Source organism: Bos indicus x Bos taurus, chromosome 29 (assembly GCF_003369695.1).
Source record: "Bos indicus x Bos taurus breed Angus x Brahman F1 hybrid chromosome 29, Bos_hybrid_MaternalHap_v2.0, whole genome shotgun sequence".
NCBI classification, from domain to species: domain Eukaryota; kingdom Metazoa; phylum Chordata; class Mammalia; order Artiodactyla; family Bovidae; genus Bos; species Bos indicus x Bos taurus.
In genome coordinates, this window is record NC_040104.1 from 21672415 (window position 1) to 21812991 (window position 140577).

At 43.4% G+C, this 140577-nt stretch overlaps 2 protein-coding genes across 4 annotated transcripts; one reads left to right on the forward strand and one right to left on the reverse strand.

Moving 5' to 3' along the window:
* Positions 1-809: 809 nt before the first annotated feature.
* Positions 810-99793, forward strand: CDON (cell adhesion associated, oncogene regulated). Of its 3 annotated transcripts, XR_003509454.1 has the most exons (23): positions 872-1066; positions 2816-2946; positions 33746-33882; positions 35702-35974; positions 37442-37588; positions 38610-38753; positions 39612-39899; positions 41673-41942; positions 47047-47391; positions 53796-54085; positions 55787-55961; positions 58454-58582; positions 61986-62189; positions 64253-64434; positions 65287-65392; positions 70375-70497; positions 74404-74625; positions 76649-76899; positions 80080-80159; positions 90243-90313; positions 90408-90434; positions 90527-90823; positions 93987-94278. XR_003509454.1 is itself a non-coding variant. In XM_027532734.1 (21 exons), the coding sequence occupies exons 3-21, from the start codon at positions 33807-33809 to the stop codon at positions 96701-96703; spliced, it is 3744 nt and encodes a 1247-aa protein (XP_027388535.1). In that variant the 5' UTR covers positions 810-1066; positions 2816-2946; positions 33746-33806; the 3' UTR covers positions 96704-99793. The 3 variants fall into 3 exon arrangements, 2 of the variants coding, with proteins under 2 accessions (XP_027388535.1, XP_027388536.1); XM_027532734.1 differs by lacking the exons at positions 90243-90313; positions 90408-90434; positions 90527-90823; positions 93987-94278 and adding exons at positions 95514-95788; positions 96540-99793 and having other exon boundaries at positions 810-1066; XM_027532735.1 differs by lacking the exons at positions 872-1066; positions 2816-2946; positions 90243-90313; ... (1 more) ...; positions 90527-90823; positions 93987-94278 and adding exons at positions 4258-4462; positions 95514-95788; positions 96540-99793.
* Positions 99794-101512: 1719 nt separating this feature from the next.
* On the reverse strand, positions 101513-113426 carry VSIG10L2 (V-set and immunoglobulin domain containing 10 like 2). Its single transcript, XM_027532500.1, has 12 exons — positions 112796-113426; positions 110858-111205; positions 110340-110615; positions 108070-108345; positions 107270-107518; positions 106284-106544; positions 104419-104709; positions 103486-103782; positions 102697-102819; positions 102188-102212; positions 102036-102088; positions 101513-101898 (listed from the first exon to the last, which is right to left on the reverse strand). Exons 1-12 carry the CDS (start codon positions 112875-112877, stop codon positions 101801-101803), a joined length of 2379 nt encoding a protein of 792 aa, XP_027388301.1. The 5' UTR covers positions 112878-113426; the 3' UTR covers positions 101513-101800.
* Positions 113427-140577: the final 27151 nt, after the last annotated feature.

Consider the following 140577-nt stretch of genomic DNA (forward strand, 5'->3'; position numbering starts at 1 on the left):
CTCTGGGGCCAAAGGCCGAGGTGGTTGCACGAGGCGACGCTGAGCCTCTCCTAGTCTCTAGGAAGTTTTGTTACCTGCCTACGTATATGTGAAGGCAGAGCGAGAGAAGCGGTGAATCCGAGGAAAATTCACCGCCTAAGAATCTAAATACTAAACGTGGGGCAAAGGCGAAGGAACCAAAAGCGGCGGGAAGCCGGAGCCATAAGGCAGACACTAGGTACGAGCCAAGAGAAGAGATGGACTGGCTGGCTCCGCAGACGGCTTAGGTGGAGGGATGAGGGGCGGGGCCTGGGCGGGGAAACCGGGGCCCGTGTAACCCAGTAGTGCTCGTGCTCGAGCCCAGTAGTGGACCGCCCCAAAGGCCGCCTCTCCCGGGGAAGTAAAGGTGAGGGGAAAGGGAGTGCAGGCATTATGGGAAACTCCGAGAATTGCTAAGGCAACTCATCCTTCCCCATCCTAAACCAAAGCAGAGACTGTTCTCTTCTTTCCTGGGGGGGCTACCTTGTAGGGTAAGCAAGAGGGGGACAAGGAGAAGGGCCTGCCCGGAGCGCACCCCCTCCCCCCAGCTCGTTGGTATGGCCCGTCCCCCCGCCGCTGATCTGGCAGGCTGCGCGCGCACCCTCTGGCGGGGCGCGGGCCGGCGGGGAGCTGCGGCCTCCGCGGCCCGGTTCCCTCCTCCCGCTCCTCGCGTGCTGTTCGCTGGCGCGGCGCCCGCCGGGTGACGCGCCCGCGCGCCTTGGCGGGGAGGAGCGCGGCCGCGGGGGCGCGCCCCGGTGACTCCGCCCACCCACCCCCGCCTCCCCTCCCCTGAGTCCCGGGTGCCCGGCTCGCGCGGCTTGGTGCGAGGAGATCGGGACCCCGCGCCGCCCGCCCCCGCGCCCCCCGCCCCGGCGTGAGAGGTGCCACGCCCTCCCGCTGCCCTGCCCGGTGCATGGAGGGGCCCGTTCGGATCGCAGCCGCCGCCGCCGCCGTAGCCGCCGCCAGCGCGCGGGGGATGACCTGGGGGTGGCTTTCGGAGCCGGCTGCCGCGCAGGAGGTCTGGGGGCTTAGCCAGCCCCGCTGAGAGGTGCGGGGGTGGGGTCGCACCTAAGTGTGGGCGGGAGGGGTGGCCTGGGGACACCGGGCTTGGGCGCCACGAGGCTTGGGAGCTGGAGGTCCGGGGGAGCGGGCTGCCTGGGAGGGCTGGGGGTCCAGGCTGCGTTCGGGGTCTGGAAAGGGTAACTGAAGGATGCGCAGCGGGGAGCTCCTAGGTTCCCGGTCCTGGGGACTCTGAGCCACCTCGTGGAGGAGGCGGGGTGAGGTGTCAGTGACACGATACAATCTCTTTGACAATGATCCGCTGGGGCAGGTGAGATGAAGCATAGCGGGGTGCAGGGGGCGCCGGGCACGTTTTCCCAAGGGAGCCGGATCTCTCGCCTCTCAACCTCCATCCCAGCGGAGCGCCCGAGAGAGACAGTGATTTATGTGTAGGGAGAATCAAGAGAAATTTCCTGCACAATGTATCTTTCTCTGCCTTCACAGACTCAGTGACTTCCCAGCCCCAGGGAGCGTATTTTTTCCTTCTCCTCTGTAAAGCATTCTGTGGATTGCATTATCATTTGCTAAATACATTACAGCCCGCTATTTATTTCACTCTGCAGCTTCCAGACCTTTGTTGCATTCTCTCCACATCTAGGAATTTCAGTAATAAATCACCGAGGGGCTAGAGAGCCTCTCTCGCCCTTCCCTTCATTGTTCTCCCCAGCCCACCAAATCAGGTGGAAGGCTCTCCAAAAAGAGATTTCTCCAGAATGCCTGTTTTTCCCAGCTCAGACTCCAGAGGGTGGCAGGTGCCTGAAGGGCAGGCTGCCTTCCAAGTTGGCATCTAGAATTGAGGGAACCTCATTAACCTCTGTGTCCTTAAATCAGACACCTTGAGAAACAGAAGACTGGACTAAAAGGAAACATGAGATACAGTCTCAGGCCAGTGGCCAGTAAAGGTGAACAAGGCCAATTCTCCTTCCTTGCCTCACTGATGCCACAAGCCGCAGACTTTCCAGCTGACTCTTGGCATACCTAGTGGACAGTGTCTGGTAGGAGAGGGTCGGAGGGGGCTGGAGCATGAAATGGGTTTATTCTCAGTATAATTCTAAACAGTCTATTACATTTTATAGCTCATTTTTTGGGGAGTAGTCTATTTTAGCTGAGAATGTGGGAGTAGTTCAACTTTTAGGACAAGATGAAAGCGACCTCTAGAAAATTTCTGGAAAATTTAAATGAGTGCTTAACTAGAAAGCATTCTTAGGAACCCAGAGAGGCACCAAATACTGTAGTTTCTGTTTTGCACATGTGGAAATAAACTGCCTCATACTCTAAGTTATATGAGAAGGATGGAGAAAACCTGTTTCATTTCGTAAAGACGTGCCCTGGGTGTGTGTTTGGCAGCGTGTGGAGCAGAAACATTTATATTTCTGTAAAACACGCACGCACGCACACGCGTGCACAGACGCACACATGTGTATATTGTTTAACTTTCATGCAAAAACTGGGATATAGTATTTGGGAAATCTGTCTTTGTTTGAATAGTTTAGTCAACCAGGAAAATCAGTTACTAGAGGTACTGTGCTATTGTTTGTGTAGTAACTCACTTGGGACGCCTTGATTGATTGCCATGGTTCTCATCAGCCTCCTCTTCTGTGGAAAGTACTTAAACAGCTCTGACCCTCCAGCCAGGAAGCACAGAGAACCCTTAGGACTTGGAGCGTACAGATTGGAGCGTACAGATCTACCTTGTGTAGGTTGGCTTCTAAATCAGTGTTACTTGTCTTCTTTGCAGGTGGCTTGCCTGTGCATGGAAGGAATTAAGTTCATTTTAAGATAGGACACTCCCCACCGTCCCATCTGTAAGAGGAATCTTTATGTTGGAGTAAGAACTTCTGCCATAGGGCTGGGCTCAAAGAATTTCAGGTAAAACTTGTTGACTAGTTCTCATGCTTTCTTTTTCTTTTCCCACTTTTGCCCTTATGCTTTCGCGACTTTCTAGATAATTTCATTAATGGTTTTGTCAAAATGGAAGTTGAAGTATAATGTTGCTTCTTTAGAAATGTTTCTTATGCAGACCTTTGGACTAAAAAATCTGTAAGATTTTTAGGTACTGTTTGTAAGTGAATCGGTACTGTTTTTAAGTAAAATACTGGAAAAATGATCTCAAGAATTAAGCCTTATTGTAGCAAAATCAGGCTGGAGATCAGAAATTTAAAACCATTAAGTGAAAAATTTGTTATTTGTTAACACATTGTTACATTAGCTATTGCCTTGTGGTTAGCATTTCTACTGTGTAAGAGTGGAGCTAAGGCAACACATCAGAAGAGAAGCCTTGACGTCTAGGGATAGTCTCTATAGACATATGATCTTACTACTTAATAGAAACTAATTAGATTAGAAAGGAAATTTGGAGTCTGGTTGGTAAACAGATTGCTCTGAAGGACTTGATTTAATGTGGGTTTTGATGGGTGCTTTTTTTCAAGAAATTTTATTAACTTGAATTAGAGAATGCTTTATTGTTTGTATTTTAAATATTATATTATACATAAACATTTCATTGATTTATAAGCACTCCATTTATAAATGTTGTATATGTGGTACTGACTCATTTTTCAGGAGAACAGAAAGGAGAGCTTGACTCTCTTCAATTACAATGAAGAGATAGTATATGGGATATATTTAATTTCACTTTAAATATATTGGATTACAATTAAATGAAAAACTGGTTTGTTGGTTTTTTTTTAATCCTTCAAGTTCTCCCTCATTGTCTGTGCTCTTTCCCCCCATTGTCAGGCTTAAAACATACAGTATCATTGTCATCTGTCCCCTGAATAATGGTCCTGAGGTGATATTATTAATGTGGCTTTTTAAAATCAAACTAATTATACTTGCCTAAAAGAGCCACATGTGTGTGATTCTAGCTGCCTGGTGCCTTTTGAGAGCCCTGGAGACAAGCTAGTGAATAGAGCTGAAAATTCATTCTGTATTTGATTAAATGGAACAGACTTGCTGCTCCTTACCCCAGCAGGGGCGATGAGATCTCTTGATCCCCGAAGCGGCTCCAAGACCCTGGGAATTCCATTAGCGAGCACCTGAGGAATTTCTGCCCTGCAGTGCCTTTTTTGTATGTGTGTATGTGTGTGTGTGGAGAGGGAGGGGAGCCGAGTGGTGATGGGGGGGCGGGTGGTGGTGGGCGTGGGGACGGAGAGAGGCTACATTAGAAGACTCCATATGTTAGTGGATCTAAAATCAAGGCAGGACTTAACAGCTTATCTTGTACGAGAAGAGCCCAACCCATAGGCAGATTGCTGGCCAGGACTTTCTTAGCAGCACGACTGTGGTGATGCGTCTTTATCCTGAAGTGCACGCCACTGTAAGTACAGAAAGTCACTTTTCTGCTTTCCCTCCGAAGCACAAGCATATACACGTTGCAGACCTGGTAAGTTTTCTGTGAATGATCTTTTGATAACTATGGAAAATCATGGTACAGTTCGGTCTCGCCTGTAAGGGCCGCTTTATTGTTTTAATAACTTTTCAGCCAAGAGCAGAATCAGACTTTTCTGTGAAGCAGAGTGTTTTGCAGAGATGAAATGCTTGTTTGAATAGGCATATTTAAGTTTGCTGTGTTGTTTTTATATGACTTTTATTGTGTTTTTGTAACATTATCGCAGAATTTACCTTCGTGCAGGGTATGTCTGTCTCTTCTGTTGTCTTTTGAAAAATTTCTCTCTGCTAGGATTTTTTAAGACATCGCTTTGCACACTTGCCAGCGGCCACAAATAAATGAAAATATATCTATCAAATATTCTGTAAAATCTTTGGAGCAAAATTTTTGAGAAACATCAGCATGTCTCTCCACTCCACCCCACCCCAGCCCTCACCCCACCCTTCTTCCCCTGCCCCTGAATGATTTTTGAATACAGACGCTCTTCAGACTATGAGCCTGGTTTGTTTCTCGTGTGTTTTTCAAGGAAGAGCAGTTCTGAATCTTGGACGTTCTACTTAATTGATTTTCATCTTCCAAGAATAGTTAAAAATGAGTGTGAATTCCAGTGTTTGTAGCTTTCAACTAGAGCAGAGAGCAGTAGCCTATTTGATAGATTTTGTTTCTGATTAAAATCTTGTGTGTCACAGATCTCTCCATCCAATTCCTGTGTAGTCCTCTACTAGAGCCTCCTAAATGTTTAACACTAAGCGTTTAAAAAATAAAGAAGTCTTTTAGAGAATATGTTTAACTTTTTTTTCTACCTTCTTCCTGGGCTTGCATTCTACTAGTATGCTAGGCTAAGTCGATTCAGTCGTGTCCGACTCTGTGCGACCCCATAGACGGCAGCCCACCAGGCTTCCCCGTCCCTGGGATTCTCCAGGCAAGAACACTGGAGTGGGTTGCCATTTCCTTCTCCAGTGCATGAAAGTGAAAAGAGAAAGTGAAGTCGCTCAGTCGTGTCCAACTCTTAGCCACCCCATGGACTGCAGCCTACCAGGCTCCTCCGTCCATGGGATTTTCCAGGCAAGAGTACTGGAGTGGGGTGCCATTGCCTTCTCCGTCTACTAGTACGGCCAGATTGAAAAGACTCTGGGATGAATGGGAGTAAATACTAAAGTTAGCATTGGGCCCCTCTCTGTTCACAGTTGTTCAGGAACTTTGCTGTGTGGTGTATTTTGATGGCCAGAGATAATAAAACTATCCCAAAGCAGATTTTGTTTTGCTACCTGTCAGTTGGAATGTGAGTCAGGACTTAAGTTCTTGAGAACCAGTGCTGTGCTTTTAACCATCGACTTAGGAAACTGTACAGTTCCTTACTACTTGAGAGGGGGGAAAACACACAGGTTATGTTACTGAACTGAGACATATTCTGCTTACATTTGGTTACAATATTTTTATATTGCTCTTGTGTAAACAGAATTAAGAAACTGACATACAGCTTGCTTTTCAGCCATTCTTGTCATAGATTAGCTCATCTCTTTTTATTTGTATGAGTTGGGAAGGTGATTTCGATCTAAGCCTTGACTTCCTCATCCCTAAAATGGGGCTAATAATGGTAGTAACTGCATTGTTTTGTGGATTACGTGAGATTCTGAAAGTAAAGCACTTGGCATATAGTAAGACCTCTATGAATGTTAGCTGCTATTTTAGGTAACTCCTCCTGTACACATTAGTCTGTTACTTTGATCCAGAAGTGATTTCTTTTGAAGATTAAACAATGAGGAATTCTCTGACGTTAGTAATAGTGGGGGCACATGGAACTGCTCTAATTTCAGTATGCTACAGTTCTCTTCATTTTGCAATTGAGACTTAAAAGGCACTTGGAAACAATGTTGCATCCCCCCCCTTTGAGGTATAATAGGAAAATGTACACAAGTGTACAGTTAATGTATACTGAGCGAACAGCCAGATGAAGTTTTATATATGCACATGTGTGGTAACCGTTACCCAGATCAAGATGTAGAACACTTCTTCATCTTGGAAGGCGCCCTGGTGCCCCTTCATGGACTTCGCTGCCGCCCCCAGCCGAGGACAGCTATTTTGACTAGTCTCAACCATACGTGAGTTTTGCCTGTTCCTGAACTTTATAAAAATAGACTCACATGATAAGTATTCTTTATATCTGGTTTCTTGCACTGTTCCTTATGTCTGAGAGCCATCTCTGTTACTGTGTATGGTAGGAATTCATGCTTTTCAAATTGTTTTAGCATCTTTTGCCTATTTTGAAATTCATAGTAGTTCATTTTATTGGCACATTAGGTATGTGGTTATTGGGAAAACAAGAAAATAACATCTCTTCCTCAGTCATTAGAAAATGAGGTCCTAGTCACTATCTTAGAAAGAACTTACGTTTGTACATGAAGTTGGGTTGAAGGTTCCGTCACCTTCAGTGACAGTTCCATGAACCAAATCCTTTGATAACTGCCTTCACTTGTGTGTGTGTTTAGAAAGGGAGAGAGGGAGCCTCAAAATAAGGACCATCTAAGGTAGCTGATAATGTTCATGCTTAGGATTTAATGTCAAAGTCAATACTTAGCATGGTGCATTCAAGGAAAGCAATAACTAGCTCAGCATTAGCATCATATTCTCTTAGGAGAAAGCAAAGCAACACAGTGGATTCTTGCGGGGGAGCGGGGGCGGGGAGAAAAATCCACCCATAATGGAAGAAAATGGAGCAAGGATATTGTTATACTGCAGGAAAATTTTGAAGAATGGGACCCCACAGTTGATTCAGGAAGAAGAATTTTAGTCACTAACGTTCTGAACAGTTGCTGTCAGTCTCTGCCTATATGTTTGGAATTTCTATTGGTATTGTTGGAATTCCCTATTACAAAATAAGTAAAATTGATTTCACCAAACAGTGAAATAAGAATACCAGATGATATGGATGAATCAGAAGCGTGTTTTTTGTTTTTAAATTTTGGAAGGGGCTGCAGCTGAGGTTAATAGTGTGTGTTTCTGCTCTTGGAAATGTTGATGAAGCATTTTCTGGGTGTTCTGCTGGGATACAAGCCACTTCTCTCTCTCTGGAGACATTGTCTTTTTCAACGTTTGTAATTTTATTAAATCTTCTTTTTCATAGCTCCTTGACACCAGGTCCATCTTCACATACAGCCATGTACAGGATGGGTTCCTTTGGACTACAGGGGGCAAGTGGTCCCCTTTTCTCTTAAATCAGAACCCCAGCAGCCAAGATTTCACTGGGGGTGGGGAGAGTTGAAATAGTGATATATGATTCATCTTTTGTCCCAGAGGGGGCACTCAAAAGATGCAGATTTTTTTCAAAAGAAGAACTGTTGACAACTAAAGCTGCCTCAGGACAGAAAATGCTCTGTTAAAGGGCGTGAGCTCCTTGTTGCTAGACGTGTTATAGTGGTGTTTGCAAAAGATGCTGCAGAAGAAATCTTTCCCTTGGGTGAGAGTTGGGACCTCATGACCCCCAAAGGCCTTTTCAGTATGAGCCCATGAGACAGGCTCTCCTGAGGGGGCTGTGCTACTTAACCATCACATTCAATAGTTCCCCCTTACCCCAGGGATCACTTGCTGCAGTTTCATTTCCCTGGGATCAATCACAGTCCAAAAATATTACATGGAAAGTTCCAGAAATAAATGATTCATAAGTTGCAAGTTGTGTGCTGTTCTCAGTAGTGTAATGAAATACTTTCCCCCCACCGCTGCCACCCAAGATCCCCAGACCTTCAGTATTGTCCTGCCGCTGACATCCAGCCATTCACTTCGTCACGCCTGGGTGACCAGGCTTATCAGGAGCTGGTGATCGTCCTTCTGACGATATGTACTAGCCTAATTCTGCATCACAATGCCTGTTACTCACCTCACTTCATCACATCCAGTTGGGCACTTGGTCACCTCCTACCATCATCATCATAAGAGCAGTATTCATAATAGTGCAATATTTTGAGAGCGAGAGACCACATTCATATAACTTTTATTATACCATATTGTTAAAATTGCTCTATTGTTAATCTCTTACTGTGCCTAATTTATACATTCAGCTTTATCATAGATATGTATGTATAGGAAAAAACACAGTATAAATAGGGTTTAGTACTATCCACAGCTTCAGACATTCACTAGGGGCCTTGGAATGTATCCCCTGTGGATAAGAGGCGGGGGCAACTGTACATAATTTTGGAGGGAAAAAAATGTGTAGAGTTCCAAACAACCATTGGATAAATAAAGTTTCTCAAACCAGCTCTAGTTTAAAGTTGAGGACTGCCTCTTCTTCTTGACCCTTTCACTTTAAATGTAATTTAGTTTATCAATAACAAGTAAATGTCAAATATTCTTTTTTACTTAAAGAGAAAACGGGGCCCTTTCCAGTATTCTAAGCATATCATTAGCAGAAATGAGAACACTTTACAAATATCTGCTACCTTTTTAGGTAGGTACGCACCTGAGTTTACTTGAAGCTTCACCACTGGCCAAGTAACTGACTCACTCCTACAGAGAATTACGAGGCTTCCCAGATGGTTCAGTGGTAAAGAACCTGCCTGCCAATGCAGGAGACACAAGAGGATTCGATACCTGTGTCAGGAAGATACCCTGGAGGAGGAAATGTCAACCCACTCCAGTATTCTTGTCTGGGAAATCCCAGGGACATGCAGAGTCACTGATCTCACTGGATTTTTAAGGGCAGAAGTGTGTAATTAAAAGAAAGCTTAGGATTTAAAAAAAAAATGTTAAAGATATTAGGACTTCTATCATCACATTATCACTGGAATGCTTGTCAAACATTTTACGTATTTAAGATGTTTAATTTTGTTCTGTGCTGTTGTTTTGTGCCCAGAGAGCTGATGTCAGATATTGTCTTTTTTTTAAATACATAGTATTAGAGGAGTTTTCCTGGATTTCTGGCACTAAAAAGTACATTCTGCTTTCTGTCTCTTGCCAGGGAAATTTCTAACAGTTACTGGCTTTTTAGGTATCAGAATAACAGTAATTAGTATTTTCTCTTTTACTATCATTTGAAATCTGTTCAGTGAGTAATTGCATACACTGCCTGGTTGGAGGTGAAATTGGCAAAGGGGACGAATGTCTAATGGATAAAATACTACTTTTATCAGGCCATGAAATTACTGTAGTGACATCAGAACTTGGCAGCCTCTTGTATTCCAATAAAAAGAGAAATAGCATCATAAGCTAGGGATAAGATTTTTCTTGCCCATTTATTTTGGATTATTTTCATGGTTTTAGCCTCAGGGCATGTGTGCAACAAAATAGCACAATGAATAACAGGCAATAAGAAGGAGTGAACATAGCTTCAGCTGGAACGGATATGCTGTTTTTCACTCACCTCTGTTTCAGTGGTTTAAACTTCCTCCTAGGTTGGTGAGTGTGAACTTATGAGATTAGGTATGAAGAATCCTCCTCTATGAAGTGAAGTTAAGCTTCATTATTGATGTTACATAGCTTTCAATATATTGAAAGTTTGATAATTAGCTGTTGAAATGGTCATATGAGGGGGAATGTCTAAATGTGACTATGAGTGGGATTGTGTCAGACAAGTGCTGTTTATTCCAGTAAACACCAATAAAATGACGTTGTTTGAATCTAGTGTTTCCTCCTGCCTGTGTTACCCTGTTCACTCTTGAAATTAGGCTAATTAGGCTTTTAGATATTGCCATGATTTAATGACAACTGATGCACCAGGATTTCAAATTGGTTTCCATGCATCTGAACAGTTGTTCCAGTAGATCTTGGGACTGCTGAATCCTGGGAAAATAGTTTTATGTTTCTTAATAGATTATTAAAACACCCAAGTAGAACCACACTGGTCTTACCATTGTGTTGTATCCATAAATTACCATGTGGGTTCTCCTATTCCTGATCACTTTTTTAAACCAGGTAATTTTATTGTTTCTTCCATTAAGTCTTAGATGGTCTTCCAAAATGAAATTACACATTTTGTTTTACAATAAGAAGGATTATAGTATGGATGGGTTAGATTTTAGACCTAATTCTGCATTTTTACTCCTCTTGAAGAACATATTTTCAAGTCATATTATAATCTGATTAGAATTGGGCCTGACCTCTAAATCAGTTCTTTTGATTTCTATTTGTTGAATATTAGACACACTTCCTTTACTATGGTCAAGTCCTTTTTGAGAGTAAAACGAAAACAGATCAAACTTCTACTCTGAATCCCTAATTCCAAGCTCTAGTTATTAAGTTATTCATGTTTTGACTGTAGATCCATATAAACGCCTTTCATAGAATTTTCTTCATACACTTTAGAGCCAAAGTTTTTTTTTTTTTTAGCCTCATGGCGACTAAAGCCAATTTTGAATCATTCTAAGATGGGTTGTTAACTGTGGTCTCCTATTAGGTTAGCCAATGAAATTGTCATTATCTGTTATCCTTTTGTGTTCGAGGATGTATTTTAAAAGAGCTGTTGTCACCGTGGTTAGGCCTTAAAATAATTTTAATTTTGTCACTGTGACTGCAGCCACGGTGGGATTTTAAATCATAAACAATAAAGCTTGTGCAGAGATTTGACAATCTTTTTTTTGCAGCATCAAATAAATTTTAGCTCAGGGATTTGACTGAATACATCTTGTTAATGTTAATAAGGTCTTGTAGCTAACTCCCAAAGTGAGTTTCTAAATATGAGCTTAGTAAGTCCAGGTTGTACCCTACCCACAGGAAAGTAACAGTAGAAATTGTTTTAAAGAAAAATTGTCAAGGTTTTACTTATTTGAAGATTTTCTCCTCCAGATAGGCAGATTATTAGGAAAAAGATAGGGAAACAATTGACCCTGTAGAACAAAGACAGCCCTTGATCAGATCCATGTTTTCTCAGCTCGGTGTTGTACACATATACTGAATACTTAATGAGTTGTGACTGTAGATGTCAGCTGGGCATGGAATCAAATTAACAGACACCACATACTAAACTCCTGAGGGCTTCAACAATCAAGAATGAGAGACTGAGTTCTGAGTTTTTCATTTGTGCAATTAAGATTTTTTTCCCCCCTTCATGTTGAAATGTGAGTTTTTTGGAGAAAGAATCCATTCACTTGCCATTTCCTAGACAAACAGTCCCCATTTGCTTTAAAAGTTCTTTCTAATTCACTGAGAAATACTAGCATCTTTTGTGCCTGAATCATCTAGAGGGATTTGTACTACAGAAATACTTGGGCAATTTAATAATAAGCAGTGTGGTGACAAAGGAGCAAAGTATTGCTTTGGTTAAGCCAGGGGCCTTGATTGAATGAGTGCCCTGCAGACTTATCAGAATGATGCTTCCAGAGGATTGGGGAGCGAAAGACGGTCCTGACACTGCATGCGCAGACAGGTTGGGTGGAACCGGGACCCCCCTGTGCTCACGCAGCTGCGTGCTGAGGAATTGCTAGTTCAGTTAGACGCCTATCCTGTGATTCTTTTCATTCTGTTCACAGGATATTTGTCTCCTACCCTCTATTTCTAATGGTTGTTATTTCTTAAATAATTCTATAGGGTCCTTTGTACTTTGCAGAGTGTTTTAAAAGCTTTTTTTTTTTTTCCTGTTTGCAATAATGTATGAAATAGTAAAGTTTTCATAAGAAGGGAAGTCATGAGGAAAATAAAGATTGAGCATTGGTTTCACACACAGGAGTTTTTAATGTAGTTCAAAGTTGGGTTAAAATATCTCTAATGTTGGAAGAGGAGATTATTTGAAACTGGGGTCTTTGTTTTTAAGCTTAATTTAGATTATAAGTGCACGTTTGTATGATTAGGAATAGAATGAAATAGTTGAATTTTAAGGTTTTTTGTTTTTTTTTTTAATTTTTTGGTTGTGCCATGTAACTCATGAGATCTCAGTTTCCCCCCCAAGGATCAAACCCTGGCACCCTGCAGTGAAAGTACTGAGTCCTAAACATTTGACTGCCAGGAAGTTTCTTGTTTTGTTTTTGTCTTTGACATTTGTAAACCACAAACTGCATCCGAGATTCTATTGGAAGATACTGAGATAGTGAAGTAAATTTTGCCCAAGGTAAAATTGACCCCCAGGTGTTTTGTATTTTTTTAAGCTCTTTCCTCTTTAAAGAGGTCTTTAATTACCACCACGCCGCCCCCCACCCCAGTCCCAACCCCCCCCACCAGCAACAGGGATCCTTATTTTCCAACACATTTTTTTAGAGCCAGGTACCTGGATTCTTAGAAATTCTTTAATGGTATATTCCAGCTGAAAATGAAGTTTGAAAGCCCTATCCAGTTACATGCCCAGTAAGGAAAATAGCAAAGGGGGCTTTTAGAAATAAATCTCATTTTACATATACATTTTTGCTTGTGAAATAAATATCAAATCAAATTGAATGCTCTTTTTCTTAACATTTGTTCCACGGTACCCCTGTGTTCTGAGCATGACAGATGAGGTCAGTGCTTAATCTTATTTTCTGTTTCTTGGATATGTTAGAAAATGAATACAAACTTTGTAACTTTAAGTGATTCTTCTCATATTTCTTTTGTCAATCATTAACTATTTCTTTTCTTTTTTAATTTATTTAAAATTGGAGGTTAATTGCTTTACCATATCATATTGGTTTCTGCTTTATAATAGTTTGAATCAGTCATAATTTGAATCAGTCATAAATATATATATATACCCTCCCTCTTGAGCCTGCTGGAGAAGGCAATGGCACCCCACTCCAGTACTCTTGCCTGGAAAATCCCATGGATGGAGGAGCCTGGTAGGCTGCAGTCCATGGGTCGCTAGGAGTTGGACACAACTGAGCAACTTCACTTTCACTTTTCACTTTCATGCATTGGAGGAGGAAATGGCAACCCACTCCAGTGTTCTTGCCTGGAGAATCCCAGGGACAGAGGAGCCTGGTGGGCTGCCGTCTATGGGGTCGCACAGAGTCGGACACAACTGAAGTGACTTAGCAGCAGCAGCAGCTTGAGCCTGCCTCCCAATTATTAGCTATTTCTTTTCTGTTTTATATCATTGTATGAAAGAAAGTGAAAGTGTTAGTCACTCAGCCGTGTCAGACTCTTTTGCAGCCTCATGGACTATAGCCCGCCAGGCTCCTTTGTCCTTGGCATTCTCCAGGCAAGAATACTGGACTGAGTAGCTATTCCCTTCTCCAGGAGATCTTCCCCACCCAGGGATCAAACCCAGGTCTCCTGCACTGCAGGCAGATTCTCTACCATCTGAGCCACCAGGGAAGCCCCATATCATTGTATAATATTGGCTAAAACAAATGTTAATGCTACAGCATTTAAGGATACCTTACTTGTGTTCTTTCATTGTAGATCAAACTAGTTTAATGAGATAGTTTAAAAGTTTTGATGACCAAATGGAGAAGGAAAGAAAGAAAAATAGGTAACTTAAAGGCAAATCTTGCCCCTCCTCCTGGGCTGGAGAGAAGCTGAGTTATAAGAGCACAGAGTCCAGCTCCTAGTTTGAGGTGTGAGGCTGTTTATTTTCACTCTGGAGCTGTATATACTACAGAAGGAAGACTCTGGCCTTGCTTAACCTAAGCAAGTCATTACTTATCTACGATCTGGCAAGCGATTTGATTAAGGTTGACAGAACTCATATAATATCAGAACCAGGCCCTCTTAATGATTGATGAAGCTTGTCTGTAAGTTTTTTTTTTTGAAAGGACAAAAACAGAGCAAGAATGAATACTTGTTCAGATCTCCAACTGCCCAGTATCAGCCAAGTCTGTAATGTACTGTAGTTTTATCTGTCGGGGTTAATAGGTATTAATTTATATGTTATTTTTAATGGTATAACTAAATGGCTTTAAAAGAATATTTTTAGATCAGTAGGTTAATTTGACTTCTACATGATTAAATTCTTGAAATTTTGGAGATCTTGCTTCACACCTTAACATCTTTCTTACGACTTTCTTTGATGTTATATATATATTCTTTTGTCTAGTGGAATTTTTTAACCTGTAAGGAATTTTCTTATTTATTTTCTGGTGAAATTTGAGTTCTTTGCCAATTTTTGGCTTTAACCTAAAGCATTTTTACCCTCTTGCTGTCTTACCATGCAACCATGATTTAGAAACTTGTAATAGTGTCACTGAGTGTCTCTGCTAACTTTTGCTATGTTATTTGTTCCTTATTCTCATTACCAACAGGTTCTCTGTATGACTAAAATGTGCAGATGTTCTTTTTAATTACTGTTTAAAAATTTTTTAACTTTTTATTTTGTATTAACAAACAATGTTGTCATAGTTTCAGATGAACAGCAGAGGGATTCAGCCATAAGTATACATGTATCCATTCTCCCCCAAACTCCCCTCCCATCCAGGGTCTTGGCAACACTTTAAATCATTAGTCTACATGTAGTTCTGTGTCCAACCAACATGATTTCTTGTGTTTTAATCATTCATATGTTGCTTAGTAGAAATGAGTATAGGACCAGAAGAACTCTCTCCACCTTATTTTAAGTAAATTGAGCATAAGGAATTTCCAAATGAGTGAAACAATTGAGAATGAATTCATTTTCTGTAAATGGAATTTTCATAACCTGGGAGTTTTCAGGCTATTGATCATACAGGTTTAGACTACAGTAAACTCTGGAGTCAGTGTGAGTGGGATCAAAGCCTGACCCCACCATCTCTATGTGACAAGGCCTCTATGTTTCTCTGTCTGTATAATGGGATCACCTCAGTTAATCCTCACAGAGTGATAGGTGCTTGATAGGTGCTTCTTGCACGTGAGGGGTTGCTGCTGTTATATTATCTGTGAGTTCTGGTCTAATAGTTACAAAATATTATTGTGATGTTGCTGAATTCAAGACAGTCATTTCAAAATAAAATGAGTTGGGATTAAACTTTGGGGACTGTAAATGTGGAAAGAAACTAGAATTGATTATATGTTGCTGTTGAGTTGGTTAGGACTTGGCTTCCATCGCAGAGAGTGGTTAGGTTATGTGAATAATATAATAGCTGGCGGTGATTTTCCCATATCCCCTTTCTTACCTAAATTTCAATTTTGTTTCTTTGCGATCTCCCGTTTCTCCTCATCTCCCCAGACTCAATAGAAACCTACTTTAGTACCAGGAAAATAAAATTTTAGATATGAGATGAACTTCTTACCTAGTCTTATTGACACATTCTTAAAAGCAAGAGCTACCTATGGTTGGAACCTTTTGTTAATTCTTCTTGATAATTTTCCCACCAAAGGTACAAATGTTCTTATCTGTGGGAAATCCCAGTGCTTTCTAGGATTTTGATGTATACATACTTAATAATGAGTTTGGCTCTTAAGTCTCTTTCAAATTACTTTTTTTCTCTTGGGCTTAGATATGGTCAGAGCAGATAAATACTTAACTGGGCTTGATAGCTTTGAAGACCACCAATAAAGTGTCATTCCCAAGTTGTTTCTAAAAAAGAAATAGAATAGACTTGCGATCATCTGATGCAAATGTTTGATTTGGAGGGAGGCCAGTGGTGCACAGTCAGCCCCACCCTAGCCACGCCCTTGAGTTGTTTCTCTGGCCGGGATAAGCCCTCAAGTGACTGTTGAAGATTGAGATTTAGCAGTAGAGGGGAATCCAAAGAACTGGAGCCAGGAGTTGTGGAATCAGAACATGGAAAGGTGGGGGCTGCAGGCATCACTTTCTACCTGACTGTGGCCTATCTGTCCTGGAGTTCCTTTCTGTCATCAGCAGTGACAGTACTAATGCTTCAGGAAGGAGATACTGTTCTGTCTTACTTTTTTGTTGTGGTTTTAAATATTTTTTTTAGTTAAGGTTTGAGAATTCATCTGTTTCTTCTACCTTACAGGTTGGCCTCATTATTGTATTTTTATTATATCACTGGAATCCGGGTTTTCATGGAAGCACAGTAAATTTTGCAGCAATAATGAGCCTGTTTGTAGAAAAAAACATTGTACCATAACTCTAACATGCACAGATTTTTAAGATATTCCCTCTGGGGCCTATGGATAAAGCTTAGTTGAAATGCATTTATAGAATTTTCTTAAGGTAGTGGTCTTGGTGGCTATGGAGGTGGGTAGCATTTACAAGATTCTTTTAACCTTTTTGATTTGGGGGGAATGTGACTCTAGTATTTGAAACTATAATTCTTGTCTTGTCACCCCCAGTCTCAGTTGAGATTTGCAAAGATGTATATAATCAAGGAATTAGCTTTGTGTGTGATTAGTTAATGTCTTAACGGAGGTGATAATGTCCTGTATTTTGCTAAAAAGGAGTGGACACTTAAACTTGAATAATGTACCACTTCTTGCCTGGAGAATCCCATGGAGGAGGAGCCTGTAGGCTACAGTCCATGGGGTCACAAAGAGTTGGACATGACTGAGCGACTTCACTTTCACTTATCAAAGGGAAAAATTTTTATAAACCCCAATATTGTTTTAAAAATTTTATTATTAACCTCATTTAATTATGTACAAAATAAACTAGATGCAAACTTCTTATAAAACTAAATTTGCACATTGTGACAAAATCACAAAACCAATGTAATTCAAAAATGTTAAATCTTAAAAACTGTCTTGTTACATTGTCAGTATTGAGTTGAATAAGGGGAAGATGCATGTGTGCTAAGTCGCTTCAGTTGTGTCACTCTCTGCGACCCCTGTAGCCTGCCAGGCTCCCCTGGGATTTCCCAGGCAAGAATACTGGAGTGGGTTGCCGTGCCCTCCTCCAGGGGATCTTTCCAACCGAGGGACTGAAGCTGTGTCTCTTATATCTCCTGCATTGGCCGGTGGGTTCTTAACCACTAGAGTCACCTGGGAAGCCCTAATAGGAAGACTTGGCCTTTTAATTTGATTCTTTGATTTTAAGCATGTTTAACATTATTTTTCTTTTCTTTTTTTAAACCTTTCATTTTTATTTTAATTAATTAATTGATTTTATTAATTTTTGGCTGCACCTTGAACGGAGAAGGCAATGGCACCCCACTCCAGTACTCTTGCCTGGAAAATCCCATGGACGGAGGAGCCTGGTAGGCTGCAGTCCATGGGGTCGCTAAGAGTTGAACACGACTGAGCGACTTCACTTTCACTTTTCACTTTCATGCATTGGAGGAGGAAATGGCAACCCACTCCAGTGTTCTTGCCTGGAGAATCCCAGGGACGGGGGAGCCTGGTGGGCTGCCGTCTATGGGGTCGCACAGAGTCGGACACGACCGAAGTGACTTAGCAGCAACAGCAGCACCCCGAAGCTTGTGGGATCTAGTCCCCTAACCAGGAATCACACCCACACCCCCTGCACTGGAAGCCTGGATTGTTAACCTCTGGACTGCCAGGGAAGCCCCTATTTTTTCTTTTTAATAATGAACTTGTATTTAACTATTGGTCCAGTATTTTGTGGGCCACTTTAAAAGTACACTCTGATACATAATACTGAAAAAAAATTTAGAATTCATTTGATGAAGTGCATGTATGCATTCTTATTTACTTATTGTTGATGAGCCATGGTAATGTAGGATCTTTGTAGTACATGTGTTTCTAATGTTATATTATACCATCTGCGATGTCATCTGCTTTTCAAGTTGGCGCACTTATGTTGCCATGAGCTAGAAGATGATTTACAGTTCCTACTTTTCTTTTCACCTGTTTCAGAACTTTCTTTGAATGGTATTATGTAACATCATTTGACCTTCACATGTCATGGGTATGATCCAAGAACACAAATGTAAACCAGGCATGGAAATCTTGTGTCATGTCTTTATCGTTTGTCTGATGACCTGGAATAAGATAACAATAATTCAGGTTTCAGCAGTGCAGAAACACAATAAAATTAAAAAAAGAAAAAAGATTTTCATACCTTCAGAAATTCATCTGCAGATTAAAACTAAAATAGAGAAAGAAAACTAAAACCTCATAGATTTAAGCATCCTTCCAGAATGAGAAGTGGCTGTGGATTCACAGTGAATTCAACAGGCATAAAGAAGAGACTATACTCAAGGCTCTCCTTTTATTTAAGAAGCTGTGTGTAGAAAGGGTGAAATGGAGGCCTGGGCTCACCCTGGGCTCAATCTCACCCCCATCATTTATTAGCTATGCAATCTTGGGGAGATTATCTGAACACTCATTTTGTGTAGTTTACTTCGCAGGTTTTAGATATACAGAGGTGACCAAACTAGATGTGGTTCCCTTCCCTCATGGACCTACTATTTAATCCAGGTCCGGTAGAAAATTTTTACATTTATATGACCTATAGATATCTAGCCTAGTTCTTTATTTTCACAGTGTAATGAGTCAGGTAAAACCAACTTCTGTGCATTCCCTTCAATACTGTTCCCTTGGTTACCATTTTTCCTCAGGAAATCAGATTCAAATGAAAATCAAAGCCATTACTGAAGAAGGAAAGAAGTTTTATTTTATCTTTTTTTAAAGATCTTATAGACAGGGCCATCTTTATTTGATGTACCATGATGGTACAGAGAGAAAATTGCTTTAATTTATAGAAGATTACAATAATTTATTATGGAAACGCTACAGATTCAGGTATATACTTGTTCATTGATTAAATTTAATGTGCATACAGGGAGATATAGGACTTCTATAACATAGTATTGGAGTGAAATTCCTTATGTTTTATCTCAGTAATTTCTTAAAAAAATTTTTTTTTTCTTTTTTGTAAAGTTTTAAAACAGAGTGTGAAATAGTCTGCAGAGAAAGTAAGGGGATAACGGGAATTTTGCTTCCCAATAAGGTCTAGAAGTTTGGCCTATTTTGGAGAGGAATGTTAATAACGAAAGTACAGGTGCTGCTGGGACCAGTGGGGTCTTTGTGAGTGGCAGAAACCTGTGAGTACTAAGAGCGAAAACGCTGCTTTCGGGAGATCTGTTGGTTGACATTCAAGACAAAAATCTGAGGGGTGTGTGTGTTTAATGCTCCATTAAGAGACACATGATTTAACTATTTTATAACCAAATGTTGGTGATGAGCTGTTATAACATAATCTACTGATTTATCAGACTGAAGACTTTAAAGTCTTGAGATTACTGTTTCTCAACATTGATCTTTAAACCAGCTTGATTTATAGTGAGGATTTTATATTCATATGGAGTAAAATGAGAAACAGCCAGCTGAAAGACATGGAGTGATTATTTCCTAAAGCCAAATTTATTCTAAAATTACTTTTTGGCTCATGTTTTGTTCTGTTCCAATGAACAATGATTGTAGATGGCAGTTCTTCTTTTCTTTTTTTTAACTTGGTAAATGGTTCGTGTACTTACATGGGACGTATGGGTGTTTTGTTTTATTTTTAGGTGTCTCTGGTTATTGAAATCCAAAACTCTGGGAACCATTGCTCTCGATTAAATTTGGTAAACTATCAGTGTACAGTTTTCCAAATTGGATGTGTGGCGTCTTTGCTGTGTCTCATGCTGAATGTTTCTCCATCTGTAGTGTTTACAGCCGTGTGTTTATGATGCGTCAGCATCAAGTCGGATTCTCCCTCTGACCACAGACTTGAGTTGGCTTTTTATCCTCCTCCAGCAGAACTGGTAATGCCTCACTTAGTTTTACACGTACCTTCATTGTTCCATATACTGAGGTCAGGAGGCAAACACTTAGAGAGTCTCTCTCTCTGTAAGAGTTGCTTTTAGCTGTTTTATTAGTCCTGCTGTTGGTTATTTTAATTACTTGTATGTTTTATTTGTACCCCGAGGCTGCTCAAGCAAAGAATGCAATTCAAATAAACAAAATAATATCTGATTTTTGGAACACCCACACCTGCCAGCTGGGCCTTCCTCTTAAGTTCTTACTCAGGTTGGCATGGAAGCTGGGCAGAGAAAAAGGAGGTGATTATGTAGAGTTATGAAATGTTTTCTTCAATGTAAGTTCTTGGAAAGCTTGATAACTTAGTAGTTTTCAAATCAGCGGGGCTGTTTGCTTCATGATCAGTCTTTCTTTTGTAAGACAACCCTGAGTTTTCACGAGAAGTTCTGTCTTTTCCATTGTGCATATGTTTCTACCAGTGTTCCCAGAATTCTGGGAAAACCTCACAGATAATTTGACTGTAAAATAGTGGATGACACTTTCACAAAGCAGGAAAAATTTGTAGGGAAATTTCTTCAGTTTCTTCGTTATTATTGTTCAGTCGCTAAGTCGTGTCTGACTCTTTCGGGACCCTATGGGCTGTAGCCTGCCAGGCTTCTCTGTCTGTGGAATTTTCCAGGCAAGAAAACTGGAGTGGATTTTTCCTTCTCCCGGGGATTTTCCTGACCCAGAGATCGAAGCCCTTCTCCTGCATTGGCACGTGAATTCTCTACCACTGGGCCACCAGGGAACCTCAGTTTCTTTACCCGAATACAAAGTAAAGGGTCTGCCTCTTCAAGTTCTTACAATGAAATCATAAACTTGTCTCCTGCTTTTTTTTTCAACTTGGTGTTTTTTTTTGTTTTTTGTTTTTTTTTAATAAGAGTGAACACAAGCACTCTCTTTTTTGCTTGCAAACTGGAGGGCTGAACTATATGCTTTTGACTTAATTTTTAGAGCTGAACTGTTGTTGATTTTGGACACCTTTGCTGTTTCTCTTCCCCCTTTCCTCTTTCATTAGAGTAGTCATGTTTGGAGTCTGCCAGAGATGAGGCAAAACTAGTGTAAGAGGTGCGCACAGGCTTTTAAGTGCTTTTTCATTTAAACATAGCGCTGGTAAAATGTCATAGAATTCTAAAACTGAGAGAAAATTGTGGGGTTTTTTTTCCCTCTATTTGCAGACAGAATCTAAGCCACACTAATTTACTAAATGTTCCACCTGACTGAATCCTCTAGGAAAAAGAAATACGTCACTGTAGACTACCAACTGTTAATTTTTAAAAATATATTTTGAATATTCTTATTAAATACTTTAAAAATATGTTATTAAAAAATTCAAACTCCTGTCACTTTTGGAAACTCTTTTTTATGTCAAAAAAGTTCTGAATGCTGCTGTTTATATGTAATCCAGGAGTTAAAGATGTCAGAGATTTAAGAAATGAGATCAAGGTCTCTGTTATCTTATTCTGCTTCTATGTCATCTTTTCTCTAATCTTTTTTTTTCCCCAACTGCTTTGAATATGGACGCTCAATACATTTTTGTTGTATAAATGAATTGAGAAACTGCTTTTTGTGTTTTTAGGCTACAACTTTCAACTCTACTGATAATGTCTTAGAAAATGGGTTGAAGGAAGAGATTTTAGAAATTTAAGCAAAGGATCCAACCCACAGCGTTCTTATAAGATCCAAATTAATCACCTGTCATTATATGAACAATCAAGTTAATCATTCTCTTCTAAATCTCACCAAGAATGAAAACCAAAAACTCCTCAAGTTGTTCTAGAGGCCAATAATGAGTCCTTAAGAGTTCAGCTACAAGGTATATGCCTGTATCAACATGTATGTTCTACAAATGTCAGCTATGACGTGAGTATAGTGTGATATGAAAAAAATATATATCAGAAGTATACCAGAACTTAAAATATCTAAATCAGAATTACGTCTTTAAAGAAGTCTGTTACCTTGGGAAGCTGTATATTTAATACCACATTGCTGTTATTGTACCAAGAAATTTGGTGTTCTTTTGGAATTGCCTTTACTGTTTATGGCACTTAAAAAATGTTTTTTTGTGTTCTTGAGTATTTTGGAACTAACCATTAATAAATTAATTGGGTGATGTTGATGGAGTTAAAACTATATGGGGTTAAATATCAAGTGTAATCATAATCTAATGAGATGATTTTTATGCCTTGTTTATACATGGACACCAAAAATAATAAACAGGGGATTTTCAGAAAAGACTTACACAGAGGAGCGTCACTGGAGTAAGTCTGTCTGTCTTCCTGGGTGGGTCTGTCTGCCGTGCTGGTTTTCCGCTCGTACCCTTGTGTGCTGTGTGTGTCTGTGTGTATCTCCTCTATCAGTGTGTTCTTGAATTCTTTCTTTGGACCTTCCTGTTTCCCATTGTCCAATCTAATGTCACAAAGCAGCTGCTGCTCTTTGGTGCACATGCGTGCAGCCCAGCAGAGTTGTTCCAGCAAGCTTTGTTTCATTTCTGGTGGACAAGGTGGACCCACTGCTAAAACGGTGTCTCAGGCTCTCCCAGTTGGACTAAAACTTCATGCAGTATTGTGTTGTGTTTACAAAGATATCCCAATCTTAATTGATCCATTTTTCTATGTTCACTTCATCAGGACGTTGTATCTTGATCATTTCTTTGATTTTTATCTGTCAAAGCTTCTAAGAATGCAGGGTTTTTTTTTTTCTACAGGCCTTTGTGTGTTTTTACTTATTTCTATATTTATCAGTCCATTTGTGGTGACTGTGCTAAGTGCACGGGAACCTGTGATTGACATGTATGCTAGCCTATGGCAGTGCTCGAAGGGCTCCATTCTCAGCACCTAGCGCACAGACGTGATGCTGTGACAGCTCTGGCAGAGCCGTGTCTGACCTAATTCCCATCACCAGCTTGAACAAACTGGGCCTCCTAAGAAATATACACACCTTCCGTTATTTTATTCAGCTAGGTTTATTTATTTTTGGTTACGTTTATTTTGCTTTTTAAAAATTATTTATTTGGCCATGCTGGGTCTTAGCTGCAGCATGTGGGGTCTAGTTCCATGACCAGGGTTCAAACCTGGACCCCCTGCTTTGGGAGTACGAAGTCTTAGCCACTGGACCACCGGGGAAGTCCCTATTTTATTTTTTTTAAATTGGAATATAGTTGCTTTACCATGTTGTGTTATAGTTTCTGCTGTACAACAATGTGAATCAGCTCTATGTATGCATATATTCCCTTCCTCTTGAGTTTCCCTTCTACCTTCTTTCATTCCACCCCTCTAGATCATCGCTAAGCTCCCTGTATTTTATGCAGCCAAGTTTAAAGGTGGAAGAAGGTACTTGGAGACTAGTATCACTAAGTTCCAGGTCTCTAGGACACTCATAATTCAGCAGGTCATATAATACAAAAATCATCCTGATGGAGGTCCAGTGCCCAACCATCATTGATTCAAGTTTGTTTGCAGCCAAGATATTTATTCTTAGATCTCTAAATTTTTGTTGTTGTTGTTGTTTTGCTTTTTCCTCAGTATTTTACTGTATACATTAGAATATATTGCATGGAAATGAGTTTCTCCTTCAGTCCTTATTTCCTCATTATGAAATGAAATCTAAGCCAAAACCCCTTGAGGGTGTCTTTCGTCATGGCCAAGGAAAATTCATTCCATTTGGTAAGGTCTGAGCAAGGCATTGTTCTTATTAACAACTATATTAATTTTATTGCCTAACACTTATCATCCAGAGCTCTTTTTAAAATGGCTTCACCTTCCTTCTTCTCATTCTCCATCAAAGAGCATTAGCCCAGTGTCTGTCTGGATCTTTATAACATCAGCCTGTTCAAGTTCAGCTAGTTCTTTGCAAACTGAAAACTTTGCGTCTGGCGTTTGTTTTGTGGTTACCATCACGGTGTTACGTTTTCCCACGAAGCCAATTCCAGTGACAAACCCGAAAATTGACTGAGAGTTGGATTTGTGGCAAGTGTTGATTTTGTGATGCTTGCAAGGGATTCAAGAATAATCTCCTTGAAACTTGCTGTATTCTGTGTTTTTAATGATCCCTCCTAAGTCATGCTTTAGAATTTCCCTTGTCTGTATGCAGCTATGCTTTTAAATATTTGGAACACTCCTGTACAGCTTACTGTGGATGCCAGAATTATCTTATCTCCACAATTCTTGGTTTCCTGTGCTCTAGAAGCAGGAAGAAATAGCCTCTTTGAAAGAGAGTGGAACAGGAACACTTGACTTTAAAAGAAAAAAAAACCACACAAATATGTGACTAGAACCCAACTCGGCCCTGGCTCAGACTCCTTCTCTTTTGGTGAGTAATTAAGACCACATTGGCTCCCATTGCAGCTGGCAGCCCCTCACGGGTGCCTTTTTCTGCTCATGACCTTTGATCTCAGTGACCTTTCCTGGGGTTAGTCCTAGGCCCTTTGCATTGTGTCGGAGCTGAAGTGGCTCATGTGCAGTTGATTATTTCTTTGCTCATTTGGCCTTTTTGGTGCCATAACTCCAAGTCACTTCCATTTGCTTCGACTTTTGATGGTCCACAGTGAAAGGAAATGCTTGTGGAGGCAGCAGGATCAGCGTGTCTGCTCGGCTGACTTGATTGAGGCTCTGGAGAAGTGGGGGAAGGGCTGTGAGGTCTGTAGGTGTCAATGGTTTAAAAAACTAGATGCTTATGACTGCGTGATCCTTCCAAGCTCATGGAAGCAGATACCACCAAGAGCTGCGTTTCCAACAGCAGTGGAGGTAGGGGAGTGGGGCTGGGGGCGGAAGGGTTGTGAGGCGGGGGCGGTTGTGCTGAGTTCTGGTGAGAAGAGAGGTCTACCCACTGTTGACCTGGCCTACATGCTGGACATCCTGCATCTCTGCTTGCACAAAATTTATACACTCATTCTGCCCTCGAGCTTTGCAGCAGGTCGCAGAATGCATCCTTGTCAATTGCACATGACTGCTGGAAAAGATGCTCTGGTTTCTAAAAGCACTGAGAATAGCCCCCAGAGGGGAACATGCTGACTCTTAGAGGCTGCATTTGCTGCCACTGGACTTAGGAGAGCTCTTTTTTCCCTTCTCCTTCCCTCCCCTTCCTCCTGCCCCTACCCACGCCTCCAGTCAGACCACTGAAGGATGCCTGCCAGCTGTTACTTTCATTTCTTGGGACCCCATGTGGGCAGCCTGAAGACTGTCACTGATCAAAGGCTGCGGGGAAGGAATGTGTCTGGTTACCCTAAACCATGGTTGGTACCTTTGAAAGGTATACGGGGGCGTGAAAGTCCAGGGACATTTGGGAACTCATTTTTAAGAAGTCTTGAGTGTCTGATTCCATCCCTGGAATATAATTTTCTGTCTTTTCCTCTTTTGTTAAGACAAAAAACTTTTACTAGCATTGATCATGAGCTTTATTTTTGAGAGAGGAATGGATACCCCTTTAAAGTTGATTTTATTTCATTTTTAGGCTTTAGCCTGAGACTCCTTCCCCCTTAGGGAATCACAGTTTCTCTGTCTGCCCTTCCCTCATCACTCTTAAGCTTTTCAGCTTGCCTGCTAGGTCTTTCCTAGAGTTTCTCTTAGCTCCAACTCAGCTTATTAGTTCCACACCTTAAGATGCATCCTTTTCGTTCCCTGCTAACTCCAAACAGCAACAACAAACCACGGAAAGCCCTGTGGTTTTTCATGTGTTTCCTGTCTTAGTGAAGGCAGTCATCCACATACTCACTCTTCCACGTCCGAAATCTGGACAGCAGCCTCAATGCCTTTATTTATGGCCGAAGCCAAAGGGAAACAGAAGTGAGCGGACAGTGGATTCCAAAGATGTCTAAGAGATGTATTCCTTCCCAGGTCACATCGTTCACTACCCAAGTTCCATTAGTCCCTCCTCCTAAATAGCTTTTGAACTTGTCCATGTCTTAACATTTAAAAAAAGTCTTTCACATGTATGCCCTGTTATTTCTCTAGTGCAGGTCCCCTTTCTTTTTCACAACAGCCTCCTAAACCCTCTTCAGCCTTTCTCCACATGGCAGGGTAAATTGTTTGTCAAAGGCACAAGTCTCATCTTGACTCTTGCTGCCTAAAAGCTGCTAATACTCGACTCGGAGGAAAAAAGCCAAATGCTATAACCGGATTTATTTTGTTCTTGATACTCTGGCATCTACTCAACCATGTGGCCTTATTGTCTCCCTGTCCTTACTGTCCACTCTAGTCTGTTCTTCCTTACTCTCTGTGTGTCTAATTCTGTGCACACACTCTTCCTTCTGCTTGGAATATGCCGCTCCCCTTGCTTTTCCTCCCTTCCCCCAAACTTCTCCCTCTGACTCCCCTAATCATGTCTCCTCTGGGATGTCTTCTCAGCCTCTGAGTCTTGATTGGGTGACCCTTCTGTTTTTCCGGTAGCACCTGTGCTTGCTTTATTTTGTGGCTCATCTAACCCCTCCTTACCTACTTTAATTCCGAAAAACTTGCATATCCTAAAAGCCTTGCTTCTTTATCTTCTTCTCTTTGTTTTTCGCCACACCCTGAGGCTTACAGGATCTTAGTTCCCTGACCAAGGATTGAACCATGGGCCCCAGCAGTGAAAGCACCTAATCCTTACCATGGACTGCCAGATAATTCCATTGAAAGCCTTGCTTCTTAGTGAAAACCATTTCCATTGATTCTGATGGGGAAAAAAGTCATGACATGTTCCATCCCAAACCAGGAGAGCTAAACTATTTCCACGGATAGAAAAGTAAATCAACTTAGCAATAAAAACTAATTTGTGTAGGTGATAAATAGGTGATACTATTTTGAAAGCAAATAGATAGTGTCTTCCTAAATATGTTGCAATGAGTTTATTTCACTTAGCAAAGGAGAAAGAGAAGACTTGAGGGTGCTGGCTGGTGAAGGAGGGCTGGGGAGGGAGTCCTGCCGAGGTGGGGCAGGGAAGTGGACTTGGAGACAGGAAGTCCTTTAAAGCATGTAGTTACCTTTCATTCACGTGGCACTTCAAGTCATAGCACACAAAAGCACCTGATGGCAGAATAAAGGCTAAGCATCAGAGTGTTCCACAGTTGTGAAAACGATGTACTCCTGCTGCAGGCAGAAGATTAAGCGTTCACCGTCCTTTCTTTCTTGGTATCTGTTCACAAAACATCCAAATAAATATAGCGGACCATTCAGATCCTCTAGATATTCTCTGATAAAGACTGTGGCGTCGTATAAACTGGTGGGTGTCTCTTTGCCCACAGCTGTCCAAGTCTCCTTGTTTAGTTTCTGATTGTAAAAGTTATATAAAAGTTTATACCGAATAAAAAGAAGCCATCCACTGCTTAGATACAGCCATCATTTAAAACTGGACATTTAATTTCCGAACACATGGGGTTTTTAAAGTGTCTTTGGCATTAATTTCTCATTTAAATGCTTTCTTCTCTGCGATCACCCTGTGTTTTCTGTCTTCTGACTTTATTGAGGGTTTCAACGGTCAAGTCAAAGGTCTCTCTTGGTAAATGTCACACTGCACTTAAAACTGTGTGGGGTATTTTCAAATATCTTTTGATATTGACTTCTAATGTAATTCCACAGTGATAAGAGAACAGACTCAGTATGATTTCAATATTTAGGCCATGAAATTTTTGGATCTTGTTTCACGTCCTTGGATATGTTCCAGTGTCTCCTAGTTTATAGTCTATGGAAATTTGAGTAGAATTTGTATCCTACTGTTGTGTGAAAATGGAATAAATCTTAATTCTGTTGAATTGGTTCATGGTGCTTTTCAGGTCTTCTGTATCCTTCTACTTTTCTGTATATTCATTCTGTTAATTTTTGAGAGTTTGATATTGAAACTCCAACGAAACATCTTAATACTTAATTGTAATATATAGTGAAACTGTCTGTAACTTAGTTTCCTATTTTCCAAGTCTTCTGTAAATGCGTTACCATACTTTCATAATTTAAAAAAGAGAGAGGAACAAAGAAGCCGTCCACAGTATGCAGTAGCCTTGGAGCAGCAAGCTTAGGTGTTCTGTTAGGTGAATCAGTACTGGAAGGGCTTCTTGAGTTGTCACCTGTGCTTACCTGATTTGAAGCATCTTGAAGGCAGCTGTCCTGCCGGTTTCGCCCCCGGCTGGGTTCCCAGGACAGCGCAGCGCCTGGCACGGAGTAGGGAGATGCTTAGTGTTTGTCCAGTGAAGGATGCATTCCTCTGCTTTGAACTCTTTTAATACTTTTTACATCCTCATCTACTTATTATATTTTTCTTTATTTCAGAGTTCATTAATTCAAGCCCTCTTTTCCAAATTAGGTTGCACTTTCCTCTAGCTCAGAAATCATGCCTTCCTCATCTTCCTCATCTTTGTACCTCTCCCAGGATCTTGCCCCAAGTAAATACCCTGCATATGGAATTAATTGATTGAATGAATATTTCTTGGAAAAAGTAAGATTCTCTGAGAAGTCTGTGCAGGAAATGTTGTTTGCTTAGCTAAACTACTTAGATATTCAGAATGAAGAAAACTTGGAGAGGAGATTTACAGTTGCTTATGATTAAGGTCAAGGTGGTTCAATGGGTTTAAAAAAAGGTTTTTGACTTCCATAACCGAAATTGTGCAGAATTAAGCAGTATCTAGTAAAAAAATTTTAAGTAGACATGCTTTATTTTTTCTTTTGTTTCAGTTCGCTCAGTCATGTCTGACTCTTTGTGACCCCGTGAATCGCAGCATGCCAGGCCTCCCTGTCTATCACCAACTCCCGGAGTTCACTCAAACTCATGTCCATCGAGTCGGTGATGCCATCCAGCCATCTCATCCTCTTTCGTCCCCTTCTCCTCCTGCCCCCAATCCCTCCCAGCATCAGAGTCTTGACCAATGAGTTAACTCTTCACATGAGGTGGCCAAAGTACTGGAGTTTCAGCTTTAGCATCATTCTTTTGTTTAGTTACTGCCAAAATATCATTTTTTCCCTTCCACAGTTGAGAAATAGGATGCTTTGAAATAGTTTGAAAATAAGAATCTATCTTTTTTTTAAAAGAAGGAAATTATTATTTTATGAAGAAAAAGATGCCTTTAAGAAAGAAAACTAAGAATATTATGTTTTGAAGAACAGTACTGATCCCAAAGCCGAATTTTTTGTTCACAAATTAATCACAGTTATTCCCTAAGCCTCAAAGAAAACTCTAAGAACATCTGATATAGGAGTCTAGGGAGGGGATAATGCAGAGAGGCCGCTTTGATCATCCTTAGGAAAGCAGAGGCGTTCCTTCAAAAACAGAGGAATCAAATCTAGAAATTCAGGAAAGACTTTTCCCAAAGGATTATTCTGGCAGTGTGTTGAAAAGGGGTTATAAAAGCAACAAGTTCACAACCTGAACAATAAGTTAAATAAATGTTAGGGAACTATTTCCTTTCTTATTCTGAGATGAGGCATACCTTTAGTTTCCCCTTGCTGACAGAAATTCTCTTAAGCCTGGGATGGCTTAAAAGTACAGTTTGTAATGCAAGACAAATTGGCTTCTCTGTAGGCATGCAGGAAGGGCTTACAGAAAGCCCTGAAACTCAGGAGGTACCAGCTCATCTTGAGTTAGGACTCAAGGAGCAGCACTTGGGCTGTCTGTTACTCTTCTTGTGGTCAGGGATGTTTGTTTGTGAGGCTGGACCTAGGTTTCCCTTGGTGGCTGTTGAATATAATTTCAAGCTACCTGATGAGTAGGGCAATGAAATCCAGGTCCTTTTTCTGAATATCACAATTCTCTAACAAGCTGAGCAGGCCTGCCAGGGATAAATATAAACCAAGTCAACAAATACTTAGTCAGTAACAGTTAGGGTTGTAATTCCTTTCCAACCACCCAAATTAACTGACAGTGTGAGTCTCACAGAAACATGGGCATATTCCTGTGTGATACTGTTTAGGTAGCAATAATGAGCTGTGACGTTTTAAAGGACAGCTGTAAAATAACTTACTAGATCTCATGCTGGGGTTAAAGTTGACTCTGGAATTTGTTTCACTGCTTTTCAATAAATAAATAGTTGAGGAGAGATTTGGCAAAAGGAAGAAACTCTCCTCCTTGTCCTCATCGTCTCAGGAAAGTGTCTGCTGTTAACAAGTTGTTTGAATGTTTGCTTTGCCTTGACTGCTTAGCAGCGGTGTGTCAGTTCTTGCCCTTGAAACAGGGGAGAATTCAAATAAACCAAAAAAGGCTTTCACACAGCTGGCCCTTTCTGCCAGTGAGTGGTACTGTAGTATTTTCTCCCACTTTTTAAAAGAGCTCATCAAGGAAACATTTAAAAGGCAGTCCTAAAAAAAAAAAAAAAAAAAAGGCAGTCCTTGAACTGATAGTAGATGAACTTGAGTTTGCAACTTGGATATTTTTGGAGTCTGTAGTATAGAGAAGAAGCAAGCAGATCCTGAGAAGTACTTGATTTATTCAGAGACGTTCTTAAGATGCCTTGCCTTGTATTGCTATACTCAGTTTTATTGATGGTTAGACTTAACCTTTCTTTTCACAAATAAGTATGCATGTAGAATTCTCAGTACTAAAATGTCATTAATGTAGCTTTGGCCTTACATTTTGTTGTGTTTGGTAGTCACAAATTCTGTGTCCTGGCCAAGCAGGAATATGGGGAGTAGAATTTGTCATCAAAATAACCACTCTTTGGATCTCTAGCCTACCAATAGTACCTGGTATACAGTAGGTACTTACTGTATGTTTGCTGATTTTTGAAATCATACTATGAATGAATAGTCGAATGAAGGAATAAAAATATAGCTAGGTCACATGGAATCCAGTACAGTTCTCACTAAATTTTACTTTGTTAAGGTACTTCTGGGAATTACATTCTATGAAGGTATTCTTTTCATTTTCAGAAACATCACGTGCCTCTTTTCTGCTAGGCATTCAGTTCAGTTCAGTTCGGTCGCTCAGTCGTGTCCAACTCTTTGCGACCCCATGAATCACAGCACGCCAGGCCTCCCTGTCCATCACCAACTCCCGGAGTTCACTCAGACTCATGTCCATCGAGTCAGTGATGCCATCCAGCCATCTCATCTTCTGTCATCCCCTTCTCCTGCCCCCAATCCCTCCCAGCATCAGAGTCTTTTCCAATGAGTCAGCTCTTCACATGAGGTGGCCAAAGTACTGGAGTTTCAGCTTTAGCATCATTCCTTCCAAAGAAATCCCAGGGCTGATCTCCTTCAGAATGGACTGGTTGGATCTCCTTGCAGTCCAAGGGACTCTCAAGAGTCTTCTCCAGCACCACAGTTCAAAAGCATCAATTCTTCGGTGCTCAGCTTTCTTCACAGTCCAACTCTCACATCCATACATGACCACTGGAAAAACCATAGTCTTGACTAGACGGACCTTTGTTGGCAAAGTAATGTTTCTGCTTTTCAATATGCTGTCTAGGTTGGTCATAACTTTTCTGCTAGGCATTAGAATTTGCAAAGTTGAATATGATATCATTCTTGCCTTTAAAGAGGTAGCAGTTATGTAACCAGATAAATTGCGGAACAGAGCAGTGAGTGCAGTGGTAGGCAGTGACCAGGGTATAGAGTTAGCACAGACGAGAAAGAGTAAAACATATCTGGAGAATGGCGTGGACCTTGTGAATATTCCTAATTTATTTGTTTGGTTTATTGTTCATCTCTCACACAAATGTAAGGTATACATTTTTGTCTGTTATTTTTTACTTATATATGTATTTAAGCTACTCTGACCCCAGTTCCTAGAACAGTACCCAGCATATAGTAAACATTCAAAGGGAGGTTCAAAAGGGAAGGGATATATATATATATATATATATATAAAATACCCATGGCTGATTCATGTTGAGGTTTGACAGAAAACAAAATTCTATAAAGCAATTGTCCTTCAATTAAAAAATAAATTAATTTAAAAAACTGTAAAAAATTCAATAAATACTTGCTGAATGAATGAATAATTTTCCTTTTGAAAGGAGTTTACCGGTTTTATTTCCACCAATGAGATATTATAGTGATTTTTACCCACATCTTCACCAGTGCTGGGTTATGTGAATCTTCTGTTTTAGCTTTGTTAATGTGTTATAGAATTTCGATATTAAAAAAAAAACCCCACAAAACCCAATATTTCCATGGCTGTCATCCATCTATCCTTAGCACTTCAATTTTTCTGCTGCCATTGATAGCAATGGGCTTCCCTGGTGGCTCAGATGGTAAAAGAATCTGCCAGCAATGTAGGAAACCCAGGTCTGATCCCTGGGGTCAGGAAGATCCAGATGGCCAAAGCATAGCTATTGAGCAACCTCCTCTTCAGCTGTTTTCCCCTCTCTAGTCCTCCCCATTTCAGGAAACAGAACTTTATTCTGTTACATCAAAGACTAAGAGTTATCCTTGACATCTCTTTATCTCGCCTTTTCTACCCAAGCCTTCAGCAGATTCTGTTGGTTTACCTTAGAGTCTGCTTTAATCTAGTGATTCAGTGACTGCCTGTATTGTATCTGATGCACGCTATAGACTGGTGAGAGGCAGTCCCTTATTACATCTATATGTTTTGGTCCTTGGAGCTTGTAAAAGTTCTAGAAACAGTCTTACATTTTAAAAGAAATAAGGCAATGTCCTGATACAGAGCTTAACAATTAGGGCAGTATAGATGAGAGAATCCTTATGATATAAATGAGACAAAATGCTAATTCTATAAATGAGAAATGGTAAACAGCTCTTTGAATGAAGCAGCTTGGTCAGTTGAAAATTCAGTTATTCAGATCCCAATTCTGAACCCTTACAGACACTGCTGTATGCTCCTCTCCCAACTCTGTGCTTGTCTGTGAGTCCAGGTAAGAAGAGAGAATGGCAGTTTGGGGGCTGAAGCTTTTCTGCATCTTCATCCTGTGAATCACTGGGTTCAGTGGCTGCCCACCGTTTTGCAAGCTTTGTATAGAGAGCCTCCCATACAAGACAGACAGCCACTAACGAGGTGCTTGCACCAGCCTGTCCACACTCTTCCGTTCCTGCCCCACTTCAGTCTAGTCTACCCTCCAGTCAGGGATCTTAAAGCGTAATGAGAGCCCATTACTCCCTTCTCTAAGCCTTCCAAGGGCCCACCGTTGCCTTGAGAAGAAATGCCGACATCTTCACCATGGCTTTTGAAGCTGGGTGGGATCTAGCCTGGCTCTCCTCTGTGCTCTTTTTCTGGCTCATCCCACTCTCACCGCAGGGGTCTTTGGACGTTCTGCAGAAGGCTCAGGCCCCACCCAAGCCGGCCCTTAGTTTCTCTGTGCAATCCATGAGTCCCCATCTGAAAAAACGGGAAGAAAACCAGGAGTCCCTAACTCATAGTGTTGTTGTGAAGGTTCAGTTAATGTATGAAAACCAACGAGATGGTGTCTGGCCCGTGCAGAACGCTGTATAAACGGTAGTTAAAATTTTTTTGTTTTTGGTATTGTTTGTATTGTAAGGAATGTAGAGAAGGAATGTGTTTTGGTTGAGTTTTAGATGGTTGTGAGTTGTACAAACAGAAATGGGTGAAAGACCATAATGGATTCATTTGGAATGATTGGGTCTGTGTAAAATAAGTATCTTAGTACTTATCCAAGTACTTATCTTGGAAAAATAAGTGGAACTTCTGACTTTAATGCCTACAGATTATTTTGTGAACTGGGAAGATGTGGATCATTAAATGCCTTGTATTTGATGCAATCTATATAAAGCTTGCGAAATTGAAGGCAGCCACCATGTGTAGGACTCTGGCTCTTCAGAGAATAGATTTCAACTGTCTTTGTACTTTAGAATTTCCTTCTTTTTTTTTCCCCCCTATGTCTCTTAGTGAGCCAAAGCCTAGGTTTTGCCCTGGACGTCTGCCCTGCCCGCTTCTGTAATCTGGCGCTATGCATCCAGATTCTAGACCCTTACAGACGCTGCTGTACGTTACTCTCCTGATGCTGTGCGCTTCTGTGAGTCCAGGTAAGAAGAGAGAATGGTAACTTTTGGGGTGAAGCTTGTCCTCATCTTAATCCTATGAAAAACTTCAACTTTAAAGCTTTGCCAGTAGTAATGGTTTATAAAGACATTTCTAAGATTTGTTTGACCAGCGGAACAATTTTTAAAACTTTAATTAAACAATTTAAGGATTTCTTAGTAGTACTTCTAGGCACTTACAGTCCTTCCCATCATTGTCCTTGTGATTTATTCCTTTTGTTGCCTTGAAAATAAATATTTTCTGATCGTGCTTTTTTTCCAATGAGGATATGTTACAGATTTCTGAATTTGGAAATTATAATAGGAATAAAGTGCTGACTACATATCACTGCAGAGGAGTTTTAGAATCAGTATGTAAGAATACTCAACTTGGAATGAGAGAACTTGGTTTGAATCCCAGGTCTTATGACCTCGCCTAATTTATTATCTCTTTGCATTACTGAAAAGCTTTAATGTGTTTATTATTAAATGTACATATAAGCCCAAGGCTGATACATGGCCCATATGCATTTCTTTTTATTTTAGATTTGTGTGAAGATTTATATAGAAGTATATACAAATACAGTGATGTTTGTTGATGAATATTTGTTTATTATCTTTGTTAAAAATACTATATAACTGTGTTTGATTTAGTAAGGGAAAATTGATTTAGTGGTTTTATTTCTGTTTTTTGTTGGGCTAAATAGCAACCTCAGATTCAGTTGAGGCATTTCCCTTAATCTTTATTTCTGGTAAAATACCCTATAAAAGTAGATTCAGCAATTTATTGTGTTTTTTCTTTTAAGTATTTTATTATACCAGATTAACAGGATTCCTCCCCCATCCTCTTTTATGGGTGGAGGAGAGGGATCTGTTTTGATACTTGAGTGCAAGAACTTCTCTCTCCCAAATTCCTGGAAGAACAGACATAACAAATGAAACTATTCCAAACACCAAATAAAAATGTTCAGATTGATACCCCGTTTATCCTTACATCCCAGAAAGGATAGGCTTTGTATTTCAGTGTGGCTTCCTGACTTTCTACTTCTGCTTTCTTAAAAGTTGAACATGATTTATATTAAAGAGAAGTAGTCAAGAAGTGGTTGTTATTGTTTAGTCGCTAAGTCGTGTCTGACTCTTTTGCAACTCCATGGACTATAGCCCTCCAGGCGCCTCTGTCCATGAGATTTACCAAGCAAGAGTATTGGAATGGGTTGCCCTTTCCTTCTCCAGGAGATCTTTCCAACCCAGGAATCGAACCCCTGCCCCCTGCATTGGCAGTCAGGTTCTTTACCACTGAGCCACCAGGGAAGTCCAATCAAGAAGTACCATAATCTTTATTGATAAAATAATTTGCTCTTAAAAGTCAAATCCTATTGGTAATATGGAAGAGAATTCTCTTTATTTTGAAAGTCATCTTCTCTTTTTCAGATGCCTAATTTCCGGTTTTTAAAAACTGCTTCATTCAAAAAAAAATAATAATAATAATAAAAACTGCTTCATTCAAAGAGCAGCTCACCATTTCTCATCTACAGAATTCGTATTTTGTTTATTTAGATTGTAAGGATTATTATCTGTACTGCCCTAATTGTTATCTTCTATATCAGGACGTTGCCTTGTTTCTTTACAAATGTAAAGCTGTTCCTAGAACTTATACAAGCTCTTAAGGACCATAGCATATCGATGCAGTAAGGGATTGCCTTTCGTTGTGTATATGCCGATAAGTATATTAACTGTGCTCTTTTTCTCTCTCCCCGTATCTCCTCTTCTCCCCCATTCCCTCCCCCACCTCCACCCTTTGTGTACGGGGAATGTTCCCTTGCAGACTTGGCACCTTATTTTGTTTCTGAGCCATTGTCTGCTGTCCAGAAACTTGGTGGACCTGTAGTACTGCATTGCTCTGCTAAACCTGTGACTGCTCGTATCTCATGGTTGCATAATGGAAAAAGATTGGACAGAAACGTGGAACAGATTAAGGTTCATCAGGGCACGTTGACTATCCTTTCTCTTAACCCCTCACTTTCGGGTTATTACCAGTGCGTTGCCAACAACAGCATCGGTGCCATCCTGAGTGGTCCTGCAACCGTATCCACTGCGGGTGAGTTTAATTGTTGTCCCTGTGATAGATGCTTTTTCCTGAAATGACTCTCGGTACCTGCGTTGTTTGAGTCGTGGAAGGAGCATGGGCTTTGGAGTAAGATACATGTGAGTTCTCATCCCAGCCTTGACATTTGTTGTGTTTAACCCCAGGGGAATGATACTAGAACCTCTGTGAGCCTAGCTTGGTGGCTTCCATTCTAATAAGGGATGTGAAAATTGTTTTGTGCAGAGTTAGGACAATTTTCTAACGTGAAACTGAATTTCCTTGTATTTTAAAGTTCTTAATATCAGCAACAACAGCTGTTGTCGGCTTTGACGCAGTTATTTCATGCAGTCCTTTATCTTTTTCTCAAATCTAATTGTTTTATTTACTTTGATTGCAGAGTGGTTTTCGTTTATTTAATTGAAACCAAGTTAAAGAAGTGGGGAGGGGGCAGGGAATAACGGCAAAGAAAGGAATGTTGAGTATTGAACTTACGGTAAATCTAGACTGTGTGGTTTTCTTAGTAAGTTTGAGCCATCTGCCTTTCAAATGATGATGGCTTCCAGTAATGGAAAACGTCTTTGTGAGGGCACCCCTATTTACAGAACAAATCTGGATTCCCCAGGAGTAGTGAGTTTGTCATAACTGAGAAGAGTAAATGTTTTTGTAGAGCTGTGACCCATGGACAGCTCCAAGTCACACGCTGGAGGGCTGAATTCCTAGGGGCAGGCTGCACAGTGCTTTCACCATTGGCCATAATGAGTAGTGCTCGCTCCATCTGTAGTAAACTTAACCCGGGAGAAATTGAGACCTAGTTAGGGAACTTCTTTGGCAGTGGTTAAAACTCAGTGCTTCCTCTGCAAGGGGCCTGAGTTCCATCCCTGGTCAGGGAACTAAAATCCCGCCCCCCCCCACACACAACAGTTAAAAAAAAAAAAAGAATTAGTATATTTGGTGCTTCCCTGGTGGCTCAGACAGTAAAGAATCTGCCTGCAATGCAGGAGACTGGATTCTCTCCCTGGAAATTCAAATGATACACTGCTTTTTTTTTTTCTTCCTCTATGTCCTAAGTTCATTCTTGTAAACCATTTTATTGCCATGTGAGTAGCTACAAACGGAATAAAGACGCATAGGGAAAGTGAGCTGTGATGAGAGACTGGGTTAAAAAGGATTCATCTTGATAGAATGGGAAACAGTTACGCTTTATAGTCCTCCCTCATGTTTCAGGAACAGTTTGCTTGTCTCGTAGTCTCCTGGAAGCATTGACTTCTCAAAAAAGGTGCCATGACTAAGCCCCAGCCCTCAACTGTGCACCTCTATCCCAACTGTTTACTGAGATAAAAAGATTCTGTACTCTGGGAACTGGGATTAGCGGCCACACACAGCTGTGGTGCCAATGTTTTTTCTGGTTTTAAAATGTCCTTTGGGGAAGAGAGTTCAAATTTGCATTTATTGATTGATCTGTCTACTTATTTATTTCAGTTCTTGGTGATTTTGGTGCCTCCGGAAAACACGTTATTACAGCAGAAGAAAAGAGCACTGGTTTCATTGCCTGCAGGGTACCAGATAGTAACCCCAAAGCTGAAGTGCGCTATAAAATCCGGGGAAAGTGGCTGAAGCAGTCCACAGGTGAGAACTCTAATGAAAAGCCAGTGGCGCCCATGGAACAAATGTCATTCCCCAGCTTCCTTTAAGCTCTGTGTGCTGGGGGCTGGGGACGCAAAAATACTTGAGATATATTATCTCTCCTCTTGAGAGTCAAGTGGAGGAGACTAGAACAAATGGTTACAGTATAAGATAGAACATAATATAGAGAACAGGATAGAAATGATTATAGGCAATTCCCGCGTGGTCCAGGGTTAAGACTCTGGGCTTCCAACCCAGGGGGCGAGGATTCAGTCTCTGGTGAGGGAACTAAGATCCTGTATGCTCAGAGGTGCAGCCAAAAAGTAAAAATTAGAAAGAAATAATTACAACGCCACACCTCCAAGGCTCACTCCTTCAACCTGTTCAGGAATCTGCTCAGATAATGCTTCCTTCAAGGTCACTCTCATGGCTCTATCTAAAATTATATGCCGTGTTTTCTCTGCCCCCTTGATTCAGCTTCCTCTTTTCTGTAGCACTGTATTATGTCAGTGGTGGCTTGCTTTTTATTCGCCTCTTTCTTGGCTACCCCATCCCTGCACTGGAATGCTGGCCGTGGGAGGGCAGGGTTTGCTCTATCTGCTTGCTTCATTGTTGTATCGCTTGGGCCCAGGCTGCTGTTGGCAGAAAGTAGGCTCTCAGTACATACTGTTGAGAAGAAAGGAATGAAGACGTGAATGAATACTGGCTGGTCAGTGCTGTAGGCAGAGGTTTGCCCAAGGTGATAGCTGTGGTCATTGTGTCTTTGTCCAAGTATGTTTCTTGTGCTTTTGATTTTCTCAGTGAGTGGTCTGTAGTCGTGGGCTTGATTTTGTTACTCAAGTGCTGCTGACTTTTTTTCCTGTCTTGGCTTACCTTTTCCTTCATTTAATGTTTTTTTCCCCCTGATTGCTTATTGGCTGCTTGTGTCATGTCTACATTTAAAGCATAACTATCAACCTTTGTAAATTTTAACTGGTGTCCTTCATAAAGAGAGAAGCCTAACTGCATTCCCTTCCTTCCACAGAGAATTATCTAATCCTTCCATCAGGAAATCTTCAGATTTTGAATGTATCCTTAGAGGACAAGGGATCTTATAAATGTGCAGCTTTTAATCCTGTCACACATGAGTTAAAAGTTGAACCCATTGGCCAAAAGCTCCTTGTGAGTCGTAAGTATTTGGGGGAATCATGGTCACTGGGGAGAGTCCTTGGAAGCATTCCACGTGAAGAGTTGGGAAATGGGAGTTCATTTTTCTTTCACATCCTGTTTGTTTATCATGAGAAAGTCTTATAAAAAATTACATGCCTAAATAGCATAATTCTGTACATGTTTTATTAATACAAATATAATGGCTTTCCAGGAGAGAATTTTGGTCGAATTGACAGAGTAGAATTCATGCGGGGGACTCTGCCTTTTGCCCAGAGAAAAAGAAATTAGAGAGACTTCGCTGGTGGTCTAGTGGTTAAGACCTTGCCTTCCAATTCAGGTCGGGGGGCTAAGATCCCATGTGTCTCAGAACCAAAAAACCAGACCATAAACAACAGAAATTTATTGTAACAAATTCAGTAAAGACTTTAAAAATGGTCCACGACAAACACAATCTTTAAAAAGAAAAAAAAAGAAATTGGAGAGCAAGTATCACTGTATATCAGTGGTAATCAAATTGGTGACTGACTGTGAATTATGAAAAAATATTTCTCAGTTGTCTTTGAGATATGGTAAGTCATAGCTGATTTTTAGCTTAGGGTGGTCAAGTTGTGAGTGGATCAGTAGTCAAAGCACAGTGAAGGAGTGGTCCATGTGCTTGGTGTGAATTTGACATTTCAGAACTATTAATTCAGAAGTAGCCCTAAAGGATCCCCAAGTCTTTTAAATTTAATTCTCAACTGAAAATGGCTTTGTTACCAAATAGGACCTTGTAGTGTAAAAAAGAGTAAATGGGAAGATGAGGATGCTCACAGCTTTGCTAAGGAAGAAAGTGGAAGTGGATACTTAATGATTTTTTTGCTTTGCCTTCTTTCTCCAGGTCCTTCTTCAGGTGACTTTCACATTCTTCACCCCACCTTTTCACAGGCATTAGCCGTTCTTTCTCGTAGCCCTGTGACCCTGGAGTGCGTGGTGAGTGGGGTCCCGGCTTCTCACGTGCGGTGGCTAAAGGGTGGTCAGGATGCTGTGGTGGGAAGCACTTGGAGAAGGCTGTATACGCATCTTGCCACGGACAGCATCGACCCAGCGGACTCCGGCAACTACTCCTGTGTGGTGGGAAACAAGGCTGGAGATGCCAAACACGTGACTTACATGGTGAATGTACTTGGTAAGACGTTACTTGTTAAGCGTTTTTTCAAGTCAGGCTATTTTTCCGATCTAACTGATGTTTGAATGGAAGATCTATTTGTGAACACTAAATGGAAGAGAGACTATCTAGAAATAGCTCCCCCAGTAGCCAGAACAAGCTTCATTTCTCTAAGGCCCTGCTGGGACTTCCACGGGGGTCCCGTGGTTTGAGACTTGGCATTCCCAATGAGGAGGTGGGGTTCAGTCTCTGGTTAGGGAACTGAGATCCCACCGCATACTGTGGTGCCGCCGCGGAAGAAAGAGCACTGCCGAGTGGGGCGGTACTTCTGTGTCGCACAGAGCCTGGGGTGTTCTTGGAACCTCACCCCTAACCTGGTTACACAAAACGGAACTGGTTCTTCCTTCTCAGTGACATGGAGGAAAGAGACTGGAGTTCAACAGGATGAGGATTCTGGGCTGTATTGGTGTGTAGTGTCCAGCAACAGTAAGACAGAGTGCATGGGTGCTCGGTTACGTCTGACTGTTTTTCGACCCCGTGGACTGTAGCCCACCAGGCTCCTCTGTCCATGGCATTGCCCAAGCAAGAATACCGGAGTGGGCTGCCGTTTCCTCCTCCAAGGTATCTTCTCCACCCAGGGGTCGAAACTCGTGTCTCCTACATCTCCTGCATCGGCAGGCGGATTCTCTACTATTGAGCCACTGGGAAGCCCAACTAAGACAGGGTACTGACTAGAAAATGTCATCTCAAAAGGAAGTGGGTTTCATTTTATTTTCCCTTTGGAAATAGTTTCACAATCGCTGATTCATAAAATTTGTGTTTTCACTCACATTCTATGTGCACTATTTATTTCAATGACGTTCCTTTCTTCCAGCTGCCTATCTCACTGTCATGTGTAGCAGCAAAAATGTTTTATCAAAACAAATTTGCATGAAAACCAGAAAAAAGTTTCATACTGAATATAGTTTTTGTCAACCTTCTGTACCTGTGTATGGGCAACAGTGGCTTGACGCAGGTTACATTGGCATTAGTATAAGTGTGTGGCAAGCAGGCTTTAAAATTTAATGATAATGAGGACTAGATTAATATACTTAATCGTTTAATATTGGCATATGTTACAAATGCCGATACATGATTTACTTTGTCCAAGTAAAAAGTGGCCTGATGGATACTAAAAGAAGATTTTTGCCCAGAGTACACCTAACCTCAAAGCAGAATTCACTAGGAAAAAAAAAAAAATTTTTTTTCACTTCCAAATAAGCATTCTTCTATTTTGGCTCTTGTATAGTAAAGGAAATTATTATTTCAAAACAGATCATCTGAAACTCTGCATATGTGCATGTGTGTGCGCGCACATATGTCGGCTTGGGGGGTGGTTAATTGGGTGGAGAGATCTATTACATAAAAGGGGACTGCAACTGTAACATATGGTTTATCCTACTGGAAGAAAGTCAATACATTTCTAATTTTTTGTTGAAGATCACAGTGGATGGGAGAATGTGAGGAAACAATACATTGTGGTTTTAACTAGTTGTTGGTAGAGAGAGTTTGTATGACTTGTGTGAGGGCTAACTTTGTATTTTTTATTTTCATTTTTTATTAATTTTTATTGGCGTATTAGTTGATTGACAAACTTGTGATAGTTTCAGGTATATAGCAAAGTGAATCGGTTATACACATACATATCTCCACTCTTTTAGATTCTTTTCCCAAATAGGCCATTACAGAGGATTGAGTACAGGTCCCTGTGGTATGCAGTAGGTCCTTTTAAATCATAATATGTTTTATTTTTAGAACATGCTTCAATTTCTAAAGGACTGCAGGATCAGACAGTGTCCCTGGGTGCGACAGTACAGTTCACGTGTGAAGTTCATGGGAACCCAGCGCCCAACCGCACCTGGTTTCACAACGCCCAGCCCATTCGCCCTTCCCCACGACATCTGACTGTGGGAAATGGACTGAAAATCAGTGGTGTTACCATGGAAGATTCCGGGCTGTATCAGTGTGTCGCAGATAATGGGATTGGATTTACACAGTCTACTGGGAGACTTGAAATTGAAAAAGGTAGGCTTTTAGGTCATGTCATCCTAGGAAATTTCACTGTATAGATGGGATTTTGTTTTGATTAAAAATTAAGTCCTCTTTACAAAAAGGAAGTAATCCTGTCACCATAGCAGAGCTGTGTTCATTTTCCATGTTCCTTTCTGCTTGCTAGTAGACCTTTCCATGAAGAAGCAACCTTATTTAATCAGGCTCATAAAAAAATGTTTTTTAATATTTTTAACAGATACATCATTGCTTTAAAAAGGTATAATTTTAAAAAGTATGTTGTAAAAATCTCACTCGTGTTCCCTAGCCAGTCAGATATCTCTTAGAACTAACAGGTTTTATAATTGTCCTGACTAATCTTGTATGCATGTATATGGTTAATTACATATAACATGTGAGTTTGTGTGCATTTAATAGCAAATCAGTTTTTTTACACAAATGATGCTGGCATTCATATAAATTACCTTGAATTTCTCCTTTAAAAATTTCCTTGGATTTTACCTTAAAAATTACCTTGATTGTTTTCACTTAACATATATCTTGGCCATCTTCGCATATGGTACATTAAAGAATATTTTCATTTCTTTTAAAAAATGGCTGCTTAGTCTTCTGTTGTAAAGCTGTGAAGATCTGACTGATACCTCACGGATGACTGTTTCTAATCCTTTGCTATTACGAGGAGTCTGTGATGAATGTCCTTCTACATAGATTATTTTGCACACATGTGAACATCTTTAAAGTAAATTCCTAGAAATAAACTTGCTAAATAAAAGCATATATGCCTTGGTAATTTTGACAGATACCTTGCTCTCTCTCTCTTGTTATCATTTTACACTCCTACCAGCAATGTTTCCTTATATCCTCACCAAGGCAGTGAGTTGTCAGAATTCTGTTTAATGTTTGCCTATCTGATAGGTTTTTCTAAATTACCTTTTGACACCTGTATTTTTTATTATTATGAGTGATGCTGAGCATCTCATCATGTGTTTCTGAGCCATTGAATTTGCTTTCCTGTGTATCGACTGCCCATTGTCTTTTGTACATTTTATATTATGTTGTTCATCTTTTTTATTATTTATAGGAATTCTTTTATTTATTTATTTATTTATTTTTACTTTACAATATTGTATTGGTTTTGCCATACATCAACATGCATCCACCATGGGTGTACATGTGTTCCCCATCCTGAACCCGCTCCCACCTCCCTCCCCATACCGTCCCTCTGGGTCATCCCAGTGCACCAGCCCCAAGCTTCCTGTGTCCTGCATCGAACCTGGACTGGCGATTCATTTCTTATATGATATTATACATGTTTTAATGCCATTCTCCCAAATCATCCCCCCCCCTCCCTCCCACAGAGTCCAAAAGACTGTTCTATACATCTGTGTCTCTTTTGCTGTCTCACATACAGGGTTGTCATTACCATCTTTCTAAATTCCATATATATGTGTTGGTATACTGTATTGGTGTTTTTCTTTCTGGCTTACTTCACTCTGCATAATAGGCTCCAGTTTCATCCACCTCATTAAAACTGATTCAAATGTATTCTTTTTAATGGCTGAGTAATACTCCATTGTGTATATGTACCACAGCTTTCTTATCCATTCATCTGCTGATGGACATCTAGGTTGCCTTTATATATTATAGAAATTAAGCTTTTGCTTAGAGTTAGAAATATTTCAAAGAATCAGTATGACAGAGACCAACTCTCTGAACTTGTTGCAGTTACTTTAGACTCTGAACTTGCTACTTCAATGAATTACTTCAGATGTTAATAATAAAAAAGAATTTTTAAATGGCATGTATTTGGAAATTTAGAATTATAGTTCTCAATGGCTGGGTGAAAAAATCGTAATGGAAATTTAAAATTCAAAATGATAATGAATATCAAAATCAAATTGTGTGGGATATAGGAGAGTAGAATATAAAAGGATTTATACCCTTAAATGCTTATTAAAAAAAAAGCTAGTAAAACTAAAAATTAGTGGACTAAGTAAAATAACAGAATAGATTTAAAGAAAACAGAAGAAAAGAGATTATAAAGATATGGACAGAAATCAGTTAAATAGAAAATTAAGATAAAATAGATAGGATCAGTAGGGATAAACTTTAACCAAGGAGTTAGCCCAGTAATCAGTCAGAAAATTTAAAGTATTATTCATCCAATTTAATGAGTAAAGGAGAAAAATAATACGATGATCTCAATAGAAGCAGAAAAACTGTTTGACATAATTCAGTATCCATGTTAGACACTCGGAAAAATAGAAATAGGAGGGAATTGTCTTAACTTGATAAAGAATATCCAATAAAAAACTTACAAGAAACATTACCTTTAGTGGCAAAATGTTAAACATTCCCTTTAAAATATCTTTTAGTTGTTATCATAGTGCAGATTCTAACCAGCACAGAATAAGAAAAAGAAATAAAGATATTAGGATATAAGAAGGCAGGAGGAGAAGGGGGCGACAGAGGAAGAGATGGTTGGATGACATCACTAAGTCCATGGACACGAGTTTGAGCAAACTCTTGGAGATAGTGAAGAACAGGAAAGCCTGAAAAAAAAAAAGGAAAGCTTGGCGTGCTGCAGTCCATGGAGTCATAAAGAGTTGGACAGGACTTAGTGACTGAACAGCAATAAAGATAAGAGAGAAAGAAACCCAGCTGTTATTAATGTTACTGATTCACAGCTCCTATGGTTGTCATTAGAGAGAATCCTCTATAGTTTGTTGGCAAATTATTAAAAATAATAAAAGGTTTAGCAAGGTGGCTGATGGAGACCAATAAACAGGAATCAGTTGCCTTTCTCTGTACCAGTGTGTTAGCAAGTTTCTCTAGAGAAGCAAAACACAGTAGGATGTATAAGATACACATCAGAGGAAATTTACTGTAGAAACTGGCTCACACAGTTAAGGTGGTCAAGTCTGTCGTCTGCAAACTGGAGAAGGAGGTCAGCTGAGGAAGCCGTTCAGTTGTGGGAGAAGTGATGGTATAAGTCTCAACCTAAGGCCCATAGCCAGAGGTCCAGGAGCACTGAAGTGCAGTGTCCTTAAGGCAGGAAAAGGATGACTAGGCTCATAGAATTCGCTCTTCTTCTGCGTTTTTGTTTTACTGAGGTCCTCATCGGGTTGGATGGTGCCCACCCACGTTGGGGAGGGCCATCTGCTATCCTCAGTTTACCAATTCAGGCGCAAATTTCTTCTGGAAACACTCCTCACAGACACACCGAGTTATCTGGGCATCCTTTAACCCAGTCAAGTTGACACATAAAACTAACCATTACGACCAGCAACGAAAAATGTCATTTAAAAGTCACCTTTTTATATTAGAAACATTAAAAAGTTCCAAGTACATAGAAATATATAACAGTTCATGGATACCAAAATTCAGTATTAACATACTTCTCAGGGCTTTCCAAAGGCTTTCTGTAGATTCGGGCAATTTCAACTAAATCCTATCACTGGTTTGAGGACTTAGACAAACCAATTCTAAATCATATGGATGATCAAAAGCCAAACGATAGCTAAGACACTCTAAAAGAAGAACAAGAATGTGGGGGGGGCCTTGCTTTACCAGATTTTAGAACATATACAAAAATTTATAGTAATTAAGATAGTGCTGTAGGTCTTCCCTGGTGGCTCAGTGGTGAAGAATCCGCCTGCCAATGCAGGAGACTGGAGTTTGATCCCTGATCTGGAAAGATTCCACAGCTAAACCCATGTGCCACAACTACTGAGCCTGTGCTCTAGAGCCTGGGAGCCTCAACTACTGAAGCCCGTGCACGCTAGAGCCGGTGCTCTGCAATAAGAGAAGCCACCACAGTGAGAAGCCTGCACACCTCACCCAGAGAGTAGTCCCCACTCCCGGCAGCTAGAGAAAAGCCTGAGCAGCAGGGAAGATCCAGCACAGCCAAAAATAAGTAAACAAATAAATAAATTAAAAAAATTTTCTTTTAAAAGACAGTGATGTATTATTGGTGCAGGAAAAGACAAGTATACTCTTGGAACAAGACAGAGACTGTCATGAAGGATATGCAGGTAAGGATTTGACCTAGGTGGGACTGCAGATCACCAAGGGAAGGATATCCATTTCAGGTTTCCACGTAGGATAACTGGTTATCCAAATGGAGAAGAAGAAATTAAATCTCTGACGCACAAAGACTAATTTCCAGTGGGTTAAAGACCTATATATGAAAGGCAAAATGGTGAAGTTTTTCAAGAAAATATAGAAGAATATATGATCTAGGTAAAACTTTTTAACAAGAAATTTGAGGCTAATTTTTAAGAAAAGATTGGTGTAACCACATTAATATTAAAGCATCCTTATTATTAAAAGATACCATTAAAATGAAAAGAGAGAAAATACTAGTAACAAATGTAACTCACAAAACAACAGTATGTAGTTACAGAGAATCCAGAACCATTATGCAAAAGATAAAGCACCCAATAGAAAAGAGGACAAAAGAGATGTGCAACCTCATTAGTACTGAGGGAAATGCAGGTTATGACCCATGAGATAGCATTTTACATGTACTAGATGGGCAAAAATTCAGAAATCTGGTAATTGTTGAATGACTTTGTCAAACGCAGGAAGTAGGACTAGAAAAGGAGAAAGATGTGCTGGAGAAAATGTCAAATGTCAATATTCTATTGTAAGGTCATGAAATATATGCTTCCAAAATATCTGGGACCAAAAGGAAGGAGGTGGTGCCACTTTAGAAACAAAAATTTGTTCATGGTATATGGTCAGAAATACATTTATCAACTATGATTCAGAATAGGTTTTTCTCCCAGAATTTTTGTGATCAGATTTTTGCCTCCTGGAACCGACTATTATTATTATTATTTTTTTTTTTGAAGGCCTATTGCTTAGTCTTATACTTCTTTACACCTTTTTCATGGTAAAGTCTGAGGCTTTGGCTTCACATGTTCTGTGTTTGCAGTGACCAGATGTGCTGAAGATACCTGTGGGCAAGCTGTCTTCAGATGTTCTGTATTTATAGTGGCAAGCTCTCCTCACAGTTCTGTATTTACTTTTATGCAATAGGATGAAATTATTTTGTATTGTAGATACTATATATAACGTACTTAATTTTTATATGTGGATTATTTTTCTTTCATAGGCAGTGGACTCAAGCCCATTATAACTAGATTGCCAGCAAGTGCAGAGGTGGCCGTGGGTGACTCTGTGACTTTGTCTTGCAATGCCACTGGCCTACCGGTGCCCGCCATCCATTGGTACGACAAGCACGGATTGATAACCAGTCATCTGTCTCAAGCTCTTAGATCTAAATCCCGAAAACCCCACTTATTAAGACCTGGGAGTTCTGACCCAGAGCCTGTCACATCCCGGGCAGGCTCAGGCTCTCTGTACATTCAGGCTGTTAGGCGGGAGCATGCCGGGAAGTACACCTGTGAAGCCACGAACGTGCATGGCACCGCACAGTCAGAAGCCGTCCTCGTGGTTGGTGAGTTGTCATTAGTATCTTTTCCCAGGGGAATGGGTTTCTTTGATAGTAGGGGATAAAATAAAATATACATTTTTTAGAGATTGTTGAACTTATTAAGTGAAAGTCGCTCAGTCATGTCCGACTCTTTGCACACCCATGGACTGTAGCCTGCCAGGGTCCTCTGTCCATCGAGTTCTCCAAGAAAGAATACTGCAGTGGGTAGCCTATCCCTTCTGCAGGGCATCTTCCCAACCCAGGAATTGAATCGGGGTTGTCAGCATTGCAGGCAGATTATTTACCAGCTGAGTTACCAGGGAAGCCCAGACTTATTAAAATATACTTCAAACCCAAGTCTCTTGCATCTCCTGCATTGACAGGCGGATTCTTTACCAGCTGAGCCACCCTTCTTCAAAGTTATTTTTCTAACAAGATGTATACTATTCTTTTTATTTTTACTGATGTTGGATATAATGACTTAATTTGGAGTACTGGTATTTAGAATATTAATATTATTCAAATTAATTCAGATTTGACTTAATTCACAATCAAATCTAATACCAGTGGGCATTAGTGAAGGTGCCCTATGCATAGGGCTGGTGTGAGAATTCAAGGAGATTATATCTGTAAAGTGCTTAGAACACTGTCTGGAAGTATTAATAGAAAGCCTTCAATAAATACTAAGTATTGGGTTATAATTATTGCCATCTAATTATTGTTAAATTATAATTATCCCTTGTGCTTCCCTGGTGGCTCAGATGGTAAAGAGTCTGCTTGCAAAGCAGGAGACCTAGGTTAGATCCCTGGGTTGGAAAGATCCCCTGGAGGAGGGCGTGGCAACCACTCCAGTGTTCTTCCCTGGAGAATCCCATGGACAGAGGAGCCTGGTGGGCTACAGTCCATGGGCTGCAAAGAGTCGGACACAACTGAGCAACTAACACTTTGGGATAATGTTTAAGGCATGAAGAAATAGTTCCTGATTTTAGTAAACCTTAAAAAATCCTTAAGTATAGAAAAGTAGTTAAGTGTTATATAAATTTATACACACTTACAGATGTGTATATGTATATATACTTGTGTGTGTTTATGTATCAGTCTGCCAAGCAAAAATAGGAGTGGCTCTGCTCAAAATTGTTAGCTGCAAGATGTGTAATGCAGGTACTGCTAGGGTAGAGCATTTGGCTCAAGTGGTTATTTTATGTAAATAAGGGGAAGATGGAGCTGTAGACATCACAGTCATAGCTGTTGGGACAAGTAAGTGTCTAGTTGTCTGATTGCCTCACTTTACTTACTCATTTATTTACTTTTTAATTTTTTTGGCCATACTGTGTCATGTGGGATCTTAGTTCCCCCACCCAGGGATCAAACCCAAATCCTCTGCATTGGAAGTGCGGAGTTTTAACCTCTGCACCGTCAGGAAGTCCCCCTAACTGCCTCACTTTAAATTTGAGAAATCCGAAGTACTTTGAAGATATATAATTTGTTTAGATGAGATATTTTTAGATTTTGAAGATTCCCCCTCACCCCCAGGATTTTATATCTTGATAAATATAATTTTTTAATGTATAGTAACCCCATGAACCACATCCTGCCTGAGTGGTCCTCCATTGTCCCTTTTACATGTTCTACAATAATTATCAAAGTCTAGCTGAGTCTGCTGCTGCTGCTGCTGCTAAGTCGCTTCAGTCGTGTCCGACTCTGTGAGACCCCGTGGACGGCAGCCCATGAGGCTCCCCCGTTCCTGGAATTCTCCAGGCAAGAACACTGGAGTGGGTTGCCATTTCCTTCTCCAATGCGTGAAAGTTAAAAGTGAAAGTGAAGTCGCTCAGTCGTGTCTGACTCTTAGCGACCCCATGGACTGCAGCCTGCCAGGCTCCTCCATCCATGGGATTTTCCAGGCAAGAGTACTGGAGTGGGGTGCCATTGCCTTCTCCACTAGCTGAGTCTATTAGAGCTCAAAACAGCATGTAACAACCTAGTTCTTTCCCTGGAAGTCTGAGCTTATTATTAAATCCTAGTGTGCTGACAGCCTTTACTTTGTTTATTGTGAAGAGGGCAGTAAGCAAGATGAATCACTCCCTCACCTTTTTTTCTTCCCAGAGACCTTGGGTTTTTGAGGTTCTGGATGTACAAATATTTGTAGAGGGAGTTGTAACTCTTCAAAACTATAGTGAGAATTGGCCTAGGGTCCTAAATAGTTGGGGGTGGGGTTGCTGGTTTGAGTGGTCACAGTGGGATTTGGTTCTGTTCCCTGTTGACTTGGTTTCAACTCATTCATTTACTCATAAACATGGCCATCGTCATAGTACTCAGAAAGCCAGTGTTTTATCAATCTCTTTTCCAATTCAAAAAACAATCTACCTTAAAAAATGCTAGGTATCTTTTTTAGATGACCATTTCAGAGTTGTTTTGAAGATAAAAAGAGTTGTTGTTCAGTCGCTATGTCCAACTCTCTGTGACTCCATGAACACCAGGCTTCCCTGTCTTTCACTGTCTCCTGGAGTTTTTGCAAACTCGTGTCCATTGAGTCCATGATGCCATCCTCCATCTCATCCTCCATCTCATCCTCCGTGGCCCCTTCTTCTCTTGCCCTCAGTCTTTCCCCAGCATCAGGGTCTTTTCCAAAGAGTTGCTTTGAAGGTGAATTGAGATCATGGATGTGAAGAACCTTTGGAAAGTACTGTGAAGGCTTTATGCATGGTATCTAGCATCTTGTGAGCGCTCTAATTGTGCTGTTGGGAACAGTAGAAGAAAATTAATCGAAGCTCCTTTTCAATAAAAGTTACGGAAAAGTCTCATTGCAGCCCGAATAACACAAGTGGAATTTTGATACTCCTGCAGTAGACACAGGCTGTAACATTGCATTCTTCTCATGCCTCTGTATAAACTGCGGCATGTGGTATTCAAACTCTTCTACAGCCAAATACCACTTCCCAGTGGTGACCTGCCCAGAGGATGCATGAAACACTAATGATAAAAAGGTCCTTCTCCACTACCCTAAGCCACAACTAATTGCCTCCACTTGCTAGAATCCATCTCTGCATGAGCAGGCTCCCAGCCACACCCTTCACATCCAGCCCTCATTCTGACTCACTAAGTAAACACGCCTGTTCCAGGAGCAATATTTGAAAGTTCTCAGTGAACTTAATTAATTTTCTTCTATCTTATTTTTCCACTAGCTTCTTGTTTTCTTTGATGGAGAAAGCTTCTGGGATACCTTTTCTCTCTTTTAAACAACAGAGAACTGACCTCCCACTGTTAGCCCTGTTTTCTGGTTGGTTCTCTATGAAGCTGCAGTCATTCTAAAAATACTCCCACCTTTTACCAGGAATCTGACTTCATTGTGGAAAAGAGACTCTGCTGTTGTTTCCTAGGCTCCCTTCCTCCGCAGAATCGGAGACCTTTCGTTGTCTGTGTTAACAGCACTTTAGAGGGACCAGGCTGTCAGTCCTCGGGTTTTATTGTGTTGGCAGTTTATTTGTTTTCATAAATTGCTCTCTCATTTTTTCACGGCAGCACCACTAACATTCTTCTGCCAGCTGTTGTCGCTTAATCTCTCAGAACCCAAATTTCTTAATCTGTAAAATGGAAGTATTACTATCTTCCTAAGAATGTTGTTTTGAGAATTAAATGAGATGATGGTTATTTAATGTCTGGCTCCATGCTGAGCACATAATATGTGCTCTGTAATTCTTTTTGGGTGTAGGTGACCTATTTATTTTTTTCAGCACAAATAAATTATTTTTACCTTCTTCTATGTATTCTGTACGCTCTTAGTAGTGAATATTAAGGCTGTTTTTAGATTGGCAGTTTTTAAAAATTTTATTTTACTGAAGGATAGTTGATTTACAGTGCCTTGTTAATTTTTGCTGTACAGCAAAGTGATTTAGTTATCCATATAATACGTTTTTCATATTCTTTTCCATTCTGGTTTATTACAGTATATTGAATATAGTTCCCTGTGCTACACAGTAGGACCTTGTTTATCTCTTCTATGTATAATACTTTGCACCTCGGCTAATACCGAGCGACTAGTCCGTCCCTCCTCCACCCCACTTTCCCTCTGGCACCCGCAAGTCTGTTCTCTGCGTCTGTAGATACGTTCATTTGTGTCGTATTTTAGATTCTGCATGTAAGTGATATCCTGTGGTATTTGCCTTTTTGTTATTTCGCTTACTATGATATAGACTGGCAGTTTCTTAAGCCAACCTTCCATTTTATCCAGAAAAAAAAAATGGAAACAAGTAAATTCTTCCTTTACCTTTGCCAGTCTTGTTTGATTTCCTCCCTCTTGTCTATGACTTGTCTTCCGAGTATACTAGAGGGAGGTAGTTCTCTGTTGTTGTATGCAGTGAAAGTGTTAGTCGCTCAGTCTTGTCTGACTCTTTGCAACCCCATGGACTGTAGCCCACCAGACTTCTCTGTCCATGGCATTCTCCAGGCAAGAACACTGGAGTGGGTAGCCATTCCCTTCTCCAGGGAGTCTTCCCGACTCAGGGATCGAACTCAAGTCTCCTGCATTGCAGGCAGGTTCTTTACCATCTGAGCCACCAGGGAAGCCCATGTGTTAAGTTGTTCATCTTTTGCTGTGCAGTTGCTCAGTCGTGTCTGACTCTTTGCGACCCCATGGATTGCAGCATGCCAGGCTTCCCTGTCCTTCACCATCTCCTGGAGTTTTCGAAAACTCATGTCCATTGAGTCGGTGATGCCATCCAACCATCTCATCCTCTGTTTTCACCTTCTTCTCCTGCCTTCAATCTTTCCCAGCATCAGGGTCTTTTCTAATGAGTTGGTTCTTTGCATCAGGTAGCCAGAGTATTGGAGCTTCAGCTTCAGCATCGGTCCTTCCAATGAATATTCAGGATTGATTTCCTTTAGGATTGACTGGTTTGATCTCCTTGCTATCCAAGGGACTGTCAAAAGTCTTCTCCAGCACCACAGTTCAAAAGCATTACTTCTTGAGCATTCAGCCTTCTTTATGGTCCAACTTTCACATCTGTACATGACTACTGGAAAAACCATCTTTGGGGATAGTTATATCTGATGAATGACTTAACAGGTCCCTTATTATCTTACAGGTCTGTGAGTTAAAAGGATAAAGTGGGCCATTCTGTGGGCCTTGCTTGGGGTCTCTTAGACCTTTGTAATCAGATAGCACCTGGGGCTGGAACTGCCCAAGAGGCTCCACTCACACGTGTGGCATCTTTGTGAGGGCTGGACTCCACCTGCATGCCCTCCTCTCCCTCCCGCCCCCCTCCATTTCTCTCCCTTCCTTCCTCTCTCCCTTCCCTGGTCACTTCTCTCCGTGGCTAGCTTGGACGTCTGTATGTGGTAGTGCTCTGATAGGGGTGCCAGGCCTTCTTAAGGCTTAAGCCTGGAAGACCACAGCCTCTCTTGGGCTTGGCGTTGGTTACAGCCACTCATGGGGTAGCCCGATTCAGCACAGGAGAGGACTGTCCAAGGGTGTTAATACTAAGGGACCTTTGGGGACTAGCTACCCAGTAGGTAATGGTCTAAGTATTGATCTTTTCTTTGCTACTTGTGTTATTTTGTTCCCAAGGGAGTGCATTACTCATTGTGTTCATTTACCAATTAGCGTAAAAGTTCCTTGTTGGCCAACTTAAAATCTCCAGAGGTTACACTAGCAACTTGTTGTAAAAGAGGGACTGCTCGCACAGAGCAGGGGAAAATAGCATCCTTTCACATCAGAGACCTGGGTTCCATCCCTATGTTGGGAAAATCCCCTGGAGGAGGAGATGGCAACCCACTCCAGTACTGTTGCTTGAAGAATCCCTTGAACAGAATCTTGTGGACTGTGGTCCACAGGGTCGCAACGAGTAAGAAACGACTAAAGCAACTTAGCAGTAGTACTAGCTACCAAACCGCTGCATTGTAGAACTGCTTTTTCAGAAAATTAATTTGCTCCTTCATGAATAGTAGATAGCTACTGGAGATCAAACCAGTCAATCCTAAAAGAAATCAACCCTGAATATTCACTGGAGGACTGATGCTGAAGCTGAAGCTCCAATATGTTGGGCACCTGATGTGAAGAGCTGACTCCTTGGGAAAGACCCTGGTGCTGGGAAAGATTGCGGGCAGGAGGAGAAGGGGACAACAAAGGATGAGATGGTTAGATAGTATCACCGACTCAATGGACATGAACTTGAGCAAACTCCAGGAGATAGTGAAGAACAGGGAAGCCTGGTGTGCTGCCATCCATGGGGTTGCAAAGAGCCAGACATGACTTAGTGACTGAATGACAACAGCAACTGGAGATTAGATGTCTCCATGAATTTTAAGTTGAAATGTTACCTGTTTTAACTACTAGGGCTCAAATTGTGCTAACATTGTGTTAGATGACGGCACAATGTGTGAGAGACCCTGAAATGATGAATGTCTTCAATCTCCTCTTTCTTTCTCTGCAGTTCCTTTTGAGACAGATACGAAAGCAGAAATAGTCACATCTTCTGATCCCACTCAGAATGATAAAAGTGATGATTCAGAAACTGGATTATTGAGCTCATTTCCGGTGAAAGAACATTCCAGTGCCAAGGAATCATCATCAGAGAAAAACGCTAGTGGCCCCTCTGTCCCTGATGCCCCTATCATTCTGAGCCCCCCTCAGACACACACGCCAGACACCTACAGCCTGGTCTGGAGGGCAGGGAAGGACGGCGGGCTGCCCATCAATGCCTATTTCGTGAAGTATCGAAAGGTAATGTCTTGTCGTTTGTGATCTTTCTCTTCTCACATCCTCGCATCCTGTGTATAACACATGCTTGCTATCTTTCACACTAGTGGAGTGGCAGGAAGCAGAACAGGAGGATCCCAGGGTGATGGGTCAGCAGTCACGCTGGGTTCACCAGTCTTATAAAAACAGTAAGAGTGAAGTACAAATAACCTCCCCCAGATTGGGATTTTAAGAACCAAGTAACTTGACAGTTGTTTTGTTGACCGTTCCTTGGGGTTTGAGAAATCTTAGTTCCCCAAGCAGGCATAGAACCCTGGCCCTGACAGCGAAAGCCCCGAGTCCTAACCACTGGACTGCCAGGGATTCCCTGCTTCTTGACCTTTTTAATCAAACATTTTAACCCCTTGGGTGTAAAGCTTTATAAACCACTTTTTAAAAAGTAATTCCTTCCCTCTGTGAAGTGGCAGAAGACAGTTTATTTAGCAAAGAAGCAATTTCTTATTAGAAACCACTGTTTGAACAAAGTTTTCCATTATAATCTCTGATTAATATTTTCATTTCCAGTTGTCTTCCTAATTGTATTAATATTTTTCATTGGTTATTTGTTACGGTAAACGTTGGTCTGTCTTGATTTCTCAGATGATATTTTTTATCCACAGACTTATATTAAAACAAAATGAAAATCCTCCCTTCTTTGTTTAATGAGATTAGTAAATGAAATGGGAGATGTACTCGTATTTAAAATAATTTTCTATATTCAAGATGTTTTGGTATCCATCATTTAATAGGAATATTTTTTTATCCTTTAGGTATTTTTTTAATTGAAGTGTAGTTGATTCACAATGTTAATTACTGCTGTACAGCATAGGGATTCAGTTATCCCTATATATACATTTTTAAAAAATATTCCTTTCCATTATAGTTTATCATAGGATATTGAATATCTAGTTCTCTATACTAAATAGTAAGACCTTGTTGTTTTTCCATTCTCTGTATAAAAGCTTACATCTGCTATTCCAGCCTCCCACTCCATTTCTCCCCCTACAGTAATATTTTTAATATCTGGAAAAATTAACATAATGATACTTGGAAGTTTATTCACTGTTTTTAACTTGATGATTCTAGATGAAGGAAGTTTCACTGGTAATCCTGTCCACATGGAAACTTCCATGAATGTTGGCCCTTGGTTTTATTAAGGAAGGCATAACAGATTGGATCTCTTTTTCTTTCCTTCAACTCAACAAACAGTATAAAAACATGAAACAAGACTGTTAGAAATATATAATGCATAATTGCATAAATTATATAGACATAAACATGAACTATGATTTATCAGGTATTGCATATATTATATATTATCATTAGTACGTATTATTGTTTACTTAGTTAATTCTCCCATTTGTCCAGTAAGAAAGGAGCAACGTTTCCATTACCAGGAAAGGAAATGACTGGGTAATCAAGTAACTTCCTTGAGGCCATAAGTTAGTGGCAGCTGATGAGCAGCAGCCTTTTTCAAAAACAGTGAGAATCCCAAACTTCTCACTGCAGGTCTCCTTCTGGTTCTTAATTGGAAGAGGCATTGTGTCTCTTTCACTTTTGACGGTGCATCGCTTCCCCAGATTCATTTTGGAATTGAAGGACTTCTAGTTTTTATCCAATTGAAATGGAAAGATTTTTCTGCCCTATATCTCCATTTTGAAAAATGCCTTGTTTTCGCTTGGGTAGCTGGAGGATGGTGTTGGTGTCGTGGGAAACTGGCACACAGTTAGAGTCCCAGGAAGTGAGAATGAGCTCCATTTAACGGAACTGGAGCCATCGAGTCTCTACGAAGTTTTGATGGTGGCAAGGAGTGCAGCCGGGGAAGGACAGCCTGCCATGCTCACCTTCCGAACCAGCAAAGGTGAGTATAATCTTCCCTAAGAGGAGGGAGTTGGCTGTATTGATGTCACTTTTTAATAATTAGTGTCATTTTGGGGTAGCAAGTTTCTTGTATATAAATTTACTAAATAAACCTATTATAGTACCTCTTGGGGCCACATTTAGATGGTTGAATTCTTCTAGTCCATCTAGCATTTCACAGGTATTTTTGAGAGCTTATGATAGGTAAGGCATTAGGGTAAGGGACAAAACAAGGATAATCAAGACAAGATCCATCCTGATAGAGCTTCTACTTTGCTAAAAAAGGTAAGACATACACATAAAGGCCAACTCAAGGCAAAATTTCAGTTCAGCTAATATTTACTGAATGACTTCTCAGTGCCAGGTAGTAAACAAAATAGATAGTACTCCTTTGCTGTCATGGAGCTTCCATTCTAGTTGGGAGAAGTTTACACATAAGTTATAAGAACATTAGTAGGTGTTGAATGCTAACAAGAGATATAAATTAAGGGATGGGTGTAGCATGGGTTTCTCAGGTGGTGCTAGTGGTAAAGAATCCACCTGCTAATGCAGGAGACCTGAGAGCCGTGGGTTTGATCCCTGGGTCGGGAAGACCCCTGGAGGAGGAAATGGCAGCCCACTCCAGTGTTCTTGCTTGGAGAATCCCATGGACAGAGGAGCCTGGTGGGCTGCAGTCCACAGAGTCACAAAGAGTCAGACACGACTGAAATGACTTACATGCAAGCACGTGGGGTGGTAGCGGTTGTCCCAGTTTGAATGGGTGGCCAGAGAACTGAGCAGCTGACAGCAGGGCGGAACTTTAAGGAGGTATGTGGAAACCCATGTGAGTATCTGGGGCTGGAATATCCCAGTAGAGAGGATAGCAAGTGGGTGTGCTTGGAGCACTGAGGGGCCACAGTGATGAGAGTAAAGTAAGTGGGGAGGAGAGAATGCTCAAGGAGATGGATGATCATCGGCACATTGTCCAACCTGCTGGAACACCAACTTTGACCCTGAGTGAACTGGGAGCATTGGAGAGTTTTGAGCAGAGTTGTGACACTGCCTCTTGTGTGTTTCAATGCTGGCTATAGGGCCATGCTGACTGTAGGGTCAGGATAGATTGGAGGAGGGCAAAGGGATAGGGAGGGACCAGATCTGACATGGTCCAGGCAAGACAAGATGCCAGGGGATAGTCTTCTGTGGGGCAGCTTGTGAGGGTGGTGGTGGTGGTTTAGTCGCTCAGTCATGTCCAAATCTTGAGCCCCCCATGGACTCCTGTTCATGGGATTCTCCAGGCAAGAATACTGGATTGGGTTGCCATGCCCTCCTCCAGGGAATCTTCCTGACCCAGGAATCAAACCCAGGTCTCCTGCACTGCAGACAGATTCTTTACTGACTGAGCTACAAGGGAAGCCCTCCCAGTTTGTGAGGGTAGCTTGATTGAAAAGATGCCATTTCAGGGCTTCACTGGTGGCTCAGTGTAAAGAATCCATCTGCCAATGCAAGAGACATGAGTTCAATCCCTGACTGGGAAGATCCCACATGCTTCAGAGCAGCTAAACCCATGCACCACAACTGGTGAACCTGAGCTCCAGAGCCCAGGAGTCACAACTGCTGAGCCCACGTGCCGCAGCTCCTGAGGCCCGTGTGCCCTGAAGCCCGTGAACAAGAGGAGCCAAGCCACCACAGCTACAGAGTAGCCCCTGCTCACCACGACTAGAGAAGAGCCTGCACAGCAACAAAGACCCAGCGCTGTCATAAATAAATAAAATAAACAATTTAAAAAGATGCCATCGCAGGTTGGCCATAGATGAACAAAAAGACTTCTGTGAGCAGAGATGGGAATTGGATACAAGAGTTTTTGGTGTAGCACAGTGTTGGAAAGGAGTTCTGATGATTGAAAAGAAATTGTCTATTGACTTTTGAAAAATATCCTTTTATTTAATTACTGTGTCTAGACAGAAAAATAGTATTTCTTATTTGAAATGTATTTTGAGTTATTACCCATAATTAGTCCTTAGTTGTTTATACAGCCTGACCTGCAAATACTGAATAATGAGCATGTATTTCAGTTCTGAAATAATCAATTTCATTTTTCCCCCCTTGAAATTTTAAAACGGCATGACAGCTTTCGCATGAAGAAACTTAACCGAAGCTCTTAAATAATGAATTTTCTGCATCAGAATTAAGAAATATGTACAGTAAAAATAAAAGTGGGTGAATAGTTTGAAAATCTTTAGTCCTTTGGCTTTTTCATTTGTGTCATTTTTTATGTGTGTAGATTAAAGCTGTCCTGGTGAAGAGAGACACATTTTTGTTATAGGTACTAGAAAAAGACAAAGTAACTTCTCAAGTTAATTCCTCATATTAGCCAAGTAATTACAATGTAGATTTTAAATTTAGACACTGTAACCGATAAATTCATATATTTATATGCCAGTTGAGTTTCATAGTATCTTTTCTTATGCAAAGAAGCTTATTTGTATTATATTATGTTATATTGTACCTTTCTAGAGAAAACAGCATCATCGAAAAATACCCAGGCCTCCTCTCCACCTGTGGGCATCCCTAAGCGCCCTGTTGTTTCAGAGGCTGCAGACAACTTCGGAGTGGTACTCACAGATGCCTCTAGGCATAGTGGAGGTAAAGAGAAGATTCTTCACTTACTCATTCTGTTTGTTTCCAAATGTAACTGACCTGTTTCAGGTTATTAGGGGGTGGAGTGGGACAGGATATTTATTATTCAAATTATATCCTACCATATAACTCTTATAGGTTTTATTTCAACCATTTTAAAATGTCTTGAATTTGAAATCTTAAATACCCAGTACCATGATTGATATTCAAAGTAATAAACTCAGATTTCAAATGTTATGATACTAAGTTTTTATAACTCACAAAAAGGATTTTTCTGTCTCCTCTCTGGCATGGAAACCAAATTTACATTGGAACCCTGAACATCTGACTTGTTTTTTTTGGTGATTTGTCAAAATATGTCATGGTACCTATAGTATGACTTAGTTTTTTATTGATTGATTACATGTCATTCTCAGCTTTATTGTTGTATCATGTTGATCTTAGAGTGTTTAGATGTCATAACAATAAGATTTTTAAAAGACTTCTTTTTAGTATTTAATCATACATGAATTCTCCTGTTACAACATAATGTGCTTTTTGTGATCTAGGGAAGGCTTAACATTTTATTACTGAGCTCTAAGAATTTTCAAGCTTCTCTTCCCTATTTTTATAGTCTATGAGTTGGCCTCAGACAGAAGCAAGTCATAACATTTGAACACCTCTGTGGAATGCCTCTGCATCTTCAGTATCATGAGCTGCTTTTTCTTGAGTCCTTTCGCCTCTGAGATCAGAAGAACAAAAACCTCATGAACTAACACGCAGTACTACATGCTGGAGCAGCAGAGATCAAATAAATCTTGCCCTTGGAGAGGCTTACAGTATAGGAGATGATGCAGACAACTAAACCAATACCAATATAGCAGGGAGGATAGATCAACCAGCAACGATGGTTTTGATTCTGCCTTGGAATCAAACATTTCATGAGATTTACCTAAATCACTTCCTTGATAGGAAGGAGGCCCAGTGGCTGGCAATAAGAGATGTTCCCTAAGCTGAGCTTCAAAGGCAAGAATGTTATAGCTGAATGAAGAAGCAGGAGAAACGGTTCTGGGCAGAGACCTCTCATGCAGAGACAGATGAAGGATATGTTCTATTTCATTTAGAGATTCAGAGATTTTTATTTAGTGCTATGGGGAATCATGCTACAGTGGGGGAGGAAAGCAGTTGCCTTGTATGATGTCCTTAAAGATTCAGTCTTTCCCTGAAAGCTATGAAGAAGCCTGGAAGATTTTAGAGATGGGACGGGGGAATGGCATCAGATGAGGCTTGGAAATACAGACAGTGACAGTGTGGATGGGGAAGGACACAGACCAGAGATGAAGAGAACTGAATCCTCACTGAAAGAAAGCAAGAAATACGGTGACTTGGGCAACTTGAACCATTTACCAAGATAGGTGATAAGAATTTGTTGCTGAAGGTTATGGATTCTGTGCTGGCAATCATGAGTTTGGTGTTATCCAAGCAGAGATAACCCTAAAGAAAGGATTTATTTAATCTTCACAATAACCCTGTGAGGAAGGGAGCATCAGCATATTACAGATCAGGAAACTGGGACTCAAGGGGGTTGTGGAACTTGCCTAAGGTCACCCAGAGAGTGGTGGAACTGCTATCCACAGTCAGATATTTAAGACTCCAAGAGCAGTATTCTTTATCTCCTTTCACATGCTGTTTATTTTAGGTATCGATGGTATTCTTCTCTTTAGGGACTTTCCCCTAATAACGTTCTTTTTCTACTTGGTCTGTGGTATTCTTTATGAGTTTTAACCTCATGTGAATCAACAGAGGAAGTTGTTCAGTTATCTTCGTATTAAAAGAGAAATTCACTAACTTCTATTCGTTCTGTTTCCATTGCTTTCTAACTTGAAAGGAATACAGTAAGTATCATGCCAAGTTGCCTGCTTTGAATGTGTTCATCTTTTCATCCATTAAACAATTTGTTTTTAAAATGCCACGAATTCCTTCATACAGGCACCATATGCAACATTATTTTGTTATGTGTTTGTATTCAGATTGAAGAGATGTTGAGACAGAGGGGTGTTGGTGGAGGCCAGACCCAGGCTAGACAGAGACAGGGCTTCCTGAGTAATTCACTGAAGTAATGTAACCATGGGGGCTTCCCCGGTGGCTCGGCAAGAAAGAATCCACCTGCTGATGCAGGAGATATGGGTTCAATCTCTGGGTTGGGAAGATCCCCTGAAGAAGGAAATGGTAACCCATTCCAGTATCCTTGCCTGGGAAATCTCACGAACAGAGGAGCCTGGCAGGTTACAGTTCATGGGGTTGCAGAGAGTCAGACATGACTTAGCGACTAAAACGACAATGGAACCGTGGTCCAGAGCTGGTCCTCCTTGTTCCAGCTCTAGAGACATGACAGTGAGCGTGTGGAAGGGCAGTCGGTCTTGATAACCAGCTCATTCTTAAAAAGCTCACAGGTGACTGCTGTAAAGTGGGTGGCAGTTCACAACTTCCGAACTGTTGTACAGCCCAGGCTGTTTCTGTCCACACCCTTGCTCTGTAGGGACCAGGTGGGAAGCCAGTTACCACCAGATTGCTTGGCCAGCAGTTAGGGACACGTGGTGGCCACACAGTTTGAATGGCTGATAAACTTCCTCCTGAGGTTTCCACCTGCCACAGAATCGAGACCGTCTCGTCTGTGGGCTGGAAACATCCCTCCTCTTGGCCATGCTAACTGAGAGCTGCCAGGTGTTGGGTTCACGTGGATGACCACGTGGATCATCTGTTTCCTGATACCACTTGTCTTTATTTAACTGTGAATGTGTCTTCCTGCTTTCATCCTAAGCAGTGGTTCTCCCTTCCCATTTTTATCAGGATTGATTTTACTGGTTCGGTTTATCTCTATTTTACTGCTTGCAGTCTGTTTTTCAGACTAGCATTCCTGTAGCCTTGAATGTGTTAAGATACGTACAGTAGTAATAGCTATGTTGCTGATTATTGACAGGCTATGATCATCATAGCTAATAAACAGAACAATCTATAGACTATTGGCTGAATGTGTTTTCTATAGCTCAGTTGGATAATGAAAACCATTTAAATAACACATCGTTTTGAAATTTACTGTAAATTATTACCACAGTCAGACTTGAAGCACCAAGTAATAATTACTTATATTGTTTTAGCATGCCTCAGTCATCATACTCATTAACTTTCGGATTTTCAGAGATACTTATCAAGTTTATAAATTATCTCACTTTTCCTGCTACTTCCTCTATTTCATTGCACATTAACTTTTCAGAGGACAGAAAGAAAGTCATAATGTTATTAACTCTGGCAAGAATTTTGGTGCAGAGCCTTTAGTAAAGTGATGTTGGGGATTTATCCCTTTCAGTTCACTTGAGTAATTCTTGTTTCTGATGCTGAGGGTTATCGAAATGAATGTTTCCATTTTCAGTCCCAGAGGCACCTGACCGGCCTACTATCTCCACTGCGTCAGAGACGTCTGTCTACGTCACATGGATTCCTCGGGCGAACGGGGGCTCTCCAATCACTGCCTTCAAGGTTGAATATAAACGGATGAGGACTAGTGATTGGCTGGTGGCAGCTGAAGACATCCCTCCTTCTAAGCTTTCTGTGGAAGTTCGTAGCTTAGAGCCAGGTAGTAATATTCAAACATTTTGTTTTAGGCCAGCAGTGCTGACCTTAGATGCATATTCGTCTTTTTTTTTTTTTTTTGACCATGCCTACTGCATGCAGGATATTAGTTTCCTGACCAGAGATCTAGTCTGTGTCCCCTGCATTGGGAAGTCTTAACCACTGGACCACCAGGGAAATCCCTAAATACATATTTGTAATAATCATATATTCTTCTAATTGTTAAAGTAATGTGAGCTTATTGTATAAAAAGCAAAATTGTATCTGAAAGCAAAATATAAAAAGAGAATAGTCACTCCAAACCCACCCATCTAGAGATAACCATTGTTTATATTATGTTGTATTTCTTTCTAGTCTTTTTTCCTTTCTAATACAAACTGGGATCATGCCATAAATATTGTCTTGTGACCCCCCTTTTCCCATGTTATATCATAATTAACAATTCTTCAGAACTCAGTGTTTAATAACTGTGGATCTACTGTGTAAGTATACCATGATTGACTTAACCTAGTCTTTATTTCTGGGCTTTAGACTATTTCTAACTGCAATTGAGTGGAAGTAGGGTTGTGGTGACATCTTTGTGTGTGTGTATGTATGTGTATTCTGCTATGAATGAATGTTTTAAGAGGGAAATTGCTTGTTATTTGAGTACAATTGATCTGATGACGCATCTTAGCATGGTTAAACCCACTACTTTGCTTTATGGATATGAGACAACATTCAGCACCTCTTTGTTCTGTTAAGTTTTGTTTCAGCATCAGGGGAGCTTCTCCAGACCCCTGTGTGCTTAGTCGCTCAGTCATGTCTGACTCTTTGTGATCCCACAGACTGTAGCCCACCGGGCTGCTTTGTCCATGGGGATTCTCCAGGCTAGAATACTGGAGTGGGTTGCCATGCCCTCCTCCAGGGGATCTTCCCAACCCAGGGATCAAACCCAGGTCTCCTGCATTGCAGGCAGATTCTTTACCATCTGAACCACCAGGGAAGCCCATCCAGACCCCCTAATATATGAAACAACCCATAAAAGAAGAAAGCACTAATCACAAATCAACTTTATTTACTTTTGTTTGTTTGGGTTTCATGACTGTTTTTGTTGATGGACTTTTAAATGTACTTTAGCAGCAAAAACCCGTGTTTGTCTGACAGGTAACAGGAGGAGCTCAGGAATATGTAGGTACAGTTGGGAGAGGGTGGCAGTTTTAAATATGGGCAAAGCTAAGTAACATTTTATAGATAGAAAAGACTGTTTTCAGAAGCTCAGGGGTTATTTTTGAGCTTTGGGGAAACTTGCTTTAGGGGTCTAATTTATTCTTTAGATTCAGATTTTCAGAAACTCACAATCCTTAGAGTTTTTTGTTTTTTTTTTAAGTTCTTAATATCTAAGCCAAACAAATACCTTCTGTTGTAGCTTAAATCTGATCTTTCTCCTCTTATTAGAGGGAGCAGAGTGACATCTGTGATTAGCCACACAGTGCCTCTTCATAGCTGTATTCCCTGTGTTAAACTTTGCTTCAGTTGTTTCTTTCAAAGTGGAAAAAACCCTATTGGGTTGGCCACAAAGTTCGTTCGGATTTTTCCTATGTACTTACAGAAAAACCCAAACAAATATTCTGGCCAACCCAATAGTTTCAGCAACCCACTCCAGTATTCTTGCCTGGGAAATCCCACGGACAGAGGAGCCTGGCAGTCTGCAGTCCATGGGGCTGCAAAGACTGGGACACGACTTAGTGACTAAACACCACCATCATCACCACCAGCTAGTCCTGTATTTGATGGGTATGACTTTAGAACAGGATGTTGAAAGAGAAATGTGCTCTTTCCTCCTCTCTCCTGGCTTCTTTCCATGAGGAACAGCATCTGTCTCTCCCAGGGACCCCCAGTAAGGTATTGGAATCTTGAACACACGCAATGAACGCATGCAATACCAGAGTGACAAGTGGGTTGAAATCTATTTACTATCTAGGCTTTAGAGCGTGTCGTTGTTATTGCAGAGAGATGTTTAAGTATGATTGTTGTATTTTGAATATTGTCCCTTAAATTCTGTTTTTCTTTTCCCTCCCTCAAAAGGTTCAACATACAAATTTAGGGTCATTGCTATCAACCATTATGGTGAGAGTTTTCGGAGTTCAGCTTCTCGTCCGTATCAGGTGGCTGGGTTCCCCAATCGCTTTTCTAACCGTCCAATAACTGGACCTCACATCGCCTACACAGAAGCTGTCAGTGATACTCAGATCATGCTAAAGTGGACGGTAAGTAAAACATCTTCTCTAATGACAAAAGTTTCTGATGTGGCCATGTTAGTTTAATATCAGGACATGATACTATGAATGGGAAATTTTTGAACTTTTAAGTAAGAGGAAATTGAGGGCCACAAATTTGTGTAAGAGCATATATTATAAGAGGGGCAGGTTTTGTTTTATTTTGTTTTAGTTTTTATTTTATAATGGAGTTTAACTGATTAGAGCTTCCCAGGTGGCGTTCTAGTGGTAAAGAGCCCACCTGCCAAAGCAGGAGACATAAGAGATGTGAGTTCAATCCCTGGGTTGGGAAGATCCCCCAGAGGATGGCATGGCAGCCCACTCCGGTATTCTTGCCTGGAGAATCCCATGAACAGAGAAGCCTGGTGGTTACAGTCCATGGGGTTGAACAGAGTCAGACACAACTGAACTGAAGCAACTTAGCACACACACACTCGTAGCTAATCAACAGTGTGATAGTTTCAGATGCACAGCAGAGGGACTCAGCTGTACATACACATATAACTATTCTTCCCCCCAATTGCCCTCCCATCCAGGCTCAGGGGGCAGGGCTAAAAATAAAATGATTGTCTCTTCAGCTCTCATCCAAGTATTAACACAATCACCATTTCATGTTTTATTGTTTTTGAGCCCAATGTACTTTTTTATCTTTGAGCCTAGTGAGACATAGTGCTTTATTTTTGTTTAGCCCTTTGAATACCTTTAAATTAAACTTTAAATGGCTATCAAGGATTTCTATAAAATGAAGCTCAAAAAATACTGCCACACAGATAAATAAATCTTAATGGATGTAAAAGTTACATTTATTTTTGTCTTTGACAAGTCTTTGCTTCTCTTTTCTAGTACATTCCATCGAGTAACAATAACACTCCCATTCAAGGATTTTATATCTATTACCGGCCAACAGATAGTGACAATGATAGTGATTACAAGAGGGATATTGTAGAAGGTAAGTGCCGTGGACAAGCTAGAGTCTTAATAAGAGAGTTTTGGACGGAGAGGGTTTATAAATATTATGAAAAATGTCCCAGGGAAAATAGAGTAAAAATGAAATGGCATATATGCTACTACTTTGAATTTTTTCCAAAGAAAGTTAATTTGTCCAATTTAATACAATGGACCCTTGAAGAATGAGGGGTTGGTGGTTCAGTCTGTAAAGAATCCACCTGCAGTGCAGGAGCTGCAGGAGACGGGTTTGATCCTTGGGTCGGGAAGATCCCCTGGAAGAAGGCATGGCAGCCCACTCCAGTATTCTTGCCTAGAGAATCCTATGCACAGAGGAGCCTGGCAGGTTACAGTCCATAGGATCAGAGGAGCCTGGCAGGCTACAGTCCGTAGGATCACAAAGAGTCAGGCACAACTGAAGAGATTTTGCAAGTATGCATCTTGGTTCAGTTTTGCATATGTGTGTGTATAGGAAATTATTTGCTTAACATTTGCTTTTCCCACTAAATGTTACTCTCCTCACGGCAGAGGGCCTTCTTTCCCACGGCTGTATCCCAAGCCCTACACTGTTGAGTTGTTCGGTATTTATTGAATAAATGAATGGGTGAATGCTCAGAGTCCAGAAAAGAATAATGGAGTGTCTAGGGTGATCAGGTTGGAAAAAAGACATCTATGATAGCCAGCAGCAGAACAGCTTTCTTCAAGTTTTGTGTTTGTTTTTTTTTAATTTATTATTTTGACTGCTCTGGGTCTTCATTGCTGGGCTTGGGCTTTCTCCAGTTGCAGCGAGCCGGGGCTGCTCTCTAGTTGCGCCGTGCGGGCTTCTCGTCGTGGGGGCTTCTCCTCTTGCAGAGCACGGGCTCTCGGTGCTTGTGGGCTTAGTAGTTGTGGTGCTGTGCTTAGTTGCTTCGCAGCATGAGGAATCTCCTTGGGTGAGGGAGCAATCCCGTGTCTACTGCATTGGCAGGCAGATTCCTAACCACTAGACCACCAGGAAAGTCCTGTCTTCAAGTATTTAAGGACTAGAATGTGGAAGAGGTACTCAGTCTGTTGGGGGAGGACAGCTAGAAGGAAATCGAGTGAGGAAGAACCCTTTCATACCATATTTCTCTAATGTGGGTCCCCTCACAAAATAATAAACTCCCCAATTTGGGAGGTGTTCAGTAGAAGCTGGATACCTGTTTCTCAGTGCTAAGTTGGAACAGATTCTTGCTTTGGGAGGAAGGCTTCTTCTGAGGTCTTTTTTCACTCTAAGATTCTTTTTTTTTGAAGTATTAATTTCCTAATGAATCATCTCAAAAAATTGTGCCAAGCCAAGGTGACTTTCCTCTGACTTTTCAACGTCCAGTAGTTTTTTTGTTGTAAGTAATCTTATAATAAATTACTTTTAATAGGTGGCATCATGTTTCTTTAAATATTGTGGTTTTCTTTTTATTGTTCACCCGTTACTTTTGTGATGTGATGCATCCATTATTTTTGTGATATGATGAAAAATTTGTTATCTAAGTTTTAATACCTGGCACAGAGTAGGTGCCCCCTAAATATTTTTTGAATGGAAGAGTGATTGTTTCTCTTTTCTTAATCTGGAGAAGTAGGAAAGAAATGAGTTCCCCAAACCTGCCTTCTTCATAAAGAATTGGGGAAGTGTGGAAAGATCATTGTTAGGGGCAAAAAAGATTCAGTGAAGTCAGGATGGTAGCTTCCTGGAGGTGGCAGTGGCTGGAGGGGGCATGAGGGGACCGTGGGGGCCGGGAACACCTGCTTCCCCCGGGTGCTGGTCCCACGACTGTGGCCTGTGTGTGACGTGCTTCCCCCTGGTGCTGGTCCCACGACTGTGGCCTGTGTGTGACGTGCTTCCCCCGGGTGCTGGTCCCACGACTGTGGCCTGTGTGTGACGTGCTTCCCCCAGGTGCTGGTCCCACGACTGTGGCCTGTGTGTGACGTGCTTCCCCCGGGTGCTGGTCCCACGACTGTGGCCTGTGTGTGACGTGCTTCCCCCAGGTGCTGGTCCCACGACTGTGGCCTGTGTGTGACGTGCTTCACCCGGGTGCTGGTCCCACGACTGTGGCCTGTGTGTGACGTGCTTCCCCCGGGTGCTGGTCCCACGACTGTGGCCTGTGTGTGACGTGCTTCACCCGGGTGCTGGTCCCACGACTGTGGCCTGTGTGTGACGTGCTTCCCCTGGGTGCTGGTCCCATGACTGTGGCCTGTGTGTGACGTGCTTCACCCGGGTGCTGGTCCCACGACTGTGGCCTGTGTGTGTGAACTTTCATCTCTACAGTGATGGGTACTTTTTCATATGCATGTTCATGAAAGGAAATAGCATTGTCAGTGACCGATCCACACTGTAGTCCTGGCTCAGTCTTCATGTTAGTTTTGTCTGGGTTAGGCAGGTGGAGGTGTCTGGTTTTTAGTTTTAAACTCTTTTGAGAGAGGTTACACTTTCGTGAGAAGGTCGTTCTACATAAGCCAAATATAAATAAAACAAACCTCCCTCTCTGTCTCCATCAGTATCACTCCCTCCCTTCCCCTTCCCGGTTCAGCTCTAGAAATCCTCTGAGAAACACTTTCTATATTCTCTAGCTAAATCTTTGAACGTTTACAGACTTGAGTGTTGGCCTGTGGAGTGTGGAGCAGGGAAATTCCTCTAAAGGAGCTTTTGTTTCTCTTACCAGCATCTGTACATGTGAGCTTTGCCTTGTGGTTCACGAGAACTTGTTTATGAACATAATAGAGCAGTTAGCTGTTTAAGTGGGCTTCACTGTGCTGTGTAATTTGCTTATTCCTTATTTTCAAGTTTATGCACTTGAAATTCTTTTTGTGGCAGTTGGAAACTATTGGCTTGCTCTCCCGAGCCGAGAAACAGAAGTATTTATCCTTTCTACGTAAAGTTTTCTTTAAAGTTTTAGATTACTTACGTATATCAACTCAAAATTGTTTAAGCTTTGAAACGCAATTACATTGTTAAAGAATACAGTAAGAGAAGAGCAATTATACTGGTATCCTACCTTTTGAATTAAGTTCCACGTTTAGATAAGCTGTAAACGTTTTAAACATACCAGTGTGTTTGTGGTGATTATTTTAATCTTGTAAATTAAGTTCAGTTTCAAGTAAATCAGAGTATGTCATCCTGATCTTTAAGCCTGTGCTTTCATTTTTTACCTTTTCTAAAACATTCTTGGTGAAAAAAACTGCTGAGCAAACAGCATGCTGGTTGGTTGATTATAAACCTAATAATAACACTTAGGTGTCTTATTTGTCAATGACCTGTAAAACCTTTCTGGTGATATTTTCTATAATTGGAATAATTTCAATAACAATGGGATATTATTCTAATACGACATGTATTAGTTCATTTTCTCTTACTAGTAACTTATCAGAAGCTTAGTTTAATTCCATTTTTACTAGTGCTATGAAAGGAAAACTTCAAATCTAGTGTAATGATTATTCAAGTGAATGTTGTTGAGTGAGTCGGGGGCTGGACCAGGAAAGAACTAAAGATAGAGAAAAAAGTAGGAGTCTTTTAGCAAAGCTTTTGGAATTTAAAAATGGATCTGTTCTTATCTCAAGTAGATTTTGAGTCAAGTTTCTTTTAGAATCCTCTTTACACTTATAAATGGGGCCTAGAATTCCCCACTTGTGAGTTTTTCGTAGTCCTTCGATCCTAAAGCAAGCAGATTCTCTTCCTTATAAAATATGGGGCTTGTAGAATATGAATGAGGGGCTTTGTATCGGTGGCCTGGAAAGGGGTATGCTTCCAGGTCGGGATGTTTTTGTCTGTGTTGAATCAGGAAGAATCCCGGAGCCACTGGCTCTGTCAGCCAAGTCGATTTGACTTGTGTGTGTGGTTTTGTTTCATTTATTTTTTTCCTTCTCTATCTTTAATTGACTCTTAAATCAGTTGGTGGTATAGTTGAGTTTCTAAGAAACAGTGAAAACAGTTTGAAGAGGTATTTTCTGAGAAGGATTAAAGGTGCTTGAAGAGTTCATTGAGTCTGGCAGACGTGTCCCTGTTTATTAAAGTTTGTCACAGGTCCACGGAAGTAAAAACAGAGAGTGATTTATATTGAAGTTGCTCAGTTTAGAAGTGTTTCTAAATGAAATGCTGGCTGTGTGCCACGGATCACAGCCTCATTCTTTACTTGTGTGGTTTGGAGACCCAGATTCAAAAGGAAAGAAATGGCGGGAGCAGTAGCCAAGAGCTTCCCAGAGTAGATTTTGCTGTTTGAGCATTCATTTATATGTTGGAGGGCTTTCCTGATGGCTCAGGGATAAAGAATCTGCCTGCAGTGCAGGAGACACAGAGACACGGGTTCCATGCCTGGGTCAGAAAGATGCCCTGGAGAAAGCAATGACAACCCACTCCAGTATTCTTGCTAGGAGAATTCCACGGACCCAGGAGCCTGGCAGGCTACAGTCCATACGGGTCACAAAAAGTCAGACATGACTGAGCACGCACATGCACACGCACACACACGCACACATTGTGTCCCATTAGAGTGGAACTGAGAGTTTTGCTGAGGTCTGTCTTGTAATGGTCACTTGTTCTGGGTAAGACATTGTTTTCTGACCTCATACATGGCGTTGCTTTCTGGTGGATGAACAGAGTGGGTTGACTTGCTCGCTGAAGTATGGGATCAAAGGACTTGAGGGTTTTCTTTTAACTTATGCAGAAAATTAATATGTATTTTATGAAAGACTTACTACTAATTACTTGTAATGAAACAAAGTCTGAATCCCCACAGACAGGTTTAGCTTTAATTCAGTTTCTCTCTTCTCTTTACCATTTCTTTTCATACCATGCAATAGAAATGCTATTCATCTGTCATGTATCGCTGAAAGTATAAGGACATTTTTATTGCTCAAACTGACTATATGGTGATGGCACCTGCTCCAACTTCATTTTGAAATTACTAAATGATTTTATTGACTCTGTTGTTTAGATTGTGGCCTATTTAAATCTTATCATCTATTTTTCCTTTCTAGGTTCAAAGCAGTGGCACATGATTGGCCACCTGCAGCCAGAAACCTCCTATGATATTAAAATGCAGTGTTTCAACGAAGGAGGAGAGAGCGAGTTCAGTAACGTGATGATCTGTGAAACGAAAGGTAGGGAGGGGTGAGAATGAGTGGTTCTTCCCTGGACAGAGCTAGGATTTTGAACTCTGGATTCCTTCTGACTATTGATGTGTTTCCATAGATACTTTGGACTGTTTTCTAGGTATATCCACTGTCTCAACACTCTAGCCTTATGTCAGCTAGAGCAGCGATCCCCAACTTTATTGACACCAAGTGCTGGTTTTATGGAAGACAGTTTCCCCATGGACCAGGGAGGTGAGCAGGTGGTTTGGAATGACTCAAGTGCATTACATCTATTGTGCACTTTATTTCTATTATTATTACATCAGCTCCACCTCAGATCATCAGGCATTAGATCCTGGAGGTTGAGGACCCCTGGGCTAGAAAACTTGCCTTAAAAGTAGTTTAGATAAGTATTCATTGTAAATTTCTGCATGCCTCTGGGTAGGTCACTTCCCCCCAACCCCCTTTTTTTTTGGTCCTCTATGAAGGTATAGAAATATTTGCTGACTAATTTCTGAGATTGCTGAGAGAATTAGAATGCTTTCCCAAAAAAGTTAAAGAGAAGGCGCTACCTATGTTTAAAGTGGTTTTTGAATGACAGATATGTATACTACCTACCTGTTCAGTTAAGTGTAGTAGTTAAGTTCAGAATTAGTCGATAATTCTAAAATAAGATTTCAACTGCTTGCAGACATAGATTAGCTGTAAAATACTACAATTGTTGAAAACAGAAGATACCACACTTGAGTAACAGAAGCAGCCGAAGTGGAAACTGAGGCTCAGAAAGGTTGAATTCATATGCCAAGACTTAGCTTCATCGTTCAATTCTGAATCACGTGTCTTTCTGCTTCAAAACCCACATGTTAAATTCACATTTAAACGTTTATACACACAGACCTGTAGACTAACCTTGAATTTCATTCGTTTAGCATATATTTGAGTACCTTTTTGTACTGGACACTGTTTAATGAACATTTCTTACTTGCCTCCAGATGCTGTGAAACTCAGAACAAAATTACATAAAAATGAAATTTCTTGTCTCTGCTCCCAAGACATTTAAGAATCTAGCCAGGCAGAACATAAAACAGAGACAACAATGTAATAACTGTATTGTTTTTAATAGTCTTATAGTATACATCATTAATCGACTCGGCTGGGGAATCAAAGGTTCCAGCTATAGACTTTCGGATGAGAGAAAAGCAAAAACCTTCTTTAAAATGTTAATTGGAACTTCGCTGGCGGTGCAGAGTTTAAGACTTTGCCTTACATGCAGGGGGTACAGGTTTGATCCCTGGTCAGGGAGCTAACATCCTACATGCCTTGTGGCCAAAAAAACTGAAGCAATATAAAACAGAAGCAATATTGTAACACATTCAATAACGACTTTAAAAAATGGTTCACATAAAAAAAACCGAAAAATCTAAAAAAATAAAATTTTAACCGTTCACGCTGAATGACTTTCTGAAATGTATTACACAATCCCCAGCCTGTTTAAGTAGAACGCTGGATGCATGAGTTCACCTTTTTAAAGAAATGACTCAAGGTTCTTATTGTGAACAGTGATTATCTTATCTTCGTAATTCCGTACAGTTTTCTCGGGAATGACACAGTGTTGGAGGCCAGCCACTTCCCCCCACTGTTCAAGATTGTAGGCCATTGTGATTTTTGTTTAGTTCTCTGCTTTCTCTTTCTGTTTTGCCCCTTAACTTGCTCATGTCATGCTCTTGGCTCTCTCTTCTCATTCACGTCCATGGGACCATCTCACCCACTGCAAAAGTTTTTAAGTTCAGCGAGAGGTTGGCAACCGCTCATCAAGCTTGGTGGAATTATGAATAAATTCAGAGTAAATGAGGAGTGAACAAACCTGAAGAACTTCCCTATGAGTAATTGTGGTCTTTCATGTACAATCTGTAACATCCATTTTGCCTTAGAAACTTGTTTGTTGTCTTAGGAATTGGCAGGGACCTTAGAATTGTATAATCCAACATACCACCCAAAGTAGAAATTTCCTTTAGAGTCTTTGCCAGGTATTCTTCTAGCTTTCAATGCTGCAGAGCTCTTTCCTTTGAAAGGCAGCCTCTCCTTGACTGATTTCCAGCCCTGTTCTGTAGAGTTGAAGTTGCTAGAAAATGGAACCCCAATGTAATATTTGTTTTTAAAGATCACTCTGCTCCTGTAAGTAGTTAGGAACTGTAACAAGAAATGTAGAATAGTAACTAATGACAGTAACAAAATTGATTGAATGCTACCACATGCCAGGCTGTAAGCCGAGAGCTTTTTTACACGGATTAACTCATTTATTCTTTTATGACTTTATTTATTTATTCTAATTTTTTAAAAAGTTTTGGCGGCTCTGGGTCTGCTTGTGAAGTCTTTCCCTAGTTGCAGTGCGCGAGGGCGTCTCTTGCTGTGGCACATGGCTTCCCAGTGTGCTGCCCGGGCTTCTCTTTCTTGTCGTGGTCGCAGGCCCTGGAGCACACGGGCTCAGTAGTTGTGGCGCATGGGCTCTCTAGTCGTGTGATAGACCCTGCAGCATGTGGACCTCTCTAGTCGCGTCTCGAGGGCTCTCTCTAGTTGGGGCCTGCAGGCTTCGTTGCCCCGTGGCATGTGGGATCTTAGTTCTCAGTTGTTTCATTACTGAGTTGTGTCCAGCTCTTTGTGACCCCACGGACGCAGCACGCCAGGCTTCCCAGGCCTCCGCTGTCTCCCCGTGTTTGCTCAGATTCATATCCATTGAGTCGGTGATGCCATCCAACCATCTCATCCTCTGTTGCCCCCTTCTCCACCTGCCCTCAATCTTTCCCAGCATCAGGGTCTTTTCCAATGAGTTGGCCCTTTGCATCAGGTGGCTGAAGTATTGGAGGTTCAGCATCAGTCCTTCCAATGAATATTCAGGGTTGATATCCTTTAGGATTGACTGGTTTGATCTCCTTGTTGTCCAAGGTACTCTTGAGTCTTCTCCAGCACCACAATTTCAAAGCATCAGTTCTTTGGCGCTCAGCCTTTTTTATGGTCCAGCTCTCACCAGAGATCAAACCGATGTCCTCTAATTGGAAATTAGATTCTTAACCAATGGGCCACCAGGGAAGTCCCCTCATTTACTCTTCATCACAACCTTATGATGGAGCTGGTATGATTATATCTATTTTCCACATGCAGAAACTGGTTTATGGAAGTCAAGTCTTATGGCTAAGAGGTGAACAGTGGAACAGGATAGAAACCCGGACGGACCGTCTGGTTCCAGAGACCAGGCCATCAACCATTGTGCTGTCTGCTGCTTCTCTGTAACATGTAGAGCATTGAGAGCATCTTTTCTGGGGACAGAGAAAGTGGGGTTTATGTGCCACCTGTTTTTAGCTTTTGCTCTTGCCATTATCCAGAATACTAGTGAATTAGGTAAAAGGACTATGTTTACGTAGACCTCAAGAGTTCTTGGTTTTGCAATGTTTAGTATTATGTGTGCAGTTTTTGGAATTGTATATAATTGTTCTAGTAGTTCAAAGTCATGGCTTTTAATGTGATTTACAGGCAAAAGGCATAAAATATGTAATCGTGAGTCTCATTCAGCTCAAAGTGTGTCAGACATAAAGGAGTTTTTGTCCCATCTGTAGGTTAAAATATTTTTATTTCAACTCTTTGGGAGCCTTCTGCCAGTACAATTGAGCAGATCATCATACAGCAGTTTGGGTTAGACCAAGTGCATCTGTGTCTCTGATCTGATGCTTTCTCTAGAATTTGTGGCCTAAAACCTTGGCACATTAGACTTTTAAGCTTTGGAGCCCTCTTTGTGACTCATTGGTGGTCAGATCATCTCAGTCACAAGTGTAAACAGACTGGCTCGTGTTCCTAACCAGACCTCCTTCGGAGAGTAAACCATTTCGTAGAGACTGTCTTCACCCTGACATCATGTTTTCCTTTCTGTTTTTCAACTAGTGAAACGGGTCCCTGGAGCTTCTGAGTATCCCATCAAAGACTTGAGCACCCCTCCGAATTCCTCGGGGAGTGGAGGGAACGTGGGCCCTGCCACCAGCCCCACCAGGAGCAGCGACATGCTGTACCTGATCGTGGGCTGTGTGCTGGGTGTGATGGTGCTCATTCTCATGGCCTTCATTGCCATGTGCCTGTGGAAGAACCGCCAGCAGAGCACCATACAGAGTAAGCCATTCATCGGTGTCTCCTTCTCTTTTTTCTAAAGATGGGTAGAAAAATATTGTCAGAATAAATATTGATTTCTACGTGCATAAATATTGATGCACGTTTGTGCATGAGTGTCGTGGGATAGAACACATCAGATGCTCTTCATTTGTGGAGATGACTTTAAGATGGTGCTAGCTGTCAGCCAAAATAAGTGGAGCATCAAATTAAATTACCCAGGAGAAATAAACAGCAAAGCCCAAACTAAGCAGGTCTCTAAGTAAATAGCTGACTCAGTGCTAGGAAACTCTGGTGGCGTTGGACCACCAAAGAGGCTGAGGACTTGAAGCGTGGAGCTTTGGAATTGCTGCAGGAACCCCTCCGTACTGCTCCAGATCTTGTCAACAAGGAATGAAAAAGGCATGATGGAAAGGAAGCTAGTGAAGACTGTTCTAAGTTACTGTCCTGGAATGACACAGATGAAGACACCACACTCCTGACTCGGTGCTCCATGTACCAAAATAGCTCCAGAGTGGTGTCCCACCCCCAAGACATGTCCAGGAGCTCTGGAGCTGTCAGTGATGGCCCTGCAGTAAAACATATAACCTAGAACCCTCTTCCCTTTTCTTTCCTCTTTTTTCATCCCCTCACCTTCTTACCATTCGTCTTCCCCCAGCTATTATAAAAGAGGACAGTCAGATCAGAGGCTTTAGTCTCTGCTGGGAGGAAGTATTTCAGTTTCCTCTATGGCCCCAGAGTAAAAAGATGATACAAAAGCAAAGACCCCAGCAATGATAAGCGCTCAGCAGCTCTTAGCTGGTTCCTGCCTGTGGTCCCTTTTTAGTGAACAGCTCAGGGGGGAAAAGTGAATTATTTTTATCACCTTGTTGCCTTCCAAGAGATGGGCAGGGTGAGAAGTGGTGGAGATGGTGATGGTGGTGCCAGACTGGAAGAGCTAGCCATCTTTTGGGTCTTTTTCTAAATGGTTCTGATGTCATTGACTTTGATTGTGTGAGAGTGCGCTAAATCACTAAGAGTACTGATCTGCTTGTCTGAGCAAGATTAATCTGGCTAAAGTTACTTTTCTTTGTGACTTGATGATATGTTGAAAGATGGGAAATGGCAATGTTCATTGATGGAAATGTCCATTGAGTCATTGATTCAGAAGATAGTCATTGTGGCTCTCGCCTGTGTGCCCTACACTGGTGGACAGTGCAGGCATCATGCCTTCTTCGTGTAGTTTAGTGAAGAAGAGAAGCACTGACGGGAACACACGTGCTGTTAACACAGCTTAACAGGAGGAGGGACGGTTCCTCCAGTCTTGGCACTGTCCTCCAGTACCTTTGAAGAACTGATCAAAACTCTGACAACAAATCCTGTGCAGTTTAGATAATATACATTCTAAAGAACATTTCACGTTTTCTAAATATATCTGGTAGGTGTGCTTCTGGAAATCAGATATTTGAGGCAGCTATGGAAATACTTTTAATGTAAGGAAAGGGAATAATAAGCCTTTCATGCCCCACAATTTCCAACTTGGCTGTAATAACCAAGGACCTGTATGAATAGTGAATGTTTCCCCAATCCCATCCTTTTACTTAAGTGGTGTTTATTGCTTTTTGAAATATTCTACCTAAAGTTAGCCTTTTGCTGGTGTTCCATACAATTTCTTTCAGCACTTTGAAGCATCGGGGAATTTAAACACATTTTCTTAGTGTTGCCGGTACTTTGATAGTCGCAACTTGCACAATTTATTCATTCTCTTTTGAGCAATTTCTCTCTGGTTGATTTCTCTTCCCATTAGAAGAGTCATAACTAACTCATAGTTCCTGGCTGCCTCTACACCGTTAAGGAAATAACAGTAATAACTTGATTAAAGCAAATCTCACAAAGAAGCTGTAAGTGAACACTTTTTAAGAGTGTATTTTAGTACAGTTGTAGTTTATTAGGAATTTAATTAATAAAACTTCCCGAACAAGAAGAATTGTCTCTTTCAGTCCCTTACCCTTTCTGTTTGTTTGCTTTTTTTGTTCTCTCTCAACAGAATACGACCCACCAGGCTATCTCTACCAAGGGTCAGATGTCAACGGGCAGATGGTGGAATACACCACTCTGCCCGGCACAAACCGGATAAACGGAAGTGTTCATGGAAGCTTCAGCAATGGCTGCTCGCATCTGCACCATAAAGTCCCCAATGGAGTCAGCGGGAGCTTAAACGGAGGGCTCTACTCCGGGCACGTGAGCTCTCTAACCAGAACACGCGTGGATTTTGAACATCCTCGTCGTCTAGTGAATGTAAGAGACCTACTTATAAATAAAAGCCCCCTGTGCCCCACCATGTCAGGGTGCGAGAACATGGTCAGCACACGTGCTTTTCCCAATAAAGAAACCTCACAGGGTCACTGGTGTAGCCTGTGGCACCGGTAGCCCCTTGATCCAGACATCTTTGGAAGCTTTCTATTATCAAGCAGTAGTTGTATTCATCAATCTGAATTGTATCTAGAGTTATTTAGCACTGAAAATGCAGGGCCAATTATAAACAGACTGGAAGTTATTCTTGAGATGAAGTGGAAATACTATTGGCCATGGACCAAGCCACATAGTTTAAATTTGATTTATTTAGAGCAAAGTCTAAAAGCTTATACGCTTAGAGGACTCAGGCAGATCCTGAAATTGAGTGAAACAAGTTGGGGATGAGACGGAAGTAGCGAAGGTATGGGAGAGCCATGTAACAGCAGCCCTGGGGGGCTTTTCTGGTGGCTCAGTGGTAGAGAATCGCCCTGCCAATGCAGGAGACACAGGTTCAATCACTGATCTGGGAAGATCCACGTGCTGCAGAGCAACTAAGCCCCTGGGCCACAACTGTTGAGCCTGTGCTCCAGAGCCTGGGAGCTGCAACTGCTGAGCCCACGCAGCCTAGAGCCCATGCTGTGCAACAAGAGAAGTCACTGCAGTGAAAGCCCACACATTGCAACTACAGAGTAGCCCCCGCTCGTTTGCTGCAACTAGGGAAAAGCCCTTGTAGCAATGAAGACCCAGCGTAGCCAAAAAATGAATAGATAAAATTAAAAAAAAAAAAAAGAAGCAGCCCAGGTTCAGCGCCTGTTGTCCACACACCTTGTGTGGCCAGGTCTTCTGAATTTTCACATCTGTAAATCCAGGTGAAATCTAGATTTTTTACATGTTGGCAACTAATTCCACTTTTAGAAGAAAGCCTTGCTTGGGCCGTACACAGCATGGCTGGGTACCACCGGATTGTCACTTCTGACCTCCTGTGAGGTTTTCTTGATCTGTTTTGCCCATGTGTGTTTTGTGGTTGGCTGTAAGATTTTTATATTTTATAAGATTAGTGTTCTCTTCCCACAAGGAGAGATAAAGCTTTAGTACTACTTTATCTCAGTGCAGTGTAAGAGACCCGGGCTCTATCCCTGGGTTGGGAAGATCCCTTGGAGAAGGAAAAGGCAGCCCACTCCAGTATTCTTGCCTGGAGAATCCCATGGACGGAGGAGCCTGGCGGGCTATAGTCCGTGGGGTCACAAAGAGTCTGACACGACTGAGTGACTAACACTTTCACTTTCAACCAGCTGATATACTTTCATTTTTGAAATGGGAATAGAATGACTAATGTATTTTAGATTTGTACTGGTTTAAGAGATTCTCTGCACCAGGAAGCTTGATTTATTACATTGCTTGGATAGTCAGCTACTTTATTTTCAATCACATAAATAAAATGTTTAGTTGATCAAATTAAACACTCATTTACATTTTTGTCATTGTTTCAATTACAGATAAATCTGTCATAACCTACAATGTGCTAGAAATGAAGATGTTTATAGAGATTTTTTAAAAAATCTTGAACAGTAGTAAAGATTTATTAAAATCTTACCTTTGGAGACCAAAACTATGATATATATTTGTATCTTAAAGCTAGAAATCTAATGGCTTTCCTGTGACCTAGCTTTCGTATGTTGTAGAAAAAATATTTAATTTGCTTTAGTACATCATTACCAAAAGTGAATAATGATTTCATTATTTTGTATGGAAAGACATGGCTTATATTCAGACTTTCTAAACTTTTTTTTGTCACCATTCCTAATCCAAACTACTAACATTGTCCAAGAAATTGAAGGAGAGAGCATTTTGAATAGCACATGCTGTTTCCATAAGAAAAAAAAAATAAGTCTGATGTTTGCTTTAGTATTTGAACACAGTACTTTGTGTTTTTTGAACAATGAGTTGCTATTTAAATAATAGCTGCCCCAGTAAGTGTGCAGTTTTACATGTTATCCTCTGTGATCTTAGCTCATTCATTTTCTTACTCTTCTGGATATGTGGACATTTTTAAAACGCTTTTGATCATAAAATGATTGAATTAACTTTAATATGTTTGGTGAGTCCAATAAATACGCTATCCTGTAGGTTCTTAACTTCAGGTTTTTCTACAGCTTTGGAGTTTATCCTCGTGGACTGAATATAGCATAGGCATATTCTTTCTCTCTCTGTTTTCTCAAAAGCTCCTGTTGCTAGTTGGATCAGGAATGTTGCAAAGAAATTTTCAGTACTTTTGGTTTGCTTAGATTCTGGCTGTTGTTATGAGATGAATGGAAATGGAAAGTATTCTGGGAAAAACAATTGCCTGACCTTTTCCTAACCTTGAGGGCCTGTTCTGGGCTTGGGGAGCAGTGCAACAGCCTCCTCCACCCTTATCAAATTCAGCTCTGCTGTTTTGCTTCTGAAAGCAGAATTTTGACTCTGACCATGAGGCTGATTCAAGTCTTAACCCGTTTTGAAGAAGTCTTGCCATTGTGTATGTCAAGTGAACATTTTACAGTGAGGTATGTGTTAATCTGGGCATTTTTCTTAATTGCTGGGCAGTTTCCGCCAAAAGCAACAGCACAACATTAATACTCCCCTCCAAGTCATCGCTGGCTGAGAATCTACTCCATCTGGAAAAGTATAACATGTTTTAAGACTTCATGGAGTCAAGTGAACAACCTAATCGAAATAATTACAGGAAAATGAAGATGGGTTTATCTTGTGACATCATTCAAACAGATTTCCACCCTGTTTCTCCAGCTAGCATCCCATAAAAATTTTCCATGACTGCTAGGAAAGTGAAAATGAATAGGAGCTTATAACGTATAGTGTATTTTGGGCCCATTAGATTTGAAACCCTGAAGGGAAATGACTAACCTTCTCCCTTCATTTATTTCCCTCTTTCCAGTACAAACATACATGCAAAAACCCATGGTGGTTGAGTTTGGGGAGAACAGTTTTAGTATTGTGCACAACCCCTGTGTGAATATAGGTAAATGGTGATAAAGATAACATGGTTCAAGGAGATGGTTAACATATACCACGTAACCATTTGTTGTTGATGTGGCTTTGTTTAACTGTAGAGATGATCTGATTTCTAGTCTGTGACACCTTCAGCACTCTCTTTTTTCCTTTTCCCTCCACTTCCTTCCTGACAAGGGTGGCGGCCTGTACACAGCAGTACCTCCGGCTGACCCGATGGAATGCATCAACTGTCGAAACTGTCGGAACAACAATAGGTATGCTGGTGTGTATTTGCAAGTTGTGAATAGGGGTGTGTAACTCCATTTGTTATTCTGTGTTCAGCAGAGAAAGTTCTTGCAGTTTTTTACCTAAGTTATGTATAAATCTCAGAGTATGGAGTCTTAGGTTTAAGGCTGTTACTCAGTTGTTGCCCCAGCTTTACAATTGTTAAAGCTTCGTGCTTTGGTTTCTTTCGATATATTGACAATATAAAGGCTGTATTTCTCACTGAGATTCTATTAGAAGGTTTGATCTTTTTGAAACCTTTAAATCAGTGTCTTTCTCTTTAGATAGACTTTATCTCTTCTCACATATTCTATTTTCAATAGACTTCTCTGTGCTGTGTGATACTTTCTACTCTTTATTGTAGATGACAGCCTGTTTGAATGTCGGGGGGAAAAACCCTGTGTGTGTGGTAATGTTTTTTCATGGTAACATTGCCGAAATTTTCTTATCAGGTTGTTCAATTTTTTAAAAAAATTCTTAAGACCTTAAGATAATTAATAATTAAGTAGCACAAGCTTGCTTTCTTTTAATTTCTGGGTTTTTTTAATTAAGGATTATATGTGCTCATAATATTTCAAACAAGATAGGAATATGTAGAGTGACATATACGTTTAATTTCTGACAGAATAGTCAGAAAGCTTTCATGCTGCTTCTTTATATATTAATCCTGAAGGATTATCAGATATTTTGTTGTACTAAAGTTACAACTGTCGGAAATCTCAGTTCTTTCTTTTACACGATGATGGTGTTTGATTACATGGTCTCAAAAGTCCTTCTCAGCTCTAAAACTCTGCAATTTAGAAATCATATTACAGTTAGTACATAAAATACCTGGAGTATTGGACTAGAGTTTGGATATTTCATTAGTGAAATGGGATTTGACCTATATTTTAAAAATGAATTATGAAATTAAAAGTTGCATCTGGGAGCTATCAAAGCCAGAACTTAAAGAAGGATCCAGTCAGCCATTGAATTAAAATTACATTGTTTCATCTTGTGTTTTGAGAGTTGCCAAGCAAAAGCAATAAAGCTTCCTAGAGATTTGTTTTTCATCATTTGCTTAACCCATTTTAGGGTTTCTGTATTAGCAAAAGCCATCTGCCTGTTTTGTGTACCAAGATTTGCTTGTCATATTTTAAAATGCTGTATGACCTTAACTAAACTTTAAGATGCTTGTACCAGTAAAGCCACATTTTTGTCCAGAGTTTGTCAAAGGCTTTATCACAACTTGTTAGGAACATGCTAAAGAATCGGTTTAAGATAGTTCATACGCCCGGTGAGTAATCAGATGGATTTAATTAAAACACATTCTCAGTGGCTTCTGTGGCCAGCAGCAAATACGATTCAACCCAGACATTAGAATGACGTAGCAAGAAGACCTCAGGTCCAAGAAGAAATCAACATAGGCTTTGCCGCTGATTAAATCTATGCTCTTGGGAAAGTTAAGTAGTCTTTCTGAGGCTGTTCCTTATCTGAAAAACAGTGAGTTGTCCTAGATAGTGTAAAAGTGCTCACAATGTACTCTGATTATAGCTTTTGGTAATTTGCTGCTAATCATCTTTATAATGAGGTATCATATCCTAGTACCAGAAATATATCCCATTTCCTTAAAAGAATCTGAAAGGCTTCTGCCATCTTGTGTTCACTGCCATTTTTGTTTATGTGAGCTTGTGTGTGTGTGTGTGTGTGTGTGTGTGTGTGGTCTTTGGGGTTTTATTATACATGGTTTTCTCCTTTAAGCCAATCAATATTTCTGTTGATTTTCAAGTTAGCGACCTCTTGTATTTCATGTTTGGGGTTTTACTTTTATCTGGAAACACAGATGAATTCTCTGCAGCCTTAGAAAGCCAGCATCAGTTTCTCCCTGGCCCAAATATTCTTCCTATCTCAGAATCTACCGTTTTAGGGCAAACCTTCAGTTTCCTGCCTGGGCTCCGAGGTTAGCCAAGTGGCTCACCTGGCTTCTTGGAACACTTATGTGATTCTGACACAGATTAACATCAAAAAGTACCTATCTTCAACTCTGCAAAATTGGAATCATTAAATCTAAAGGTTTCTGATTCTTTTTAACATTGTAATTAAAAACAGGCATCTCCTCTCAAGATCCTCAAAATTTTGTATAGCAAAATTTGTAATTTTGTATAAGGCAAAATTTGTAATAAGCTTCAAATACTGAGAAGTAGATGATATATCTTTTATTCCCCCAAATATGCACAATTTTAGACAATTTGCACTTCTAAAATATTGACATTATTGCTAAGAATAAGCTTGCATTTCCTCATGCCAACTGAAAAGGGTATGTACACAAAAAGAAGCATAATGTCAGTTCAGCTATATGAGTGTATCAAGGGGGCATCTTAGAGTTTTTGGCTGTTCAGGCAAAATGAACATTTATTGAGTACTAGCCAGGCATTGGAGTTTCCAGGCAGAAGGAATCAAGTCATGGAAGGAGGAAAGATAACACTTACACGAGGGTAAATAGTCTAGTTCAGTAGTTATCAAGCTTTAGCGTGCTCTAGAGTTGCTTGGAGCACTTGTAAAAACCAAATTATGAAGCTCTATTTCTAGAGTTTCTGACTCAGTAGATCTAAGGTGGGGACTGAGAATTTGCTTTTCTAGTGCATTCCAGGGGTGCTTATGTCTGTTTGTGGGATCATGCTTTGAGAACCACTGGCATAATTTGGCTGGAGTAGCCAAGTAGTGAGTACTCATGAACCCCTAACTCATTTTATGAGCCTCTAAAGAATCCCCCTGCATTGCAGGAGACCTGGGTTCGATCTCTGGGTTGGGAAGATCCCCTGGAGGAGGGTATGACAACCCACTGCAGTATTCTTGCTGGAGAATCCCCATGGACAAAGGAGCCTGGTGGGATACAGTCCATGGGGTCACAAAGAGTCAGATCGACTGAGCAACTAAGCACATGCTCCACATCAGGGGCGAAGTTCAACCTCTCGATAAAGTGCAGTACTCGTGCTCGGTCATGTCCAACCCTTTGCGACCCCGTGGACTGTAGCCAGCCAGGCTCCTCTGTCCATGGAATTTTTCAGGCTGGAGTGGGTTGCCATTTCCTCCTCCAGGGATCAAACCTGAGTCTCCTGTGTCTCCTGAATTAGCAGGCAGATTCTTTTGCCATTAAGCCACCTGGGAAGCCCATCGCAGATCATAAAACTGGAAAACCAGACTGAGTTTATATCATGGATGATCCTTACTGTCAGGGTTTAGTAGTTCATTTAATCAACATTTATTGAGTGCCCACCACATAGTAGGCCTCCCTCCAGAGAGGTAGCAGTTAATAAGAGGGAGTCACAGTCAGAGCTTGAAGTATGGTGAGCAGAGTTTGAAGAAGCACATTGAATCTCATTGTGTTATATTTAAGGAATAGGAAAAGTCCCCATTGTTTCTGTAATATAAAACATAGGAGAGATATGAGATTTTTGCCTTAATCAAAAAGTGGGGGACATGGGTTAAATGTTGAGACATGCTGGGCTTAGTGGCATCGTGATTCTTTTGAAGATGTTTGAGAAAGGGAGCCAGCGATGCAGAGATGTGTTTAGGCTGGTTAGTGGTGGTGGGATTGGAGGGAGGAGACCACTGTGACTACTTGTGTAATGAAGGCCTTAGCTTAATGAAAGGAATGAGGCTAGAAAAGGAGAGCTGAGTTCGATTCTAGAGTTAGAACTTTGGGGATTAGCCATTGACTGGAATGCACTGATAGCAATCTAGGAAAAGGTCCAAATGAATAGAGAGTTTCAGATGTGAATGGCCTGGTAGTCGCCACGGTGATAGTCATAGAAACAAGAAACTTAATGAAATGATATATTGAGGGAAGGTGATGATATTGGTTGGATGTTTTTAGAGTTTCAAGTGCCAGTTAAACGTCTAAGTCAAGCAGACAGATGAAAATGCTGGTCTCGGGTTCAGGGAGTAGATTGGGACAATGATCTCTATATTTACGAGTCATTTGTATCAAAGTAATAGAACTTAAAGATGGGTTGGACATTTTGAAGTTCTCTACCTACATGTAAAAGTTGACCATTTTAAAGATATTTGGTGGTGGTAGGGGGGAGATTTTTGTTTTATCAATAAGACATTTATTTGGAAATGCATAAGTATGTGTATATGTATACACACATATATACAGAAATTGCTGTTTTTGTAGGATAAAAATGTTTGAATACCACCAATTCCATATTGCCTAATAAAACAAAGTTTGAAAGGAAAACAAATTTAAAAATCAGTGGATATACTAATGGAGACCGTGATTATTTTTATATATTTAACTTTTAAAGGCTTTTATTTCTTAAGTATTTGAAGTAATTAGACACTCTTTTCATAATCCTCTCATATTGTTATTATTTTTTTGCTTACTGCCTTGACATATTTTCAAAGAGATGAGGCAAGGGGTGTGATAAAATCAGGAGAGTGAAAATTAAAGAGGATTCAATCATTCATCATTCACTCAACAGACATTCTTTTGAAAGTCTTTTGGGGACCAGGTGCCGAGCTAGGTCCCAAGGCTACAGTTGTGAACAAAATGGGCATTGTCCTTGCCCACTGAGCTTATAATTTGATGGGGAGACACATCTTTTTTCAAAATGGCATAAATAAATCATAAAAATGAATAAATAATTCAAACTGGGTGCTTTAAAGACAATATAAAGAATGCATTAGAAAGGAAAGACTTCACTAAGCAAGTGGCACCTTACATGAAGAATTTGTAAAATTAGGTCAAAGAGAATAGGGATGGGTTTAAAGCTTTCCAGGCAAAGGCAAGGTACTATTTATGCAAAACCTTTAAGGCAGAATACTGAAATCCTGGGACCTTCCTGGTGGTCCAGTGGTTAAGACTGCACTCCCAATGCAGGGGGCCCTGGTTCAATCCCTGGTCAGGGAACTAGATTCCACGTGCCATACTAAAAGATCCTGTGTGCCCCAACTGAGAGCCAGCACAGTCAAATAAATAAATATTTCTAAAAATAAATAAGTAAATAAAAAGGGACTGCCCTGGTGAACCAATGGTGAAGACTTCATCTCCCAATGCAGGGAGTGAGGGGCGTGGGTTTGATCCCTGGTTGGGTAGCTAGGATCCCACATGCCTCGTGGCCAAAAAACCAAAACATAAGACAGAAGCAATATTGCAACAAATTCAATAAAGACTTTAAAAATGATCCACATCAAAAAAAAAATCTTAAAATCATTGGTAATAGATACTTTAAGCTATAAAAAGAATGCTGGAATTCTTATGGAATCAAAGAAGGCTAATGTGGCAGGAACGTAGTAAGGGAAAGGGTCAGAGGTAGATGAGTGAATTAAGACCATATGGAGCCACAGTTGAGTCAGCGAAAGCTAGCATGACAGAGCACTCTGGAGGATAGAGTTTGGAGACTCCGTTGGATGGCACAGGAAAGGATACAGGGGATCAGTTGGATGGCTGTGGCAGCAGTCCAGATGAGAAACAGTGCACTAAGATAGCTATAGTAGATGCAGAGAGAGGTAGGTGGTTTGGAGAGATTTAGAAGGTGCAATTTTTTTTAAAAGATATGAGGCCGCTGAGGGGAAGATGTCAAGGATGGTGTCCAGGTAATTGGATGTAATCACTGAACGAGGAGACACTGCGGGAATACACGTAAGCCCGTCCACCCCTCACACACCTGGGAGTCGTCCCCTTCAACCCCAGTGGTGCCTCATCAAACTCACCTTGACCCAGGGCAGGTCTCTTACTCTACAGATTACTGATGAGTGAAGAATTGATGAAGGCCTTTCCCCTTGGAATCTACCTGCCCTGTATCTTGCCGCTCTAGCTTCCCCCCCTGCCCACTGCCTTTTTAGATTTAAACTCGAATGTACTTCTTGGAGTGGCCTTTTAAAAAGCAAGTCATTGCTAACCTTAAGGTCCTTTTATCATCTTTCTATTTCAGTAATAGAAAACTTTGCCTTTCTTAAACTGGCATATTGACGTGAAAATTTGAGAACAGGTCAAAGGGGAGTGGACTCAACAGATAAGCCTTTGAGCAAACTCTGGGAGATAGTGAAGGACTGGGAAGCCTGGCCTGTTGCAGTCCATGGGTCACAAAGAGTTGAACACAACGTGGCAACCAAACAACAAAAGGGGAGTGCACACGCTAGCATTCTAGAGTTTTATTTGCTTCTAGGGCTTTGGTAGCATTTGTAGAGGACAACCCACTCCAGTACTCTTGCCTGGAAAATCCCATGGACGGAGGAGCCTGGTAGGCTGCAGTCCATGGGGTCGCTGAGGGTAGGACACGACTGGGCAACTTCACTTTCACTTTTCACTTTCATGCATTGGAGAAGGAAATGGCAACCCACTCCAGTGTTCTTGCCTGGAGAATCCCAGGGACGGAGGAGCCTGGTGGGCTGCCATCTATGGGGTCGCACAGAGTCGGACACAGCTGAAGCAACTTAGCCAGCAGCAGCCTGCTCACTGCGTTTAGTCCATTTGAATGCTTTTTGGGTTTAAGAGTTGCATGTAACGACTCACTACGAACAGCTGGAAAGAAACATATTTAATGTAGCTTTGGGGGAGCCAGCCCCCTGCATGAACAACTCAGTTGAGAAATCCTTGTGCATTGCAAGAGTTAAACAGATTTTAATCAAATAAATCAATAGCTTTCTACTCTTCTCTCTTCAATTCAGAAAACAGTAGTGCAGTTCTGGATATGTCATTAAATGGGGTTTGTCAGTTGCTTGGCTAGTTTAATGGGAAGGGATTGACATTAAATCTGCTCTGTTTACCATCAGTCTTGATAATTTGTAAGAGAGGACACTGATGAAATTCACAGATGAATGAACTGAGCGGTCCCATCAGGAAGGAACAAAAATTAACTTTAAGTGTCCTAGAGAGATTGGAAATGGGCAGGAAGTTGCCAAGTAAAAATCAACTTGGAAAAATGTATATAATCCATCTGGGGAAAAAAGTATGAGCTATACATGGCTGGTGGTCAAGAGGAGAAATAAAACTATTGGGAATAGTGCTTTAGAAAACATAGATATTATAAATGACCTCCAAGTTTTTATGTAATGATCACCTTAAAAGTCTGAGTATTGTTGGGTTTGAAGGTACTCCTTCACCAACTTGAAACCTCCCACTGAATCAGATATACTCAGATAAACATAAGTGTGTAGAGATGAATATGAAAACATTCCATTATAATAGTAGATCTTTTAGGTGGAGGGTTTGGTTTACCCAATTGGTTTGTGAAATATGAAAACAACTGCTTATCTAAAGACAATTAGACTCTGCTCCAGCAGGTTAATTGGTTATGATTCAACCCATCTCCTATCCCTGACCACTCAGCTACTTCCAAACTAGCCATAAAACCAAAGGAAGGAAATACACAGAGCCCAAGATTTGGATTCTCTACCATCTATGGTAATCTCCCTGATTCTCTAAGAAAAATATTCAAAAAACTGTGTCTAATTTCTTTAATTGATTGGTACCTTCCTTTTGGGGGGAAGTGACTTATATTCTACTTTTGATATGGAGACCTGATCCTTTTGTCAAGGAGTCCTGTGGTTAGAGGAACCTGGTGGGCTATGGTCCATGGGACTGCAAAGAGTCGAACACGACTGAGCGACTAATACTCCCTTTAAATACATGTTGGGTGACTATAAATGACGGAATGCATTACTGAACGTGGCAAGCTCGCTCCCTCTCTCACACACACCCAGTCTTACAAATAAAAGACCAACTCAGGGATCAAACTTGCAGCTCCTGCATTGCAGGCAGATTCTTTACCGTCTGAGCCACCAGGGAAGCCGGAGATGGCTGAGTGACTAACACCAACATGTATTGTCACCTGTTCTGTGACAGCCACGAATAAACTAATTCCCAAAAGGAAACTTCCACTGCATGGCTCAGGTCACTGCAGCCTGTAGCAAAGAGTGTATGGTGAGAACAGAGGACCTCCATGGCCCTAGAGGAATGTCATCAGGGTTCTGTTGGAGGGTAACTGATGACCTCCTCAAGATAAGGGCCAGGTCAGCCAAGTGACAGGCACAGTGGCAAGAGGAAACAGCAAGGGTGAGGTGAACATTAAAGCAAACCGCCACCAAGACGAGACGGTTTCAGGAGATATTCATGGAACACATTCATGAAAATAAGCATCACCATCCAAGAGGTTCGTGGGTAGTTAGTCCCTGCCCTCCAGGGATAATCAGAAGAGGAAACTTAAGGCAACATGTATACAATTATCTAATCACAGAAATTCTGTACATAATCATGCTTAACAAATATTCAACTATGTAATCAGAAATGGGATACTTCTCTGCAAAACATTCCAGAGGTGCTATGTAGTTTTGCTGGAATGTCCAAAATATGTTTAGTCAAATACTAATGCAACGTATTCTTCTAAACAATGCTGAGCTACTATTCCAGTCTCTTATTTCTTAGTGTGTGCTATTCAGATGGCTGCTTCAAGAATATTTTATTTTTTATGACACTGTAATAGTCATTCTCCTATCTTCTCCTTTGGTCAGACAGCCCTCTCCTGTTTCCTGAAAGATACCTTAGTAATAAACTAACAGGTCCCAGACCACCTGAATTCTTGGAAAGCAGCACAAATCTTTGTATGTGGCAAGATGCACGGAGTTCTGATTACTCAGTGTTTTCAAACTTAGACAAAGTCGTTTCATTGAGCTAGAGACAACCCATTGAAAACTGTCACTCCACCTTAAGCCAATAATAACTGCAACTGAAAGATTGAGAGGCCTAAGATAGATAAGAAAATACAAACTATTTTAATACAAAATAGTTTAATACAAAATACAAACTTTGTATCATTTAAACTGTGAGATGTGCATTGTAAGAGCATGTTAATAATGTCATAAATGTGCAGACATTTGCCCTTTTCTCTCTCTCTCACTACCTGTAGATTTGGGTCTCTTACATATATACAGGTACTATTTTTGTAGTAATCTGGTTGCTTTAGAAATTGTAATTAAAGCATCAGTAAATGCTTTAATTAAAGCATCAGTAAAAGAATTGTTTCACTTGTTACAAGCTTAATTACATTCAGAACAGGTATCATGTTTCTTCTCTATAGACTATGTCCTCTGTGTTTATATCTTAGCACGTAACCCCCAGGTTAAAGCCATTTTCATGCTGACCCGTGCAGACATCCAAAAATGAACTAGAAGTAATGTGACTCAATTACTTATATTCGGCTTTCTACATCGGTGGTCCCCAGCGTTTTTGGCACCAAGGACTGGTTTCATGGAAGACAGTTTTCCCATGGCCCCAGGTGGGAGGTGGTTTTAGGATGATTCAAGTGCATGATGTTTGTTGTGCACCTTATTTCTCTTGCTATTACATCAGCTGCACTGCAGATTATCAGGCATTAGAACGCGGTGGTTGGAGGCCCTGCTCTACGTGGTTAATTACTGATAATTATGAATCAGGGTTCACTGTACTAGAACATTTTAAACCAGTTTGGTTTATCAGGCTGAAATTTGGGTAATCATCACTTTACCAGTCTAACTCACATGATGATTTTACTGTCAGCACCACCCTGATAATTGAGACTCAAAGTTTGGAATAAAAGTATGCACTGAAGTGGTTTTCTATATCACTTACCTGAAAGATAGATGCTAAAGAATATCCAATAGGAAATTGTACTTTTCTCCTGCTAAATATCTGTGATTTCTTTTAAAACATATGTATTTAGTTGTTAACTCCCAGCTCATAAAACCAGACGACAGTATCAGCTCTCTAGATACTGTTCACAGTAATTGGCCCTGGCGCCTCTATCCTCCCCATCCTTTGGTCCTGTGCCATCCGTGTCGTTCACCTTCGTTATCACAGCAGTGCTGTATTTTTTTTTCCCTACTATGAAGGAAACTAGTTTGTTCATTTGGAAAATGTGAAGCCTTGGCACTTGTTTTCATCAGTGAAGGCAGCATCAGAACCACATCTGCCATATTGTAACAGCTCTCAGGCTGGTAGCCAGTGTAGCGATCAAACATCTGTGAAATAAAATGTTCGCAAAAGTGCTCTACACTCAAGCTGTTAGACTGCCCTTAGAGGTCCTTTAAAAATCTCATCCTTTGCTTTAAAGAAATGAGCAGGACAAAAAAGAAACGAAAGGGGGAGAAAAAGACAACAGAAGAATTGAAGGCATCTTATCTGGTGAGTCTTCATTATTTTGTATTAACATTATGAAATTTCATTCCTGTTAGCTCTGTGAAAACCAGTTATTAACTTACAGTATCTTGTTTTTTAGGGAACTGCCCTGGTGTTTCAAAATCTGGCGAGTATATTTTTTTCCTACACCTTAACTTTACTTCTTTCAATGAAAATGTCTCTTTCTGACCCGATCCTTTTTTTTTTTTTGTCTTTCAGGTTTCAGGTACCTTTGTATTACTTCCAGATTCCTGCAGAGAAATGGGACATTAAGCCAGAAGCTCATTTTGTTTGTTTTACATCATGATTGGGGATTTCATTAAGTGCCTGACTGTGCTGTGTCTCACTGATCTAAGAGCTTTCTCTGACACCAAGGACAGACATTGCCCATCCTCCAGAAGACTGACATTTAAGTCAGATAACTTTGAAGTCAACAGATAGAAAGAAAGCTAACCAACAGAGCCAATATGAACGAGGACAGAGATCATTTCTATTGTGGTACAAAAATCTTCAGGGGTAAGTATATGATTCATTCTCACTTTTAATCTATGTGTCTTAGTTTTCGGTGTGATCTATTATATGATATCTTGACCCGTTAGTTTAGTTGTTGCTCTTTGATAATAATTTTGCTTGCTTACAGAAAAGCTTATTTTAAAAGTGTGATGTTCGATGTTTATTATGTATCCATTCGCCATTTTTGCTGAGGTCCTACGATACGCCATTTACTACGTGCTTGACACTGGACATTGTGACCTCAACTGGAGTCTAACACGCATTAGTAGTGTTATTACTTCCTAGAACAGCAAAATATTTCAGAGCGTTTTAACTGCAGTTTCTTCTCCAGTGCTTTCTTATTTTCATCATGTAGTTTAATTCTATAAATATTTAAAATCTTTTAAGACAATACAGTTTCTGGTTTTTTGCAATGTTTATTCACAAGTCCCAACATTATCTTTGTTGCTATTCTCACCTTTCTTTTTTTCAGTTGATTTTTATCGGAGTGTAGTTGATTCACAATGCTGTGTTAGTTTTAGGTGTGCAGCAAAGTGAATCAGCTATACGTATACATATATCTGCTCCTTTTCAGATTCTTTTCCCTGGGTCACTGTAGAGCACTGAGTAGAGTTCCCTGTGCTATACAGTAGGTCCCTATCAGTTACCTATTTTATATATGATACTGTGTATATGTCCATCCCAGTCTCCCAGTTTCTCCCTCCCTCCCTGTCACTTTCCCCTTTGGTAACCATAAGCTTGTTTTCTACATCTGTGGGTCTGTTTCTGCTTTGCGTGTAAGTTCATTGGTACCTTTTTTTTTTTTAGATCCCACATACAAGTAACATACGATATTTGTCTCTCTCTGACTTACTTCACTCATATGACAGTCTCTGTGTCCATCTGTGTTGCTGCACGTGACATCGTCTTGTTTCTTTTCATGGCTGAGTAATATTTCATTCTGTATATGAGCCTTTCTGTATGCCTCTTATGTCTCTTAAGCTTCTTTATATATTGTCCATCCTTTTGTGTCTTCAGTCTGAACACACTTCACGTTCACTAAACCTCTGGTCATCTGCTCAATTTCCACTTAACTCCATGAACTGAGCTCTTCATTTAGGTTATTCTATTTAGTTTAGAAATTCCAAATAATAATTATTGTTAGATGCTCAGTCTCTGTTAAAATTCTCCATCTTGTCACCTTTTTTCTTGAATATAATCATCCAGTTCTTTTAAAGTCATTGTCTTCTAACTCAATATGAGCATCACTTATTTTTCTTTTATTTCTGTCTTCGGAAATGCCTGGTAATTCTTTTTTATTGAATTCTGGACATTGCGTATAAAAACTCCCAGAGGCTCTGGAAGATGTTTTCTTCCCCCAGAAAGTATTTGCGTTTGCTTTTGGCAGGCAATTAGGAAAGGACCAGATCATTTTAACCCACTTAGAGACTGAGCTGATTTAATGCTGAGTTTCAGGTCTTTGTAAAAGCTTTGTCTCTTCCCGCTTCACTGTTATTTTCACAGTGTAACCCTTCAAGGGTCTCAGTTAAAAGCCTGGAGTGTTTACTGGGCCTTTTCTCTTTGGCAGACTCTGAACTCTTAATTTCTGTCTGCCCAGCCCCGTGAAAGTGCCAGAAGTTCTCCTCAGTTCCTCAGCCGCCACTGCATGCTTGAACGCCTCGGTGTTCCATCCTGCACTGAGCTGGGCAGATGCCTTGTGAGGACAAGTGCTGCTGAAACTCATATTTACCTTCCTTCTGGAATCTTAGCCGCTTAAGTGCTGGGTAGCTCTCTGATGACTCCAATAGATTTAAACGCCAATGTCTCCATCTTTTTTTTTTTTTTTAGTTGCTCTTGGCAGGAGAGTTGTTCTGATATAAACTAATCAGTCATAGCCAGAAGCCAGAAATGTAATTTTTAAGAATTATTTTCAACAAATCATGGTAGTCATATAGATTCCCTTGACCAGAGATATTTCTGGTTTTTGGAAATCAGAATCTTTCTTCCTCTCTAATTATCATCTAATGTAATTTCCTCAATTATAAGACTCTTGAGTCTGAAAGAGCATGGAAGGATACACACTAGTCTCTAGTTGGAATGCAGAAAGCACCTTACTCTCATCAGCCATACAGCCCTAACCATCTCAAAGCTGAGTGCTCCCAGCGTCTTGTATCTTCTTACGTTATACTTACTACACTGTAGTATAACCGTTTGTTTATTCACTCTCCTCTGCTAGACTGGGAGCTGGAACCTGTTGTATTTATATTTATATTTTCAGTGTCTACCACAGTTTCTGACATTTAGAAGGTATTCACATGTCACATGCTTTTAGAATAAAGGGTTCTTCTAAGGAAGTTTTTTTATACAGAGATATAATATTCAGTACATTCTCACTAGAAGTAATTTGAATACAAAAAGATTTTTCCAGGAGTTCCCAGGTGACCCAGTGATTAGGACTCCGCACTTTGCACTGTCGTGGCCCAGGATTCATTCCCTGGTCAGGGACCTAAGATCCTGTAAGCCACATGGCAGGGCCAGAAAAAGAAACAAAAAATTTCCCCCTGACATTGCCACGCATCGTAGGTGAATACCCTGTTCAGACTCTGTAGTTTCTCATGAATTGAATACATTCAAGAGAGTTTTCAGATTCCCTGGGTATTGAGACAGCGGAAGAGACTCATGAAAAGATGATAACATGGACACTTTTAAATGGATGTCAAGAGGTCTGTGTTTACCTTTGTCGGCATCCCAGCATCCCAGGAAAAAGTTTAAGTTCAGAGTTGAATGAAATGTCCAGCAGACCCCTGAGGAATGCCTTGCTCTCCTAGGGTCATGGTCTGCTAGCCCAGTGCTTTGATTCTGACTCCAACACACTTTCTTCCATATCAGTCCTTCCTCTACTTTTTATTGCCTTAACAATTGCATCGGAATACAGATTTTCTTTGAATCAGGTGTGTGTTTTTTCTGATGGTGTTAAAGGTTAGGATTACAGTCATATTAGATTACACTGCAGTCACGTTTCTCTGTGCAGATGAATACCTAACAGACATACTTTGCTTTCATGCCAGATGACTGGTATCTGGATTCTACTAAGTGTACAGTCGATCTGTTTCTCTCTTTGAAATTAAAGTTGAACGTATTTAAATTAAGGATTTGGTTTACTGACAGATATCTTATTCTCTTTCAGGTTCCAAGGCTTCAAGCTTAGCATTTGTTATTTCTGGTAACTAGAACCAACAGAGATGCTGGTGACAGCTGTGTGGACTTCCCTTTCCTGATTTTATGTTCCAGAAACATACTATCCCATGTTAAAAGGCTGGAGGTCCAAAGAATTCTTACCTTTATTCCCTAACATGCCTAACTCGAGCACACTTGTGTATTTCCTACCTAACCTTCCCGACCAAAGTCACATAAAATGTCTTCACTTTTCTCACTCCTAATTTTATAAATAAAAAATATTTTTATTTTATATGTAACTACTTCTGGGTCTCCAGTCTCCAGTTTCTATTAATGATGGAATAGCTAATCATGCACAGGTAATAATGATGGAATCTGGGCAATCTGAAAGTATTGTAGAGTAACAAGAAACAGGCAGGAACTGAATACATCTAACCTTGAAAGACAATGGGTAACATTTGTCTGTGGGTTTTTGCCTGAGGACATTCTTCAATCTTGGATTAAGAACACAAACTGAAGGTGTTGAAAGATGGAGTTTGAGGTCAACAGAACAACCAGAAAATCAGAGGGAAAAATCCAGTTTAAAAAAAAAGTTACATGTAAAAAATAGGAAAAAGTGATACTTACCCAAGGGAAGAAAATTGTCAATAGAAACAGACCCTGTTACAAATATGCTCAAGGACTCAATGAACAACACACTGTGGCTTCACGTGGGGAACTTCATCTTAGAAATAGAACCTGTAAAGATCAAATGGAAGTTCCAAAGCCGAAAAGCATAAATAACTGGAATGGAGAATTTACCGTTTGGGCTTAATATCAGATTGAAGACAATAGAAGAAAGAGTCAATAAACTAAAAGATCAATAGAGATTATCCAATCTGAAGAACAGGAAGAAAAAATTAGAGAAAACACATATTTTGGATGAAGACAGGAGACAAAAGTAGGGCAGAATTGAAGTGAATGTTTAGTACTAATAAATTCTGGCAATTAATTCTGCAAAGAAAAAAAAATTGAAAAATAAACAAAACTTGGATTTTGAATGTCTAGTTCTTATAGTGTGTCTTCCAAGAGTGAAAGGGAACATCGCTGGTTTCAAAACTGTATTTTTGTTGGCTTTCATAAGGTCATTTCTCTCATGTGGCCGTAAGTTTCTCAGCTTTCTGCCCTTTTCCTCTTTTTCTGCTTCACTCCTTCCAGCATGAATGGCCTTTTCCTTCTGTGTGCTATATTCAGGAGCTAGTTTATTATGAAAGACAACTTCTAACAGTGGACGGAGGCAAAGGGTGCATGTGATGAGTCAGCGTGTGCTGTTCCATTATTCACTGGTTTGCATTTTGATGCCTTCTCCTTTGTATTTCACTTTAATTTTTGAGATCTTGCTAATTCAAATCATAGTGAATCATTTAGTTAATTTTGAGCACCAGTCTTCCTTAAGAATCTGTGGATACAAAATACCAAATAATATTTCAAAGTAAGTGAATTTTAATTATTGACGCCTCTAGACACAATTCTGTCTGTTTTGGTTTACCCTTTGTAGGTGTTTCACCAAAACCAGCAGCACTTTCAGCAGCAGCCCCCTTCCTGTGGTCCCAGTGATAGCACCTTATCCTCAAGACGGTTTGGAAATGAAGCCCTTTGGTCATATGAAGATGCCTGTGTGTCTGGCTTCCACCGTCCCCGACTGCGTTCAGCCACCTGAGGAGGGCATCAAAGAGGATGAGACACCAACACCTGCTCAGCCGATTTGCTGTCAAGACAGTAGAGATGGGGCCAGTTCCGATTGTGTGGAAGATACAGCAGAGTTCCACAGAGGTACAGCAAGACATTGTAAATCTCAAGTTTCTAAATAGTCTTCAGTTAACTAAGAACTATATCAGGAGAGATGATGCTTTCAGAACGTTCTGTCTGTGATCCACTCATATTTCTTAGATTATTGCTTGGGGGTATTGGATATGTCAATAAAAGTTGACTCTGTAAAGGATTCTTTGAAATTCTGGGGTGTTTGGGGATGTTCTTTTGTTGGCGTTTTTTAATTTTTTGACCGCACTGCACGGCGTGTAGGATCTTAGTTCCCCAGCCAGGGATCGAACCTGTAGTCCCAATACAGGGAATCTTAATCACTGGATTGCCAGGGAAGTCCCTGAAATTCTGTGATACACATCCTTCATCTCTGATTGTTCATTCTATTCTATTCTGGAAAATAAATCCAAATAGGCTTTGATTCAGTTTTGTACCTGAACAGTAGACTTGCTAGAAGGGTGCATTTCGTGATCCTAGGCTTCTTTTCTCGTCTGAGTTGATTCTGGAGTTGTAGTAGTTCTTGACCATGGTTACTTGGGGGCTTTAAAGGGGTTTGCTGTAACCCTTAGATGAATCATGTCACTGTCCATGAGAGCTAAACTTTATTTTAAACCTCTGCCTCCCTCAGATTCAAACATAAACATAACTGGGCTCTAATTTTGCTCATGGTTCTTTCTTTATTGCTGAAGGTAGTGTTTTTAGACTGCTTTGATAAAAATCAGCCTTTCTCATTTCATAGTGCTTCCAAACCTTTGTTTTTCAGGAGACAGCTGTGTGCCTTCAGAAGCTGAGAACAACATTTTAAGTTGGAATCCTCTTGTTTTGCCACCTGTCTCGAAGGACTGTACTGAAAAGACACTGTGGTGTCCTCCTGGCACTCCTGTAGACAGTCCTCCAGGGGTCCTTCAGCAACCCCAGGAAACCTGAGGATGCGGCAGTGCTCCGTCACGTTCCCACTGCAAGCCAGCAACTGCACGAAACAGCCCTGGGAGTGGACTGTGTGAAGGACATTAGTTCAATTCAGAGAAAGAGCGTTATTTATTTTTTGTTGGTAGTGATGTCATATGAATGTATCTTAAAATGTGTGCCCTTTTATGTTATTTATGCCTTAAAAGTTTCCCTCCCTCTTCCTTCCTCCCCCTCGTCAGTAAACAACCTCGTTTGGCACAGTTTCAATCACCTGAGACCGTGTTGTCCAAGAGCCTCAGCGACAGTAAGAGCCCCTCCTGCAAGGATCCTACCTGTTGGCTGATTCAGCTAAGAGGGAATTGCACAGGCCATTTGGGAGTTTTCAGATGGAAAGCTTGTCTTTCACTATTGCATTATCAGACTGTCTGAGAACATTGGAAATCAACCACAGTTGTAACACCTGATGTTTATAATAGATGTCTTGTAAATTTGATGAGTGCCTTCCACGGAAGTGAGGGTTGACCTATAGGCTGTCTGCATGTGGGCACAGGTTATGTCCAGTTTTCTAGGCAGTAATCACAGTGTTGTGGACATGACGGAGGTTAAGCTGGTCTGGTTGGGTTATTATAGAAGGCAGAAAGGGAGCCAGGACCAGAGAGAAAAAGAATGCCTTCAAACCCAGTATCATTTAAAATCACACTTATTTATAACATGGTTACCATGGGGCTCTTTTTGACTGTTTCTAAGAGAAAAATAAGACTTTCAAATGGTGACTAGAAGAGAAAGATCCATATTTTAAGAAGAAAGGGAAGGTTCCAGGTGGATCATCTTGGCGGAAGCTCTCCTGTTAGTATAGGAAGTATCGTGGTGCAACACCCCCAAAAAATCCGTATTTTCTGAGTTCCAGCTTGGGCAATACCTGAAAGATGTGAGTGTCAGAAAAGAATCTGGAGGTTTGAAGTTTCCTGACATTTTTCCCGAATGTCGTCATTGTCACAGGCACCTATAGCTTTGATTGGCAGAGCTCGTAAATCACAGTTATTGCTGCCTCTGAGTGACAAGGAGATTTGCAGCTGCCATTGAAAGGCTTTTCTTCTGCACGTCTGAAACAAAACAACACAGCACTCAGTGTATTTGATGGCTTGACTCGAGCTTTATGGATCACTGCCCTTTTTTGGACTGTGCATCCCTTTAGGGAAAAACAAAACAATTCTCTTTATGGAGAGTCAAGCGATTCTAGCATAAGTGAAAATATTTTTACAGTTTCCCAACAATTGCAGTAAAATAGAGTAGAATACTGTATTAATCGACTTCCTGTGTAAATGCATCCATATTCCCTTACATACGTCTATATGTTTTAGAAATAGAACCGCTAGTGGAATGTGCCGTGTGAGCTGGGTCACTATGCAAGGATTACTTGGAGTAGTGGATACAGTGGATACAGTTCCATAGTCAGGTACCACGGATGCTCCAGAGTCAAATTCTCCATTTCAGACATCCACACCTATAGTGTACTGGACTTATTCTTCATTGTTGCCTAGATGCACTTAGCTTTGGAGGGAGTTAGCTGCATCCTTTACTTCTGTGGCCAGCAAAGGACAAAGTCCTAGCACACGGAATATGAAAACATACCCTGTGTCTGCCAGTCAGGTTATAGTGCTACACTCACAAAGGGAGTTTCAGAAAACTGGGGGGTAAGTGTTTGTAAGCAGTCATTTTGATTCAGGAAACAGAGGTGTATTAGCGTGAGCCTTAGGTCATAAACTGCTTTTAAAGATTGAGTTTGAATATGGGATTTGTCCACTAGGAAGAGAAAAATGACTTTAATTGTAGGGCAATCTCGTTGTGGACTGCTTTATTTATATTATTAGTAACGCTGTTTTAAGTGTTATCCCTTTAATTGTATTTTATTTATAAAAAATGCTTTTATATATTGAGATATATAAATATAAATATATATATATATAATTGCCTTCATGTTTAGGAGTTATGAGTGCTCTCTAACTATGAGTTGTTCTGAACTTTTATGCTCTGCACATTTACCCAGAACAGTCCTACCTAATGTTACTTGCCAGGAAGTCAGAGGACAGGACAGCATGGGCGATGGCTCTAACATTTGTGGAGTTACTGTTATGTACCAGACTGCTGGTGCTTGCTACTACTATCTCAAATCTGCCTGTTAAGACACAGCTACTAAGTAGGTGATAAAGTCCCCAGATCACACTGGTGAGCCACAGAGCCTGAATCTGAACTTATCTGGAGCGGGAATCTGAGCTCCTGCATTTCCAGACTGCTTTCCAAAACCATCGCGGTTCACTCTGCTGATGGAACCCGTTCTGTAAGCCCCCGGTCCTCCCCGCCGCAGAATTCCTCCAGTGCTCTAGCTCCACAACTAGAGAGGCTGTCCCTGTGCCCCGCGGGCAGAGCTCTGAGCTTATTACCTGGTCTCCCCCGAGCCCTCCTTACTCCCCGTGACCCCCCTCCCTTCCTACCACCCCTTCCCCGGAAATTTGACCTTCTCTCAGCGTGACAGTGATCCTGTAATCCATCAGACCTCTTCACACCCCTTCTCCTCTTAGAACTCTGTGAGTCTTTGTTTTAGCATCAAACTCCCCCTTCTGCTATATCATTTCTCTAGCTCCTTTTCTCCCCTCTTCTTTTGGTTATGCACTGATCCTCTGATGATGGGCGCTGTACAGAATGTAAGTGAAATGGCAATGTTTTAAACCTTTTGAAGTGGTCTTTAAAAACAAAAGGCATTTCTTTCTGAGTTTTGTTTTTGTCAAAAGAGTCTGCGAAGACGGATACAGATTACTAAGCTGATCGTGACGCAAGTCTCATTCCAGCTACAGGACGGCCAAGAAGTCAGCCTTCTAACTGGATTTCACCTGTCTTGCTCTCTCCTAAAGCAGTGATTTTCAGATGCATGTTTTTGTATCATATTGAAAAGTATGTTTTATTTTCCTTAAAGTTGTAATATTATGTTTGAAATTGTATATATTTTAAATGATGTAGCTTTGACAGGTTTTATTTGGTCGATATGATTTTCTATTAAAAGAGAATGCTGCTTTCATGTAGAGTAGCTCATGAAGATGCAGTTCTCTGATGCTCCCTGTCTGTGTGAAGCTGCTTATAGCTTGTGGTGGAGATGGGTGCATGTCTTTGAAATATTTTGGACGTGTCCTTCCTTAAAAACCTCCTCTGCGCAACTTAGAGTCAAGTGAATTAATCCTTTCTGATCTGACTGCAGAGATCCAACCCTGAAGAAAAAGGATCCAGGACAAATACATTATGTGTGGCTGGGAAAATATCTGCAGCAAGGAGCTCTGTCAAAGCAGATACATCCCCTTAGGGGGCTTAGCATTTCTTCAGAAGGAAATGGGGGCAGAGGAGAGTGAGAAAGAGGGATCCCTTCTCAGACCTTGTCTATTTTTACCGTTAACCCCAGAAATTTAGTCTTAAGAAGCAGCTTAGCTTTACTGCCCTAAAAAAAAAAGTGTCTGGGGTGGGACTTCCCTGGTGTCCAGTGGTTAAGACTCCACGCTCCGGGGGACCAGGTTCAATCCCTGGTCAGGGAACTAGATCCTGTGTGCCACAGCTAAGGTCTGGCACTTCCCACGTGGCTTTTCTGGTGGCTCAGAGAGTAAAGAACCTGCCTGCCAATGCAGGAGACACGGGTTCGATCCCTGGGTCAGGAAGAGCCCCTGGAGAAGGAAATGGCAACCCACTCCAGTATTTTTGCTTGGGAAATCCCATGGACAGAGAAGCCTGGGGGGCTACAGTCTATGGGGTCGCAAAGAGTCAGACACAACTTAGCAACTAAACAACAAGATCCAGCACAGCCAAAAACAAAAACACCCAGTGTCTGGGCTGCTTCGACCAGAAAGCCACCAGGGACTTCTGCCTGTCACGGCGTGTTCCGGAGATTTAAACGGGCCTTCCTTGACCCTCAGCCCCAGTCCTGAGAGCTCTGAGGGAACCCGAAAGCCCTCTTCTCGTAGAGACTGAGTCCGTGAGAAACGAGCGCGCCGTTTCTGTCAGCGCTCCGTTTCCTCTCAGGCGCCACTCTCCCGATTCCTGGCAGGACCATCCCTTGGCCGCCTGGCTGTTTGTTCTCCTCTGCGTCCCCTGCGGAGGCAGTGGAACAAGCACGCATTTGTGCTTCACCCAGATGTCAGACACACACGCTCGGAGCCAGTGAGTCATACCGGCGGCTGACAGAGTGTGACTTTGGCCAGCCCCAGGCCCCTGGCAGCCAGCTCCCCCAGCCTGGTGGCAGGAACCCCTGTCCCGTCTTGTTGGCACCGATTCTCGACTCCAGCGACTGTGAGCCCTTTGGCCACGGCAGGCTCTGTGCTGTGCCCGCACGAGAGGTGAAAGGGAGACAAGGGCTCTGGGCACCTGGCTCTCTACCAGCCCTGGTGCAGCTTGTGTTTGAGGGGGAAGAAGCTGGAGATTGGGAAAGAGCCAGAAGATCACATCTCTACGGCCCTACCATCCTGAAGGCGCCGAATTTTATCTGCTCTTGGAAGCTAAGCAGGGTCAGGCCTGGTTAGTACTTAGATGGGAGAAGAGCACATTTCTTGCTACCGTTGCATGAAGGGCACACACACACATGCCTATCTCATTTCCCATCTCCTAGCTTCCTCCCAGTAGGGAAACCTGGGTCCCGACTGAAGCTGATCAGCTTCTCCCCGTGGGAACTGCAAGTGGAATAACCCTCCACCAGTGAGAGCATCATGTGTGATTTATTGAGAGATTGTTCAGTGCGTGAACTCAGGCTGGAGGCAGGAAGCTAGGTCATATGGGTCCAGACACCATTCCCAGCACCGTGGTTCTCACTTGCCCTCAGACAGCCAGCGATCTTCTCCGCAGTCATGTGTCTTCCTGGTTTTTCCACCTCCGTCTGCCATGAGCTGGGCCAGGACTGGTTTCGTAACCAAGTCATTAGAGGCCCTGCAGCTGAGCCTTCCGCTGGTTGTAAGAAGATGCTTATCCAACGGGAAGGGGTAGTTAGGGTCTTAGCTACCTTGTCTTTAAGATTCAATGTGACGAGGGGATGTTCCCATCCCCCCACCATCTCCCCTAAGCCTGTCGGCACCTTCGCTTGGGGCCTCATGGTGTGGCCGTCACTGTGATGGTGACATTTACCGGGGGCTCCGTGGATTCTTGTGCAGGATCTGAACCTGGGGTGGTGGGGGATGGTTCGGTGCCTACAGAGAATGGTCACAAGCAAAGGAAAGAGAGATGCCTGGGGGTGTCCCCGGTTGCTCCCAGAGGACAAGGGAGACTGATTACCATGGGTGACTCATGACTCTTCTCCCCAGTTTGGGGGTAAAGTTGGGCTTACCTGGCGTTGCCTCGGGGCCACCCCTTGAGCCCTGATCTTGGTGACTTTGCTCCCTGAGGGTGAAGTAGGAGAGTAAAGTTATACTTTCCCAGCCTTCCTGTCCAGTTAGAAGAAAATCCTGACCTCCAGAGTGATTGGGCTTCCACACGCACCTGGGGACGAGCAAGCACCCAAGGCCTGAAGGAAGAAAAGGAAGAGGTGCATTTCTTGAGCAACCAGCCTAGGTCCCGGAAGAATAACCCTCCTCTCCCCAGGCTCAGGAACCTGGAAGGGGGTGCCCTAGATGCCCCAAGGTTCAGGGTTGGAGCCCTGATGGACTTCTGGCTTTGGGAAGAGGGCACAACTAAGGAACAGCCTAGATTCTGCCCAGGGGAGTCTACGTATTGTGTGCTAAATTGCTCAGTTGTGTCCAACTCTTTGCAACCCTGTGGACCATAGCCCACCAGGCTCCTGTGTCCATGAGATTCTCCAGGCGAGAATACTGGAGTGGGTTGCCATTTCCTCCTCCAGGGGATCTTCCCCACCCAGGGATGAAACCCGAGTTTCTAGCATCTCCTGCACTGGCAAGTGGGTTCTTTACCATCCGACCCACCAGGGAAGCCTATCTAATACGGGGCTGCCTCTTGGGGTCAACAGCCCAGTCCTTGAGCCTCCCACTCACAGGGGAAGGTGTCCGGGTGCCGGGCAGCATACTGGAACACCAGCAGGGAGGCCACTGTCGCCACCACCATTCCTGTGCCTGCCGCACCCAGCACTGCCGCATAGGCGCTGAAGGGAGGGTCCGCTAGGAGAGGGTGTACAGGGAAGGTTTAGAGCCACTGCTGAGCTCGGCAACAGTGGCTCTGGGGCACCATGCAGGCCGTGCCCTGCTCCTCCGGTTGGCCCTCCACCTGGGGGTTGGGGGCTGTGATCAAGAGCAAGCCTTGACCTAGAGAATCGGGAGACCAGGTGTCTCCCCAGGAGAGGGTGCTCAGCCTGCCTGGGCTCCTGGGGTGTTGAGTCCCCAGCCAAGCCCCCTCTATCTGGCAGAGCAGGCAGTAGTCTGGTTATCTCGGCAGCCTGGGGCGGGAGGGAAGGAATACCCAGGGTGGAGAATGAACAGCAGGAAGCCAAGAGCCCACCTGTGCCCCGGGAGGTGAGACTGAGGCGCAGAGCTGGGCCCTCACCCTAATTTAACTACCAGCAACTACACCTCCCGTTCACTATTTCTTCTGATCTGAACTGGACTATGGTTCCCGCTGCTAGGCCCAGGCCTCCAGAGACTCTGAGAGGGACGGAAAGACAGCAGTGGGGTTACTTGAGATGGGGAGGGCGGAGGGGAGGACAGAGACTCGGGGTGGAGGGGCTCAGGAGGAAACAACAAAGGAACGCATGCCCTGCGGAGAAGAAAATGACTTGGGGTGGGTTCAGTGGAGAAAAGCAAGTCTCTCCACGACGCAAGCCCAGGCACCTGGTGTCTTCACCTCAGAGGGATGGCCAGCCGTACGATGATTCAGAGCCAGGACGCGGAAGGCGTAGAGGACCCCCGGGTCCAAGCCCCCCAGCCGCCGGCCCCTGCTCTCCGGCTCGATGTCACCAGCCATGGTCTCCCAAGCCCCTGCCCCCAGGCCTGGGACGCCGGCCCTTCGCTGCACCAGGAAGCCCGTCAGATTGCCAGGGCCTCGGACGGTCCACTGCAGCTGCACCTCACTCCGGCGTCTCCCATAGGTCAGGCGGCTGATGGTGACGTTGGGGGGAGCGGGGTATCCTGGGGTGAAGGCGGGGACACATACAGGCATGTGTATGCATGCATGTGTGTGCTCCAGGGCTTATTAGGGTTTCGTTGAGATACAGCTGGTGGTGTGGGGATGCGGAGACGGGGGTTGTAGCCTCGACCACTTCTGTGTAGTTTTGGTCTGTGTTACCCTAGACTTACACACTGGCCTCAGTTTCCTCCTCTGTAAATGGAGGTGTGTGTTAATCGCTCAGTTGTGTCCGACTCCGTGGCTCCATGGTCTGTCCATGGGATTCTCCAGGCAAGAATACTGGAGTGGGTTGCCATTCCCTTCTCCAGGGGAATCTTCCCAACCCAGGGATCAAACCCAGGTCTCCTGCTTTGCAGGCAGATTCTTTACCGTCTGAGCCACCAGGGAAGCCCCTTATAAATGGAGGAAAAGGAAGTTATTCTGACTACATGGAGTTCTGTTTGCCTGAACTCGAGGGCATCCGATTCACGTTCACGTGGGGTTTGTGTTTTTTGAGGGTCCATCTGTGCCTGAGAAAGATAAGGCATCCAAGGTTTGAAGCAGAGAATCCGTGTGCCTTTCCACCTAAAGAGCAGTGGCTGGAGGTTCCCCATTCCCTCTGCGCACACACGCACATGTGCACACCACCCCTCACTCACTCAGGACCTCCAGCAGGACGCTCCGACTGCTGTTGCCCAAGGCATTTTGGGCCACGCACTGGTAGGTGCCCCCGTGGCGGACTGGGTCGGCACCTTGGACATTCAGGCGCAGCTGGGTCCCCTCAGGGTGCAGAGTGAATCCCAAAGTGCCTGGCTCCACCTGCCGTCGCTGAGGTCCCAGCCAGAGGAGCTGGGCAGGTGGCATGCCCCCCAGGAGGGTACATCCCAGCCAGGCCTCTTCCCCCTCCAGCACTGACACCCGGGGCTCAGCCACTCCCAGTTGAGGGGCTTCTGTAGGGACAGAGAGGATAAGGTGAGAAGGTGCCCGCTGTGCTGGTGGGGATGCTCAGAGGGGAGGCGCTGGCCAGTGGTGGAGGGAGAGGGGAGGGGAGAAAGCAGACGGGAGGGCTGTAGAGTTGACAGTGAAGCCTGCCTTGGCCCCGTCTGCCCCCTCTTTCAGTCTCTCATTTTATGCCGAGTTCCCAGCACCACCTGCTCCAAGTTTTACTGACAGTAGTTGTGTTTCATGATGCTTCTCTCCATCCCGACCCCAGAGCAGCTCCTGCAGGTGGGCCCCCGCCCTACTTAACCTCTGCATTAACCGCCTCCTCCCAGCACCTGGCCCAGGGCCTCCTATCCCCACCCCCCAAAGGCCCACAGCTCCTCCACCCCAGGCACAGGGCCGGGCCCACAGCAGGTGCTGTTCTTATGGACTAACTCCTAAAGACCCAGGGTTTCAGGTGTGCATGAATCTCCTGTGATGGAATTTCCAGTCCTGAGGCTGAGTAATAAGGGAAAGAAATATGTTGAGTGGTGGACCTCCCTGAAAACCATGCTAGTCACTCGGCCTCTGCAGACCAAGACGTGAAACATTTTGTGACAAGTGTTCTGGGTGACGGCTATGCCGTTCGCTTTTCTCAAATTTTTACTTCATGTTTAATTCTTTGTTCATGAGTTGGCGATAAGCAGGACTGGCATGGCCTGATGAAGACAGAGAAAGAAATCAGACCAAAAACAGAGGGAGTAGGAGAAGCAGGGGAGGACTTCTGGTGCCTGATTCGTTAATGCAAATCAAGAAGACACTTAGGCACCTTGTGCAAATTGATGAAAACGAGGGCGACAGCATCCCTCCAAGTCTAGACCTTGCGTTCCAATAACAGCCCCCCTCCCCCACTCCCCGGCCACACGTGACAATTTAGCAGTTGAAATGTGGCCAGTCCACATTGAGACGTTCTGCCACTGGAAACACACACATTAGATTTTGAAGGCAGTATGAAAAGAAAGAAGAATGTAAATGTCACTGATAATTTTATTATTACACGTTGGAATTAGTATATCAGTGTGTTGGGTTGTGTTAGTCGCTCAGTCGTGCCAAATCTTTGGGACCCGATGGACTGTAGCCTGCCAGACTCCCCTGTCCATGGGATTCTCCAGGCAAGAACACTGGAGTGGGTTTCCATTCCCTTCTCCAGGGGATCTTTCTGACCCAGGCATCAAACCCAGGTCTCCCACATTGCAGGCAGATTCTTTACCGTCTGAGCCACCAGGGAAGCCCAGTGTGTTGGGTATATCAAGCTAAATAAAATGTTTCACTGTTTCTTTTTACTTTTTTAAAACATGGTTACTAGAAAATGTTAAATTCTATCTATGGCTCACATTATATTTTTATTGGACAACACAGACCTAGACCAAGCCCCCTGATTTTATGCATCAAAAAACTTGAGGCCCTGGGAGGGGAGGTGACACAGGGTCTTGACTTACTCTGCATTTCTCCTCAGCCGCCAACCCCCAGAGCCCCTCACCCTAATTCCAGAGAGCCACTCTTCCCATCCCGCCCCAGAACCAAGCCTCTAGCTCTGACTCACCTAGCCGTAGCTGGCAGAGGGGGTCAGGGGCCCTGAGTGGGTGAGTGCCCCGGCACGTGAACTCTCTGCCAGCCAGGTCTTCCTGGGCCTGCAGGAGGTAGACGGCCGGGGAGGAGCTGCTGCTGCCCAGAGGCTGCTCCTGCTCATCAAGCCAGCTCAGCACAGCAGGGGGCTCGCCTCCGGGCCACTCACAGCTCAGCATGATGAACTGGTCTCTGATTGTGGCCATGGTCCAGCAAGTGGGGCTCCAGAGCGGTTCCCCTGGGTAGGGAATCATGGCTCAGCACGGCGCTACAGGAGGAGAAAGGGCTGGAAGGCCTACCCATCCCTTCACTCTTCATTAATTGCTTCACTCACTCATGCCTCTGAGTACACAGTCACTCACTCACTCATTCATTCATTCATTCATTTGACATTTATTGAGGGCTGACCATGTGCCTGGGAAACAGTGGGAACAGAGTGCAATATAATCTGATGTGTGCTAGAGCATAGGTAGAAAGACAGAGTCTCTGGGTCTTCAGGGAAGAGGACTGAAGACAGGACGACATATGAACTTGGCCTTGGTAGATGGGAAGGAGTTCCCAACGTAGAAAAGGCAAGTCTCAAGGCCAGCATGCGATAATTGTTCACTGTTCAGTCACTAAGTCGTGCCCAACTCTTTAAGATCCTGTGGATGATGCAAGCATGCGAGAATAGACCAGTAAAAATAAGGTCTTCCCTGGGGGCTAGGAGATGGTAACAAGGGTGTCACGGGGCTCTAAGCCAGACTTAAGCCACCGTGTGGGTGGAGACCGGGGCTGGAGAGGAGAGAAAAGCTGGAGGTGGGGACTGAGCCGTGCTGCCACCTCCCCATTAAGCAGCAGGTCTGGGGGACTGTGGTCTGCAGCCCCTTCTCCGACTGCATGGCCCCAGTGGCCTGGGCCCCGGCCCCCTGCCCACTCCTCTGCCTGCACTAGCATGCCCTGCCATCTACCATCTCCACTCACACAGTGTGATCCTGCAGAGCATGGGCAGAGCCAGAGCTGGGTGCCTGCCGGTGCAGGTGAAGGCGCTGCCGTTGGCAAGATGCGTGGCTGCATAACTCCAGGTGACGTTGCTGAGCGCAGTGGGGCCAGCTCCCTGGGGTCCGGCCCACTGCAGCTGGGCAGCTGGAAGCCCCCCAGGCCAGGTGCAGAGCAAAGCCAGTGCCCCAGGGGCAGGGAGAACAGCACAGGAGGGCTGTGCCTTGGGGGGATCTGGGTGGAGAAGCGTGTGAGGGCAGGGCTGGAGCAGTGCACCGCAACCCCCCCTCCACCCTCCACCGACCTGGGAGCTTGGAGGCCTGAGGTGTCAAGGGTGGAGGAAGTAGAGAGAAGTTGGTGAGCCGGGAAAGAGTGATCTGTGTGAGGGGCTGATAAGGGAAAGGCATAGTTCTCAGGCCAAGGGCAGAGGCTGGGAGAGGGGTGGGTATTCAGAGTCCGTGAGGAATCCCAGAGCCCCCTAGGCCCCCACCTGGGAAGTCTCCCTTTCTCTGCTTTGCGCCCTTCTCTTTACCCTCTCTATGCCTCAGTTCAGTCCCCAGGGTGAAAGAACAATTCCCTGGGGAGGGGTCTACATATGGTCATCCCGTCTTCCCGCCCCTTCCCACTTTGGAGGGCTTTTATAGACCCGCTCTGACCACCTAGCAACTCCATCTGGTTTCCCAAGTGTTCCCTCCCAATCCACATCCACACCAGGGCCCCTGGACTCTGCTAGAGCACAGGTCCGGGGGACTCCTGTTGCAAGGGGCCCCTCCCCACACACTCACAGTAGATGGTGAGCTGGACGCTGGTCTGCGTGTGGGTGTCCAGGCGGCTGTTGTGGGCCAGGCAGGTGTACAGACCTGTGTGGGCACGGCTGGCACTGGCGATGACGTAGGTGGGCCCGGCATGCACCTGAGTGTGGTCATGGAGCCACACGTAGAGGCTGGGGGGGTTGGATGCAGCCAGGCAGCTCAGGGTCACCTCTTCCCTCTCACTGGCCCCAAATCCCTCCTCAGTGAAGCCCAGTGGCTCCACGGTGATCACAGGATTGTCTGGACCATCTGGAGGGCAAGGAAGGCTTGTCATACCTCCCAGTCACTTACCATACCTTCAGTCACTCGTACAGTCGTCGCTGAGTTCACTCCCTACCCAGTGGGTATCTATGATGTACCAGCTGTGTCGACTACTGTGCAAGGCCCCCAGGAACTCAAGGAGCAGGGGCCTTCACAGTCCAGTGTAGGTGACCAGGCTTGGTGGAGGTGAGCACCTTGGGCTGGGGGAGCCCCTGAGGGACTGGTGGTTGAACTGGGGTCAGGGGATGGGCAAGACCCAGCTGGGCAGAAAAGAGGCAGGATGCCCAGTCCTTCCCATCTGCCTGGGATTGAGGGGTTTCTTGGAACTGGGGCAGTTGATCCTTTTAGACTGGAAAGGGATAAAAACTGGGTGAGAAGATGCCCTGAGCATAACCCTAGCAGCCAGCTCTCCTCACTGCCCCTGTCTCCTGGGTCCTCTCTCTCCCTGATTCCCAGAAATGACTGAATTCTCTGCTGGTTTCATTCTGCTCCTAATTCCTTCCCAAGAACTTCTCACCTGTCTCCCCCATGCTCCTCTGCTGACAATTTCCACAGGCCACATCGTTAGTGGACATCCTTAGGCAGAGTCCTAGCTCCTTAAATGTGCTAGACCGGCGCTATCCAATAGGTATATGTGAGCCACACATGTGTTAAATTTTCCAAATCTTAGAAAGGAAAAATAACCAAACCCAACCAAGTGAAAAAAAACACCAATTTTAATAATATTTTGTTGAACCACATACATGAAGAATATTATAGTTTCAATGCACAATCAACATAAAAAATATTGGGACTTCCCTGGCCATCCAGTGGTTAAGACTCTGTGCGTGCACTGCAGGGGGCATGGGTTTGATCCCCACTTGGGGAACTAAGATCCTGCATGTCATGTGGCATGGACAAAATTTTTAAAAACTAAATCAATAAATAATGTACACTTATTCAAAAGTCATTTTTAAAAACTATTGATGAATATATATATATATGTATGTATATATAAGTATATATATAGATACGTGTGTATGTTAGTCACTCAGTCATGTCTGACTCTTTGCAATCCTATGGATTGTAGCCTGCAAGGCTCCTCTCTCCATGGGATTTCTCAGGCAAGAGTACTGGAGTGGGTTGCCATTCCCTTCTCCAGGGGATCTTCCTGACCCAGGGATCAAACCCAGGTCTCCTGCATTGCAGGCAGATTTTTTACTGTCTGAGCCACTGGGGAAGCCCATATATATGCACAGATATACTTACTTATTTTTAGATTAAATCTTCAAAGTCTAGTGTGCACTTTACACTCAGAGCACATCTCAGGTTCAGCCACATCCCAAGAAATCACAGTCACACAGTGGCTACCCTATTGGACAGTATAGCGCTAGACTATCCTAGTCTTCATCTTTCGCACAAACCCCTGATTTCATTTTTAAATTCAAAAAAATCTTTTGAAAAAAATTTTTAGAAGTTAAGTTGCTACATGTGTTCTCTTTACTGAAATAACTATTTTTGTCCTCGATCCACTTTTGTACAGATTGCTGCTTCTTTCCTCACTTGTTTTGGAGATCTTTCTAATCCTTTGTTTGCTGTGTGTGCTTCCAAGACAAGTTTCTGACTTCTAATTGCAACCTCTCAGCCTCAGACTTAGGATCAAATTGCCACCCTCTCTTTTCACTGAAACTCCCTCCCTGTTTATTCAGGGTCCAATTGGTCAAAAGCAGAATTTCTGAGCCCCCCCCTGAAGTTAGGGTAAACTGACCTTGAATGTATGCACATTTTCCTGGGAACAGGGCCCTCGACCTTAACAAGGTGAACATGCCCTGTACTAGAGCCGTCTTTGACCCCAGTGGGTACAAAGCCCTGACTCCCGCCTGCTGGAGCCTCTTGGAGGGCTAGGGTACTCCTAGGGGGTCCCGAGATGTGTCAGGAGGCCAAGCCCAGGCGGGTAGGTGGGTGCCAGCCCTGACCCCTTCCCCTCGGCCACTGTGACTCACAGATGACGTCCAGGAAGGCTCCATCACTGCTCAGCTGGCTGACGGCGTTGTGGGCAGTGCACGTGTACCAGCCCAGGTGGGTCCGGTTGACGGGGTCCAGCTGGATCAGACGCTTTGTGACCCCCATGAGAGCCTCTGCAGGGCCTCGGGGTGCCTGATGCTGCCAGACGAAGGTCACGGGCTCCGTGCCCTCCCGCACTATACACGTGGCCACCAAGGAGGCCCCCTCCACTGGGGACGGGTCACTCAGCCGCACCTGAGGCTTCGATACAGGCACTGGCCAGAGGAAGGAGAGGCCCTGTGTTTGTTATCGCAGACCCAGGCCGTGCCCAGCGGCCCAGCACTTGCTGGCAGGCCCCTGAGCGTCCCTTCGCATAATCCCAGGTGTCCCTGCTCCCAGGAGGAGGGCCCCATAGAACCCTAGCCCAGCAGAACACAACGGGCGGCACATGCAAATAGACTCCAAGCAGCACGCACAGCAGCTCAAGCCTGCGGGGGTGCCCGGCCAGGCCCCTCACCCAGCACGGCCAGAGCGAGGGAAGAGTAGGTGGCGTGGAGCTGGCCGCTGGCCGCATGCAGGGCCTGGCACAGGAAGTGGCCTCGGGCCCCCTCCTGCAGCTCCCACAGCACCAGGCTGCTGTTTCGCAGACTCACGGCCCCCAGAGCTGAGGCGCTGGCCTCCACCTTGAACTCCCCTCCACTGGCGATGGCCACAGGCTGGGGAATCAGCGAGCCCAGGGGAGTGAAGCTCCAGAAGACCACCAGGGGGGCAGACTGGCTGCCACAGTCCAGCTCCACTGAGCCGCCTCGCACTCCTTGGATGGAGGAGGTCTCCCTGGGGGCTCCTTTGGTTGGATGGGGCTGCCCTGGAGACAGAGAGGCAACGCAGACTGTCCGGGCTGGTCTGAGGTCTCCTGCTCCAGTTCCTCGCCCAGAATCTCTGTTACCTGCAGGTCTGCAGGGCGGGCCGGCTGGGCAGGGTTTGATAAGGCAGCATAAGCCTTATCAAAGTCCAGAAGGGACTTGGAAGACAAGAGATGGTTTCTGAGGGGCCCACAGAGCTTCCTGTCTGGCTGTGCTATACAAGTGGGTGGGTTAGGGGATTTCTTGAAATCGGGGAATGGATTGGAGCAGAGGTTCCCATTAGGCCTTTCAGAAAGCTTGATAAAATGTAGATTCCTGGGCCTTATCTCGGAAGACTGAGTCAGAATCCCCGAGTGGGGAGAGGGGTGTCAGGGCCCAGGAATCTGACTATTAACAACCATCCAGAAGTCAATCTGATGACCAGCCAGACAATGACCCCCGAGGCTCAGGAGGTATATGTGACCACTGGTAACTCAGGCTCTGGAGATATCTGCGTAAAGACTCCAGGGGATTCCAGACCCACTGCAGCAAAGGGAAGATGATCCCAGCCTGCCGTCAGCCCACCCAGCACCCATTCATTCATCAGCTGTTAATCTGGAGCGCCTGCACGGGGCCAGGCATGGGCTACCGTGACAAATGAGCCCTCCATCTCTGCCCTCATGGAGCTTCTGGTCCACCAGGCAGTAGACAGCAGTGATGGGGCAGATCCAGCAGGCACCCTCACGCCTGCCTGGGCCCCTGTTATTCTGTCGCTTGTGGTCAGCATGCTGCAGGGAGCCTCAGCAAACTTAGGAAAGATAAGTGCCTCAGAGGACGACCGAGCCCCAGGGCTCCCGCACACAAGCTTCTGCTGACTGAGTACCCCCCGTACCGTGCCTGCCCTGAACTCTTCCCCTGCTGATCACCTACTGATCTTCACCATAACAACCACGGCATACCCTCCCCAGACTCGGAAACATGAAATCACTTCGTCTAAAACCACACGGTACATGGCGGAGCTGGGGTTGGAGCCCTGCCTAATCCCTGACCTCAGATTCTCCCCATTGCTGTCAGCTTCCCCAGAGAGAGAAGAGGAGGAGACGGGCATGGAGTTGGAGGGACGGGATCAGAGTCAAGATTCTGATGTTCAGCTGGTCAAGAAGAAAGGCATTTAATCCAGAAACTGGTTCTTTCCAACCCCATGGACCTTACTTTGGACGCTATGAGCATCTCCCACCTGGACTATTGCAAACATCTCCCCACTGCCTCCAGCTCCCTGAAATCTGTCAGCTTTGGAAGGAACGTCCTGAAACCCAGGTCTGACTGTGTCACACTAAGCTAACACCCCGACAGTGGCCCTCGGCACAAGCTGTTACAGCTTTTCAAAGTTCAGAAGAGCAGAGCACTCTCGGTGCTCCGGCCCTGCCTTCCCACCCTGGCACGAGAGGTCATTCGGTGCGCACTGGCTGATGTCTGGCAGGTGGATGAAGTTAATGGACTTCACTGAACGGCTACACAAGGGCAAAAAGAGGATCAGGAGGACGAAAGGGAAAGAAATAATGGGATGTGAGTAGGGGTGGGCTCCTGTGGAGGGCGGACTGAGCATCACTCACCCGAGGCCCCTGGATGCAGAAGACAGAGAGGTGCCAGCAGCAGGAGGCCGAGTGGGCTGAGCAGGGCCCCCTGACCCACCATGGCCCCATCTCCCTGCGTGGCCGCCCTGCCGAGGTTCCTGCCCGCCTCTCAGGCTCCCTCTCTCCAGAGCAAAGCCCAGCCCTGGAAGGTTGGGGGGCAGTCTGGCTCAGGTTGCCAACCGGGGCACCTCCTGACACACCCACCCCGGATCTCCCGTTACCCTCACCATCCTGATTACAGGTGAATTATTTACCAGATGATTCACTCCATCCATAATGCAGAGTTGGGGAGGGCGAGACCGGGCCGGGGAGGACCCGCAGTCCCTGAAACTTGATTTCAGTAATATGAAATCAGAGAGTGTGAGCATGGATGTGGCAAAGGCCCCAACTTCGCCAGGTCCAACCACCCGTCCAGTGCGGGACCCCTGCGTGCAGCCCTCCAGACCACGGGGATCGGGAGGCTCACGTTGTCTGTGCCTCTCGTGTTTTCCTCACGTTTCAGGGAGAGACGCTGGTGGAGTGTTGGCAGGAGCCCTGGAGTCAAACACACTCCAGAGTTCAGGTTTGACTGATCAACCGAAAAATTTTAGGATATTTCTGAGCCTTTCTGAGTGTTAGTTTCTTCACAGATAAACGGGGATAATAATACCTCCTTTCTTGTAAAGATTATTGTGACTATAAACGAAAAACTTACACTAGCGTCTGGGGGGCTTCTTGGGTGCTTGTAATGTCCTATTTCTTGTCTCAGGTAGGAGTTACAGTACATCAAGCTGTATATTAGTTTTGTATATATGCTTGATACAATTTATACACACACAAGTGTGAATGGTGCACATAGTCGGTGCACTAACATTCAAGCTCCTGGCCAGATCTGGCCTGCAAAGTCAGGGCCCTGGAAATGGAATGGACACCAGCTTGCTGGGCTGGCCTCTCTGAATCCCAGCTCTCTCTCCCCTCTCTTGTTCTCAGCACGTCCTGCTGCTATAGCTGTCTCTTATGACAACCTGACATAAGGTCAGAGTTTTCCATTATCTGATGGCAGGGTTTGGGGGAGGGTGAGATTCCTGGACCCCAGTGAGATGAGCTTGGGTGTCAGGTGTTAGGTTCCTTGGGGCTCAGCCAGGACAGGGGCTGTCAGAGCTGATGCCAGGCAGGGCATCGCTGGGCCCAGGGATGTTGGCTGTGGTACTCTCGGCTTCTCAGTGGCCGTAGGACAGTGGAAAGACCCCTGTCCTTCACTCAACCCATAGCCAATGTTCTTCCCTGTCTTCCACAGGGTCTTTAGGCTCCATTCGTTCCTAACTCAGCTTTGAGTAGAATGGCAGATGGTTCCTGGGGATTGGGGTCCCGTGTAGTGGGGATAGGTGGGGCAGATAGGCTGCTGTCCTCTGTTTGCCGTCCCCTGTTGGCTCTATGGCCCTTCCCTTCTGATGCCTTCATCCTAACTGGGGGAGCATTAGAATGTCCATTAGCCATTCTTTGGGGAGCAGAGAATAGGGATCTGGGCTTGCCATCCACCCCAGGGTGGCTGGCACCCCCTGTATCCAGAGAAAACATGAGAATCCAGACAGGGTAAATCAGAACCCCTTAAAGTAGGCGTCCCCAACCTCTGGGATCTAATGCCTGAGGATCTGAGGGGGAGCTGATGTAAAACTAACAGAAATGAAGTGCCCAGTATACAAAACGCACTTGAATCTTTCCCAAACCACCCCCTCAACACACACACACACACACACACACACACACACACACACACACATCCAGCATCTGGTAAACCCCCGTCCCACAGTGCATGTCCAGTCAATGTCTCTTTCTTGCCCTCTTTGTGTCTGGGTTGAACCGGAATCTGCTTTCCTGACACATCTGTCCTTGGGGTTGAGTTCTTCCAATGAAACATTGTGAAACTATTCGAATTCCTCTTTCAAATGCTGCTGCTGCTGCTAAGTTGCTTCAGTCATGTCCGACTCTGTGCGACCCCAAGGACGGCAGCCCACCAGGCTCCTCCATCCCTGAGATTCTCCAGGCAAGAATACTGGAGTGGGTTGCCATTTCCTTCTCCACTTTCAAATGAAAGGCATTCAATATTTGCAACAGCATATCCGGCCCTCCTCTTCTCCACCTGAGTGGTAATCAGAGTTCCTGTCCATTGACAGGTCTGTGCTGGGTGTGCCGGGTGTTCTCAGCCCGCCAGGAAACAGCATTGCTGCCTGCATTTCACCAGTGAGCTCGAATTCTCTCCACTTCCCCCGTCTCCCATGCCTTCATTTCCCACCTGGCTCCCTACCTCTGGGCCTTCTTCAGTTTGTCCCCACCCACCCCGGGCTCCGTCCCCTCTGGGCTGGCTAGGGGTCCACGGAACTGCTAAGTTTCTTCTCCCTAGCAAGAAGATCACTATCTCTCTCAGTGTTGTACTGTTAGGGTTTTGCTTATCCATCTCTTGTTATTCAGTCGCTCAGTCGTGTCTGACTGTTAGTGATCCTGTGGGCTACAGCACGCCAGGCTTCCCTGTCCTTTGCTATCTCCCAGAGTTTGCTCAAACTCAAGTCCATTGAGTTGGTGATGCTATCCAACCATCTTATGCTCTGTTACTCCCTTCTCCTCCTTCCCTCAATCTTTCCCAGCATCAGGTTCTTTTCCAATGAGTTGGCTCTTTGCATCAGGTGGCCAAAGTATTGGAGCTTCAGCATCAGTTCTTCCAGTGAATATTTAGGGTTGATTTCCTTTTAGAATTGACTGGTTTGATCTTGCAGTCCAAGGGACTCTCAAGAATCTTCTCCAGTTCAAAATCATCAATTCTTCTGTGCTCAGCCTTGCTTACGGTCTACCTCTCACATCCATACACGACTACTGGGAAAACCATAGCTTTGTCAGCAAAATGATGTCTCTGCTTTTTAATACACTGTCTAGGTTTATCAAAGCTTTTTTTTTCAAGGAGCAAGCATCTTTTAATTTGATGGCTACAAGTCACCATCAGCAGTGATTCTGCAGCCCAAGAAAATAAAATCTGCCACTGTTTATCCATCTAGTAAACACTGACTTCCCGGCCACCATGTACCAGGGTGTGTTGAATTCCGCTGCTTTATGGGCCCCACACCCAGGCTCACGAGCAAGGCTGGATGGAACTCAGCATGCTGAGTGGACACAGCAGCTGCATGGTGCTCCCCAAGCTCTGGACGAGGGAGCGGTGTGGCTGCAGCCACTCTCCAGGTTTCTGGCCACTGCCTCACTTTCCAGGAACCTCTGCATTGCTGTGGGCAGCATCACACCAGACTGTGACACTTGTTCAACTTTGGGGCCAAGGGACTCTCATGCCAGCCTCTTCCTGTCTTTCCCTCACATCTCTGCTTCTCTGAGTCAACTTGTAGGCCCCTCATTCTGTGCTATGGTTTTAAGCCAGCTTGCCAGCTTGTCACGACCATCTTGAATCTGATGCTGGAGCCCCAGGCCTCGCTCGGAAGGAGCAGAGTATGGAAGGATGGGGACAGCTGGGCTGGAGCAGAGAAAGCAGATGCTCCTAGAAATAAACGGCTTTTCCATGTGTGTTCACGTGGGCTTTGTTGGAGGCCAACTGTAGGCCCTGGGGACCCCTGTGGGAGATGAGCCGAGGGCTGGAGAGGAAATGGGCCAGAGGCTTTGCGGTCCACACGGCTCCCGCTGAGTTCATGGCTGAGAGGAGGGGCGGGGGGGTGGGGGGGGGGGGCGGAGGGACAGAGGGTCCAGCAGGGGTCACCGCTTAGTCACTTTGTAAACTGCTCCTTGGAGGCCGGAGAGGAAATGAACAAGGCCTAGGTGGAGGGGTGAAGAGAGGGAGAACCACAGAGCAAGAAGGAAGGGAGGGGAGGCAGAGGCCGAGGTGTGACCCTGAGGGCAGAGGCTCCTCGGGGCCTGGGGTCTCTGCTGGCTCTGCCTGGGCACAAGCCCTCCTTCCCTCTCCTCACCACTCTCAGTGGTCCCTTCCTGGGCTGCGGTGCGCAGCACACCCGTTTCTCCTGGCCTCCATTTCCTGATGGATTAACAATGTGGTTGTCATGCCCACCAGCTGCTTCTGGGGGTTGTTGTAAGAGTGTGGTGAAGGAGGAGAGGACTGTAAAAAGCATAAAAACCACTGTACAGATCGGGGCGTGAGGCCAGGGCAGACCTTGGAGTCAGCTCAGCGTTAAGATCCTGGCTCCGTCATCCACCAGCCGGGCGACAGCAAACAAGTCACTTACTCCAAGTCTCAGTTTTCCCCTATAAAAGGAGGCTGCTCTTGGAAAAACTGTTGGTTTTGTTATGTGTGATAATAGTTGTGTGTTTATATAAGACAATGTTCTGTTTGTCTTTTAGTGAATACTAAGACATTCAGGGATGAGATGTAATGGTATCTCTAAAATACCTTCGTGAACCTAGAGGGGTTGGATGAGGGATGGGAAGGAGAGTCAAGAAGAAGGTTTTATATGCATGTGTGAGTGCTAAGTTGCTTCAGTTGTGTCCGACTCTTTGCGACCCTATGGACTATAGCCCTCCAGGCTCCTCTATCCATGGGATTCTCCAGGTAAAAACACTGGGGTGGGTTGCATGCCCTCCTCCAGGGGATCTTCCTGACCCAGGGATCGAACCCATGTCTCCTGCATCTCCTGCATTGAAGGGTCTTTACCGCTGAACTGCTGGGGAAAGTATTAAATACAACTACTATGAAGAATCCTGAAGAAGGAAACGGCAACCCACCCCAGTATTCTTACCTGGAAAATCCCATGGACAAGGGAGCCTGGAGGGCTACAGTCCTTGGGGTTGCAAAGAGTCAGACATGACTTAAAAACTGAGCATGCACGCGCTATTGAGAGAGAGAGAAAAAAAAAAAAACCCTACGTGAAAATAAAATCGATGAAGCATCTTCAGCCAAGTCTTTAGTTCCACATTGCTTCAGGGGTTTTTACAGGGCAGATGCAAAACCTGCTTAATACCAAAGTTGTTGTTCAGCTAAGTCGAATCTGACTTTCTGTAACCCCATGGACTGTAGCCTACCATGCTCCTCTGTCCATGGGATTGCCCAAGAGTGAGTTGCCATTTCCTTCTCCAGGGGATCTTCCCAATCCAGGGATAGAACCTGCATCTCCTGCATTGGCAGGCATATTCTTTACCATTGAGCCACCAAGGAAGCCCTACAAAAAAGTTAGCATTTCCCTATTTTTGTGAAGCCCAAATTCATTGAAGTCATGGTAGGTATTCTCAGTGGAAGTGATGAGTAGGAGAAAGGAAAAAGCATTTGGAGGTAGAGTGGAGAGGGGGAGATTTTCCTGAGTTGAGGATAGGTCACAGGTCCCTGGGTCCCTGGAAAAGGATCAAGTTCAGGGCCATGACTGCTGGGGACGGAGAAGTGGAGAGGCCCCCAGAGGCTCAGGCTACAAAATCAGCAGCAACCACAAGGAACCCGAGGTTCGAAGCTTCTCTGTTTTTGGTAACTCAGGCAACCCCTGGGAGGGGCAAGGACTCCAATATGGAATCCACTTTATCTGATTTTAGTGAAATAAAGGAACAGATACTCTTGCACACGTAAGTTTGTGGAATGAGATTCACACCCACCTGCCTGCTATTGTTATCATCAGTGTTGCTGTTATTGCTATTATGAAATAGTCTGGAGCCTGGGCCTGGACACCAGATCTGAGAGCATATTGAATGCTGCTCCAGTAGACGGTCCTCTCTAAGAGAGGTTCCAGGCCCTTCCCTGCCCCAGCTGGTGCTGGGGCTTCTATCATGCCTGGAGTGCTGAGACAGCTTTCCGTGACTGAGGGCCTGGTTGGAGAATTCAGTCTTGGCTGGACCCAGTGAGCATCTGTCTGGACAGGGCTGTTGAGGAGCCAGGCACCAAGGTCAGCAGAGAAAGTCAGGGCTCAAGGAAAGCTCTTGCCTCTCTCTTCATCTTCAGGCCTAGCGTGCTCCCCGCCACCCCCTCCCAATCCCCTGCTCCCCAACCTGGCTCAATTCTCCAAGTTCCCTGGCTGGGGAGCTGGAAGGAGAAGGGAGTTTCCAGAATGTCTCTGTAGAGCTCCAGGGGGAGGCTTGGCAACTGGAGATTGTCAGCCGTCTCCTTGGCAACTGGCAGCCAAATAATTCTGGGAATGGAGGAGGGGGGAGTGCTCTGCAGGGCGGCCAAGAGAAGCAGATCCCCAGCCTTCTGAAAACTTTAATTCTTCATTACCTGTGTCAGTCGGGGTCCAGGCAGGAGACAGAAACCACATCAGTCAGTTGAAAAAGAGAATTGACTATAAAGAATTGGTAACTGGGTATAAAGTTGCTAATTAGGTAACACAAGAGCATGCTTGGGTGTCATGGAGCCGGCAACGGCAGGGGCTGGGAAAACAAAGGAAGAGGCTGGAATCACCGAACCTTCAACATGGCAAGGAGGGGGACCCAGAGCCTGGGCCTCAGACCCCTGAGGAGGAGGCTCTGAGCAGGAAGTGAAGGGGTCTTCGCTTCCTGGGCTTGTGCCCAGACCTCAGGAAGAGGCACCTGCCAGCTGGTGCTGGTGCTCTGGGGCAGGCGTGTGGGAGTGGGTGGTGGATGATGAAGCTGTCAGTGTTGGAAAAACTGCAAACTGCATTCAGCCGCTGCTTCAGGGTGGGCCTGCTGCCGCTGGGGTGGAGAAGTACGGAGTGAGGCGTGTAGGGAACACACAGGCGCAAGGAGATGCCCACCCTTCTTTGTCCATCCCGTAGCTTCCCTTTAGCGGCTCCTACTGGGAAATCAGGAAGAAACAGCTAGCAAAGCAGAAATGGGGTTCACAGGGCCCAAGGTCAGCATCACAAAGCAGTGGACAGAGGATGGGTCTGGACCTAAGACGTGAAACCCTTAGAGTAGGGACTTCCTTGGTAGTCCAGTGGCTAAGACTCTACACTCCCAATGCAGGGGCCTGGGATTTGATCCCTGGTCACGGGACTGGATCCCACATACCACAGCTGAATTCACATGCTGCAACTAAAGATCCAAATGTCTCAATGCAGACTGAAGATCCCACGTGCTGCAAAGAAGACCCAGCACAGCCAAATAAATAAATAAACAAGAGAAGAAAAAGAGCAGTGTCCAGATCTTTACTTCTTTGAATCTCTTACACAAAGTGCAGGGCCCAGCCTTATAATTGGCACTCAATAAATGTTAAATTGGTAATTATGCCTGGCTTTTACTAAGCACTTTTAATAAGGCCAGGCAGAGTGCTAAGTGATGCTGAGCATATAGTCGGTACTAATCTAATATCTGGAGAAGGCAATGGCACCCCACTCCAGTACTCTTGCCTGGCAAATCCCATGGATAGAGGAGCCTGGTGGGCTGCAGTCCGTGGGGTCGCTAAGAGTCAGACACAACTGAGGACTTCCCTTTCACTTTTCACTTTCATGCATTGGAGAAGGAAATGGCAACCCACTCCAGTGTTCTTGCCTGGAGAATCCCAGGGACATGGGGGGAGCCTGGTGGGCTGCCGTCTATGGGGTCGCCCAGAGTCAGACACGACTGAAGCGACTTAGCAGCAGCAGCAGCATCTAATATCACTGTCTGGCCTCCGTCTTGCTTGGTTCCTGAAAGGGCACGTGGGCAGCCTTCCCTGGATGGACTCTGGCTTGTCTTGAAGAGTTACTGACATTCACAGGCTCTGACAGCTGGAAGGAATTTGTATAATGTTCGAGATGAAAACAACATCAGTGAAGAAGTATTTAGGTAAAAGTGGCCTTAAGAAAACGAACTATAAATCACTGTGATCAAATCATACATTAAAGGTAAAAGACAAGATAAATAGATCCAGGGGATGGAAATAGAAACCAGTCAGGAAATATAACCCAGAACATATGGACTATAGTATAAGAATAAAGGTGGTATTTCAAACCAGTGGGGAAAAAGGATAGTTTATTTAATAAATTGTATAGACACAACTGGCTGGCTGGCTGAAAAAACAAAACAAGGTTAAGCTCTCTACCCCATGAGTTATTAAAACCAAGTTTCAAATAGATGAAAGATTTAAATATATTTAAATTTAAACATTGAAAACAATTTAAATATTGGTTTTTATATTTAAACAATTTCACAAGGAAATATTTAAAACAATTTAAATATTTAAAACAATTTAATGAGGAAAAAATTAGGAGAATATTTATACAATCTAGGGTTTGAGGAGATTTTTCTAAACAAAGCAGAAAGTCCAGAAGCTATAGAGGAAAATTTTAAATGTTTAAATTTTGGAAGAATAAAAGGTAACATATACAAAATCAAAAGACAAATTATATACTGGAGCAAATATTTCAATTACCACCAGTAAAGAGTTAACATCTATGATACACAAAGAGCTCTTATACACAATAAGAAGGAGAAAAGACCTAGTTGAAAACAGACAAAACAAATGGTCAGTACATTTATGGGAAGATGCTCAATCTCACTAATAGCCAAGGAGATGCAAATTTTAAGACGTGACATCACTTTTCATTTATTAGAATAGCAAAACTTGAATGATGATAGCTAGGGCTGGTGAAGACGTGGGAGAGATGCACGCTCAAATACAGCTGGCTGCTGCTGCTAAGTCGCTTCAGTCGTGTCCGACTCTGTGCGACCCCAGAGACAGCAGCCCACCAGGCTCCCCCGTCCCTGGGATTCTCCAGGAAAGAACACTGGATCGGGTTGCCATTTCCTTCTCCAATGCATGAAAGTGAAAAGTGAAAGTGGTCGCTCAATCGTGTCCAACCCTCAGCGGCCCCATGGACTGCAGCCTTCCAGGCTCCTCCATCCATGGGATTTTCCAGGCAAGAGTACTGGAGTGGGGTGCCATTGCCTTCTCCGATACAGCTGGCAGGTATGTGAATTACCCTGGACTTTGGAGAAAGTGATCTGGTAACATATATAAAAATTAAAAATACGCATCTCTTTAATAGTCATGTCATTTCTGGAGTTTATCCTACAGGGGAGTAGGATAAAACCCTGACAAACTCCAGTACACAAGGTTATGGATACAAAAAATTCTTTATAACATTTTTTTTGTGTTAGGTTTTCCCACCACGCCAGTACTATAACATTATGCAGCTATTCAAAATAATAAATTGCGCAAAGACAAACACTGTGTGATTCCAGTTTAGATACATCTCTAATGGTCAAACTTATAGAAGCAGAAAGGATGGTGGTTGTCCATGGCTGGGGTAGAGGCGGCATGGGGACTTGTTTAAGGGGTATGGAAGTTCAGTTTTGCAAGATGAAAAAGTTCTAGAGGTTGGATGTTCAGCAATGTGAATACTTTAACATTACTGAAAGTTACACTTAAAAACGGTTGAGATGATAAATGTTGTGTTATATGTGTGTGTGTGTGTTCTGTCGTGCCGACTCTTTGCGACCCCATGCATTGTAGCCCACCAGGCTCCTCTGTCCATGGGATTCTCCAGGCAAGGATACCAGAGTGAGTTGCCACTTCCTTCTCCAGGGGACCTTCCAGACGCAGGAATCCCACATGCACCTCCTGCATTGGCAGGTGGGCTCTTTACCACTGAGCCACCTGGGAAGCTATTTTACCACAATATAAGAAAAAATAAATTAGAAGCATTTTCATTAGGCTTCCCTGGTGGCTCAGACAGTAAAGTGTCTGCGTGCAGTGTGGGAGACCTGGGTTCAATCCCTGGGTTGGGAAAATCCCCTGGAGAAGGAAATGGAAACCCACTCCAGTACTCTTGCCTGGAAAATTCCATGGACTGAGGAGCCTAGTAGGCTGCGGTCCATGGGGTCGCAAAAAGTCGGACACGACTGAGTGACTTCACTTTCTTTCTCTCTTTCTTTCGTGAGGTTAGGTGAGAAAAGCAACTTGCAGAGAAGTTGGTGTGATATTTATGAAATAAATAGTAATGATTGCAAATAAATGTCTGTCAGGTAGTCAAGATCTGCTTGGCCATGACCCATGTCCTCTGATTCCAGGGCATTCTCTCTTCTCCTCAAAGCCCAGGATTCTAGACTAGCCTTGGATTAAGCTCACTAGCTCTGTCAGCCTTTGGGTGGCAAAGCACCCTTTAGACTTCTGCCCTGGTGCTCCCCCATCTCATCCCTCCCCCTCCAGGTCCCCACAGACTCTGGCACTACCTGGCACAGCTGTTTCCAATATTCTGCACAAACTTTATTGAAGGAGAAGCCCCGTTTATCATCCTTCAGGCCCTGGCTCCTCCTGATTAGGTACATATGACCTGACCTGTCAGCAGAGCCTGAGCCCCAGTCAAAGGGGAGATTGTTCTGAGCTGGGAGGTGAGAGGGGCAGGAACCTGGGGAGCTGAGAAGGGCCCTGAGGAGTCTTCAGCCAGCCTGGAGCAGATGTAGGTGTTCTCAGGATCAGGGGAAGGGGAGGCTGAGCTGAGAAAATTCTTTAAGGGCCCCTGGCCTGCTCATTTTCTCCAGCGATATTTTCTGTCTCTCTAGCCTCCAAGTTTAAGGTGTCATGGTGGTAAGGTTAGTTGCTAAGTCGTGTCCCACTCTTGTAACCCGATGAACTATAGCCTGCCAGGCTCTTCTGTCCACAGAATTTCCTAGGCAAGAGTACTGTAATGGGTTGCCATTTTCTTCTCCAGGGGATCTTCCTGACCCCGGGATCAAATCCGGGTCTCCTGCATTGCAGGCAGATTCTTTACCATCTGAGCCACCAGGGAAGCTCCCTCTAGCCTCCAAGCCTCTCCAAGAGATATCCTACAGGAGGACCATCTCCCCATCTCCAGGCTCTAAACTCAGCCCAATTTCTCTTTCCTCTCATCTCTCACCTGTAACATGAAACACCCCTGAATATAATTTTTTAAAAAAGAAAAGATATCTCTTCACTGTTCAACTCTTCCCAAAAGTGTGGAAACTCAAATACTGAAAATAACTTCAGTAAGTTCAGTGCAGTTGCTCAGTCGTGTCCAACTCTTTGCGACCCCATGGACTGCAGCACACCAGGCTTCCCTGTCCATCACCAGCTCCTGGAGCTTGCTCAAACTCATGTTCATTGAGTCAGTGATGCCATCCAAGCATCTCATCCTCTGTCGTCCCTTCTCCTCCTGCCTTCAATTTTCCCAGCATCAGGGTCTTTTCTAGTGAGTCAGTTCTGCACATCAGGTGACCAAAGTATTGGAGTTTCACCTTCAGCATCAGTTCTTCCAATGAAAATTCAGGACTAATTTCCTTTAGGATAGACTGGTTGGATCTCCTTGCAGTGCAGGGAACTCTCAAGAGTCTTCTCCAGGACCACAGTTCAAAAGCATCAATTCTTCGCCACTCAGCTTTCTTTATGGTCCAACTCTCACATCCATACATGACTACTGGAAAAACCATAGCTTTGGCTAGATGGACCTTTGTTGGCAAAGTAATGTCTCTGCTTTTTAACATGCTGTCTAGGTTGGTCATAGCTTTTCTCCCAAGGAGCAAGCAACTTTTAATTTCATGGCTGCAGTCACCATCTGCAGTGATTTTGAAACTCAAGAAAATAAAGTCTGTCACTGTTTCCATTGTTTCCCCATCTATTTGCCATGAAATGATAGGACCGGATGCCATGATCTTAATGTTTTAAATGTTGACTTTAACTTAGAGATCAGCTAAGTCTCAACTTACTCTCAATGCAGAAACTCTCTCAATAGTATCCTTGACCAATGGCCACGCCAGTTGATGCTTGAACATTCTAAGCAATATGGCCCAGTAAGGTAGTCCCTGGCCTCATGTGACTCTGTGTTCAGTTGTGTCCAACTCTTTGCAACCCCATGCACTTAGCCCACTATGCTCCTCTGTCCTTGGGATTTCCCAGGCAAGAATACTAAAGTAGGCTGCCATTTCCTTCTCCAGAGGATCTCCCTGACCCACAGATTGAACCTGAGTCTCCTACCTCTCCTGTACTGGCAGGTGGATTCTTTACCACTAGTGCCATCTGGGAAGCCCCAGCTATGTGAGTTAAATAAATATATGTTAATTAACTTGATTGTGGCAATCATTTCACAATGGATCGAATCATCACCTTCTATACTTTAAATATATACAATTATATTCTCAATTATATCTAATAAAACTAGGAAAAATTTTAAACTAAAATTTAGTTTTTTAGTCACACTAGAAACATTTCCAGCTTTTAATAGCCACGTGTCATACAATGTGTCAAGAAATTTAAGGAATCTCACCTCTTGCCCTAGTTGCAAGCTAGGAAGTTAATCTGCCAGTTCCGTGGATGCCAGCAGAAGACATGAGAATTCAGGATTTGAGATAAGGACTTTATTATTTATAGCAGTATCAGCAGTCAGAGTATCAGCATTTTCTTTCTCTGGTTTCCTGAGTTCCAGTTCCCACAGGGCAATGTGAAGAGGGCCGGAGATACCTGCTTATATGGACATGCATTGGGTCACAGTATAGGACCAGAACTCTGAGTTTAGGAGACCTGGATCTTTTCCAACAGGCAGGATGCACGAAGTCCTTTGCTCTGGAGGAAGACACTACCTTTTCCTTCCAAAGCTGTTGGCTATATAAATGCCCTTGAAAAGTGTCCAGAAAAAAAGGCATTCAGTGCCTCTGCTTTCAAATATGCAGAAATGCGAGACCCATGGAGAACTGTCTCCCAGCCTACAGTGGATAGTGAACATTTCCATCAATGCAGAGAGTTCTGTTGGACAGAACTCTAAGCAATGGGGAGCTAGCTGCTTTGCCGGGAGTTCCCGATCACTTCTGAGTTCTGACCCGAGCGGGCACTGGGAAGTGAGCCAGCATTGGCTCTTTGTATCCTTACGTATAAGTTTCAAGGTAAGGTGTTTTCCTTGACGCAGATGTTCTTTCATACCCCACTTCCTGTCTTTCCTAACTAATGAGTTAACATCTATATGGTGCTTCACCCAGGGCTTTCCTATGCTCTGTGGTCCTGGGGACACCATGAGGATCCAGGGGGCAAAGGGGACTCAACCAGGACATTCCTGAGGGGTCCAACACTCCAGTGCAATGGTTCTCTTAAGGGAAGCACACTGATTGAAATCGCCCACCCTGGCCAGGCACCATAGTAACCATTTGCATGAGCTGTTTTATGACAGGAGGTCCTGGTAAGGAATAGGGAACTGATAAGCCTCCACCAACCAGAAGAGTTCGGGAAAGGTCAAAAGGAGTCCCCGCCTGTCCAACCACCTCCCAGAATCCTCTCTGGAATTCATCTTAGCTGAACAAGACGTGCACCACCAGGAAGGACTCTGAGTCAGAATGATTGGCTAAGGACAACCCGGAAGCTAATCCCATCACCATAAAATCCGAGACTGCAAGCCACTTGACAGAGCAGTTCTCCTGGGTTCCCTTGCCCTACTGTTCTCCACCCGGGTGCCCTTTCCCAATAAAATCTCTTGCTTTGTCAGCACATGTGTCTCCTCGGACAATTCATTTCCGAGTGTTAGACAAAAGTCTGGTTTCGGGCCCTGGAAGGGGTCCCCCTTCCTGCAACAGTTCCTGAACTTTAGCAGCATCAGAATCACCTGGAGGGTGTGAAAAAAGACCTTCCTGAGCCCCACCCACGAGTCTGTGATGCAGGAGGTCTGTGGTAGGACCTGAGAATTAAGATTTCTAAGAAATTCTCAGGCGGTGCTGATGCTGCCAACCTGGGGACCACACTGAGAACCACGGCTCTGGAACCATGGGAGCACTCTGAGCTGCTTGTAAGGTGATGCACGGATGATGATTATTATCTTAAAGTTATTTGTACGTTAATGAGTGTTAGAAAAATACAACCAGCATGTCAAACTAGCTATATTTTTAATAACTTTTATTTATTTATTTATTTATTTATTGGCTGTTCAGGGTCTTTGTCACTGGACAGGCTTTTTCTCTAGTTTCAGGGAGCAGGCCCTACGTTCTAGTTGTGGTGCTCAGCTTCTCATCGCAGTGGCTCCTCTTGCTGCGGAGCACGGACTCTAGGGCATGTGGGCTTCAGTAGCTGAGGCTCGTGGGCTCAGTAGTTGCGGGTCCCAGGTTCTAGAGCTCAGGCTCAATAGTTATTACAGGATTTGTTGCTCCGAGGCATGTGGGATCTTCCTGGATCAGAGATTACACCTGTGTCTCCTGCGTTGGCAGTCAGATTCTTTACCACTGAATCACCAGGTAGGTCCTACCTAGTTATATTTTTAAGTAAAAATAAATTGATTTAAGGATATATTTATACATCTATGTCATGTGAAGATTGGCAAAGAAGGTGAAAACAAAGAGTGGTTGAAGTCTGGGCAATACTGATGCAGGGAAGGGCAGAGAACAAGGATTCAGACAGGCCTGCAGTCCAACGCCAGATCTGCTGCAGGATGGAAACCACAACCTCTCAGCCGCTGCATTTATCAAAAGGGATCTTTTCTTATTTCTTTTTCTGTCTGGTTTATTTTACTTAGCATAATGTTCTCCAGGTTCATCCATGTTGTTACTAATGACAGGTATTCCTTCTTTCTCAAGGTTTAATGATACATTTCATTTCATTTATATACACTACACCTCCTTTTCCATTGATCTTGGTGGTGTTTGGTCGCTAAGTTGTTTCTGACTCATTGCAACTTCATAGACCATACACTGTAGCCCACCAGGCTCCTCTGTCCATGGGATTTCCCAGGCAAGAATACTGGTGTGGGTTGCCATTTCCTTCTCCTGGGGATCTCTCCCGATCCAGGGATTGAACCCATGTTCAATCCTGCAATGGCAGGTGGATTTGTTTTACCACTGAGCCACTTGGGAAGCCCTTTCCATTGATCTATTGATAGTCAAATGGCATCTTTAGGTTTCCCAGGACTACTGAGGATGGAGTTACTCCCTCCCTCTCTCCTTCCCATCCTTCCTAAGGAGGCAGACACAACTCCCACCTTTAGGCTGCTAACAGTCTACGAGACACACTCTGTCTGTCATCTTTAAAAGCTTAAAGATCGTAGAAATTGTTACAGTCCTGATTCCCCATCCTAAGACAAAAGCCAAAGCCCTCCCTCCCTCTGGCTGCAGCCCAGGACTCTGGAAGGAGCAATAAGCCCAGCCTAGGGGGCGAGTGGAGGGCCACACGGGCATCCCCTCCTGGATAGGCAGACCAGCCTCCCTCTGCTCCACAGTCCTTCCCTTTGGGGCAGCCGTTCTGTTCCTAATCACACTGCCTCAGGTTAATAACACAGCTGCTTGGTGACTCCTGAGCCCAAACCCACGTGAGAGGGCAGGACCCAGGCCTGGCCCAGAAAATTCACCCAGGACAGAATCCACGTTCATTTTTTTAGAGCAACAAGGCTGACTTCATGAGCCTGCTGTCAGTGCTAGTAGGGCAGCAGGAAAGAAAAAAATATGACTTCATGAGACAGGAAACCCAATATTCTTGGGACTATCTGCAAGAAGAAACCACAATGGGGGGCGGAGGGCTGTTGCGGGGGGGCACTTCAAGGAACTCAGACCAAATCCAACTGGGGAGAGGTGGTCTTTTAAGCCAACCCCCTGGGTTCATGCTTTTGGCTGAGGCCTCCAGACTCCAAGTGGGGTTCCCGTCCTGCCCCCAATTCCACGGGGCTTTCTGCTCTCTGCCCTCCTCGTTTTAATGATCTCAGACAGACATAAAAACAGCTGAGCTCAGCACAGGCGACTGAGACAGGAACGTTGCCTCAGGGTCCCCCAGGACCCCAGCTGGGTACCATGCCGCCCTTGGCTCCATTTTGACGGGATAAAGTGAACTCATTTATTCGGTTGTTTTAAGTGAGCTCACACCAGGCAGTGCCAGAGAACGGAGGAGACATAAATCTCTCCTGGCTCACGGAGTCACTGCCAAACACCTTGGATAAAACTCTCTGCCTGTTTGAGACAGTTTTCCCCCCTTTTAGAAATGAGGAGGGAAAAAGTACTAAAAATCGAAGGGAGTCGGAGGAGGGTGTTAGCAGATTCTGGGAATGACAAACTTGTCAACGCTTTTGCCTAATAAAAATTCTTCCAGTCACAAAAGCAAACTTTTAACTCAGAGATTTTCCTGAGCGGGCTTTCGGGGGCGGGGAGTAGGGTGGAAGGTGTTGCTGGTCATCTGGCTGGGGAACGGGTTAACCCTAAAGGGGGAAGCAGGGGTTTTCTTACATCCTGCAAGGCTGTGTCTGCGCCAGAGGTGGGCAGCTGGTCACGCTTCACCCTCAGTGCTGTGGGTACAGCCTCAAATGTTTCTAAACTAGAGCAAAGTCAGGCAGGCTGTTGGAAAACATTTTGAAAACTCCCCAACCAGAGAGCAACCTTACCTCCAGGGGTGTAGTCACTCAGGGAGAGGACAATGAGTGATGTGGCCTGGCCAAGCCCCGGTCGCCTCGCGACCAACCACTGCTTCTGCTTTTCCTGCACCGAGAGAGGTCCTTAGAGTTTGTAGTCTTTGCAAACACTTAAAGCAACAAACACATAATTGAAAGTCACCCACAACCTCACCAGCCCTATGATGCAGGGGTCCTCAACCTTTTTGGCACCAAGGACTTGTTTCGTGAGAAGACAGTTTTTCCACAGTGGAGGGGATAGTTTCAGGATGATTCAAGTGCATTACATTTATTTGCTCTTTATTCCTATTATTATTACATCAGCTCCAATTCAGATTATCAGGCATTAGATCCCAGAGGCTGGGGACCCCTGCTATAATGTATCCAACTGTTTTGTTTCCACATTTCTTGTCTACACACTAACTTTTAAAGCATCATTGTGACTAAGACTCCAGGCAAACCTCCTGTCCACTGCTGCTGCTGCTGTCACTTCAGTCGTGTCTGACTCTGTGTGACCCCATAGACGGCAGCCCACCAGGCTCCCCTGTCCCTGGGATTCTCCAGACAAGAACACTGGAGTGGGTTGCCATTTCCTTCTCCAGTGCATGAAAGTGAAAAGTGAAAGTGAAGTAGCTCAGTCGTGTTCGATCTTCAGCGACCCCATGGACTGCAGCCTTCCAGGCTCCTCCGTCCATGGGATTTTCAAGGCAAGAGTACTGGAGTGGGGTGCCATTTCCTTCTCCACTACCTCTCCTTTTTTAGCAAAGAAGTCTCACCTAGATCGGTGTTCTAGAATTTCACTACTCAGAATGTGCTCTGCAGACAAAGGGCATCATAGCCACCCAGACCTGGGATCTCAGGGCCCCAGCTTAACATGCCCCTTGGTGGTTTCGCTTACACTCATGGCTGGGACAGGGGACTCTGAACACATAGGCATGGTCTAAACTCTTCTATAAACTGGGACGATGCCATTCCTTCCTTCCCCGCTCTTCCTGTAGGAATGGGGCACGAGTGAGCAGCAGGCACTGGTCTGGTGCAGCATGGTGCAGGATGGGTTAAAAGGGTACCTTCTGGCCCCACCATGTCTTACCCTCATGAAGCAGAGATGAGAAGGATTTCAGAGCTGGAGGGGACCTTGGGGGATGGGACTAGAAACCAGGTCTCTTGACCCCTCCAGACGTGTCACTGTCTCTCACCTGGACTCCCTCAGGCAGACAAGTCAGCAGGTGGGCGTGCCCGGCCCAACCTGGGAACACTCAAAAGACTCCTCACTTCCTCACTTCCCCACCCTTGGTGGTCACAGCCTCCTGGGCAGGCCATGCTTGTCCATCCCCTTGTGTCTTGGCTCCAGGTGTGCTTCCTGACCTTTTTGAAACAGGAAAGATCTACGTCACAGTTCAATATTGTAAAGAAATCAGTTCTCCACCAACTAATGTATGGATTGAGTAAATAAATTATTACTGCCAAGTGGGTACAGATAAAAATTAAGAGGGTTTTTGAAAGTTGAGGACATGGATCTAAAATTACTCTTGAAGAATAAAACTGGTAATGATATATTTTTTTAAAAAGATGAGAATTAAGATAGCAAAAGGAGGAACAAGTCCTAGAGCAGGGTCAACATTCTAGAACCAGCAGACAAAATCCATACAACTATTGAATTATTTCACTACGAAAATGAGATAGTTCTGTATGTAAAAGCCATAGTACAAATAAAAAGGGCAAACTAGAAAAGCATATGTTCAGTAAAAAGTTAACCTCTTTATTTGGAAAAACCAAGTCACCCAGGTATTTCACAGACTTAATAAGGACAACATTAAGATCTCATAAGCTAAATGGGCAAAGGACATCAGAGATGTTTTTCAAACAGTGAACCGCATGCCAAAAAAATTTTTTTTAAAAAAGGAATTTTGTATTAAAAGAAATGTAAACCAGAAAAAGTTACCAAGCAATTTTGAAATGAAAATGGGTAGGTAAGGTGAAGTGAGTGAGACTAATATAAACATCTCTAATTCTAAGAAATAATTCAAAATAATGGGCAAGAAGATTTGCTGCAGCTTTTTTTTTTTTTGGCCTTGTGCATGGCTTGCAGGATCTTAGTTTCCCAGTTCAGTTCAGTTCAGTCGCTCAGTTGTGTCCAACTCTTTGTCACCCCATGAACCGCAGCACACCAGGCCTCCCTGTCCATCACCAACTCCCGGAGTCCACCCAAACCCATGTCCATCGAGGCGATGATACCATCCAATCATCTCATCCTCTGTCATCCCCATCTCCTCCTGCCCTCAATCTTTCCCAGCATCAAGGTCTTTTCCAATGAGTCAGCTCTTCATATCAAGTGGCCAAAGATTGGAGTTTCAGCTTCAACAACAGTCCTTCCAATGAATACCCAGGACTGATCTCCTTTAGGATGGACTGGTTGGATCTCCTTGCAGTCCAAGGGACTCTCAAGAGTCTTCTCCAACACCACAGTTCAAAAGCATCAATTCTTCGGCACTCAGCTTTCTTTATACTCCAACACTCACATCCATACATGACCACTGGAAAAACCATAGCCTTGACTAGACAGACCTTTGTTGGCAAAGTACTGTCTCTGCTTTTGAATATGCTATCTAGGTTAGTCATAACTTTCCTTCTAAGGAGTAAGTGTCTTTTAATTTCATTGCTGCAATCACCATCTGCAGTGATTTTGGAGCCCAGAAAAATAAAGTCTGACACTGTTTCCATTGTTTCCCCATCTGTCTGCCATGAAGTAATGCAGATGCCATGATCTTTGTTTTCTGAATGTTGAGCTTTAAGCCAACTTTTTCATTCTCCTCTTTCACTTTCATCAAGAGGCTCTTTAGTTCTTCTTCACTTTCTGCCATAAGGGTGGTGTCATCTGCATATCTAAGGTTATTGATATTTCTCCTGGAAATCTTGATTCCAGCTTGTGCTTCTTCCAGCCCAGTGTTTCTTATGATGTACTCTGCATGTAAGTTAAATAAGCCGGGTGACAATATACAGCCTTGACGTACTCCTTTTCCTATTTGGAACCAGTCTGTTGTTCCATGTCCAGTTCCAACTGTTGCTTCCTGACCTGTATACAGGTTTCTCAAGAGGTAGGTCAGGTGGTCTGCTATGCCCATCTCTTTCAGAATTTTCCAGTTTATTGTGATCCACACAGTCAAAGGCTTTGGCATAGTCAATAAAGCAGAAATAGATGTTTTTCTGGAACTCTCTTGCTTTTTCCATGATCCAGAGGATGTTGGCAATTTGATCTCTGGTTCCTCTGCCTTTTCTAAAACCAGCTTGAACATCTGGAAGTTCACGGTTCACGTATTGCTGAAGCCTGGCTTGGAGAATTTTGAGCATTACTAGCTTGTGAGATGAGTGCAATTGTGCGGTAGTTTGAGCATTCCTTGGCATTGCCTTTCTTTGGGATTGGAACGAAAACTGACCTTTTCCAGTCCTGTGGCCACTGCTGAGTTTTCCAAATTTGCTGGCATATTGAGTGCAGCACTTTCATAGCATCATCTTTCAGGATTTGAAAGAGCTCAACTGGAATTTCATCACCTCCTTTAGCTTTGTTCATAGTGATGCTTTCTAAGACCCACTTGACTTCACATTCCAGGACGTCTGGCTCTAGGTCAGTGATCACACCATCGTGATTATCTGGGTTGTGAAGCTCTTTTTTGTACAGTTCTTCTGTGTATTCTTGCCACCTCTTCTTAATATCTTCTGCTTTTGTTAGGTCCCTACCATTTCTGTCCTTTAATGAGCCCATCTTTGCATGAAATATTCCCTTGGTATCTCTAATTTTCTTAAAGAGATCTCTAGTCTTTCCCATTCTATTGTTTTCCTCTATTTCTTTGCATTGATCGCTGAGGAAGGCTTTCTTATCTCTCCTTGCTATTCTTTGGAACTCTTCATTCAAATGGGTATATCTTTCCTTTTCTCCTTTGCTTTTCGCTTCCCTTATTTTCACAGCTATTTGTAAGGCCTCCTCAGACAGCCGTTTTACTTTTTTGCATTTCTTTTTCTTGGGGATGGTCTTAATTCCTGTCTCCTGTACAATGTCATGAACCTCCATCCATAGTTCATCAGGCACTCTGTCTATCAGATCTAGTCCCTTAAATCTATTTCTCACTTCCACTGTATAGTCATAAGGGATTTGATTTAGGTCATACCTGAATGGTCTAGTGGTTTTCTCCACTTTCTTCAATTTCAGTCTGAATTTGGCAATAAGGAGTTCATGATCCGAGCCACAGTCAGCTCCCAGTCTTGTTTTTGCTGACTGTATAGAGCTTCTCCATCTTTGGCTGCAAAGAATATAATCAATCTGATTTCAGTGTCGACCATCTGGTGATGTCCATGAGTAGAGTCTTCTCTTGTGTTGTTGGAAGAGGGTGTTTGCTATGACCAGTTTGTTCTCTTGACAAAACTCTGTTAGCCTCTGCCCTGCTTCATTCTAAGGCCTGTACTCTAAGGCCAAATTTGTCTGTTACTCCAGGTGTTTCTTGACTTCCTACTTTTGCATTCCAGTCCCCTATAATGAAAAGGACATCTTTTTTGGGTGTTAGTTCTAGAAGGTCTTGTAGGTCTTCATAGAAGTGTTCAATTTCAGCTTCTTCAGCATTACTGGTTGGGGCGTAGAGTTGGATTACTGTGATATTGAATGGTTTGCCTTGGAAACAAACAGAGATCATTCTGTAATTTTTGAGATTGCATCCAAGTACTGCATTTTGGACTCTTTTGTTGACCATGATGGCTACTCCATTTCTTCTAAGGGATTCCTGCCCACAGTAGTAGATATAATGGTCATCTGAGTTAAATTCACCCATTCCAGTCCACTTTAGTTCACTGATTCCTAGAAAGTTGACGTTCACTCTTGCCATCTCCTGTTTGACCACTTCCAATTTGCCTTGATTCATGGACCTAACATTCCAGGTTCCTATGCAATATTGCTCTTTACAGCATTGAATATTGCTTCCATCACCAGTCCCATTCACAACTGGGTGTTGTTTTTGCTTTCGCTCCATCCCTTCATTCTTTCTGTAGTTATTTCTCCACTGATCTCCAGTAGGATATTGGGCACCTACTGACCTGGGGAGTTAGTTTCCCAACCAGGGATCAAACCTGAGCTCTCGTCAGTGAAAGTTGGAATCCTAACCACTGGACCACCAGGGGATTTCTGGCATTATTTATAATGTTGAAAAACTGGACAACCACATAAATGTTTAACCAGGATAGTAGTATGCGTTGTGTTATATTTACCTGATAGGATAATCTAATCAATCAGTGTTATTATAATAATTCAAAGACTATGTAGTAACATGAAAAAAACACTTTAATGTTTCAAATCAGTTCAGTTCAGTCGTTCAGTCGCATCCGACTCTTTGTGACCCCATGAACCGCAGTACGCCAGGCCTCCCTGTCCATCACCAACTCCCGGAGTCCACCCAAACCTATGTCCATTGAGTCAGTGATGCCATCCAACCATCTCATCCTCTGTCGTCCCCTTCTCCTCCTGCCTTCCATCTTTCCCAGCGTCAGGGTCTTTCCCAATGAGTCAGCTCTTCGCATCAGGTGGTGAAAGTATTGGAGTTTCATCTTCAATATCAGTCATTCCAATGAATGTTTCAAATAAAAGGACACAATACCGTCTACGCACTACAATCAACCGGAGTCATAGTAAGATGAAAAGGACCATTTCCAGACAGTAGGTGTTGTAATAATTTTGATAATTATCCCCATCACTTTTGTTTGCTGTTTTATTGCTTTTATTGTGTTAGTCACTCAGTTGTGTTCAACTCTTGCGACCCCATGGACTGCAGACTGCCAGGCTTCTCTGTCCATGGAATTCTCCAGGCAAGAATACTGGAGTGGGTTGCCATTTCCTTCTCTGTTTGCTTTTATAATGTAAATATTAAATAAAAATCATCCACATTCTGCATGTGAAGTGAAGTTGCTCAGTCATGTCCAACTCTTTGCGACCCCATGGACAGTAGCCTACCAGGCTCCTCTGTCCATGGGATTTTCCAGGCAATAGTACTGGAGTGGATTGCCATTTCCTTCTCCAGGGGATATTCCCAACCCAGGGATTGAACCCAGGTCTCCTGCATTGTAGACAGACGCTTTACCATCTGAGCCACCAGGGAAGTCCTCACATTCTGCATAAACTGATGAAAATAGGTATAATCGTTACACAGGGAAGATGGTTACACAGGGAAGTTGGCACATCTGATAATTAAGGCAGATAAGAGTTATTCACTCCAGGGACTTCCCTGGTGGTCCAGAGACTAAGACTCCATGGTTCCAATGCCCAGGGGGCCCAGGTTCAACCCCTGGTGGGGGAACTAGATCCCATATGTAGCAACTGAAGATCTTGTGTGCCACAGCTAAGACCTGGTGCAGCCAAATAAGTAAATGCATTTTAAAAGGAAAAGTTAGCCACTCCGTTTTCTTTTCGCTTGTGGGAAACAATCTTCCTCTGTACGAAGCTCCCATAGCTCATACTCTCCTGTGTGTGTGTGTGTGTGTGTGTGTGTGTGTGTGTGTGTGTAGGTCTGCTGTGTGGGGTCATGGAAACTTAGCATTTTTTTAAATGGGTGGAGTCTCAGAGATCATTTTATTTCTGAGTCCCAGCTAATTCAAGAACCAGAACTACAGTGTCCATTGCAAATAAGTGTAATGGATGCTTCTGAATGATTGAATATTCCCTCAAGTGGGGAGCTTACCACCTCGCAGAGCAGCCTGATTAGGCTTTGCCTTCTCAGCCACACCCAAGGCTGCTGTGCAGAAACACACCTCCAATCCTCACACAATGCGGGGCTCCCTTGTCAATCGCTTCCTTCCACTGAGATTTCAAGTCACAAATCACAAACTAAGGGACTGAGTGAGACTGCATCACCTTCCTAACAAAAGGAAAACCAACACAAAATAAGAGACGATCCCCATTCATGTCAAATGTATAGTAGAAATGGGAATGTAGAAACCTACGGCTATTCTACTGAAGAGAAAAAAAAAGTTATTAGAAAGAAATGAATCCCTAAAGTGCAACAGATAGTTGCCTATGCTTCTCCCTAAAAATTAAGACATTTTTTTTTCTTTCTTTGTTTTGGTCGTGCTGTGCAGCATGTGGGATCTTAGTTCCCCGACCAGGGATCAAACTTGTGCCCCCTGCAATGGAAGCTCAGCGGAGTCTTAACCACCAGACAGCCAGGGAGGTCCTGAAACAAAAGACTTTTAGATCTATAAAGACTCTCATTTAGAAAATCCTTTCAGTTGTTCTGAATACCAGACGGGGAAGGCCATCTTTTCCGTGCTCATCTTTTGCATTATCCTAGTGCTTCTAGTTGAGTCTAAGCTCAGCACCAGAAGCACAAGGCTGATGAGCGGAGAGGGAGGGCTGGCAGCCCCACATGAGCAGTGGAACTCTGCCCTGGGTTTGCAGACACACGAGTGCTTCTCTTAACCAGGAATCGTCCCACTTCACATGTATTTTGTGAGAAGAGTTCAGAAGTTTCATGTTTAAAGGCGGGGTGGAAGACCACATTAAAAAGAGATAATGGTGCCTCTGTGTGTGTCAGTCGCTCAGTTGTGTCTGACTTTGTGCGACTCCATGGACTGTAGCCCACCAGGCTCCTCTGACTGTGGAATTTTCCAGGCAAGAATACTGGAGTGGGTAGCCACTTCCTCCTCCAGGGGATCTTCCTGACCTAGAGATTGAACCCAGGTCTCCTGAACGGTAGGCAGATTCTTTACCATCTGAGCCACCAGGAAAGCCTACCGTCCTCCACCCCAAATTCATGTGTTGAAACTTTGCCTGCCTCTTGCCCCACCATGTGATGGTGTTTGCAGGTGAGGCTTTGGGGAGGTAATTAGGTAATGAAGGGGCCCCCATGGTGGGACAGTGGGATTAGAGATGCCAGGTAGAAGCCATGTCCCTTTCTTTCGGCCACGTGAGGACACCGTGAGAAGCCAGACCAGTCTGCACTTCACCAGAAGCCAACCCTGCCAGACCTTGATCTCAAATTTCCCGGCCTCCAGAAATTTAAGGAAATACATTTCTGTTGTTTAAGCCCCCCAGTCTATGTGGTGTTTCTTGTTTTTTTTTTTTTTAATAGCTCATTTAAAAAAAATTCTTTTAATTGGAGGATAATTACAACATTGTGATGGCTTTTGTCATACAGCAACATTAATCAACCATAGATATACATGCGTCCCCTCCCTCCTGAACCCCCCCATTTCCCTCCCCACCCCATCCCTCCAGGTTGTCAGAGAACGCTGGCTTTGGACACCCTACCTCCTACATCAAACTCCCGCTGGCTATCTGTTTTCCATATGGTAATGTATATGTTTGAATGCTAGTCTCTCAAATCATCTCACCCTTTCCTCCCACTGAGTTCCAAAGTCTGTTCTGTCTGTATCTCCTTTGCTGCCCCGCACGTAGGATCGCATCATCTTTCTAGATTCCCTATGTATGTGTTAATGTATGACGTTTGTCTTCCTTTTTCTGACTTGGTTCACTCTGTGTGGCATTCTGTCACAGCAGCCCGAGCTCACTGAGACACGAAGCAGGAAGGGAAATGGGGGAAGAGGGCGGTGTCTCTGACAGTGGTCCGGCTGCCCCATCCCTCCTTAGAGAGCCCGGGAGAACAAAAAGGAGAATGTTGGCCTGAGGAGGGAGCCGCACCATGGGGGAGGAGCAGTCAGCGGAGGGGAGGGAGGAGTGGGAGCCCCAAGTCTTCTCTCAGCCTGTGAGTAAAAGGCTGGGCTGAGTTTTGTAGGAGTCCTTCCCAAGGGTGAGAGCTGGTGCTCCCCACTGCATAGTGCAAGGCTGGGGTTTTTCTTCGTCTGTGGGTTAGCATGTCATGAGGGTCTTCAGTATACAAGCTGACTCCCTGAAGTGGTGGAGGGTGGAATAGGGGGAGGAGCTAAGAGGACCCAACTCTTCTGTTGTTTCTGGGGGCAACTACTGTGGCCTCTGGACCAGTCTGCAGGGCTGTCTGTTTGGTAGCAGCAAGGGCCCTGAGCTCGGAGGGTGAAGACGAGCAGGCCCATGGGGAGCCCCTTGCCCTGGACCCCACTGTAGCATCCGTGCCTGCAGTTGTGCTAAATCTGGGTCCTCTAGCTGACCTGTCCCCGTCCCCACCTCACCCCACGCCTTGAGTCCAAGGGAAGGAGGCTGAGCCTCTCAGGGAACCAAAAGCAGAGACGAGGCTGGACACTGGCTCCTCTCCCAGGATCTTGTCTGGAAAGGTACCATACATCTCCCCAGCAACACTCCAGACTTTCCACCATTGACGACATGTGTGGAGGTGGCCAGAGCTCTCCTGGGGCCTGAGCTCTGATGGGAGCATCAACACTTTCTCAAGGGCAAAAGCCATCGCATCTCCTGGGAAGGGCTGTCAGACATCCTACCAGACCAGGACCCACACATTCGCCTTTCCTGTCACTCATGGTCGCCTCTGATCCAGCACCTAACGTCCAGGACCTGTGCCCCCCGCGGCGAGGTGTTCACTCACGGCTCCCACTGGAAATCATAACCCTGCTGTACGTAATCGGGAATTTCAATATGCTCATGGTCTGAAGCTGGCCAAGATAAACCAAATGGGTCTGGTTTAGTATCTGGTGCCAAGTAATACACAGCTGATTAACCCAGCTCCCAGATGCGCTGGAATCATCTGGCCATTCCCAGCTTCTCCATGGACTCTTTTTCTCAGGCAGGCATCCACGGAGAGAGACGATCTGGCCCGGCCAGGCACGAGGACGCGGAGACTGCTGGCAGTTCTGAGCAGGGTGCTGCTCCCCCGAGACAAGCCTTGGGAATGTTGACTTGCCAAACCGGACAATCAGTGTGTAGACAGCTGAGATGTACACAGAACGGGGATGGCTTTGTTCCTCCTTGGTAGCGAGACAAAGGGAAGTGCGGAGAGGGGCAAAGGGGGAGGAGAAGGATGCACCCTATGTGCAGACGCCGTGGGAACAGCTGCCAAATGGAAGACGTTTGCCAGGGTAACTGGTAGAGATTCCATTAGAGATCGGGTCCGGAAGAGCAAGTGGTAGAGTCTTGTTTAGGAGACCCCAGTGCTCAGCTGACTGTGATGCAAAATCCAACTCAATTCTCAAATAGTGAGAGAGGTCTATCGATCCTGATACACTTCCTATGGTTTTTCATCTTGTGCTACAGGACTGGGGTTCAAAACTAAGATGGCAAACATCAGGGAAGGACGTTAGTGAATGAAGAAATGGCAAGAGAATATTTACGCAACAGAACAAGTATTCACAGAGTGCGTATTAGGCGCTGGGGGCTGGGTACCGCGTAGACAAGCTGATTTGTCCCAGAGAGGAAGGCAGACACGTAAATGGAGAACACGCATGGACCTTCAGAGGCAGAAGCTCCACGTTTTACAGATTCTGTCCCTGGGACTTGTCTTTGCCTTGCCATCTCCTCCCTAACACAGTGGTCTTAAGGACCTGTGGCTTTGCCTGTTCTCGGCTACAACAGGTAACTGTGTTTCTGGGCTCTACCCTAAGACAGTCTGGACTTCTGTGTACAGTATGGGGAAGAAATCTGTATTTTTCTCCCAAATTCTCCAGGTAATTCTCGTGATGAACTGGATCTGGACCTGTCAGGTAACAGCAAGGTGGTACCAAGTACCTGAGGCATCTTGCAGCCCATGTCCTCTCGGTAAAAGGAAATGCAGTGTCTGCTCCTCTGGGAAGCTGGCCCCATGGTGCTAGGGGTCCCTCCTCTGTGCCCCTTATTTAAGCAAACACCATTATTAAAACAAAGCTTGCTAATTCAGAGTCTCAGCCGTGAGGCTCTGAATTCGGAAATGACTGGTACATGTGACTCATCTCTCCTCCTCAGTGTGTAGCCTACAGGATGCACAATAAATACCTATTGGAGGATGAGGATGTCGGGTGAATTTCATCTGTGTCTGAGCCCTGCCCACGGGAATAAAACATTGGCAGGCAACATGCGCGTGGAATACCAGAAGAGATAGGCCGGGAACCACCCTCCAACCTGGGATGACAGGCACACTCCCCACGGGCGCTGGTGGCCGCCTGGTGGGACAGAACTGCAGCCTGACTCTGGCCGCGGATTGCAAAGCCTGCTCGGGCTTTCTGGGAGAGTATTGATTTCCCGCCGCCACCCTGCTTACTCAAGCCCACTGTTTCATTTTTCTAGAAGTAAATGTGAGAAATGAGAAGCATGTCATCGGGACTTGTAGGAAAATGTCTAGGATTCTCACATCCACCTTGAGATTCTGAAAAGCAAACCTGACTGCTCCCTGAAATGTCACCTCCTTAATAAGGCAAGTGGGTTCCCCCAACCCCCACTGCCTGTCTTAAAGAAATGCCTATAATAAAATCACATTTTCATAGACTATAAAATAGCTGAGGATGGATTAGATCTTCTCTCATTTGAAGACATTAAGAACTAAAATAGAAAAATATTTTGAAATTCTCTATGTCAGTTGAAACGTTAAAAAAGAAGCAAAATGTTCTCTCTTTCAAACTGTTTTACTTTGTAGAGACTTTACCCTGTACTCACAGGGAAGAAGAGTGTGTGTCTGT

What these genes read in the sequence shown, in the direction of transcription:
- CDON (XM_027532734.1), top strand. Translation starts at nt 33,807, where the DNA reads ATGCATCCAGATTCTAGACCCTTACAGACGCTGCTGTACGTTACTCTC. An exon ending in CCAAAAGCTCCTTGTGAGTC is followed by an intron (nt 38,754 to 39,611) that starts GTAAGTATTTGG and finishes TTCTTTCTCCAG; the next exon opens with GTCCTTCTTCAGGTGACTTT. An exon ending in AGAAGCCGTCCTCGTGGTTG is followed by an intron (nt 47,392 to 53,795) that starts GTGAGTTGTCAT and finishes CTTTCTCTGCAG; the next exon opens with TTCCTTTTGAGACAGATACG.
- VSIG10L2 (XM_027532500.1), bottom strand. Translation starts at nt 112,877, where the DNA reads ATGGTGGGTCAGGGGGCCCTGCTCAGCCCACTCGGCCTCCTGCTGCTG. An exon ending in CCTCGCTCTGGCCGTGCTGG is followed by an intron (nt 110,616 to 110,857) that starts GTGAGGGGCCTG and finishes TCCTCTGGCCAG; the next exon opens with TGCCTGTATCGAAGCCTCAG. An exon ending in GCACCCGGACACCTTCCCCT is followed by an intron (nt 102,213 to 102,696) that starts GTGAGTGGGAGG and finishes TTCTTCCTTCAG; the next exon opens with GCCTTGGGTGCTTGCTCGTC.